Source organism: Melozone crissalis, unplaced genomic scaffold (assembly GCF_028551555.1).
Source record: "Melozone crissalis strain CALT ecotype California unplaced genomic scaffold, PUWL_Pcris_2 ptg000023l_1, whole genome shotgun sequence".
Classification (NCBI taxonomy): domain Eukaryota; kingdom Metazoa; phylum Chordata; class Aves; order Passeriformes; family Passerellidae; genus Melozone; species Melozone crissalis.
The window spans coordinates 14532347-14672416 of NW_026535801.1; the positions used below are offsets into that span (position 1 = coordinate 14532347).

Consider the following 140070-nt stretch of genomic DNA (forward strand, 5'->3'; position numbering starts at 1 on the left):
TCTCCCAGAGTTTGTAATATTTAATGCTCAGATCAGACTGCTCTGGAGGCCCAAGAAGTTTGCTGCCTGCTGCTGCCCAGTAAAACTCTGTTTTGCAGGAACTAATGCAATTGGAGATCTTTACTCATGCAATTAGAGACCTGTCTGTGTAATTCTCTGGGAATCTGTCTGGATGTTATTCAGTAATCTGTTCCACATCTCTGTAGGGACTGTCAGGGTTTTTGCACTCAAGATATATAGCTGCAGTTCTTGCAATCTGCTGTGTCTCTGCACTGCTCTGCTGACTGCTCCGTGTGCAGATTTGGAACCTCCTTTGTTAAGAGCTACTTGTTAAGAAAAAGTTGCTAATATTTTCTGTCTTGCATTATCGATCATAGCTAGAACTAAATTACTCATGTATGGCTGAAATATTACTCAGAAGTGTATTTTTTTGTTAACACTAGACAGATGCCTCTGGAAAATCCTAACATCCCTATCCGTCTGTAGTGTAGGAATTAAGAGTTCTGGAGAAAAACTGTAGGACAGGGTCTGAATGGCAGAATGCCTTGGTACTGTTACAAACATTGCAACAGACTTACCATGGATAGATCATTTTGCCTCTTGGGTTCTCTGTTTCCCTGTGCCCTTGTGTCAGTTTAGACCATGATTTCTGAAGAATGTGGTTCTCTCTTATATATGTTCTCTGACTTATGCCTCTGCCATAATGCAGTTAATGAATATTTTTTATGGGCTGCAAATAAGCCACAGTCCATAAGTGTTTAGCATCATTCCTTCAGTGATCCAACTCTCTAGTGATCATAGAAAAGCAGTGTTAACTTCAGTTGAGAGATTTGCCAGAAATATCTTTGTTTGCTTGTTCAGTCCATCATGCTTGCCCATGGAGCTGCAAATGACACAAAGCATTCTCACCACCACTGCATCCTTCAGGGCAGGTAAACACATACCTTACAGTTTGGGCACTTGTAATTGAAGGCCAGCTCACTATAAGCTGTTAAAAAGAGAGGGTTTTGACACAGGTGTGTCCTACCTTGGCACCTTAGAAAATGAGACTAGTGAGTTCAGTGACTTTTGGGCCACATTTAGGGCTGTTAGGAGTGGGTGCAATTCTGTTAAGACAAGTGAAGTCATAGTTACTGGTTACTGGGTTTAATTTAACAGTCAGAGTTCACTATTAGAGTGCAGTAAGGAGAAGTCTGAAAATTAAATAGGCTTGGTTATTAACAGGTTAATAGCTTTTTAACCTAAAATTTGTGTGTCATTAATTCATATGTTACCTCAAGGTTACTGTGTTTTGATGCAGGTGTACTTCAGAGCAAGAGTTTTGTCCTCTGCAATAATCTAGCTATGACAGCCCTGAAAAATGAGACCACAGTGGTGTCTGATGTATGAACACTATGCTAGAGAGCAAGTGTGTAGAAAGCTGATACAAAGTGTGAAAATGTAAATCAGGTGCCTGCCAAGCCAGGACATGTGTGAAACAAATGTTATCTCAGTGGTGCTGACAGGTGTTAGCAGCAGCCAACACAGGGGTTTCTGCTAATGCTTAGTAGTTAGATCTTTCTGTTAAGTGCATCCCAGGTCTTGTTTTTCCATGTGGAGAGCTTCTGCCTTTTTATTGCTTTTATGTAACAACAGATAGGTAATATGGTGGAGTGCTTGGTTTTAGACTAATTCGGGTCTTGCAGCCCCTGGAAAGGGATGAAGGGTCCTGATTTCCTGCCTGTTTCTGGCTCCCTGTGTAAACCTTGAGAGTTCACCATGCTTGCAAGAACAGATAAAGAGGAGGAGGGGACTGAATGCTGAAATTAAGTAAGAGTTGTGTTTGATCTCCAGTCCTTATGTTGTATTGCTCTAGAACATTTTTTTCATGTAAGTTTTCTTGCATTTGGCAAGGATCGAGGTGTACTTGTACAGGTGTTATTCTGTTACATAGTGGGGGAGGAAGACATTATACAGGGAAATGCAGGGTGTGAATGTTGGTCAAAATTAGCAGACCACTGCATACAGTAACCCTGGCAGGGACTGGGGGGCCATCTGAATGAGCAGGTGCATTCCCAGTGCAATCCTGCAGCTCAGTGGAGTGCTTGTGGGACATATAAACAAGGAACATCAGGTGGTTGTACAAGAGGCACTAAAGTTATAAACAGCTTTAGCAAAATCATTCCACATTGTAACTTGCCTGGCTCTTTGGTGTCCATGCATTCAAAAGTCAGTTGGACACTTGGAATACATGTAGAAAGTAAAAGTTTTTTGAGACTGGGGAAGGACTTGAGGGTGAGGTATTTAAGGCTTAATGCATTTCAGTCTTGACTTAGAGAGAACTTGTTTTATGCTAACAAATATGTAAGTGGGGAAGATAATTCTAGTAGCCCTTAGTTTAGTAGAGAATGATATGTAGCATCTAATATTTGGAAGCTAAAGCTAGACAATTTCAGTGAGGACTATATCACAAGATTTTAGCTGTGAAAGACCAATGTATTTTGCATGTAATGATGGTCAGGTGAGAAGTATCTGGAATCCCAAACTAAATTTCTTAATACCTATTCTAGTATGAAGGTATATAGATGGAGAAAAGTACTAGAAAGTAGAGCAATAAAAGATTATTAAAAAACCCCAAACAAACAGGACATCCCAGATGGGGCTTTCTCAACATAAGAGGTACAGTGTTTATCCTGTGTGTCACATCGACTGTTCTCTGCTGTGCGTGTCCTCATTGGGTGCATCTTGTTGTCTGTGAGGGCCTGACTCCTGTTGTTGGCTTGTTGGATGGTTACTTCTTAGGCTGTTACCTGCCTTTCTGCTTGTTGCCTTCCAGTTCCCCCGTTCAACCAACCAAAAATACTCCCTCATTTCAGTAGGTGTGTATAGCTCTAATAGACAGTTCATGTATTCACAACAACAGTGCTCCCCTTTACTCAGTTAAATTGTGTATTGCAGAATGCTGCAACCTTTTCATATTCCCCTAAGCTGCCAAAAGAAATCCATTAAAATGCCATAAAATCAGAGTGGATTGACTGCTTTTGATATCCTCCTAAGTCACTTTAAATGTCTGTAACATTGGCTGGAGAGAGTTGACAGCATAAAGGAAGCCCTTATGAGCTATCCTAATATAGAGCTGCACCAGTTTTTGCTGTGTGAGAATCTCACTTTTTGTATGGGAACCTGTTAGAAATTTTTCTAGCTGTGCCACAAGGCCTGGGTCTTGTGAACATGTACACATTATTTTACTTGCTGGTTGGTGCTATTGCTCTGTGATTGTCCCCTTATTTAAAGAGAATAAAATTACAGAAGGCATTGCTGAATAAAGAGCTGTAAAAAAATCTGTGTTGTAGGGGCTATCCAGGCTCTACTTCCTGTAGAATTAGAGGACCCATCCAAGTCATCTACAAAAATGTCCAAGGTCATTGTTAAGTCTGTTATGTGATCTGATGGATACACACACACACAGAACAGTATTCCATACTGTTTAATAGTCTCTTTTTACCACAGCTTTTTTCCATGGGCGTCACATTATTGTATCAAGAGGCTGTACATAGGTAGTAATTTTTAAAAGGTTACTGTTAGTGTTGAAATAGAGAGGATTATATTGTAGCATGAAGCAGATTTTTATTTTTATGGCAAGACCTTTCCAGCTTCAGATGTAAAAACCTTAGGCCCAGATCCAGTCTCCCCAATGCTTTTGCTGACAGCTGGGATAGGCCTTCAGTGCTCTCGTATTGGCCCAGTACCTGATAAGTCCCTGGCTCCTCCATTTTCTGGTGTTTTCTGCAACAGATTAGATGATACAAAAAATGCCTTGGCTTCTAGTTGCAACTTCACATATGGTGAAATGAGCTCAGCACTTAGTTATGGGGCCTTTTCCTCGATCCTCCCTCCTGGTGACAATTCCAAAAGCTTATTTGGAAAATTGAAGTGGAAAATAGGAAAAATAGAAGCAAGTACTGGAGATCTCAAAGCATCTAGCTCTTGACACAAGCATATGTCAAACAGAAAAGCATCTTCAAATCATCTCTGAGAACTCACAGAAGAAAATATGATGCATGAGTCTTGTGCAAAAGATGAAGAATCTGGAATGTTAATGCTCTGAGCTAATTTGGAGGCATCTGTACTGGCCTGATACAGAGACAATAGCAAGAATGAGAAAGATTAAAACCTATCAGCCAACATTTGCTGGAAACACAGAAACTGAATGAAGCAGTAATGGAGCCAGTGGGACAGGAAACATCTGTCATACTAGCATAGTCAGCATTATAACTGAAAAGGACCTTACCTTGCAGTCTTTGCTAGGGTGGGCTGAAGAATTTTAGGTTGAACTATATGTAGTTAACATATTAGAGAGCATATTCCAACTTTCTGCATCAATGACAACTACGTGTTATTTTGTTCTCCACTTTGATGAACTGGAATTTACTTATTCAATCCTAACCATTTGGTGGGATTGTTTAAGCTATCCTCTTGACAGACCACTGTTAAATGTTTTCCTCACTTGTGCACATTTGCAGTTCAGCTGCTGAAAAAAATAATTCATCTGTAGTCATGACTATTACGTCAAAACATTTATATCTTCTTAACTGCAGAATGTCTAAAGTTACTGAGTGTGGCTGTTATTAAGTGACAGAAAAAGCAAAGTTGCCACTAAGAGCCAGGCACTGGATTTATAAAGGTACATCAAAGCACAGGAACTACAGGGTGCCAAAGTCCATCCTCAGTTCTGCTTTTCAGGGTAGTAATAGAAATAGGACCATGTGCAGGAGGGCTCACCAGATTACTTTACACAGGCTTACCCAGTGATTATCTCAGCTCTGTGTAATTGCCACTCAACTCGCAGCATCTGCCAGGACATGCATGGTTTTGACAAACCTTGTAACAGACATATATCTGCCCTTGAGCTCTCTCTCAATTTCCTTTTCTTGCATAACCACTGGTGATGCTTTATACTACAAGATTATAATGCTGAAGCTGAATGTTATAAAATTAGCATCAAGATACAGTGCTGAAGAATAAAAGAACTTTTAAGAAGGGAAACATGAAAGAGCCAATAAATACTCCCTAACAAGCATCTCTGCTATGAAGCTTTGTTTACATGTTTAATTTAACGGGCAAATGATTAACCAGCAGTCTGTATCAAGAGCTTCTTTTAGTCTGGCTTGCTCCTACTGTTTTTCTAGTAACTGAGGAGAGTGCTGCTGACCATTTTGCAAGGCTAGTGGAAGAACAGACCCAAGAGATTTCAGAGATACAAGTAAGTTCCTAACAGCTGTAAATAAAAAATGTATTATAATGTCTTCACATTAGGTTGTATTTTATAGTTCCAAATACATCCTGCTGTGAGCCCTGTGGGAGATGTGCTCCTGCTGTGCATCTCCCCAGGGACACGAGGCTCTTCCAAGGTCACACAGAGCTTTCAGTGCAGTGTGTTTTCCTCACTGATGTGCAGCATCAGCGCTCTGTCCACAGCAGGCTCCAAATATTCCCAAGGGAGAGGCTTTGCTCCTGTACTGTGCCATATGGAGCTGAATGCTTTAACTCTGACTGCCAGGCTGTGTTAGACTTGTCTCTGAGACCATTAGGATTGATGTCTCACTCTTGAACTTGATGATCAAGCAGCTTTTATTACCAGCTGAGCTATTCTTTTGAAGAGGAGAGTCCTTGGCTCCTGATGAGACTGGAGACAGGAGACTGTTGGTTGTGGATGCACACAAACACCCTCTGCCTGGAGAAATGGAGCTGGATTGCTGTGTAGCTGTGGCAGGGCCACTCCCACAGGGCTCTGTGGGGCAGGTGCCTTTCCCAGGATAACTGCATTGGCTGGTGTGGATGCAGGAGAGCTGTGCATTGTCACTGTAGCATGTCCACCAGAAGTCCCAGGAACATGTGCCCTCTATGACAGGAGCTGAGGGGAGAGGGACAACTTTCTCAAATCTTCTCTATTAAATCAGCCTCTGATAGGGGACTCCAGCTGGATACTGTGGCTGCAGTGGATTTATACTTGAGGAGATATTAACCTTTAACCTTTACCAAAAAAAAAAAAAAAAACAGGTGAAGAAAGCAAAAAGTTTTTGATGCATAAACTGAGTGATTCTGAAATCAATACCTATGTTTTCCTGGAACTCCTAGGCCATGATATCTGAGGGTTTTTTCAAAGTGAATCACATAAAGCCTTGATATTTGCTTTTTCTGGAATAGTATTACATAGGTACATCCTGGGACCATGACATCTTTCTTACAAACATGAAAATTAAATCAGACTCATGCATGAACGTTTTTCTCTGTGGATTCCCACTTCCAAGTATAACTCTGGCATATGCAATGGGATTTTTACTAATTTTTATGAGAAGGATGGGCAGAAGTCCAGGGATCTGTGAGACTTTAGCACAAGTTTTGCATTCTTAGAGTACAGGAATTGCTCTTGAACCTTATGATTGTTGCAGCTGCTTGAGATTCCTTAATTTAGTGAAATGTGTGCCCCAGTTCTGAAGCAACATAATTAACTCTGTTGTCTCTTTTACTTAGCAGATGATGTTTGTTCTAAACAGGTGACATTAACATCTAAGAATTACTGAAGTTTTAATAATTGTTGAGGATTTAGATGGAAAACAAAATGCTGCCCTTGTAAATTGTTCTTTGAAATGAATTATGTAATGGCTAATTGCAGGAACTTAATAGATTAGTTAAAAGAAGTGCTGGTACTGGTAACTCTTGTGTTGAAGGATTTTCATAATGGCCAGAGTAATTCAGTTTTAAGTGCTACTAATGTTCTTACTGTGAGAACTGTCAGTATATTTGATGTATCTGACACCCTGCTGAAATCAGTAGGGCACTTTTAGCATATAGGATGTGTTTTATGGGTCACCCAGTAAGTTTCCTGCAAGGACTTGATGACAGGAGAAAAAATTTTGTTGCATGAGCTTACACAAGATATCTGAATTTTTGCAGTGTACAGTGGTACAACTCTGTGAAATGAGTTCTGAGAATGTATGTCGTTAAACTGCTAAGAGCTATAAACCCACTCTGTTAAAGTACAGTGTGTACTTATTGTACAGGAGGAGCTGTAAAGTTTCTGGAGTAGAATCTAGCTATAAATTACCAGTAGTTTTTAAAACTCTTACACAAAGTTGTTCAGTTTTTCAAAATTTTCATCATTTGGTGTTGACAGTAGTTTTCTTTACAAAATTATGATCTTGCCTCTCTTGATGCATCCACAGCCTCTTTATTCACATTTATCCAATGGAAGTTAAAACTGTGAACCAAGAGAGGGATCTGAGATTGTTCTTCTTGCTTCTAATGTGCCACAAGTTTTGGTACAACTAAAGTGTTAATTCATAATGTGATGCATCACAAAGTGTTTAAAGCTTTGTATATGGACTGTGACAGAGCTACCATGGTGCACATCTCTGACATGGAGAGGTGTGGGGGCAGTGAGGCAGAACTTTGCCAGCTTGTGACTGTGGGTCTGTAGGGGAAAGCTGTGGAGATTATTGGAATCATCAGTGCTTGACTCTTAGCAAGTAGGGGAGAGGAGAATTCTGAATTCCGATAACCTGGTATAAACTCATACAAAACCTATTCAGGCTTTCACACCGTGAAGAAACTGAATCATCAGTACCCATACAGCACATTATTGCTTTGAGAAACTGGATTTTGCTACCTTTACCTTCCACTTAACAGAGTAATAAATCCTAGCTTTGCACTAAATGAGCTCCTGGGCTAGGACACAATCAGGTTGTATGTTATTCTGAATCAGGCCACTATGTGCTTAACAGAGGTTTTGGATAAAGGGTAACACATAGGTAGTGCAGCTGCCTTGTTTTTCTCGAGTCACAGAACTGGAATAACAGGACAGTTTTGTCATATTCACGGAGCTGCTCATTTGCATGTGGAATTCATTTGCATGCTATTGACATTTGGGGGGAGGTGCTGGGAAGGTTCTGGGAGGATCTGCAGTTGATGCAGAACAGATCTCTGGCTGCAGTTGGATGGGAACAAAATTATCCTGGTCTGTGGGAAAAGTTGACAAACTTGGCTTCACAAAAATGTCTCATTCGTGTGCATTTTCTGTTTGGGAAGATGCAGCAGTACCTTGTAAGTAAGGCATAGATGTTAGGTATTCATAGGAAGGAGAATTTCATTTCAAATCACCTTCTGCACAGCTTCCTTTCATCTTTGGGAAATTCTTATAGATTCACTCTTTCCATCCTCAAAATGTTTTGCTGGTTTATTGCAAGGCTTTATATAGTCCAAAGTTCTGTTCTTTACTGTGCCAGCCAGATTTGTGACCTTGTATGAAGGAGACTTTTTCAGACATCACCTATGATTGCTTTCTGGGGTTCTGAAATACACCAGCTACACACTTGTCAGCAAAATGATTCTTTGGTTTAATAAGTAGAGGAGCCAGGAAAACTTGTTCTGTGTTTACCAGGACCAAACAGTCGGGTGGAATGAGTATTCAAGGTAGTGAACCGTGGCTGGAATGACGCAAATGTGTGTGGACACACTCAAAGCTACTCTTTTGCTTGGGGCGAATGTTAATGACACTTCCATGTCTCATGATAAATTCATTCAGACATTAAGTCACTGGAAAAATTACTCTCTGAAAAATATGCATGTGTTCCTGCTGACTCAAACCCTTGTAATAGCAGCATGCTTGGGAAGAAAAAGTTTTAGTTATTTTGTGATCTTAAGAATCAAAACTTGGCTGAAAATGTCACGGATTCAGATTAACGTGGTCATTTCAGCTCTTCCAGCACATCTAACTTCCCTGTGGCTCAATTAAAGACTGGGATCTGGGATGTCTGTGATTAAAGGAGGAGACTCCTGTTGCATATAACTAAAGAGCATTTTGAGCAAATGGTGTACATTTGCACTGGAGAGAGGACTTTTATGTTCAGTTATTGAGTTTGATAATTCATTGAATTTTAAAAGTCTTTCTCGAAGATGATAACATGGTTGTGATCTAATTTATTTACTTATTTCTATAATTAATTTCTAGACTGGTACTGAAAGGTTAATTTTAATTAGTGAAAGACTACTGTCTGAGCAAACAGAGCAGCACCTTTAGGGACGTCACCTGAGGTGAATGTAACGAGCATTTTCTACACAGTCAAGCAGTAAAAGTAATTGTTCAGCTTGTGCAGTGGAAGAAATAGCCAGTTCTGGACTTGATGAGCCTTCCTGTGTGATTTTGGTCTCCTTTAACTTGATCGTTTTGTGCCTCAAGTACATCTGTTCAAAAGGGTGGTCATTTACCTAGATGTGTTGGTTTGGTTGTTCTGTAAGGATCATAGATACTCTTCCAGGCAGAGCTTGTCTCCCTCCTACTCGTTTTGTGTGTAGCACCTGGTACAGAATGTCCTCAGAGGTGCTATTGTGATACAGAGCTCACTCCTATTAATAGTTATAAAGCATTTCCATTCATGTGAGCAGGAACTGGGCCTTGGGAAAACCAGGGAAAAGGTTTCACTGAGTGTTTGGAGGGCACCTTGGCCTCGTGCTCGTGTCCCTCAGAGGAACATTAAGTGTCTGCAGCATGAAGCAGGGCTGGGCATTGTGTATGCCTCCCTGGTGTTTTTTCATGTGAGAAAGTTTCAGGATGATCTTTAAATTCTATATTTAATTCAAGCACCTGAATGTTTGGTATATGTTGCATAGAGTAGCTCTACAACAAGGGCTTAGGGAGTTCAGTTTAGGGTAGAGAGGAAGAAATATCTCTATGGAAAAAATTCCTCTTCACTTCTACAAAGATATTGTCTAAATCACCAGTTTCTGGCATGTCCTGTATAGGGAATACTTGCATTTATGCTTATATATGAGCAACCCACCCCCACTAAGAAGCTTTCTGCTAAGAAATGCATAGCAATATGCATAAGCCAGGAACTGATAGATCAGTCACAAAATAAAGGCTTGCCATTTTCTCCTTAAAATTCTTTTTTAAAAACCCCCATATATACATGTTCTTTATGTGCAGGAATATGTAAGCTTGTGCTATTTTTTAGTGTGGGGACAATACACACAAGCTTACAAATCAATTCAGAAACTAAGTACTTAGGCAATATCAAGCTGGAAGATGAATTTGCAGCAGAAGTTGCTGCTAGGTGAACACAGAAAGGAACATGAGTTTCCAGTTTCTCCTTCAGTGGTTCCTAATAGGAACATGGATCCCTCAAGCCTGATCTTACATAAAAATATTAGTATATGGATTCCAAATTTTGTGCCTTTTGGGTTCTGAACTCCTTGATTTAACTGCATAAAGACACACCTTGGAAAGGTGTGAAGGATGCTGATTTACATCAGCTGAGGATCTGATGCAGGGGCTGCATCATCACCTCAACAGGCACAAATCCCTCTGTGAAGAGTTTTCTGCAGTTCCTGTCCTATGGGCACTAACTTCAGTTTGCACAGTGCACTGTAACTGAACTGGAGTTCACAACTAACCCAGAGTCACTTCTGCAAAACTGTTTCACAGGGGACTTTATTTGGGTTTGAAAGATATCCAAGCACTTAGAAGTGGCAGGTAAATCCCTCATTGCATTAGAAAATCTCATTTAGTGCTCACTGCTAGTTAACTTCCATGGAAATTGAGTTTGTTTGTGTTTTTGGAAAATCCCATGAGTACTTATATGAGTTCTCACCTACTCAAAATTCTGACTGTTGACAGTTTTGAAAGTATTGTCTGATGACTAGCAAAGTGGAGAGTTGTTTTGTGTTCCTGTCTTGGGATTTTAGTGACTGCTAACATGGTCCTGTCCAAACAGTGAAAGTTGCCTTTAGCAGGAAGATTACCCTCTGGCAAATGTCAATTAAATGATTTGTCATTTAATTTACATTTGTGATATTTCTTCTGCCGTGTTTTAAGGTGTTGAGCTGCATGGATCAGAAAGGATTTCTGTGCCTGGAAGTTACAAGCATTCAACAGAAAACAGTGTTTCTGACCTTTAGAGTTGCCAGCACTGTATTTAATGTGCTTGTAATTTATTGGAAGGCTCCACTGATTTTTATTTTAGGTTTTAATATCTGACACATTCACATTACTTAAGGGATTCTGCCAAAAGCAATTCCAATCACGGCTGAAAAGATGCAGAGTCAAACGCCTCGCCCCCTTATTCACTGTTCATAGAAAATCTCTGTGAATGGGGATATCAGATATCTGCCTAGTCTCAGAGATCAGTGATTTTTGGAAAGAGTATCAGCTACTTGCACATGCAAAAAGTGTCTGGTTTTTCCAGCCAAGTAAATAACTAGAAACACAGAGTGAATTTCACCTTATGAAGTGTTGGTAGTGAAGAAACTGACAGATCATGAAAGTCATCCAGCAAAAACTAAGTTGGACTTGAGTAATATATATGAAAGCTTCAGAGTCATTTGTTCTTTGAGTGCTGGCAAGAAGCAGTAGCCATGGCTGTTTGTCTTGCTGCAGTGATAGTTGGCAAGAATAGGCAGCCAAGCCAGGAGGAACAACTGCAGCTGACATTGGCTGCTTAGGGAAAGAGTTCAGATGGGTTTTAGCCCTCTGGATAAAGTTTACTTGCTGCAGCTCCAGACCCAAAACTGTTTTGAGACAGCAAATCTTCAATAGGAAACAGAAAGGTACAAACACTGCAAATAGAGGCCACTGGCCCCACACTGTGCAGCATTTCTGACTGAAACGAGTTATTTGGCTTCAGAGTTGAGTAAGACTGTAAAAATACAGAAAAATACTTCTAGAAATGGAATTTCTGCCAAATTCTAAATTAGCAACTGAGTGACAATAGTTAGCAGATGTCAAGTTTCTATTTATTTACTTGTTTTATGGAATGTTTATAAGTTTAATTTTAATTTTTTTTTATATGTTAGTCTTTCAAATTTTCTCATGTGAGGTGCAGAAAATTTGTCTACCAGCTCTTTAAAGTGGCATCATTGAGGCATCTGGGTGAGATTGTATAAGATAAGGAAATTTCTCTGTATGTTTGTTGTTGCTGTGGATCTTGTTTGTTTACATGAGATGTAAACAGAGTGTTCACAGAGTGAAACATTATTAAACAGCTCAGCAGATAGGCAAAGTAACCAACCTACTCTCACTGGCCTTTTGTTGGCCATTATCACCCACCTAGCTTCTCTGCAGAGCCTGCTGATAAAATTAACATCCCTCCAAACACTAAGTAGCTGTCAGACAAGGAGTCTGGGCCCTGGCAAGGAATGGCAAGGCCATTTCCCTTCCCTGGAAGAGAAGAGCAAGGACTTGCCACGACTTACCATGCCACAACTTACTGCAGCAGCTCGGTGCTCTGGAGCAATGCCAGGAATTGGTCTCTGCAGAGTAATTGCCACAGCTGGGGCTGTCTCCTGTCACTCTCCACACTTGCAGGGAAAGCATGAAAGGAAAAGGAAGAGGTATATAATTTTGCTTCCAAGGCAGTCCTTTCACTCCTGGCTGACATTGTTCTTGATACAACAGACACTGCAAAAATCAATGTTAGCAGCTCTTTTCCCAATCAAACCATTTGCCTTGGATGAGAGTGTCAGCTGGCTGAAAACTGTCTCCAACCATCTGACTTTCCACAGTGGGGTTGAGGGTGTTACTTTTATCACCAATAAAATATGAGAACCTTTGGATGTGGCATTACCTGTCTGACTTACACATCCTGGTAACATTTCCAACAGCTTTTTTATTACTGTCAGCTTAATTTAAATCTCCTAATTTTTCTGTGCAGGCAAATGAGTAATGCGAGCTGAAGGGTGGATTTTTCAATTGGCTTCTTCACCAGAAGGACATATATTTTGTATGTTGAGGAGGGTAGAGATGGAATGGGATGGGACATAAGCTTACTTCTCTGCAGTTTGAAAGAAAATTTGAAAAATTACTCTCAATTTATTTCCAACTTCCTTGTGTTGAAAAAAGTGAGACCATTGGCAAGGACTTGGTGTCCTTCACTTCAGGAATGATGTCTTGGGAACCATACGTGTTGACTGTCTGGTTTCATTCCATGTCAGAAATATATGAAGCATATATGAACAGCCTACTTCAAGAAAACCAAAAGGCGGGCTGGAGAGGGCAGAATTCTGAGAGGCCAGACACCTAGGTCCTATTTCCATATCTATCATTTGATGCCAAAATGCAGGCAAATCACTTATATTTTCTTCTCGTGTGCTTTTCTGCTTGCTTATCACCCTTGAAAGTGCTGCACTTGACACAATAAAAAATAGAGATCTGGGTGGGGCTGCCCACACAGATGGCAGTATCTCTGCAGTTTTTCAGCTCTGTCATGTCTTCCAGTCCTCACCTGTCCTATTTGGCAGCAACAGGTTGGTTTACTTACAGGTCTGATCAAAAATGTACCTTTCAGTGATCTGGAAAGTTCTACAATAGCGAATACAATAGCGACTCCCGGCCAGCATCCGGGATTCATGTAACTGTTGAGCTTCCTGTGCTAGTTAAAGTGTCCTCAGGCTTAATGTGTCCATCACACTTTTCTTGACATCTTAGTTCTCTCCTGGATACAAGGTGTTCCAGAGATCTCCTAGGTACAGAGGTGTTACTGAGTTTATTCCCAGATAACTTGACCATTACAAGTGCTCCCATGTGTTTGATATTGCTGTGGAGTATACAGAGAACAAGGCTTATGCTAGAAGGTGTGGAATCTTCCTGAAGCCTCTTCATAACAAAACAACAACAAAAAAGACACATTATAATGCTCTTTTCCTTTAGTGGATATTGAGACAAAATGGTGGAATTAACATTTGATTAATAGCTTCTTTCATTTTGATGGGTGAAATTGTAACACCAGGCAAGATGGCAGAAAGTGTGTTAAAGACTTAACTGAGAAAAGCATTTGCCTTCTGCAAAAAGGAAATTTGGATTTGAGGCTGCAAGCTACTGTCTGCAGCTATTGCTTATTCAGAGCTCTAATATGTTGCAGAGATGGAAGATAGTGAAAAATATTTCAAGGTACAGGTACTCAGAAGCCTGTCTTCATTTCAGTGCTGGCATCCTTTCAGCCATAGGCAGGGGTGACATTGCTTAGCACTGTCTGCACCTGCCTGCAGAACAGCATCTTCCATCTGTGCTGTCAGACCGCTCTGCTTACTTGGCTCTGATAGTTTCAGGGGCCCCCAGTGAGTTACATCAGAGATGGACTTTGTCCAGGGATTCAGCCTTAATTTGAATTTACCACCTCCCCACCCAGAAGCTAGGCTCTGAGGTTATTTTAGGAGTGTATGTGTAATGATTCTCATGTGTTTGCCTCAGCAGGGTCTGATGGACTGCTGCGCTATTTTCTTTATTTCCCATCTTTGGCATAATGAATTGTAGCCACAATTGCATGAAGCCATCTACGAAGTAATTTTTTCCAATGGTGACTTTTTTTCCAAAAGGTTACAGACTACTCTGCTCTCACTGTTTACTTAAAGAGAAAGAATGTAGCCACATATGTTCACATATATAAACCATAACTGGTCTGATATTGTACTGTGTACAATGCTTTTTTAAAAATAAGTGAAAACAGACCAGCACACAGCTTCAAAAGCTGAGTGTACAAGGGAAAAGGAGGAAAAAAAAGCTGAAATTCTTGTTCCAACTTTTTTACTAAATATTGGGAATACTGTACAGCAAATAAATGGGTAACTTGTTTGAAGTTTCTGCCCAGTTTGATAAAACCAAAACCCTGTTGTAAACATTTGGAAAGACAGTGATACTGATGTGGGATCCCCTGATGCAGTGTAGCTGAAGCGTATCTAGCAGCAGTGCTTCTGAACAGGGTGGGAATGGCTTTGTAAAGTCCTGCTTAGCTGGTGATTTCTGAAGAAAATAGGTCACAGACTCTTGATGGTCTTCTTGCTAAGTCTATATTCCTCAAGGTAACCTCAATACTTGGCTGAATAGGCTCTGTATCTTCCTGCCAAACGAGGCATGGCTTTCAAATTAGAGCGAATCACACCGGTAAATGATTTCTGAGGCCCAGTTATGACACTCTTGTTCCAAAGGCTGAGGAGGACATGGCATTTCCAGCTCTCCTGCTCTCACTCCAGGACTGTCAAGTAATTTGGCTACTGTGGTTCCAGGAACCTGGCAGAACTTTTTTTTCCCTGTAAAAATTGCTAGAGCGATTGCTGCAGCTTTTAGTTTCAATTACAGAACATGAGAGGGACTGTGCAGGAAAACATTGGGTTATGGATAAAACACTGAGCAGAGATGTGCAGGAGAATAAGCCCCAAATTATTGCAAAGGAGTAACACAGGCTAACTGTGGCAAGTAACAGGGAGGAAGACAGCTCACTGTGATGTTTGGATACATTCAGCAAAATATGGTGATTTATCAGAGCCCCACCTGTACCCCAAGTGTGGTTATAAACACGGTTTATTCCATGCATTATGTAACACTCGGGGGACATAAACCATGCAAGGCTGGGATCCATAAGGTTCTTCTGAAAGGTTCTAAAATGTCTGATTGCTCTTCTGGTAATTCACAAGTGGTCTGCACATGCAGACCTTGCTGCTTACACCATAATATTGTTGTGTGAACTCTTAGTTTCCTAGAAAAAGTACATTATTTCATGTTAAAGAAAAGGAAGGAAGATTATAGGAGCAAATCGGAGATGTAGTACAGGTCAGTAATAAATTTCTATTTCTCTTTTCCCAATAGTTATATATGTGTGTTGAGCTATGCTAAGTACAGGGATGTTGTTGCAAGTATATATGCAGCATATCAGTGACCATAGAAGTATGCAAAAAATTATCTTCACTAGGACCATGTGCCCTGGCAATAATGTGCATTTCCTGCTAAATGTTTATCTTATTCTATCTGTGTTTACTTAGATAGCTTAATGTGTGCTTTGAAGCTATGGGGGCTGCTTGTCTCCCTGACGAAGGATTATGTGGCAGGCAAGCAAACAAGCTCATTAATGAAATGTGCTGAAGGGAATTTAACACATTTATATCCTCTGAGTGCTACTCTTCCTCTGGATTGAAGGGTTGTGCTGTTGATAGTGAAATGATGCACAAGGATACAGGATGATAAGTTAAAATCCAGTTGGAGTAACTGATAAGGCTTGATTGACAATGTAATTTAATGATAAACACAGAGTAGTCTGTTGCTGAACTGGGAACTGTGCAAAGAAGATTGTTTGCTGATGTGCACTGTCTTTGTGGGGTAGCTGTAAACTTGCTGAACTATCTTTGTTTCTTCTGAAGACCTGAGAACAGGATGTGTAACTAGCATAGGATTCTTAAAAATAGCAGAGAAGAATGTGTCCTTCAGATAACCCTCAAAACTCACTGAAGGACAAAGGGCTCTTCTACAAACCAAGGCCCAAAATACTGAATTTAAAGAATATTTTCTACCATAGCCGCTGCTGCTGATCTATGCTGTTGGACTCTGTAAGATTCTTGATTGTTTTGTCCTTCTTCTGATTTATGCACTGTGCTTTCCTCTGGTGTATGTACTCTAAGTTGTCCACCATGCAGAATCCCTCCTTACTAAATAATACAGTAAGAGCTCTTCAGAGCTCTTGGTTATCTCTCTGCCCATAAGAAAATTCACTGACAAATTAGACCTATTGAGCCTGAACCATTATTTTTCTGAGACCAAGGCTTTTCTCTTCTGGTTGCTGTTTTTGGTAGATGTGTTCTTTTGCTGTTTTTAAAGGGATTTCTTAGAGGGAAAAATACCTAGTAAAAAAAATAATGCACAAGCGAAACACTTTCCTTACTCTGCTGTGAGTGTTATGATGGAGTGTAACAAGTAAAATATGTGTCCATTTAGGGACATAAAAAAGACATCTAGCAGGAATCCATTCGAGCTTATAAGAATACAGAAAGAATTTCTGATTTGAAACAGGAGTAATTGTGCTGACAGAGGAAGACTTGACTTATTATACCCAACTAGTTATCATGTGATTTTATTATTCTATAAAATCTTCACAACTGTAAGCAATATCACACTGAAAAATTGATATTTTAGCTCCTCTATGTTATGTGCTTAATGACATTAAAAAATGCAAAATATTCTGTGTGAAATGGAGAATAACTTAAAGTAGAAGACCAAACAAGTCTTATGGTGTCAGCCAAAGTCCACTGATTTCACTTGTGTGATTTGTATCAGGCCCAAAATAACTAAATGAAACTTATAGATTATCAACGTGTTCATTTTCTTGCTGACTTTCTAATGGAGTAGATTTTCCAACAAAATAGAAAAGTGACCTCATAATTTTAGAAAGGGGGAAGTAAGAACCTCAGATTACACATTGATTTCTGAATATACAGTGCTACATAAACATTTGAAATCACTGAATGCCATGCACATGCTTAGAAAGTAAAGCAGTTTTAAAGATAATTGATCTGCTGTCAAATTGAAAGATGTTTCCAGAAATGCTTTTAGTGAAAAATAATAAATAGTGGATGAAGAACACTTCAGAAGTGTACCATTCTTATTCCACATTATAAGCTATAGTTGGAAAAAGGTGTTAAAACAAATCTGATTTCTGTAAATGTAAACCCACCACCTCATGACACATTTTTCAGCTGCAGTTTGTAATCAAATCTTAGGCCCAAGTGAAAAGACTGATTCTGTAGTAATGTAACCCAGGTTACACCGCTTGTGTGTGCAGTCAGTGGATTGACAATGGTCTGTGCTGTGTGATTTGATGTGGATTACCCTGAGTTTAGCAACTCTGAGGAATCCAGCTTGAAATAAAGTGTGAGCACTGTTGGATGCTCTTCTGGATGTGTGCGTCTGTGACCTTTGCAACAGTTTTGCTGGAGGCCAGTCAGTTATTCAGCTGCGCATTCCAAAACCATCAGTGCATCTGCATTCTTTCACACAAGCTGATACTCCCTCTCAGAAGATACTGCATTATCTTACCCCGATGCTAGCAGCAAAAGCATGTAAATCAATTTATTAAATTTATTAAGGGGAGTAGGCTCATGAAAAACCTTTTGGATCACATCCTGTAAAATTAACTTCAGCTTAACTGGAAAAAATAAATTATTGTTTTCTAGAATGGATGCTTAGCAATAGATTATGGTATTCATATTTGGCCAGTGCTGAGAATTGAATTCTCCTACTCATATGTGCTGAAAAGGCACTAAAAGCTATGACTGTGTTTTCTGTTCCAAAATCTCATTACTCAGTAGGACATGCAGGAGATATCCCACTGAGCTATGGTGAGCCCACCCATTGTGCCCTGCCCTGAGAGTAGCAGTGGTTCAGTGAGCAGAGCAGTCGCCTATGAAATGCAGAATGTTCTAGTTTGAGTTTGATGTGTGTTGACATGCCACAAAGTAACCCACTGGTTCCACCAAAATGTTTATGGTGGCACCGGTGGGAGTTCTCCCATCTGCCAGGTGTGGAGAGAACCCATTGCTGGGAGCTGGAGAGGGAGGGACACTTTGGCACACAAAGGTGCTGCACCAGAAAACAGAAGGATGTACTGGTTGTGAAATGATGCTACTTGTTTGGGTATGAGATTAGCATAATCTGTCACATAGTGTCGTTTCTTCCATTTATAATAGGTTGCAATTATGAATTACTCTAGTTTTGAATTATATATAAAATTCATTTGCTTCATACCATAAGTACCTCTCCAAGCTTATCTGTGAATTTCATTATAATTCATAGCTTTCTCCTAAGGTAGCCCCAAACTAATCAGTGCTTTACAAGCTAATCAGCTCATACTGTTACAAGTGGCATAATGCAAGCAATTATGCTTTAATTCAACTTCTAAACAAGGAGGGGAAAAAATCACATTGAACAAAAAGAGGCTTATCATGAACTCATGAATTGATAATCATGATTAATGGAGGCTCTCTGGGAGAAGATGTGGTTAAATCTCTTGCCTGTGACCTTTTCATTGAGTATGGTAGAAAAATAAGTGCATGTACATTGACCCAGTCAGCAGCCAAGAACCTGTTATCTCCAGCATCTTCTCCTAATCAAATCTGTTATCACTTTCACATATTGTTTAAGAGAAAAAAGATTTTTTTTTTAATCTCACTATTAAATATGTATGTCCTGGTTCTCTATGTCACCTATATATTCAAGTGAAAGGACAAACTGTTTCTCTAAAATTGCATAATTTTGACAGTGAGAGTGAGTGAGGATTTTCAGGTCCCATTCTTGATTGTGTTCTTGAATCCTGATAAACATATCAACAATAATTGTCTAATATTTATGTCAAAATCTGCATGGAAAGATGATATAAGAACAAACCAGTTTTCCTAGAGAAGCTAACTTTTAGTAGGTCTTTGTTTTAGATGCAGGCTTCTGTGGTTTGGGTGGTAATTCAACATGACAGAAAGAGAGAACCTCTGTGACCTCACTAGACAAGCCAGGTGAGAGGGGATCCCTTTGGGAGGGGAAAGGGAAGTAGTCAAAGTTCCACCATTCTATCAAAAACAGATGATATAGTGTCTACTCTGTATCAGAAATCGCAAGCCAAATATACCTTCTTTTCCTGGAAAAAAAATCAATATCAAAGCAGAAGTTTCATCTTATTTAGCACTGGGAGGAATTATTTCTAACTTAGGCCCATAAGACTGCTTAGAAATCAGTCACTAATTCAGTTAGAACTTGTGTTGCGTTAGAACTGGTGTTTGAGGAATAGATAAATTAGATTTCACTTGAATATTTGCCTTTGCCATTTTGCAGAAATAATGAAAGGCATGAAAAGGGTAAATCGGGATAAGACCCAGACACACACAATCTGTCAGCTCTGCAGTTTCATTTTTTTGGAAATGAAATTGAGATCCATATGAGAGTACAGGGTTGTAAATGGAAAAACTTTTCTATTTCACTGGACTGAGTCTAGTGTAATACTCAGGATTTTTTCATGAGCCAAGAAATTCTGCATGATATTGGATTTTAAAATTTTATTACTTTTAGAATTTACCTAACAGAATTTAAACCAACAGAACGGTAGTAATCTGATGAGACTGAAATACAAGTATTTTATATTATTTAAAATAAATACACATTGGTTTAATATATTGTGTCCTTTGGTAATGAGTTCCATCAGTTTAAGTGCCAGAGATTAGCAGGATTTAAATATCATTAAAATGTAGATGGTGAAATCAACTGTTACGTATGCTTTTTAAGATTAGATTATATATTCCTGAATCACATAGCTGGAGGATATGAGAAGAAATCTCCCATTTATCAGGTCTCCAGTGAAACCAAGTGCTCAGTTAACCAGACTAGAAATGGGAGGGCTTGGTTTGTTCTCCAGGGGGGTGTGATGTGCAACCTGAATGTGAAATGGGCACTCTAAGTGCCACAGAACTGAACACCAGCCTCTACTTGCTGCATTCAGCAAGGAGCTGGAGGCTGGCCCATGCTGCCAGATGTAAGTGATTGGCATTAGTGGCTACATTTATGTCTTAGGGTTTTATAACAGGCACATATGTAGGTAAAGTGCTCCTCAAACTGTGTACTATTGGACATAGAAGGAAGAAATTCCAGGCAAATGCTGTTCTGCCTGTAGGAGTGGTTGCAACTCTGGGTAGTTGCAGTAAATGCAAACACTGAAGTTAGGTTTATTTTTTCCCTCTTTAATGCAAGGTAAGCTCTGTGAAAGCACAGTACTAAATAAAGTTCCTGTTCTTCTAAGCAGCACCTGACCCCAGCAAGCAGCTGCTGACGCTCCCTGCAGCAGCTCCTCATAGTGGGGAGAAAATAGGAAAAAGGAAATTGAGAGAGCTCTATGGTGGAGATAAAAAACAATTTAATAGGTGAAGAAGAGAATGGATGGGGAGAAAACAAATGAGGCAAAGGAGATGGCATCACCTCCCACAGGCACAGAAGTGCCCAGCCAGTCTCTAAACATCCATTTTGGAAGCCAAAACAACCCCTCAGTGTTTTTCTTCTTCCAGTTTTTATTTCTGCCCTTGAGGATACATCACATGAAATGTCCCTCAGGTCACTCTGAGTCCCAGCTGTGTCCCATCGCAGTCTCTTGCCCACCCTCAGCCTGGCTGTGGAGGTGTAGTGGGAAGCAGAGGTGGCCTTGACACTGTGCAAGCACAACTCAGCAATAGCCAAAACACTGGTGTGTTGTCAGCACTGCTGCAGCCACAGAGCCAGAAGCCAGCACCGTGTGGGCTGCTGTGAAGAAAGTTGACTCCATCCCAGTCAGACCCACCACAACCCAAATCATAGTACTTTTTTTTTTTTTTTTTACTTTAGCTTTGTATATCCTAGTTTAAAATTCAGATTATCCATTTTCTTTGAAATAATTTTCTCACTGTAGAGACATTGAATACTCAGTTTTCCTCAGGTGGCTGCCACATTTCATTGCTGCTGAGATTCCTTGGCCTATTCAGCTATGTTATGATCTCCATCATGTTTTTCACTAGCAGGCTGACACCTATATTTGCTTAGGTTACAAGGAAAATCTGTTTTGTTTAGCCTGGCATTCTTCTTGATACTCCTGGTAGGTCTTCACAGGTTCTTCAGAATTATTCATTTAGGACCAGTAGAAAAAGTTATTAGGCCTCTTTGTTCAGTCACTAAATGTCTTTCACATTTCTCCCTTTTATGATTGCTTTTCTACCCAACACTTTCAAACCATCTCTGTTGTGACAGACATCTGCCCCTGTCTTGGCAGATCATGGCCTTTGCAAGCACACAGAACAATCTCACTTCGATCCAGTTGTCAAAATCATTACTGGGAGATTCTGGGGCAATGCTGCATCCCCATTACAGTTTAGTACTAGACAAGGTGTGTCTAGTTTTTAATCAAATGGCTGGGTATAATGCCTAGCTCTAGACTTTGTGTCACTGCATATTTGCATGTACTCTGTATTTTTCTTGGAGCAATTGTGAGTAATTTTCTTTTGCCTTCACTATCATATTTCCCTATGACTGGAACCCACTTAATTCCTTCAGTTTCTCAATGTCTTTATTAAAATTGACATCCCACATCCATCCTCATCTTTGCACAACAATTCTTTCAGGTTACTGGTTTGGAGCAGCTGGATGCCAATTTCACTCCCTAATTCACAGTGCTGAGGAGCCTTTATAACCCTTATTTGCCTGCAGGAACAACCCCAACCTTGCACTGACCCATTTATAACTCTTACTCTGCTGCAGTCTCCCTGACCAGTTTCAGAAGTTCCTCGTGGCTGATTCCATCTCCTCAGGTCAGTTTATAATCTCCCCCTACAGCTTTTCTGCTTTTCTTTTCACATTTTTAGGTTAAAAAAAATGCTATGTGAACATGGAGTGAAATTAGTCATACGATTTGCCCCCTTCACCTGCAAAGATACTACAAATACTTGTTGAATCTGGGGAAGGGAACTCTTTTGATCTCTTTTCCTTTCCTTGGCACCTGTGTCTCCAGACTTCTGAGCTTCTCACAAGACTTCTTTCTGAGAAGAAAACACTAAAATTTTTCCAAATGTCATCACCTTTAAAAGAAATGTAACATTCCAGTAATTTTGAAATGCTTAAAATTCAGAACTACTAGTGATATTTTCCAAGGGGTTTGTATATTGTCTTAAATGTAAGGTACAGTACAGAATAGACATCAGTGAAGTTCTTCAACCAAATGTACTTGAAAAAAGTACTCCAGGAAAAGAGGAGGATTGGTGTGGAGGGGTCATGAATCTTTTGGCAGTGATGACTGTTGACTGGCAAGTTAATATAAATATATTAAAATGTAATGGGGGATGGTTTTCATTGGTTTAATTGTTGTTTATGAATGTACTTTTTTGGGTGTATATATAAAGTAGGTGACAAGTTTCTGTAAGAACTGTTCAAAGAACCCAAGCCTAAGGAGGTTGGGATAGTGTGAAAGCTAAGAAAATACAGCTAATGAGATAAAGTGAGGAAAGGGACTTCTTAGTCCAAAAAAAGGAAAAGCAAAATGGAGATAAAAATGAAAATATAGAAATTGTTCTAAGAAGAACAGTGATAAGTTGTCCTTCCAGTAGGCATGGGAAATTAATTTAATACACAACAAGGAAAACAGAAGTTTGATAAGAGGAAATGTTTTTTGATTACACAGGCTTTGAAATGCTGGAGTTTTGAAAAAGGCCGAGGAATTTTCTTCAGCAATGTTGAACACACACCTGCTAGGATGGGCTAAGTCTGTTCTGGCATTTTCTTCTGCATCCCATCTATTTTCACATAATAACTTGATTTTTAATACTACAGTAAAGGCAAGATTTTTCCCACTTTTTGTTCTCACAGAAAGCTGATTCTTAATATTATTAATGTGCAAGCAATAACAAGACCATAAACCTTTTGGTTTTCTAATTTTCCTTTTTAATTTATTTTTTCTATTATTTTTTAAAGGTCCAACTTAGGGACACATCAGCCCTTCCCCTATTCAGTTCAGTTTTGTTCACTCTCACAATTTTATTATGATTTCTGCACTATGTTGTTTTTTGTTTTTTTTTCAAGTTCCAGCTCCTTGACAGCTGTGATCAGGTAAAACGTTGCTTCTGGTTTTTCAAAACTAGTAAAAAATTTATTCATCATGGGAATGCTTGACTGAACAGCAAACATTCAAAAAAATCAAAGGTAAACAAATTATTTCTGAAAGATATTACTGTTTGAAAACAAACTCATGCATTTGGATATGCCTGAACCACAATTTTTAAGGCAGACAGTGCTGAGCCCGTCTAGACTGTGCTGAATTATTTTAATATATTTCCCCAGTGTTTCTGATAGGAGAGCTGACTGGCACTACATGGCTCCTTGCTTCAGGTCCTCCATAGCAAACAGGAAATGGTTTTGTGCAAATGGCAGAAGTGCTGGATTTTGTTAAAGCCAGTGAAAAGATTTTCAGAACAAGAATTTTGGAAATGGAGAGAACTTTATACTGACATAGGTTGCTTTCATTGAAATCTTTGGGTGACTTGCTGCTGAGAGCAGCTGTGTATTTGATTTACAGAATTTGGCCTTTTAATTTGTGTATCTTCTGTATGTATTGCAAATTATTATGAAATATTTCTGCCCTGTATATGAACAAACCCCAAGCTTTCTACATTTGACTGTTACCTGTGACTATATGTAATGGTAATAATTTTTTTGTTTAATTTTATAAGTGCAAATTTTAGGTTGATACAGAAAAATGAAATTCACCTTAATTTATCTTGCACTTCTGACAATATTTTTCTGATTTATTTTGCTGATGGTTTTGGGAACATGTATCTTCTTGTTTGCAAGAATTACTAAATCCCAGACTTCTTTTGGTCTCTTGACTAAGAAAAGAATGCAAGAAATAATTATTCAGTAATTATTATATATTTAACATGTTTAGGAGTTTGGGATAAAATTCTCCCCCAATAAAGTCAGCTGCCTTTAAAGGAATTAAATCCTGAAGCTGGGTTGTTTCCTTTCCTAGGATTGAACTGCAAGTAAGTTTTCTTTATGTGCTTCCTTTACCTTAGGCTGAAGTATTCTAATGCTTGCATAACTTGTTAAAGTTCTTTGGAAGATTGCAAAAGTGGAAGGAAAAAGATCTCCAGTCTGGCCCAGTGTTTTTGGGGGCAGAAGTGCCCACTCCAGATGATACCTTTGAGTAACCACTGGGATCATAACAGAGTTTAGGCTTGCCTTTGAACCTCTGGCAGCCTCAGAGTAAAATCAGCCAGGATTAAGAAATTATCCTCCATCTCCCATGGTCCCTTAGACTTTAATGTTTCCGTTCTGCAAGGGGCTGAGGAGCCTGGCCTTGATCCAGGCAGCTATTTGGATTTTAGGAGTTGTCATCCATATAAATGACACACTCAGGTGCTGTTCACCATTTCCTTCATTCAAAGCCTGAAGGATTAAGATGTTCATCCTGATAATTTCCACTAGGCCAGAGGGAAGGTGCCTAAGCTGCACAGTCCTGGGAACTGGGAGACTTTAGTGGAGAAGACACACTGCCCATCTTCATTTTTGTCACACTCTTTCTTAATCATCAATTACTGACTGTGACTGAGAAATGAGACACTGAGGTCAGATTTGTGATATGCCCCTGTGCCTGGTGTTAACAAGTTCAAGTTTTCTTTCCTGGCTGAAATGTCACTCCCTCAGCAGACAGAGGGTGTGTCTCCTCATCTTTAAAATGTAGAAATGAGCATCACTTTACCGAACAAATAATATCTGAAAACCACAACACTGACAGGCTTTTAGTCCTGGTGTTGCAAGCTGCTGAGCTGGCAGGGAACAGAAGAAGAGATCTTAGTGGCAGTAATGGCAGTGGGCCCCTTCTTTTTCCTGTATTATTTTCCTGGAACCAGGTGTTTTAGATGACTGGTTCAGAATTTTTCTTCCCAGCCTATCTTTTAACTCTTCTATTCCAAACAAAAAATGGGAATAAATATTTTAATAAAACATACTTAGTAGGAGATGTGAGATGCTAAAAGCACTAATCTTATGGGTATGGAGAAAACTCTCAGTGCTCTGAACCACTTGCAGGTTATACTTAATGCCAGTCCCATATGTCTGATATGATGGGAAAAGATCTTGATCTCTTAAAAGAAGTTACTGGTTTATGAATACTCTCAGGATATGTGTTTTTCCACATGTCATTTCTGGAGTGATTAGAATAATTATTCTAATTATTGTTAAATACAGTCAGAAAGTGGCAATAAATATAACTGAAGTGAAAGATTATTTCAAGAACCCTCACAGAAACTTCTTGGTTCATTCAACCATCAAATGAGCAGGTTGGCTAGCAATAAATCACACTTTAAAAGTGACAGTTGAATATCTTTTATCTGGAGTGATACTCAGGCAAGAGTAAAAGATGTCAGAGAACATTAAATTGAATTGATAACATCAAATTATTAATAATGAGTAAAATTTGGAGATCCTTCCTTGGTTTTTGATTCAGTGCTCTACTTTAACAGAAGCTGAATAAACATTAAGTAACAACTGATTCTGAACCTCAAAATGTGACCCAGTAATACTTACCACTTATGTTGTGCTCTAAACTTTCAGACCTCTTCTGTGGGTCAAATTTTGAACACAAAGGGGCTATTGAAGTGAGCATGATTTGGTCAATTAACCTGTTAAATCTTTGCGTGCAAGGCAGTCGGAGGCCTGCTGTGGTTTTGGAGAGGGCTTACTCAGATCCAGCAAGTTACAATATGTTGAGAATCCCATAGAGGTTGTATCCAAGTAGGGGCCTTGTCGGTCCCCTGCTCCTTGTGGAATACTAAATCACATGGAACTTTTTCAATTGGAAAAACATATTAACTTGTCTGCTACTACAGCTGGAGAGAATAAAATCATAATGTTTTATGATAAATTGCATATATTTCTTATATATACACCATTTGGCAGACATTTTTCTCCTGAAGTTGAAACCACAATGTCACATATAAATGGGTTTTTATAATGCACCTAGATGGGTTTTTATAATGCACCATCCATGGAGACTGGAGGAATATTAAGGATTAATTAAAAGCATAAGTCACCAAAGTTGATTAGAATGCAAACTAGGTCTAATTTCATGCAGGATCCATTAAAGGAAGCCAAGGTTGTAGCAGAGAGACAAAAAGACTGAAGAGCTGCTATATTTAGATGAAAAAAAATATGCTGTAGGGAAGAATCCCACAGATGGGAGATGAAGGGTCAAAGGCAATAGGAAGCACAAACCAAAGTGGGGAATACTGTTGCTGGATTTCAGTCACACTGAAGACTTCTCTGAGGTGACTTACAAGAGCAAGCTAAGCAGTGTTTGGTCAGAATTGCTGAGTGTCCTTGAGTTCTGCTTTCATGGAGGCAGAAATGCCCAGTTGGTTTTTGCATGGACAGTCCATGTAGGTCTCTCACATCCTGTCCAGCAGGCAAGATAGAGGCAGAGTCCCAACAGTGGCCCAAGAAAAATCAGTTTTTTGTAACTGTGGTATTCCTATTGCCAGCTTAGGAAATCTGGTTCCGGTTGGTGTGCATCATTCACTGTTCTGATTCTTTCTCCTGGTGTTCCCTGAATATAGCCAGTGACTGCAGCTGACTCAGAAGACGACAAAGTTTCTCTGCTTATACCAGGTGAAGAGATGTATAGACACACTTTTTGTTTAAATTGTGAGCAGCAGGCATAAGTTCTTCTCCTTCAAAAATCAGCATGACATGATTTGGGGTTTTTTTAATAAAACTTCTGATAAAATTCCTGTGTTGTGGGTATTAGCAATTACCATGCTGCTTTTCCATTTCTCTAAAGCTTTCTACATGCTAATAGCAGCTTCACTTATTAATTTCTAGCACCATCCTTGCAGCCAGCTGTGTCATCACAATTGCTCAGCCATTCAACTCACTGTAGTTACTGGTTTGATGGATTATAATCAGGATTTTGATCCCAGAGCAGCTTTGCAATAGCAATCAATGCTGAGCATGACAAATTATATCATCCTGAACCCATATTTGGCTAACTGCCAGCATTTCATCTCACTTGGCCACTGTGTAGCTTTTGGTCTTTTTTAATCACAACTCTTTGCTAAGGGGTTTGTAGCCATTTTTTGGTACCTCTGGAACAAGTATTAGAACTGCATTTTACTGTACCTTAAAGTCCCATATTAGATTTTATTGTAAATCTGAAGTTTTCTCCCTTTGGAGAGCCATTTTAGAAGAAACATGTGTAGGCTTGTCTTTTCTTCATTGCTTTTTGTTGTTTGGGGCTTTGCTCTTGGAAATGCAGCTGTTCCTTTATATAATTTAGTTTAAATTAACAACTGCTTTCCAGCCTGTTTTATTACAGCTCAGTACTTCTGGGACTTAAGGTTTGATATTGCACGTAGTCAAATTTGCAACTCTTAATTTACAGCTGTTACAGAAATACAAATGCACAGCAACTATTTGTTGAGGCCCTCTTCATTAGTTCCCATGGAGAATATAAAACTTTGGGAATTTTGATACTGATATAAGTGCAATCAAATCTCCAAAGTCCTGGTGATCTCCTAGGGAGCAAGGGTGAACCCTTTAAATACTGAAGCAAGATCTATATGCAGATATATAGAAAGATCTATAGAAAATAACAATGACATTCTCCCACTGTTGTGTGTGCACATGACGTATAATTTTGAAAGCTCTGTTAGACATGCCTCCTGTCCTGCAACTTTCTGGTTTTAGCAAAAGGATAAATTTTGTGGATTTGATTGGCAAAATTGCCAAGCTTCCTCAGATAGGTGCAAACTTAGTCTTCATTCAGGAAGTTATTTGCTAAAGTTACTTCTCCTTGGTATTTATAGTCTAATTTAATGAGGTGTAGGAGAGAGGAGAGTGCTATGAAACTCAGCTCAGCAGCTTCAGCATTTATTTGTTCACATTAATATTCTCTTTTGTGGCTCTTGAAGATCTTTTCAATAAATGAAGTTCACAGACATGATACATACTATTTTTCTGTAGTTAATTCAGACTTTTCCACTGTGAAGCTGTACCATTCATTGTAGAGATGAAGGTAAATTTTTGAACTGTGCCTGCAAAACAATGTCACTTGCAACTGTAACATTTAATACTGCTGCAGCTAATAAGTGTTGGATGCGGGATGTGGGGATCTGCACAGAAATTTTCCGCTATTTTTTTCAATGTTGAGTATCCAGTTTGGATTTCAAGTGGAGTAATTTTTGCAACTGTAAACACGAATGCAGACTGAAAAGCAGCTTTTTTTAACATAAAAAAACCCTGTTCTACTTCAGAGGGTTTATTTAAAGCTGGGAATCAGACAGCATAGCTGTTGCAGCCTGCAGCTTCACTCTATCCACTTTCTTGATTTCTTTTTGTCTGCCTCTGTTCCTGCGCAGATATTAACTCTCACTTTGCTGTAGACAAAACAGCTTATACAGTGTTTGCAACATAAGGGGGAAACAGCTAAGTACTTTGTTATTTTGTGGTCAGCTCAGCAGGATAAACTTGGATTACATGACAGGTTTTACAAGACAGAACAGGTTGTTCAGGTAACTGTCTCCCAGGACCTACATGAGCAAACTACAATGTTGGGTGGAGAAGACCATCTGGAGCTTTCATGATGTTCACACTCACACACTCTGAACCTCCTGTTCAGAAGAGTGATGCTTGCTGCCTTCTGCTTCCCCTGCATCTCTCTGTCTTCTCAACCTTCCCTTCCAGTTGTTGTGCTTGTTTGTGTCAGAGTTCTGTTTCACTAAGCCCTGCTCTCCTGCCTGCTATATTTCATCCAAATTGTTTCTACTCAGGAATGGCAGGAGAGCTCCTGTGAGTTGTTCATCCATGAAGCTTTGGTGAAGGGGTTTGGTGGAGGAATTTTTTAATATCACAATGACCTCTTAATATTTAGTCCTTTATGGAGTCAGGTAAGAGCCTGAACCAGCTAGGAAGTGATCATATTCCTTAGGTTATTTGTCTGTGGCATTCTTTCCCTTTGTCTTTTATTCTTTAGACAGGTTCTAAAGTGTCAGAGTAAATTAGAAAATGCAATTCTGATGCCCCAGAGCCTCCTCATGCACCAGTTGTCCTATTAATACTGATAACATACTGGATATGCAGATGTGAAGTGTAATGATGGCTGGCATGTTACATGTTCTTGACTACTCCTTTGGAGCACTCCACTCACTGTTTCCCACACGTTTCTGATGAACCCATTGTAATTTTATTGTACATGTTCCTTCTTGGCAATCACAGGTGTCCTGCAGGCAGCAGCAGCATGCTGATCCCTGCACTTGACTGTGAGCAGCAAAAGAAGATGCAGATAGTTTCTGGGGCACATTATACCCAGAAAATACTTGATCTGAGTTTTGTTTGCTTCTTTTTATGCATGTTGTACTGCAAACAGCATAATGAGCCTCCTAATATTCAGTTAGGCTTACGAAACGACAGCCTTTTGTTCCACCTTTTCATTAAACTTCATATCAGATTGAGCTTTCAGGACACAATGCAAAATCTGGCCTCAGACATTAGTTTCTGTTGAGATTCTGTATTTGGAAGCGAACTGTCAGTTCTGAGGGAAGAATGGGGCAGAACAAAATGGTCTTTGCCTTGCTGCCATGGTAATGGCAGTGAAGTGCTGATAAGTAACAATATCCATCTATGTGTGAGTTAACTCCTTATGTATTCTTCAGGGAGAAGTACTCTGGCATAGAATAATATCATCTTTCTCAAAAAAATAAGAAGTCAGCCTAATGATTTTAATAATGGGTTATATTCTTATGTAATAAATTGGGTCACAAATGGTACATGTTCATTACATTGTAGAAGATTTGGGCACCATGACTACAGAAGTATTGTCTCAATTCTGTGATATGAAGTAAGATACTTGTACAAAGGATGACCCCAAAGTTGGAGGGTTTTTATACTGAATCTGTATTTGTATAGCTCCCTTTTTCAGTTTTGTCTTCTAGGTTTTTTAACGTTATCTCTCTCTTCTCTTAGTCCATGAGCAGCCCTTTCTGGATTTTAGGAGTAGCAGGCTGTATTTGTGCATTAAATCAGGTAACTCCACCTAGATGGGTTTTGTTCTTGTTTTTAGCCAGAGTGTTGTTTCAAGCAGATTTTTTTTTTTTAGGATACCTTTCAACAACCACTATAAGGTAAGTTTCCTGGTGGAGGGCCATGTTCAGTCCTCACACGGCTTTCCTGTGCAGCCATGGGTGAGGCACTTTCTGAGCTGGGACTCTCTCCTTGTTAAACAGAGGTGCTGCTCTCCTAGTGCAGAGCCCTGGGGACACTTTCCTTTTCCTTTTGAAGAATTTGGATTCTACATAGTGGAGCTTTCCTTCAGTCTTTTCTGAGATGAACCAAATCTATGCTTGGCATTATTCCATATTAAACCTTAAGTTACCTTGGTAATTTCTGAATCACATTGCTCACATATTTTCTGTTATGATCACTGAACTTCTAAAGCACTCTGATGATTGATCAAACCTTGGGGATGTGATACCTTTTAGTTTCTTCTGTAATTAATGTTTTAGTACTTTACTTTAATTCCCTGTATGCTGTGTAACAACACTAAAACTATAGTACTTGCATTTACTGTTTTTTCCAACTTGATGTGTTTTTGCCTGTTGATCATCTCTTCTTTCAAATACTGTCAGACCTGTTGTTGTATCAACCATAATCTCAACTGCCAAACTCCTGAGTTAGTAGTTAAATCACCATTTAAATGTGCCACTTTTGTTATTTACGTTACTTCCCAGATAAGTTTCATGTTGATCTTGAAACCACACTTCAAAGCACTCAATACTTTTGCTCGCTTTTTCCTAAGGCTAGGATTATCTTGTGCAGATGAGTTTTTGATGTGAAGGAGACCAGAGTAATGTCCACATGCAAAGCCAGTCCTGGAGTGTGGTCCCTAATTTGCATGGCTGCCTGCTACATGCATTTTTTCTTTACACCACTGTAAGTGTAGTTAAACTCCCATACATCTCCAAATGGCAGGGGAATACTTGATTATCAGATTTGGTGTTTAAGGGAGATTGTCTTGCTTTGTATTAGTAAATGACATGGTGTTTTTTGCATGGAGATTTTTGTTTAAATTAAGCCTGGCATATTAATAGCAGAAAGTAAATTGTCATCTATAAACTCATCCAGCCTCATGGAAAAGAGTTCAAACTGCTGTAAATTATTCTTGATAGCAGAAAGGAGAGTAGGGCAGGGGCTGAAGTAGCATTTTGCACACTGCCTAGAACAGAACTCTGAAGCAGAAATTGGAATTGCTACACTTTTTGTGGAGCTTTTTTTTTGGTCCAGTGGTGTGAGAGAAAGGATTGTAAATAGTTTCTACTACAGATCATCTTGCACTGCAAAACTTGGAAGCAGATCTGTGTCTTTTAGATGTCAATTTTTTCATCTGTCTTTAGTTCCCACATGAGATTAATGAGACACTAGGATTGAATCCACTTTAGAGAAGTGGAACAACATTTAGAAAGTTAATTAATTTAAAAGTCATGGTGCACAAACTAAAGATTGTCACACAGTTGCAGCATTTGTACACCATATCTTTAAAGCTGGAAAAGTTTGCACACTGGACTATGACTCAGTACTGAGTTTTCATGTTTTAGAGTTACATAAAAAGTCATAAAAAAGAGAAGGGCTTTTTTGCTAGATTTTGTTCAGTCAGTGTGTTTGCTTTAACATCAACCCTCTGAGTTGGCTGTGCATCTTTGAAAGTCAAAAGGGAAGAACGACTTCTCTGTCAAAAGCAGCTCTGACAGACCCTCATTTACTTGTGCCTAGAAAGACAGGGCTGTTGGTTGTAAAATGGAGACTGTAATGTTCATAAGCTCATTTAGCTTATGAACTCTTGGTTTTCCCCTCACAGTACCAAGTCCAGACAGAGGACAGCAATCTGCTAGTGCTACCAGCTAGTGGAAGTTCCCTGCTCTTTTGTTGCTGACGTTTTGGGGTGGCCCAAGCCCTTTTGGAATATAAAGCTGCTAGATCAGACAGTGGCACAGTGCCTCTGGGTTACTGAGGGCAGTTTTCTTTACAGGCAGGTGCTGCAGGAAAGTAACACAAACAGCACTGTGACTAAGTCATCACTGCACTGGGGATTTTCACAGTTTAACTGCGGGCACCTCAGTGATCTGGGGCTGAAGGCTCCTGCAGGGTCAGGGGGACACCCACAGCTCCCCTGACAGCCCAGACCCTGAGGCTGCTGCCTTAGGCTCTCAAGCTGGATGCCTGAAGCTAGATAGTGACAGAGAGCAGCCTCTGTAGCCCAGGGTCCAGTTCAACCACAGAGCAGGAGTCCACCCCAGCTGCTACCAGAGGTACCTCTTTGGCTGTCCCTTTAGTGCTGAGTGCATACCAGCACTCTGAATGCATGGTGGGACTCCTCAAAAAGATGAGCGTTAACCCAGCTTCAATATCCTGGAACTGCAAGCCATGATCAGGAACTCTTCCAACCAACCACTTTGGTTGTTTGTTTGTTTAGAATTTTTTTGAGATTGACTGATGTCACTGAGAGTTGTCCCTGTATCTTTCCCCTCCTTTTTGGATGCTCCCTCAGGGCCAGGAGTGCTGTGGCCTCAAACAGTTCTATAAATAAGTACAGACATTTTTTTTTCTTCATATGCTTTTCCACCAACTGATGAATTAAGAGCTTGTGCAAAAAGAAACAGAGAGAGGACCAAAGATACCAAGCCTCATCTTGCTCACACAGAATCTGCTGCTTTGCAGACTGCCCTTCTCTAGAGTCCTGGGAAACACAGTGAGGAAGAGGATGAGGTTGCTCACCCTGTGTGTTGCTCAAGCAAGAATGGGTGCCAAAGTCAGAGTCAGAATCCCAGGACCTGATATATATGGTGTATTGTTAGCTGTGTTTGTTTTGGGAGCTTTTGGTAATTTTTCTTCTAGGTTTTTGTCTCTCTATTTAATTATCCTTTTCATTACTGATTTCCTGACTTAATCTGAATGTGCATAAATCTCCACCACAGATTTATCATCTCTATAGAAAGCGCTTTCAGGGTGGTTGTGCCGCTTCCCAGAAAAGGGACACCGTTGGAAAATGAAGCTTTCAGATTCAACAATAAGCCCACTATTATGCTGATTTTTGCCAAGCTTTCCCTCACTTTTTTCCCAGTTACTACAAGAGTGAGCTCAAGGCTTTTTTTTGTTTGTTTTTGAACTTCAGTCATTCTTAAGTGTTTATCACCCTGCTCAAGTCCACTCACTCTGAGACATCAGACACAAGATACAGCTGTGTTGCTTCTGGAATCAGAAAATGCTGAGGTTCTTTTTTTCAGCTGCATGTTTCTGTGAAGGTTTTGACCAGCCTCTTTGTCAATCTTGAAAAAGAAAACGTAAAAATAAAAATATTTCTTAGAATATTGCATTCTGACTGTCACAGTCCTTTGGGGACTTTGTGAGATCTCAGAAAAGCAATTGAAATTAACTTTGATATAAATAGTCTCATTGCAAGACAGATTTTTTTTTTTTAATATAGTATCTAGTCTGCATGCTCTATAAGCATTTAATCAAATTCAGGTCTTGTCTGAGCAAACATAATGGCCATTGACTTATGTGTGGGTTGTGAATTATTCTTTCTGAATTTGACCTGCTTTGAGAGCTAAAAAAGATGCTGTCCTTTTTTTTTTTTTTTTTTTTTTTTGCTTGGGATTGCACAGGCGAGTGGAGAGGCTTTTCTATTTCTAAATTTTTTTCTGAATGTTGAATACAACTTTCTTCTGATAACGTGTAGGAAGCCAGCCTCTCTAGGGTTTTAGTCCACTGTGGCTGTCAAAATTTTTTTATAGTTATCATGAATTTTCTTTTTCTTCTTTCCGTGCTTTCACTCTATATAATGCTTTTTGGGATTCCACCCCAGGTTCCTTGAAAGGATCCTTTGTCTTTTCTATCTCCAGAAGATGTGTTCCTGTTAATCACTTCTCTCTTTGAACTTCTTCATGCTAACATTCCAGTTTTTAAACTGCTGTTAACAAAAGCCAGGATAAAATGTTATTATCACTCCTTCTTCTGGCTTAAAAGACCCTTGTAATACTTATGCCCTAGATTAGCAACTGCTGCACAACTTGTAATTTGCTGTTTTCTATATCTTCTCCCTCAGATCTGTTGCCAGACCACTGTGACTGTACTACTTAATTTACAAATTTTTGTGTTGCATCAATTTTCCCTTGTTGTGAGCCAGAAACAGTTTTGAGCCAGGAGAATTTCAATTGATTTATTTTGTTGCCAATTAACAAACTCCTAATCACTGATTCTGGTATTGAAACCAACAAACTAATACATATTTAGAGAAACACACCTCAGCTCCCTTCCAGACATCCCTGCTCCACGGTCTCCTGTTGCTGCTGCACGTGGCACACAGTCCCTTTGGGGAGGCAACAGACCTCACCAAATAGCAGGAGATGAGGCTTTGCAGTCAGTGCATTGGGCAGGACTCAGAAAACCTGCACTTTATTTCTGCAGCTGAGAGGTTCCCTGCACCATTTCTTTCTTTGCTACTGTCTCTTTTCTGTAGCCAGGAAAAGCAGCAGTGAGCTGCTTGGGGCAGTACCTTAAAGCTGATTGCCAAGAAGCAGTCCAAGAGGATGTGGTGTTACTGATGCAAAGGAAGCACTGGAGTCTGTCAGTCCTGTGCCAGCAGTAGGTGTGTGAAGGAGATGAGATCAAATATATCCCTGTGGAATTGTCCCATTACCTTTGCTTTCAGTTGGCTCTTCTTCCATCCCTAGCCCCAAGGCTAATCAAGTAGGACCAGATATTGAACCCATATCATATGTGAGGGGGGTTTTTCCCCTTCAAAAACAGTGACTTTACTAAGGCTGTGTTGGGGCATCCCTCTGGATTACTGCAGCTCATTATCTGATGTTAGAGTATTACATGTCACTTCTTGAGGTCCTTTTCATGACAGGTCACCAGCTGCTGGAGCTTTAATAACAACTGGATCTCAGTTAAAAATCTTTAAAGAATGAGGGGTGTGATGTGGTATTTTTAACCCAGGTCATTTCAGTGGTCTGGACTGCAGATAGGTTTCAAAAACTGAATAGAATAATAGATTATAGTGCCAGGATGGAGTCAGGGAGGCTGCAAGTGAGCAAGAAATCATTCAGGCACCTTTCCTGCCAAAGTTACTACATTGTTCAGTTACACCTGGAGTATCTGTTAATCTTTGTCATATACACTGAGGGCTGGAAATTCCTTTCTTTCTTTGCAGATTGAGGCTGAGAGAAATTAAATTAGTTGTCTGGGATCACAGCAGAAATATGACCACGGTTGTACAGGAAATAAAATGACCTAAGGATTTAATGCAAAATCCAAAGTTGCTGCTCTGAGCAGGTCATCTCACTTCTAATATAGCCCAAATGTTTTAGCTGGGATGCTTAATTGTTGCTGCTTATCATTTTACCTTTATCAGTTACTAACCTCTACACATAAAGTGAACCACTGCAACATGTGTAAACCACAAGGTTCATACTGCTATTTGGCATAAACAGAAGATGAGAATTAAACTCTGGGCAGCTGGTGTCCTCTTTTTGCAAGTGCAAGCTCAGCATACAGTCAAATATGCTGCAAGTCAATGGAGATTTGCACATTAGCTGCAAAAAATTAAAAAGCTGGTGGAGTAATGCTAAAATCCTTTCAATGCTGCTGTAGAATCTCTGTCACCTTGTCTGTAGATTGCATTCTAGCTATTGGCCCATTATTTCCTAGGAAAAAAAAGTTGGCAGATGTTGCATCATTCTCTGTATGCAGAGCTCCCGTTGCCTGAAGATTTGTTTGAGGCAGCCATTCATGACCCCCACAGCAAATCATACATTATCCCTTTTATGTTCCCATTTCAGCCTCTACTTTCAGTTGCTGTAGATGGAAATTTCCTTGTGCCAGCTTTTGCATGCACCTGAAAGCTTCCCAAAGCTGTTATTCCTCCTCTATTTGTTTACAGCTGCCTAGTACTTAGTGGGGGTTTTTTCCCACTTGTGTTTAGAATCCAGAAAACTCCCCCTCAAAATTGTCCATATATACCATTTCTCACCAGAGCAGTGGATGAGAAAAAAGCCCTTAGGAATTAATTTCAGTGTACACAGAGTATATAACTTTATAGGAAAATACATTAAAAAGTAGACCACTTAACTTTTGTTTAACTTCTCTAAATAGATTTCCACTTCATCTTAAATAATTAACTTAAAGTCACTACTTTTTCAAAAGCCAGAAGTAAAGATCTGGAATGAAGTTTCAGTTCAGGTTTTTCTTCCTACCATGCTGTCACACAAAAACCCTAAGCTATTTCTGGCTGTTCTTATTTTTAGATTGTTCTTCATATACCATTTACCGTCATTGAAATTAATGAGAAAATAAAAGGAGTGACCTTTGGCTAGACACATACAGTTTATGTATGAGCTAAACAGCAGGATCCTTTTTCATTCTTCTTTTTCCCAGATTCTCTTTCTCCCTGCTCTCCCTCATCCAAATATAATTTGTAAAGCCTTTAGAGCCTTTCATCCTGTGTGTTGCCACTGTGTTCCTTCAGATGAATCTCAGGTCCCTGATTCACATCTATTCTCTTGTGCTGAAAGGTTAGTGGCACCCTTGTTTTATGAATATAATCTACCATTCTCCTGAACTTCAGAATCATTTCCAAAACTCCCAGGCAAAATTCATACAGCTCAGGGTAGAGACAAATGTTGGCATTACTGTAAAGAGCACTCTCCCCACACAAATACAAGCCTGGACATTCCAAGTTACGTTGTTTAACATAAACAAGCATTTACTGAAGATCTGAATATTTTTAAAGACATGATTACAATTGCAGACATAATTCTCAACCTGTGGCCTCACCATAACATTGACTATGTAATTCATGCCCAGCTTTCTGCAGCAGGTGGACAAGTGCATTTGACAGATCCTCACTCCACGAAGGCACTGTGCCTGAGCAGAGTAGAAAGTGCCCAGTGAGGTTTCCTGGGGCACCGTGGTCACAGTGGGCCTTGCACTGTCCCACCGCAGAGATTCCTGCCAGGAGGAAACACTGCCAGCTCTGCCTGGTTTGCAGGATGCGTTGGAAATGTTCTCATTATAAATTGCACCTTGAATGATTTTCAGTGCAGCAGTTTCAGAATCCTTGGTTGAAAGCAGTAAGGCTCAAGTGTTGCCTGCAACCTGTGAGGGTGAAAGTTCATTTCCTGGCTGAGGGGAGGGAATCAAATAGAGGTGTGGTATGACCAAGCAGGTCCCACTTGTGCCAGCTGGAAAAGAGGTATGCAACCATTCTGAGAGGGAACACCATGACTTTCCAGTACTTGTGGCAATCATTGCTAACAAAAATGAGAATTGATATGTGCTTGGGTTAAGGGAAATGCTTATGACACTGTAAGACACCAATGCTGATAGTATATCTGGTTTGTAGTTACTTATGGAATTTCGGGTGCTTTTTTTTTTTGGTTGGTTGGTCTTTTGTTCCAAGTGTATGGTTGTACCTGTGCATTCCAGTGTTTAAATTTAAATGGATAGTTATTGCTTCTTCATCTTTGTTTTAATAATCCTAACTGCATTTTATTTGCACCTTTTAGGTGGTACACTGATTGCTGGAAAACTTGTGGTAAATTTTTATATTCTCATTGTTTGCCATGAGTATTCATAGAGATTTACAGTATCACAGAATGGGTAAGGTTGGAAGAGATGACTGTGGGTCATCTGGGCCAACCTCCCTGCTCAAGCAGGGCTATCCCAGAGCACATGGCACAGGATTGTGTTTAGATGGTTCTTGAGTATCGAGAGAGAGAGAGATTCTACAGCCTCTGGGCAATTGGTTTCCATGCATGGTCACTGTACAGTAAGGCTGTTCTTTGTCAGGTTCAGGTGGAACTTGTGTGCATCAGTTGCTGCTCGGTGCCTCTTGTGCTCAGCATCACCGAGAAGAGCCTGATCCATCCTCATAGCACACACCTCCCTCCTCCTTTAAATATTTATACACATTAATGAAGAGGGAACCCCTCGGTCATCTCTTCTCGAGGCTGAAATTCATCTGCTGGCCGTGACCGTTGTCGCCTGTTTACTTTCACTTATGGAGAAGTTCGTGCCTAGTTCCTTACACGAGGCCCAGCGCTGTCCTCGCGCGCCGTGGGTGTTTTATTTCTGCGCGGCAAGCGGGGCACACGTAAATCATGTGCCCAGCGCCTGGGGCCGGGGGGCCGCTCCCCGCCCCTCACAGCTTCCCCGGCCCGGCTCGCAGAGCGCCAGGGAAGCGCAGCCGCCGCCTCGGGCGGCCTCGCCCCGGGCCCGTCCCGCCGCTCCCGCCCGGCGGCGCCCGGCCCCGAGCCCAGTCCGGGGCGGGCCGGGGGCGGTGCTGGCGCGCGGGGCGGGGCGCGAGGCGTGTCCGCGGGAGGGCGGCGGTGCCACGGCCGCCACCGGCCCCAGCCCCTCCTCGGCCTCCGCCGCGGCCGCACCAGGTAAGGCGCCGCCGTCGCCTCCCCTCAGCAGCACCTGCGCGGGGCGGCGGGGGGCCGGGGCCCGCCGGGAGTTCCGTGCCGAGGGGTGCCGGGGAGGGAGGGGTGCGGCTGCCGCGGTGCCCCACCCGTTGCTCTGTCGCCTCGGATCCCGGCGCCGAGCCCCGGCTGCGGGTGGGCCCCTCCTGGCGGCACGGGGACCGCAGCCAGGCCGGCCCCGTTCCCCGGACCCCGCCTGGCGTGCGCCGGGACCCGCTCCGCCAGCGCCCGGGAGCCGCTCGCCGCCGCTCCCCCTCGGCCGCCGCTCCGCCAGCCATCGGCGCCTCCGGAGCCGAAGCGGGGCTGGGCTGGGCTCTTCAAGGCTATTCGGTAACAGCCTCGGCCATAAATGATTAACTGCGAGCCGGCTGTCGCCGAGCGTGGCCGCCCGTGCCCGGCGCGCTGAGCCGGCGGAGCGGTCGGTCCCGAACCGCCGCCGGGGGCTCCGGCGGGGCTGGGAACGCCGCTGCCGGCGCTGCCACACCGCAAGGTAGGCACGGAGCTTGCTGCGCCTCAGCTCCCGTCTCGGCGTGAATCCACCCATTTAGCGTTCTTTTTTATCTCTGCCAAGGTAAAAGACCGCCAGGATGATAGGGGGTTTTTTGTAACTGATTTTGTGTTTGGTTTAGGGTTTGGTGGGTTTTTTGAGTCTTTGTTGTCTTTTTTACTGTGCATAAAAAAATTAGTAGGTATAGAATTCGTTGATAAGCAGTGGCAGCTGGCAGTACTCTTATTCTCTATCAGAATGCAATGCCTCCTTTGTTGAGCTGTAAATTAATAGTGTAAGCTCCTTCCCCACCCTCAGCCTCATCACTTGGAGATGTGGATCGCTTGTACTACCAGATTTGTTTTCTTTAGGAAAACTAAGAGGCATCACAGAAAATCCATCTGTTTCATTCCAGGTCACATTCCGCTGGATTGATTTGGTTGATTTCAGCTTGAAAATGTGCTTCAAGGCAACTAATGATCTTCTGTGGGAATTTTATTTTCTTTTGTTAACCTTTTAATTTGAATTACCATTGTATGCAAGGGGCATTTTCCTTCTGTTTCTTTGAGCTCTTGATGCAGTTATAAAGTATTTTCCAAAACATGCTGATTTGAGAAGGTAAACTAAAAACTTCCAGCACAGAAAGTGGAAAAGGCTGCTGCATGTAGAATGTCAGGTTAACTAGGAATGTATTTGCACTGTCCATGAAAGAAATCCCGGATGGCAACCTGTTGAATGCCACTAACTAGAGTCTTCAAGCTGCTGTGAGCAGGACACTGTGCCCTTGCCACAATTGTTTCTGTGAATGCAGTCAAACCGTGCAAATGCAGAATGATTTCCAGGTCAGAACAGGTTGATGAATTTAGTGAGGCACCATCACAAGCTGCTGGAGCCGAACACTGGTGCTAGGCTGTGTTCTCCCTCTAATAGTGCTAGGGAAGTGGAAGGAGTTTGGCCCTTTGAGAGCAGCAGGATCTGTTAAATGTAATGAGACACTAATCAAGATAAGGCTTGTACTGTGTCAGGTGCTGTATAACTGTGTAAGGAGGTAAGGTCGCAACTACGGGAAATTCACTGCATAAAAAAGTGCTATGATTAAGATGAATTAAACCAAGTACCCTTCAAAATGTCCTCAGGGTTATCCTTAAGTGAAGGGTCTGTTTCCACAGTCCTTACGCCCAGGCAGTTGCTGGAGAAGAAATGTGCTTGAGCATTATTGTTTTGTCTGACATACAGTAATGAGCCTACAAACTGAGCACAAGCATCTTTCTGTGTTGGGAAAGGTTTGGTTCTGAACGTAGACTGGTTATTCTTATCTAGTCCTTCTTGCTCAAAAACACGAAAAGGAGGCTGTGTGACGACACCTTCCTGCTGTTTCCCAAATTTTAAGGAAATGCTTGTCTGGAACTGAAATTGATTCAGGCCTGTTTTTAAGAGAAAGTACAAAGTTTCCAGTGGCTACAATGTGTTTTGTTTTTCTTCAAGTTTTTCTCTAGCAATCACAGAAGTACCAAACCTATGCTTGTCAGTAGTTGTAGACAGCCTGTATTTGCATTAATTCTCACAATCTGTTACATTTGTGTACTTTTTTACCCACACACATGGCCTCTCTTGTCATTCTAAGGGACTGTGTTTCCTGGTGTGTTTTCAGAGACCAGGTTTTAGACTTCTTTAGCTGTTAGCAACGTTAGTCTTGCAGAATAGGAAAAAAACCCACCTCAGTCATGTTCTCAAAACAATCTGCTGTGGTGCTTTACAAATCTAAAGGAAAGGTCAAACTCCACTTTTCACTGTGCACTGGAGGATAAAAGTAAAGCTGTGTAGTGACTTGGAGCAGAACACCAAAGGGCAGTGAGACTTTGCACGAAGATCTAGGGAAGAAAAATAACAGTTAACTGCTAATTGTAGTTGATTTGTAGCTATTATTAAGGATTTTATTGTCCATGTTGCTCTTGAGAAATATGGCTCCTGTCTGGTGCTACTCTTTACTCTGTGTTTTTCTGCACTGTTCTAATGCTTCAGTTTTTCTGTTCCTCCTGCCTTCCTTCCTCGGATGTGTCACCGGCTTTCTCACAGTTTTCTTCTTCTAGTATAAGAGGAAACAGTAGTGAAGTACCTTTATTTTAGACTGGAAAGCCTCTCCTATTAAAAGTTGTTTGAAAGCAGTGCTCCATATCATTAAATCAAAGAATTTGGATACTGAACTTCACTGAGATTATCAAGAGGCTGTGCACGTCACACCTCTATGCCCTTTGGGTTTCTGAGCACCTTGAGCTTCAAGATGTGTGGCATTGTTCAGCTTCTGCTTTGCATTGGCAAGAGTCTCTTTACAGTCCTCAGAATGGTAAGCTCTTGTTTTGGGGAGCATGAGTTGAGGGGGTGTAGTTACCTTGGGGTTATATTTGTCATGGCAGGACTTTTAATTCCCATGTAGATATGGGAGTGCCATTGTTGCTGCTTCCTACAGCAAAAGTTTGGCCCTTGTGCAGTCTTGTAACATGCCAAGGACCAGCTCCTTGCCTGATGTAATTTGATAAGGTGGTCAGAAGAGCTAAATGTAACTGGCACCTTGACCAATGGTGTGTGCAAAATACATTGTTAGCCTTCGGTGCCATTGTGGGAGCACAGGGAATATAAATTTTAGGATATGGCAAGGAGCTGGGGAGTGAAAACTGACACTTTTTGACTGTTTAGTTTCATGGTATGTGGGTGGAACATCCAGGGAAGAGGGCAAGTCTGTCAGCTGTAACTCTTTTCCACTCTTTTCCAGTGGAAGTGCATTAAGTTCCTAGTTCTGGGTATGGGTTAGAAGAAATGTGCTTCAGGTTATTAGCTTCCACTGTCATTCCTGCTGAAAGTTTGTGCATGTGAAGGTTGTTTAGAAACTGTAATGGAGTCGTGTGTGCAAGTCCCTTTTTGAATGTGGGCACCTTTGTGTGTGCAGTCTGGGAACTGCAGTGTCATTGGGGTAGGCAGAGAAGTAAAACTTTTTTTCTTCTGGGAAGTTGTCGGCAGATGTAGTTAACTTTTTTTGTGAGGGACTTCAGAAACAGACTTCAAAATTAGAGTCTAATGCTGGTTTCTCAGTATAAAAGAAGTCTTTTTCTTGAATTGGCCATCTTATACTTCATGGGCAATGCCAAATTTGCTCAATTACTAAAGTGATTATTAAGCAACAGTGACAACGGTTTCACTTATTATCCCAGTACAATTACACTTTTACTAGATGTACCAGAAAAAGCTCCTGATGATCTTCTGTTTATACAATAGTGCTGCAGACCCTAATTAGGATTTGGGAATAAAGTCAAAACTCTGCAAGTGTTTTAAGCTTCTCTTGTGAAACAACAATAATATAGAATGCCAGCCCATCTTTTTATAATACAAAAGAGACCAAAAATATGCACTGCATGTACATAGTAGGAAAGGATTGTGGCATAACATTTTCAAAGCTTGTTCTTTTCTTGGTTTGCTTTTAACTGAAGCTCTGCAGTTTCTTCAAAAGCCATGAGTTACAAACGAATCTGCAATACTTTGTGACTCCTTGTCCTTTCCTTCAGACAAAAGGCCCTTTCAAACCATTGTGGAACAGTCACTGATTTTCATGTGGTCATTCAAGAAAAGGATAGCGATTGGCCTTCATAATAGGCCTTTCAGTACTCTCTCAAGTGGTTTGCTGGCTGAAAAAAAAGCCTATGGCAGTGTACTGCGTCCAGTATTTAAATTAATGATGAATCTAATCTCCCAAGTGTTGGAAAGGTAAGAGTTCAAATGGCAAAGCAGCCTTACCTGTTTGTGAATACCAGTGTGCTGCTAGTCAGAGTTTGGGACAGATTTTGCCCTGTGTGAACTGGTGCAGTTTTATTTGATTTTCTTTGACTGAAGGTCTGTTCTATTTTATTTTTTTTTTAAGTGGTAACTTAAGCCTGGTCTTGCCATGAACTGTTTCTGAGAGGGTTGATGCTGTTTTATGTCCTGGGTGGAGCTGAGCAGCGTTATCTGTGCTATGCATAGTCAAGCGAACTGTGAGTATGATTTCTTGGTTGGTGACTATCCTTGAAGATTGTGGGTGTGTTTTGAGTTGGCATTCAAGGAGCTGCTGCCACTGTTGTGTTGACAGCTCAGTCTCATGGAGTTATCTTTCTGTGCTGGTGAAGTCAACCTGCCTGGCAGCATTTCAAAATAAACGCCTTACGTTTGGGGTAGGTCGAGTGGTGTTTATTGGCCCAACCTTGTGTAAAATGTGTGCAAGAATTTATGGTGCTTGACTGAGTCTTACCTGGAACACCACCAAAAGATATTGTTGGTGAGACATTTCCAAATCAGCATAGCCCTTCAGGATCCTGGCTAATTTTCTTAAACATGTGTGCAGTTCTTGCCCTGAAGGTTCAACGCCAGAGTGTTTGCCTGAATGCTACTGTGGCACCTGGCTTTCATCGCTGCAGGAGAGTGGTTCAAAGTGGCAGATCAAGACTTGAGACTTTCTTGTTGGTTAGGTACAATTTCCGCCAAAGAGTATTTGGGCTCTGGATATCTTGAAGCTCAAGCACATACTCATATGGGTGTTTCAGACTAAATTACTTAGTAATGCATAAAACCAGCAGTGTCCTACACACATCCAGTTTGTGGCTTCCTCTTCTGCACTACACTTAGGCTATTCCCTTTTAGTATCTAAATTACAGTGCTGTCTGTGGTTCTCTACGTAAAATTAAAAGCAATAAAACCATTGCACATGCAGTTTGGGTGTGGTGGCACTTCTCAGTTGGGATGGGTTCAGAAGCTGTGGTTTATGGTAGCAGTGGAAAACCTACAAGTCCCAGAATGTCATCACTCTGGGACTTCTCCTTTCTGTGTTGCTGAGGGAATAACTGTCTTATGCAGTGATAATAGCCTGTGTAGGTTTTGACTTAGTGATCTTTAGTACAAGGTCTGAATGAAGTAGTGTCTTTTCTCTGTTTCTGTTTTCCATTAATAACTCAGTTTTGGCTAGAAATTGTTCTGAATTGGCCAGTTTGTTCAGGTGCTGTCATGGCATTGGGCTTTGGCGTTAGAATTGGAGCTTGTTGTCCTTGTGCTGGGTTTGTTGGAGTGAGGGATACTGTGGAGAAAGGCTGCACGGCTCTAAGGTGCAGACAGCTGCTCCCACAGCTGCTGAGGTCTCCCATGAGCTGCATGCACTTTGTTAGTAGGATGAAAGAAGGAAACCTACTTGTCATTAAAGTTCTTGAGTGTTTCTTCCTCTTCAGTAACCAAATTTTGTTGTATACAAACACAATGGAGGCCAAAAAGGACTGGATAATTCATCTGGCCAGCAGAAAGGCAGGCAAGTCTGAAATGTAAGGAAAGAGCAGGAGAAGGAAGTCAAAGGGTCAGATGTGTGCTGTCAGGTGCAGAGAGCTCTAGTGCAGGTGGGGCAAGAAGTGCCCTGAAGAAATGTGAGGCAAATACAGATGAACTGGGGCAGCTGCTATGTAAGTAAAGTGCCTGTAGGCTTGTGAAGAGATCAGAAGATGGTAGTTGGAAGAAACCCTGGTGGGGAGGAAGATTGGGCTTTTTGAAACAAGATGGTCCAAATTTTGTGCTATTGGGTCTGCATCACAGCATGGCTGGTAGCCTCACAAATTTTTCATGTTGTGAAAGACACAAGCCCTTCATGTCTGAAACAGGTGCAGTCTACATCCTCTGTAGCTGAGTTTCTGGGAAAGAGATATTTCAAATTAAGGTCCTGTCAGACCTCTACATGTATTGGCAGTTTTGCAGCACTTTGATGTGAGTAGGAGTTTGGTTCTACGTCCTTAGCCATAGCCAAGAATATGACATGAGAGCCAGCCATGGAGCAGGCTGCAGCAGTTCCACTGAGTGCTCAGTCCTGAAACTTCTGACTGTTCTGTCAGAGGGTTCAGAGTCCACAGGGTGTTTCAGGATGAAGGGTACTCTATAATTAGAAATGATGTACTTTATTTTGTAGTAAAGAGAGTGAGTAAGCCTACAAAGCTAAGGAAGTTCTGAGCAAGGAAAGCTGTTTGGATGTGGATACCATCCCTGGAGGTGTTCAAGGCCAGTTTGGGTGAGGCTCTGGTCAACCTGATGTAGTGATTTACGTTGTTACCCCTGTGGCTTGGGGGTTGGAACTGTGTGGTCTTTAAGGTCCCTTCCAACCCAAACCATTCTGTGATCCCATGATTTGGCAGTCTGGGAAGTCACTCTGCTCTTGCATAACCTGGCATGGGATGGTCATGTATCTAAATTCATCCATTGCACTGCCATGAGTACAACAAGGATTGCAATGAAGATGACTGAAAGGGAACCTCATCAATGTGTATGAATATCTAAAGGGAGAGTCCCCAGAGGATGGAACAGGCTCTTCTTGGTAATGCCTAGCAATAGGATGGGAGGCAATGGGCAGGACCTGTATGGGACACTCCACCTGAATGTGAGGAAGAACTTCTTTACTATGCAGTGACTGAGCACTGGAACAGATTGCCCAGAGAGGGCGTGGAGTCTCTTTCACTGGAGATATTCAAGAACCATCCAGACCTAATCCTGTGCAGTGTGCTCTAGGATGGCCCTGCTTGAAAAGGGAGGTTGGAGCAGATGACCCACTGTGGTCCCTTCTGACCCAACCCATTCTGTGATCTCTTGACAAATAATGTTGGGTTTCTGGGTTTTTTTGCTTCTGGAATGAGGTTGACAAATTGGCATTTTAACACCTGATTCCCCTCTCTGAAGTTAACCCAAGTATACAACCATGATTATTTTGTGCGTTACCTTACAGATGAGGAAATGTTAGAAATTTTTAATTGCTGTCCTGGTGTAGGATTTCCAGAGATGTTGAATGCAGGAAGTTAGTATTGCAGTTGTGTACAGTCAGGTCCTCTAAACATCAGCCTGTAAATGAGTGATGGCGCCTTGCAAAGCTTATTAGTGAGAACTGCTAAAAAGCAAAACATGATTTCTTAAGCTGTAACAAGGGACTTCTTAAAGGAAAGAGGGATCATCTTCTAGTTGCAAGGTCTATGAAACTGCAAAAGGGTTAGTCATTAGCATTGTTGCCCCATATTAAAAGCATGAAGCAATGTAAACTCATTAGTTAAACTGAATAGCACACTTTCAAACTCCTGTCCACTATTTTAAGTTAATAATATCTTCTTCCATCTAGAGAGCAGCTTAGCCTCATATTAGAGATTTCTGTGAATTAAAAAAGAAAAACCTCAGGATTGCTGCTACTGATGACAAAAACCAGACATTTTGTACTATGGTATAGTACCTGTTCTGGGCTGAACTTGAGCTACCAGGCTGTGCATCCTCACTGAGCTGCTGTGTAGTCGGAGCCCAGCTCTGCAGAAGTGGTTCAATAGGGGGAAATGGTCAGACATGTGATAGCAAGGGCAATTTTTCTGCAGTGCCAAAAGACCTGGGCAAGGACAGGTGATTTTGAGATGTCAGTCTGTGAGGTGGGAGTGTGGTGAGGGTGCTTTCCCATGTATGGGAGCGGGGCTCCTGCAGAGCTGCGTTCCCTCTCCAGGCCTCTGGGCAGCGTGGGGAGCGCTGGAGCTGCTGCCAGCTGGCAGCTGGGCTGCTTTGCAAGGGCTGCTGCTGAGTGTGCTGGTTTTGGTGGATTTTGTCTTTAAACAAATTTGGTACCAGACTCCATAAAAGGCTTTGCCTTTTGCTCGTTTGGGATTTTTTCTGGATGGGACCTCAGGGACTCTTATGTGCTACATTTTTGGACATTTTCAGTTTCCAGTACTGATCACAGAGCTTTGGGAAGGAATCTGCTGTTAATTGAAATGGCAAACACAGCAGATGGACTCCTTAAGAAACAGGCCATAAATCATTAACTGTCTGTGTTAATACAAAGCTAGAAAGGTATCTGTTTGTAGATTACAGTTTAACATCCCCTACTTCCAAAAAACAACCACAGAAGGTTCCACCTTAATGTAAGGAAGAGCTTCTTAACTGTAGGAGTGACTGTGCACTGGAACAGATTTTCCAGAGAGGTATTCAGTATACCTGGAGATATTCAGGAACTGTGTGGATGCAATCCTGTGCAATGGGCTCTGGGATGACCCTGCCTGAGCAGGGATGTTGGTCCAGATAAGCTACTGCTGTCCCATCCCACCTTACCACATCTGTGACTCTGTGAAAAAATATGATCATCTCGCTCTTATTTTGAAATTTGATAATTCTGCTTTTAATCCTCAGCTTTTACGGTGTGCTGTATTCCTGAACATAATCCAGGAGTTGCTTGTCTGGCTTTTCAAGGTCACTGACTTTGGTAATTCACTAGAAGAAATGTACTTATATCCTAGGGTGACTGAAAAAATTTTAGTATTTAATATATTGGTGAACATGAGGCGGTCAGGCAGTGTGTGTGTTTGAAATCTGCAGCTATGGATGTTGAGGGATTTGCTTACATGTGAAAGCTTCAGTTTTTCATACTGAGGACCAGAGTTATGGGTGATGTTGAGCAGAGCCCCCACCTTGCAGGTCCAGCTGTGGAAGCCAGGAGATCTTGGAAACAAGCAAGATAGATTGTAGTTACTGTATGCCACTCCCCTCTTCTACTGAAGTGGCAACTATCTTGGGAAATAAAATGGAAAAATAAATAACATCAACGTACTATATCTTTGCAAAGCTAAAACATACAGAAGGCTGATAATTCACACAGCAGAGGTTGGGCTAGAGATAGTAGCTTGGCCACATGGCCTGCATGTAATGTTTTTCATGCAACTTTCTGTCATTAAATGGGATGTTATTTTTTTAGTGGACCATGAAATATTCAGACCATGTCCTGTTGGCAAGTGGTTATTACTGGAATAAACTTTATTCTTGGTATCTCAAAGGCACTTGGAGCAGAGGTGCCAAGTCACAGATCAGTTGCTGAGTCTCAGTGTCAGCAGTAAATGCATGTTTGTTCCTAGGAAAGTAAATGCAGACATGAATTCAGAGTAAATGATCCATAGAGAAGATGCTAGCCAAGAATACGACATGAGAGCCAGCCATAGAGCAGGCTGCAGCAATGAACTGAGGCAAACTCCCATTTGCTTTAACAAAGGGTTTATCTGAGTTCCCTGAAGGGATTCCAGATTTGCACCAGCACCTACTTGCTTTTATCCAAACTTGCTAGCAGAATAGAAAACCACACTGTGTTTGTGCTTTATTTTACCCGTGTTCCTCCATGACTAAAATACTGACACAAGCATTTCAGCTGAAGCCCAGGCTGAAGTAATTTAAATCATCAGGAAACAGTCTAAGTTCCAGCATGAGAAGCTTGCTTAAAAACTTTGGGTGTTATTTTGTTATTTGTATGTCATTCCCATGAAAAGGCTGTTTTGACGACCAAATTACTGTTTCATGGAAACCTTCTGTCTCAGGGCTGTGAGAGCTCTGTGTTTTCCTTTGTGATGTGAAATACCACATGGGAATGAGATCTCATTTGCACTCATGGCTGAGTCTGACCAAGATCCCCTGGATAATTTTGCTTCTCCTTCCTATTAAAGCTTCAAAAGAGGCTAGAGTTATATTTATGTTTGTAAATTGATTTCATCCTGCATTTTTGTTCATTATGATCCCACTCTTAGAATCTGAATGCACAAGAGTATTTCTCCATTCTAGGTGGAGAAGGATTGGAGTTTTATATAAGGACTATGCCTAGCCTCTGTGCTGTACAAATATTCTAGTGTAGGACTGTCAGGAAGAAGTGTGAAACTGCTTAGGTGATGGCAGTCTGGGAGTTCTTAACCCTCCTGCTGTCCACTCACCAAGGCCAGGACAATGGAGTGAAGTGGAATTGGACTTGAGGATCCATTGCTGCTGCCATGCTGGGCCCTGGCACTGTGCTTTCTTTCTGAGCAGGATGCAGTACCTCCTGCAGTGGGTGATGCAGAGTGTACATCCCTCTGCTGGGCTACCTTCTGGTAGAGATTCCCAGGAGCTCCTGTTCTTTGAACCTCACCCACTTACCCCGTTACAAAGGCACACTCAGCACGTGATGTTGTGTTGACAAACAGTTCTACTTTTCACAGTCATAGTGTGTTTTTCCAGAAGCCCAGCAATGGTGGCAGTAGACCAAGTTCCCTGAAGCCCCCTTGTGTCTGTGTCCCAGTGTAACTTTCAGGGGATATCTTTAGGTGTAGTCTCTTGGGGCTTTTTGGTGATTTTAGTACTTATTTATTGGAACCTTTGATATTGGATGCTGCACAATGAAACCCAGTCTCAGCTGGATGTCCGTATGAGGAAAAGTTGAAACCTGTTCCACAGGATTGAGCTTTTTAATGCCCTTCCAGAACCTGCATCCTGTGTGTCTTAAGCACACATCTGCTATAGCTGGGCTGTTTTGCTTTTGGTACTGATCTCACTGTCTTACCTGTGAGACTGAGGTGCTGTCTGCTGAATGGCAGCATAAACTCAATATCCACAGCCTTGATGGATCCAGCACACATTGGTTGTGTGCAGTAGTCACCCTTTCTCTCCTAAAATAACCCCTCATTCACTTTAAAGCATATGCACTCAGACATATTTTCTCTGCCACTGCTTTTTTGAATAGGCAAATAATTTAAACTTTTTTTAAAAACATCATTTGCATACTTTCCTTTCTCAGAATATGATTATGTCTTGAAATGTTTGTACAAAAATATATAGATTGACTTTGCTATAAAGAAAGAGCCTACTTTTGTTTTGGAGCAGTTTGAAAAATTTTGTTATAAAATGCTGAATAAAAACCATTTGACAGAGTGGGGGCACAGCTGATTTTGCTAGTGTGCAAAGTAAGAAGTATTGCTTCCTTCAGAAGCTTCTCTCCTTCTTTGGGAGGCTGAAGACTGATTACATGGAGGATGTGCCAGTTTGAAAATAGTGCTGATTGCACTTGCATGGAAAATGAGTTACTTCAGCTGCTGTTCATTGCAGAAGCTGTAAAATGCTTGATTCTTCTGGTGTGCTTTTCTGACCAGAAAATAACATTGCAGATTTTTTTTTTCAATTTAGTTACACTTTTTATCATCAACATTTGGTTGTGTTCTATGTAAATGAATACTCAAATTTACATGGATCCACAGTGATATTTCTAATAAATCCATGGATGTTATTTTTAATTTCTTGGCAGTCTGAGACCCAGTATTTTTGAGTTCCCAAGCCTTGGTAAGGGGAAGCTCTCCTGGCACACTGACCTTGCAAAAGTGGCAAGTAAAGCTCACAGTGGACTCCCAAGTGGCAGCAAAATTCATTTCAGAAGGAGGCAGTTTTCATACTGAGGCATGGAGAGTCCACAGATTGTACAGAATATTTTCCTTACTCTTTTTAGAATCTTGTGGCCCCTAGAATGTACAGAAATGGAGATCCCCTAGCTCCTCTAGGCACTGAACACATCCTGCCTCATCAGGGTATCAGCAATTGTCTTAACTAGGGCTTTCCAGATTTGTGGTGTTGCTTGGTTACCATAATTCCCACAAGTCTCAAATAAAGAAATTAAGGCAAATGTAAAAAAATAAATCCACCTGGTTTCTGTTTATGGGCAAGGCTACTGTACAGTTGCAAACAAAACAGAATTATAAATCCTCTAAAGCTTCTGTAATGGTCATTTTTCCCCTCAAGTGTTCTACTAGGCTACTCCCAAAGGCTTTCTGTTTGAAATATGTTTTATATTGGACAATTTCTAGGATTCAGCACAAACTCATCATGTTCAGAAGCTGGAATCTTGACAAATTATGGCTTGTGTCATCAGCCAGTCTTGGTAAGTCCAGCTGGGATACGTTTTTGTGCATCCTTAGATCAGGGCAGGGAACAGCGTGCAAATCATAGCCTGGAATATGTTAGGGAGTATTTTCTTTAGTAATGATGATAATGAACTAACATAAACATTCGGCTGAGGATGTCATGTCATTTTTTTAGTGTTTCCAAGTGTAGTTTCAGAAGTCCTCACCTGCCCTTAAGGGGAATAATTTTGGCGTGTGGGCTCGTGTGTTTCAGGGAAAATTCTCATCTTAATTTCAGTTAGCTGATCTTGACAAAGTACACAGACACTCTGAGAACTTGATTATAGCATATATGTCTAAGTAGCTATTCTGCTGCTGTCCCTGCTCCACCAAAGAGTTCTGCAAAATGGAAAGGTATCGTTTTTTTATCACTTCCAGGCTGAGATAAATAACAACTCTTAAGACAGTCATTCTATTGCTGTGTAACAAATGAGTTTAGGTTGCTTTTCATGAAGTTAACTCCCAAAATAAGACATTTTTGGGAAATTGTGGATTAGTTTCTTAGTGAAGAGAGCTTTCCATAAATCTGCTAGGGTCATAGACAGTGCGCCTGGTTATGGTACAGTTGGTTACAGAAACCCTCTTAGTTTCTGAGAGTGGAGAAAATGAAAATAAATTGAGATATCTGTGAGTCAGAGATTGAGGAAAGATGAACACATCCAAGTAAAGTATTCCCAGCTGTGGGAAAAAAGCTATCCCCATCTATCAGAAGTATGGCATATATTTGAAGCAGACAACAGCTCTTGTAGGAAGTAGAACTTGTAAGGATTGCACTATGTTAATTGTCTGAGAATTTGTGCTTCACTGGGACCTAGAACTCAGTCCTCTAACCATTTTGGGCTTCCAATGCTTACAGTGGAGAGATTTCCCATCTGGTGAGATACCAGGTGTTCAGTGGTGTGATGTTGGGTTTCTAGTGTTATCTGGCTCATCTGTGTGTGTGTGTTGTGGATCTGTTCTGGCTCCAGTACTGTCAGGAGGATTTGCATTCGGCCCATAATGCTTTGGGAGTAAATTGTTGACTGATGTTACATTAGGAGGAATAAAATACTGAAATAATGAGAGATCAGTGGTAGGAGAATAAAGGTGCTTGCAGATATCCTATCATTTGCCCAACTGTGATATCATTATCTGATATCACTGAATATCACAATTGTGTCACTGAACAGAAATCTGGTGTAGGATGAGAGGTGATCCAGTCCTGAAGCTTTTACTTGGTTGTTTCCTAATCCTAATGTCAACAGATTTTTTTGCTATACAATCTCTGGCAAATACCAAATGAGGATGGTTTTTAGACAGAAGGCCTTATGCTGCTTTACAATATATATCTTTTGTTGCAGTAAGAAGTGCACAGTGTAAATGTTGATATGAATTGTCCTCTGAAGGCTGGATCCTGCCGAATGTGCCTGGCACTGCATGCCCTAGCCACGGTTAGAAACTGCAGTGCACAGAATGGAGCATCTTGGGTTAAAGGCAGGCAGAGTTCAGCTTTGGAAGTTGTTGTTACTGACTGACTGATACTGACAGGATCTTACCACTGTGTTGAAGTGTAGCAGTGGCAGACAAGGGGAATCCCTGATTGGCTACATCTGAACTTGCAAGGGTTGAGGGTAGATGTCTTAAGGTCTGACTGTCAAAGAAAGTGAGGTTTGCTTTCCCTGTGCTAAGCAGCTACATTAGCAGTTAGGGAAATGTGACTCACTAGCTAGGCCAAAAGCAAAACCCAGAAAAGGGCCAAAAACCCCAAGTGCCATAGTCATCAACAAAATCTCACTTTTTTGTGTGTGAACCAGCCGACTGTAAATAGCCTTTGCAGTCATTCATAGCACATTCAGAAGATCCCCTGTCTTGTGCTGACTTTCTTCTCACCTAGATGTTCCATCAGTGGCCTCACCAAAGAAATATCCTGAAGTAAAAGCTAGTCCATGTGTCTATGTTTCCTTGTGTTATCACCATTCATCCCAACTCAATATGCCTCTGATTCCACTATAAATTTAGCTTTTAATATTTTTTAAAAATAAGCAAAAAATCTACCCAAACCAGAAGCCAAACAAACTATTCTTAAAAGACTCTGGCAACTTTCAGTTAATTGCAGTGCTTCTATAGTCACTATGTACGATATGGGATATATTTAGCACAGTATTTTGCACAGGTGTGCCAATCCTGTTTGTGTAGGAAATTTACTTGGGGATGGAGGGATTGCAGGTTGTGTTTGCTGTTAGGGTCTAGAAGGCTCATGGGTCTACAGTGGAATTAGAAGAGTGCAATGTTAGAGTTTTTGAGCTCTTCTGTGTGAAGGGCGTGTTGTGAAATCCTAGGTTAAGGCTGCAGTCAGGGTTAAACATCAGAAGAAAAGGGGCCAAAGGCCTTGTTTTACTATCCTGAAGAGTAAAGATTCCTGTAGGATGAGGACTCCAATCTAGAGTGTCATATAGCTCATGTTATGCTTTGATTCTGCTATTTAGGTTCATTAAGGGCTGTGCCACAATGAATAGCTGTTCTGATCTAGATTTAAACTTCGTGTCTCGTTCTTCTATTGTCACATATCACATTAATGCTAGGATTAGGGAACTTTCAAAAGAGTCACAGCTCAAGATGGGGAGGGATTAAAATGCTTGGGTTATTTGTATGTCCTGCAGGGCTGTAGCACTGTGATGAGCCCTGATTCCTGGCAGGTGTTTGGGCTTATGTTGGTTTTGGTGCCGTTGTTTGTCACCGAGCTCTGCTGGATGTGCAGTTTGGTGGTGTGATATCTGTAGCTCTGCTTTTTCCCTCTCATACTCTGCAGTGGAGGACAATGTGCTGAAAGTTCTGTGAGGGGGTATCATGTAATCTCCATGCACGTGGCTTTCATCAGCCATGGATCTGCCACAGAGGAATATGGGCCAGTGTTTTTCAGCCTGCATTCTAAGGCCTGCAGAGTAACAGCATGCCTTCCTATTCCAACGTCTTTTCATTGTTTGAGAATAAAAGTCACTTCAAGAATTGACCTTTCATTATAATGGAAAATTACTTGAACATTTGCATGTTAAGCAACAGTATTATCTGTGATGATACATAAGTCAAATAGCTTCCTTTTAACTGTTGTACCTTTACTCGTGATTTCCTTTCTCCGCCCTTGAGTCATTTTTTCCCGCATACTGTTTGATAACATGTCATGGACCATTGAGTAAAGACAAAGTGGTGATTTAGGAGAGGTGATCAAACTGTGGAAAGATGTCCTATAGAATTAATTAATTTTTTCAAGGTAATATATGTCATTTGGTTGGAAAGAACAAGTCTTTACTGTTCGCTGTAAAATGAGGAGGGTTTAGAATTGTGCATATAGTGTGCTGTTGGCTATCTGCTTTGTTACTTTATGGCGATGCAAAAGAAGAACTTTGCACTTCAATTTTTTGCTTATGTTCCTTTGTGTTTTAAAATGATTTTCAATAATACCTCTCAAGGGGCAGTAATTATAATTTGAGCTTGAATAATTTCATACCTGTGACCATATTTCTTGACCACATCAATAAATGGGATTCTGACATTATCTGTCACTTTCTTCTTCAAATCTTGTCACGTTCCAAAGGACAAAAATTATCAAAAGAACTCACTGGAGGAAAAAACCAATTTTTTAAAGTTATAAAGCTCTTCCCATTTGACTTTTTCAGGTTTTAGTTTTCCAGTGAAGTTGGAGATGATTCTCCTATGTAGCCTGGGTTGAAAAAGATCCAAACTGGGGTTTAGCAGGAGATGTGATGCAGGGGAAAAGAATTGCTAGGATGCCTCAGTGCTAAAATGTCTGTGATCTGATTTGCTGTGTTTAAATCCTAAAAATACTTCCTGCAGACTATAGGCAGTACTGGAAGGAGTTAAATGTCTGGATGTTGGCATAAGAAGTGCAGTAGCTATGAGGAATGTTTCTGTCTTCTCTGCTGTGATTCAGGTGCTCACTGGACAAAATGGATGAGTTCTCAGCCCTTCTTTGTGTCCCTTTGAGAGAACAGCCAATCTTGCCCTTGCGTGCCCTGAAGACAAAACTCCTGGTAGGGCCATCACATAGGCCTCTTCCTCAGTGCTTGGTTGGGGTATTCTGCCCCAACTAAGACAAGGAATTAGGTATGCCTCCCTCACCAGGTTTCCAGGCCCTCTCTTCATCTCATGGATCTGTGCCTGTTGTGTAGATTCCAGCACCCAGAAATGCTCTTTAACACTGACATGTGTGACTACTTGTATTTCTTCATTGAAGCATCACATTTTAAATTGCTCTATTCATTCCTTTGATTTTGAACATAACTGTGATTCAGCAAGCCATGCAGAAATGTGTGTTAAGATTGTAATGGACTTTGGGACATAAGCTGAGAGAATCTTTGTTGTGGGAGCCTTTGCCAGGTGAAGTGCTTCAGGGAACATCTGGCTGGTTTGGATGCAGAAGCAATTAAGAGCTTTCTGCCTTGCTTTAAACTAAAACCTGTGATGCTGACAAGACTTTTGCAGTCTAAAACTCGTTTCGGCCTTGGCAAAATATGTAGTTTAAATAAGAATAAAATGAATTAAATATGACAGCAGTCACACATTTCTAGTCTGTACACAGAGTAGTATTTTGTAGTACAGAAGGAAAAGTTTGTTTGTAAAGACAGTCCAGTCAGTCATAGTGGCTTAGTAGAGGCTGATTTCAGCAATCAGGATGTTCAGAAACATTGCAATATTCTTTTAGGATTAGCTGAGGGACTGCTAAACAGATCTTATTCCAAAGCAAACAAGGACCAGTGTGCAACTCACTTAACAGCTGCCAAAGAGGAATAATTTCTATCTGGCATGCATGGTAAGCCATAGACCATGACTGCCTTGTCCTCACAACTACACAAGAGAATACAAAACTTAACTACTTCCCTGTGCTGATGAAATTGGGAGACCAGTTTCCATTCATCCGTGTATGGATGTAAATAGGCACTCAGTTTTCCATGTGGTTGTGTGTCTTTAACTTTGGGGACAATTCCTCTGAAATTTATATGTAAATCAGCAAAGACCTTGTATTGTGAACAAAGTGCTGGTGTCACCCTTTGGGTTTCCCTTTGTTTCATCTGAGTTAGTATTCTTGAGATGATAATGTTGTTTCTGGACAATGATCACCGTGAAGCTGCACTAGTGCTGCTCAGAGGGGTTTGATTAGTAGCTGCTATGTTACTGTAACTTGCACCTACTGCTCTCTTGCATTAATGATAAAATAATTTTCATTGCTTAAGTTTATCTTTCTGCATATCCAATGTGCTGGCTAGTTTGAGCTTAAAATACAGGCTTTAAAAAATGGGTTTGTTTCAGGGGAGAATTGTTATCTGTGGTCAGGAATGGGACTAACAACGAAGCTTAGGTGATTGCCTGAGCTTTCATGGCAGTGAGGATAGACCCTTAGAAAAGAAAAGCCCTGTAAAACAGGTAAGGGCGTCCCCACGTGTTGACCACAGCAGTAAAGGAATGAGGGATGTTTTTTTTCACAAAACTCTTCCATAAGAAGACAGTAAAGCAAATTAAGAAAAAAATTAAGTACTTGTTTGGTTTTTTTTTTTAACTTCAGCTATTTTTGCAGGAGATACAGTCTTTTGGAGAAGACAGAAAAATAGGAAGAGAAACTGGAGTAATTTGCAGTGGTAAGATACTTTTTATCTCTTTGCTGATCTTTCAGATAGGAAGTTTCTTTGCTTACAGGTCTGTCAGTGCAAGAACAAGAAGCCAAGAACTTTGGGGGCTGCTTTCACCAGAGCAGTGCAGTCTATTTGAACATCTTGGAACTTGAATCATATGCAAATCATAAAGTGGCTTGGGTAGGGAGGGACCTTAAAGATCCTCTTGTTCTGAGCCTCCTGCTGCAGCCAGGGACACCTTACAGTAGACCAGGTTGCTGAGGGCCCCATCCAGCCTGGCCCTGAACACTCTCAGGGATGGGGCAGTTTTTCCTCCAGTCTATCACTCCCCATTCTGTATAAATTTCTCTCCTTTGTCTTATTCCTCTGTCATTAAGTTAACCAGCTTATGCTATATAGTCCTACTGCTTCTCCTCACCATCTCCTCGTCTTTTTAATTGTTTTAATGACTGTGAAGATGTAGCATGGTTTGTAACTGAAAGTTCTGCTGAACTGATATTCTGAAGTCATATCACACCAAGTATAGTCCAAAGTGACGTTCAGAGGATAGTGGGAAAGGATAGTATTGTAGTAATTAAAAAAAAAATTAGATGCACATGTAGACTACAAAACTGAGAAATGGGAGCTCTGCAATTGCCTAATTTTAGAGGTCCAAACTCCATGGTTTTTGTCACTTGTTTTGGAGAAAATATTTGTTTGAACATATCAAGGAATTCCTTTTGTCTTTTTATCCAAAGGAGACAGTTTCTCTGTGTCCAGCATCTTAAAAATCATAAGCTAAATCTGTTCCAAGCCTCAATCTAACAAGTTTAAAGGACCTCATCCTTCTGTGTAATTCTAATAGAGATGACCATTTTTTTCAAATGTCTGTAAGGTTCTCCAGTTTCCTTGCAGCTTAGGACACCTGGATTGTGTCCCCTATGAATGGCTTCCTGAGAAATCTTCACTGCATCACTTAACTCCTCAATTTTAAATCTGTAAGATGAGATAACAATATTCCTGCACTTAAGCACGGCTGTCAGAATGATAAATATGATTATGTATTGAAGTTTCTGAAATGCTCAGTACCATAAATAAATAAATAGATGGAAGGAGAAGTAATTTCATTTGCACATATTCACTTCATGGAGCCTGTTACTTTGGTGGAGGTAGTTATGCTGTTTCTTAAGGATTTCCTTTTTGCTTCAGACTTTTTACACAGAATTGCCACATGGCAAAGTTTCAAAGCTTTTGGTAGTGGAAAGCTCACAGGGAGTGGCTGAATAGTCAACGTGGTAGTTAATAATTCAGCATACAAAACTCAGTAGTGGTGAGCTGTGTGACTTCCTCAAAGGAAAGAAGAAAAAGATACGTGCCCAAAGTGGTTCTTTGGCATCTGCTGATCACAAGTGTGGCCAAGTACATGATGAAATATTGCTTGTCTGGCTCTGAGCTCTGTACAGTACAAGCAGAGTGACTCATTGGGTCAGTTGCTGACCAGAAGTTGAGCTGTCAGAAACAGATGGGCTGCCTAGAGAACGAGATATCTTGGAAGCATCTCCACTCTTGTCAGCAGTGTTACACAGCACAGGCATTTCTCAGAAGCAGTGATTTCTGGGAAAGATGCTGGTTTTTCAGCTGCACTTGGTCTTCCACACCAGAATGATGCCTAGTCACCCTGAGAATAAGGAAACTTACTGGCTTGTTAGTGAAGATCCATATTTGTGAATCTTGTACTTGGAGGGGTAGTAATAAGGGAGGTCAGTAAAGATCTTAAACTTGCAAAGAGATTGTTTTTCAGCTCTGAGAAGCCTTCAGGTTGCTACTAAAAGATGGCTGTGTGTAAATGTTCTTTTTGCAAATGAGGCCAAAATTTTTAATCAGCTCTGAAAATCTTTTCCTGTAGTCCCCTCCACTTCTTTACCTCTCAGCAGAATGAGAATAACAAATGCTTCCTCAGACTGTAGAGTTGGGGTGAGGATTATACTCAGCTCAGATATATGGAGGTAAAGTGCCCTACAAGTATCTAGGGAAATAAAATTTTTGTATACACCGAATACTGGGGCAAGTTCTAGATCAGAATCTGAGAAGAGAGTACACCAATCTGGGATGGGTTTTCAATGTGACTTGCTGTGGTAGGTTCACCCTGGCCAGCAGCCAAGCACCTACACAGCTCCTAACTCCCTGCAGCAGCTCTCCACAGGAGGGTGGAGGAGAAAATAGGGAGAACAAAAGACAACTCCTGAGTTGAGTTAAAAAAACATTTAATAGGTGAAGAAAAGCTCAGGGGGTGAAAAAGAAGCAGAGCAAGGGAAAGGGCACACCAGGTGATGGCAGTCTCCAAACAACAGCCAAAAAATTTGCTTGAAAAGAAAAATATCCTTTTGTTCCTTTATCCCAATTTTTATTTATGATCTTGAGGATACATGACATGAAATATCCCCCTGGTCACTGAGTCAGCTGTTCCAGCTGTGTCCCATCGCAGTCTCTTGCCCACCCTCAGCCTGGCTGTGGAGGTGTAGTGGGAAGCAGAGGTGGCCTTGACACTGTGCAAGCACAACTCAGCAATAGCCAAAACACTGGTGTGTTGTCAGCACTGCTGCAGCCACAGAGCCAGAAGCCAGCACCGTGTGGGCTGCTGTGAAGAAAGTTGACTCCATCCCAGTCAGACCCACCACAACCCAAATCATAGTACTTTTTTTACTTACTTTTTAATGTAGTACTGAAAAAGGAATTATCAGAAGAACAAAATCCTATTGTATCATCTTAAGAACAGAGTATTCTTCATTAAAAATGTTTTCTTGTATGTGCAGATCTGAAATTTTCATTAGAATCATGCACACTTCTGAAACAGTTCAAAAATACTTAAGAATTTGCTGAAGTTCATTTTTCACTGAAAATTGTGTAAAAAAAGTTGTTTCAGGAAATTCAGTAGCACTTAAGTGTTTGTCTGAATAGTGTTTGCAAATTCAAGCTGACTCTGTCCTGCAAGAACAGTTCTGGAGAAATTTTACCCAGTGTGAACATCAGACCTATGTCAGAAATGGGTAATTCTCTAATTGCCTATAGGTGCATCTTGTTGTTGTCTGTGTAAGTATATAATTCTGTGCCTTAAAATAATCAACTCTGTGAGTCTTATTTATCATGAGACTGGACCAATAAAATGCTTTCAAAATTGAAACATTAAGAATTAGACTTATGGGCTCATCATAAGAAATGGAAAAACTAAAAAATAAAAGATTTTAAGTAGGAATGAAATCTTAGTTCACTTCTGAAAAAAAATCAGTGAATGGCCCTGTTCTTCCCTGCCACACCTTTTGGTTATGTATGCTGCTGTCAGTGAAAAATAACTGGCAGCTATGTGATGCAAAGAGTTCAGGTAATTGAGATTAGAGCTCCCTGATTACTTTGATCAATATCAAAGTCTGAAACTGAAAGCAAGTTGAGCTTTCACAGATTTTTTTAGAGAAAATAATTGAGATTAAAGGAGACTCTCGAGTTCTTGAATTGATTCTTTATTTTTAGGGTATTTGGCCTGCTTTGTTATTGGTGGCACTTCTTTATTCTACTTGTTAATGTCAAGAGAGATAAGTATTTGTTCCTGGTAGCGAAAAACATCACAAAGCATACACAAATGGGTAGCAGTGTGGCAGGTCTAAATGTCAGAGTTCAAGGCAGCCACCTCCAAACCTCTTACTATGTTTGTCAGTCAATGCTGGCATTCCAGGAGAGAGATGACATTATGGGATTTGGTTGATCATGGCATTAAGCACAGTGAAACCGAGACTCCAGTGCCTTCATAAAAAGTTCTGTGCAATTTCTCTTGCCTTTTTAACATTGAAGCACTGACTTCAATGAAACTTTCCTTGTATGGTGGAGAAGGGCAGCGCACAGTGAAGGCAAAATAGAATTGCCCCCCTCCAGTATGTTTTGAAATAGTTCAGCTGTAAAGTTCATGATTAGAGCAGGTAGTTTTTCTTTGCCAGTGATAATTTCCATTTTTTGTTCCCTCTATGGAGCAGGAGTTGGAGCAGGTTGGAAGAATTATGGAAATTTTTGTTTTCAATAGCAAAGGAAGAAATGTTCTCTGGGGCTACTAGGATGGAGCGTGTATTCTGCTACAAGGGAGGATCAAGGCAGTAATTTGTGCCCTGTCCAAAAGCGAGGTGTACGTGGGGATAAAGTGGTGAAAGAGTTCTTGTATTTTTCTCCAACTGCACAGTTCAGGCAGTTTAAAAAGAGCCAAAGCATTCCCTGTTGCTGTGCTCTGACTGTGAGCAAGGTGGCTAGACTATCTGAACTCAGTTAGTGAGCAGAACCCATGGAAAAATAGTGATAGAGAAAGTTCAGGTCTTGGCAATGTGTCAGTGTTACTGGCAAGTAAATTTCATGTTTAAGGAAGACAGCCAATGGAGCTGAATCTCATCCTGTGTAAGTTGTGTCTCATATGTGGGTCGTTTTTTTTGTCCTCCATTATTGGAGAGTCCAAATATTGAGCAACTATAAATCTAGCTCTCTTCATCCAAAGTCCTAGGTTCTGTGGATGCCAGTGACAGAGCTCTGTTAACCACAGTATGCAGTCACGTCTCATATCTGCTGCCTGCAGAGCCAGCCCTGCTTGTTTTGGAGATGTGAATTTGTGGCAGCTCTGTGTTTTTGTCTACAGTAAGAAATCTGTATGAGTGACTGCCAGGACTGCTCATTATGAATGAAGTTGATAACTTTGTGAATGGCTTCATGAAAATACAGTCAGACAATTTGTAGAGGACTAGCTGTTCAGGAGTTACCTCTGCCTTTACTTGGTGAGGCTGTAGAATAATGAAGGAAAGGCGTGACCGATACAACGCTTTACTTGATAATAAATGCTGTGATCAGCTCTTCTGTGTCTGCACAAGCCACAGTAACTTCCTGCTGTGTTAAGCTGAACTTTGCTTATCTCAAGTTTTGCTGTGATTTGGGCTTTTTGGGAAAGGATAGCTGGCTAACAGGGATTTCACTTAGCTGTTGGGGAACCCTTGCTTAGCTGGTGCTTGAGAAATGTTTTGGCTATGCTGAAGTAGCTTCACCAAACCCCAACAAAACCCATTTGATTGGGAAATTCCTAGCTAGCTCAGTTTATTGTCTGGCGGTTGCAGTTCTTACTGCTGACAGGATGATTAAAGCAAGTTGAGATACTGGGTGTTTGACTTGCTGAGACTTTGGCTTGCTCAGTGTGGTAACTGTTAACCAGCATGGGGATTTTGATAGTGCCTATGTGCAATACATAAGAGCTTGTCAGTGCTGTTGTAATGTTGCTAATTAACAGCAGTGAGATGAGAGACTTAGCACTTAAAGCAATTTTGAGATTCCCATAGAAAATGTGCTTTTTTGTGTGCTTCTGGTGGATTGGCCCTGGCTGGATACCAGGTGCCCACCAAAGCCTCTCTGTCCCTCCTCTCCTCAGCTGGGTAGGAGAGAGGAAACATAACAAAGGACTCATGGGTCAGGAGGACAGGGACAGATGACTCAGCCATTACCATCACAGGCAAAACAGACCAGACTTGGATAAATTAGCTTAATTTGTTACCAGTCAATAAAAGTAAGATGATGAGAAAAAATGCCTTCCCCTCAGCCCTCCCTTCTTCTCAGGCTTAACTTTACTCCCAATTTCTCTAACCCCTCTCCAGAGCAGTGCTGGTGGGTGGGTAATGTGGGTCATGGTCAGTTCATTGCCCGTTGCATCTGCTGATCCTTGTTCCTCAGGGGAAGGATTCCCCACACTCTTCCCTTGCTCTAGTGTGGGGTTCCTGCCAGGGAACATAGCCCTGTGTGAAGTTCTTGAACAGCGGGCTTCTCACGAGCTACAGTTCTTCACAAACTGCACCAGTGTGGATTCCTGTACTGCACCAGCAAGGGTCCCTTCCCATGGGGTGCAGTCCTTCAGGCACAGCCTGCTCCAGCGTGAGCCCCCCGTGGCATCACAAGTCCTACCAGCAAACTTGCTCTGGCATGGGCTTCTCTTTCCAAGGGTCCAGAGGTCACTGCCAGGAGCATGTTCCAGTGAGGCCTTCCCACAGGGATACAGCCTTCTTCAGGCATCCACTTGCTCCAGTGTGGTGTCCTCCACGAGCTGCTGGGGAATCTCAGCTCTAATGCCTGCAGAACCTCCTGCCCCTCCTTCTCTACTGATCTGGGTGTCTGCAGAGCTGTTCCTTTCACATATTCTTTCTTAATCCTCCTTGCACCTGCAATTGCTTCTGCACAGCTTTTTTCACCCTGCCCTTCTTAACTCTTATTCCAGAGGCACTGCTGTGGTTGCTGGTGGGATTGACCTTGGCCATTGGCAGGTGCATCTTGAAGCTGACTGGCATTGACTCTATCGGACACGAGGGAAACTTCTGGCAGTTTCTCACAGAAGCCAAGCCTGTAACCCCTCCACTGTCAAAACATTGTCACACAAACCCAATCCAGTATCTGAAACCTGCTGGTATCCATGTTTGCCCAAGTAAAGTGGGTTTGGCATCCTTTAGCACACTGAGAGTTTCAGCTGGTAGGGCCTGCAGTGATAACTACAAGTTAAAGCTTAACTCTTGAACACTGAATTCTGTGCAGCAAGTAGTATTTTATCTTATCCTCCAAAGCTGTGTTAAAGGTTCATCTTCAGAAATTCTGGACAGATGCAAAGTAAAGGTTTGTCCACAGATTTTATCATTTCATGGATTCTGGCATGCCAAAGATAGATCATTTATGGTGAATAGAGACAAGCAAATGAGCTGAAAGATGCTCTAGAATGTGTATCTGTGCTATACAGTGTAAGTGAGCTTACCTGGCTTTGAGAAAAACACCTTACAATAATACATACTTTTGTTTTCTTGAAAATTTTCCTCAATAAATGAAATATTTTCTTTTTATTCTATTAATAAAATTACTCCATTTGCTGTCCATATGTTGCAGCTAGTCAGCTTTATCTCTGGGTTGTCCTTTCCAAGTTAAAAAACCTGTAATTTAAAAAAAAAATCCAAAATCTTAATATATCTGTCTAAACAGGGACCTCAGTTCATTCATTCCAGCAGCATTTCATATGCTATTGACCTTCAGAAACAGAAAAGTTTTTGAGATTGTCCCTTGACTACTGGGGAGGCTATGGAAGGGGGCACTAGTTAAGGCACTTTTGCATATTTTTGGCAGTATGCAGTCTGCATTGATTGACTGTACTTTTGCAATTAATGTTGATGTTGCTAGGTAGTGTGGGTTTCAGTTGAAAAAATTTATGGGTTTCCTTTGGGTTTTACCTCTAAAAAGTGCAGTTCATAGTCCAGTGAATGCTCTAATAGCTGCTTATTCATGTGTAATAGCAATTAGGTTGAAGGACTGTATGAAACAATAAGCAATTATTGGTTAACTTATTTATGTGCTTTTGTTGTTGTTTCCAGGAATACTTTTTGTTAACATTAGAAAATCAATGTTTTCCTCAGCAGTAGGAAGGTGGGGGAGGAGAGGAAGACTGTTATGTGTTGTAAATCTGAGAATTTCAAAATGTCAGTGGTGAAAACAGTGTAGTGTCTGACTCTACAGGTACTGTTAATATGGGAATGATGCTGGGCCTGTGTCTGTTCATTGTGGATATACATCAGGTGATTTTACTAGAGAAACTCATAAACATTTGTTAGAGCTTTTATGTACATATATTTTGTATTTGTACATATGTATATAATATATAATAATTTAAATACTGTTTAAGGAAAAATTTGCATCTTCTTCAAAGGAGCTATATGAGGTGACTTGGTTATAGAAAATGAAAGACTGCATTTAATTTCAGTGTTTGGTTTTGGAAGGTTCAGACTGCTTTGCCACATTTAAATCAGGTGTTTACCTTCAAGCATATGCATAACCTCACTGACTCATAAAGTATGCTTGTTTATACTTTGAATATATGTTATTTACCTGAGGTCTCACCACACTAAGGCTTCTTCAGGTCTGTCATGCCTCCAGTTGAGCACCCGGCCTTATCAGCTCCCTTCAGAAGCCCTTTATTCAGAGAGCGCTTTCAGAGCTCTGGTAAAATGCTTCCTTTCCCCAAACTCGCTGTAAACTTGCCAGTTCATCATGACTGTGGTGCTTCCTGGTGTGCTTGGTCAGGGCAGCTCTGCTGACTTCTTCTCTGTCTGCAGCTGGAGGGGCTCCTGTGGGACCAGCAAGCAGCTGGTTCAAGTCCATGTAGCTCTTTGAATTCAAAGGATTATATTTGCTGAGAGCCAGCCTTGCACTTCTAACAACAGTAAACTGGTTCTTCAGAGATGTGTGAGCAAGAAAGCAAGGTGACGTGGACTTTGAATACTTAATAGAAAGAAGGCTGAAATCTGAATAGCTCCAGAAATCAGGCTATCTTTGAACTTGAGGTTTATTCCAACATTGAAAATTTACTATACTCTGCCAGTCTGCTGGTAGAAGTTTGATTCCTTGTGATAATTAATGATGTCCAAAACAGGTGTGAATTTGTGCACTTCCTAACATTCGCTTTTTAACTTCTGCTCTTACTGTTTAGAGAAAACACTGTGATTGAGGTGAGTGGTGCTCCCACTTTCCATCCTTGCCTGTTAGCATTCCCATGCTGTGCTCTTGTAGCAGTCCACATTTGGGCAACCGCAAAAGCAAATGAGCCAGCGCTGTCTCTTGGCACCCCGTTCTGAGCTGAAATAGGAGCCAGCGTAAGTGGCTTAATAGCTCAAGTCCCTGGCAAGAACAGCTTGGAAGATAATACCTCATTTCTAAAAACTGAAAGTTAACCTCTTCTGTTGTTTTGCAGGAGGGTCATGCAGATGTAGAATTGGAGTGGATTGGTTTTTGCTATTTCACTGCTCTTTATCTGTATGTTTAGGAAGATATTTTGAGGTGTTTGAGGAGAAGCAAGAGGCTGATGTTTATTTTGGCAAGTCTTACTGTGGAAAGTGAGTTTTCTCAGTCTGATTTTTTTTTTCCAGAACCACATCCCTCCCTCCTGCCTATCAGAGAAAACTGTTTACTGACCATGTAGCTGAATTCATCTATTGTCAATTGGGCTCAGCTCTCCTAGTATGATATACATAGTAAAACCAGGAATTCAGATTATGCTGAATCACAGTGATGCTCTGCAGATGTTCCTTTAGGATGCCAGCCAGCAGAACACAGGCTCTAGGCTTCCAGCAACATTGTCCTGCAGAGTGGGGAGGGTATGGAGCCCCTGCATGCAGTCCCTGAACCGGTGAGCATCAGAAGCCAGCAAGTGGATATTTGATCCTGAGCACCCACTGGGTAGTTGTGGTAGCTATGCAGTGGTGCTGAGTTTCCTGCCTTTGGAGCTCTGGAGTGGAGATATGCCTTTGCTGGCTCTTACCTGGTTCTAGGAGGCTCATAGATGTGTTGGAGGGAAATAGGAAAACTGTTTAGAGAAAATCCTTTGCTTTTAAGAATGGCCTAGGGGTTAAAGTACTCTTCTGGTACAGCAGCAGGCAGGTTTGGAACAGGCACTAGATCTTCAGTGGGCTGGAGGCTTTCTCTTGTCACTGGGCTGCTGAGATGAGTTTTTTCTGTCTCTTCTATTTGAGCTATTTCATGTTCTTTGTACAAACATTTCTAGAACAAGACTCCTCATTTTTTCCAAAATTTCCAAAGGATTTTAATGAGTCAATAATTTCCTACCATGAAATGAAAAATTGTTAAGAGAATTTCTGCCTTATACTATTTCAGCCTTCTGGTATTTTTGTAGTTCACTAGAGCATCTTGATGTGGAGTAGAGTTGGTGTTGCTGAGTGTTCCGTTCTCTGGTAAATGGGTGGTATAAATTGGATGGGTCAAAAAGAAGAGCAAAGGAAGTGCTGTCACCTCAGTTTAGAATTACACGTGCATTTGACCACTCAGACTTTTAGCAGTATATTTGATAGCTGTTCAGGTGACAAAACCAGCTGGATAGGGAGTTCCAACACATGTTTTGTAAATTAATTTAGGTGGAAAAATGTTGGCTTTAGATTACTGACTCTGCTTCACATGGCAAGTTATGCAATTTTAGAAAGGATCTGGCTTGAAAATAAGTGTTTGGCTCCTAATCAGTATGGAAAGAGGATGGGAGGAATTTTCAGAAGTTGTGCCTAAGTCCCCTGAATGTTCACTAGGAAATTGCTCTTCTATCCTGTAAAATGTCCTTTCATGGAAAAGCCTGCTGCTGTGCAAGACTCCTTTCCAGAAATTTGATATTTTTTTGAATTTGAATTCCTAGGTTTTGTTTAAGAGGTGTACTGCCACATGTGTTTTGGGGAAGTTTTTCAATGTTTTGGGGAAGTTTTAGAATGCTATTTTTTAAAAACTAATGGTACTTAGTTTATTTTCAAATTTATTTTAGTTAATAGTATGATAATTTCATAAAGCATTTTATGCATTCTTTGTATAAATATATTCTGCCTATATATATACACACACACACACACACACATATATATGTGTGAGTGTATATGTCAGCAGTTACAGAGTATTTACTTTGCACTGGTACCTATCTGTTGAAACAATGGAAACATAGCTCTACACAGGATTTGCATGTGTCCCCTCCTGCAGCTCTGCTCTTCATTCTAGTAAGTTGCTGTAAATAATGCAGAGCTGACCTTTCTTTATGTGCTTTTTAAATTGCTCTCCATTGCTCAGATGCAGGATGGCATTAATGACCTTCATATAAACTACTGGTTTGGATCCTTTTTAGCCCAAGGTATATTCTACAGAGGTAGAATTGGTTGTTACACCTCCAGGTCCCTGTAACTGGTAGTCTGTAACAGTGTAACTGGTGGTCACTGTTTGAGGGTGTCAGTCACCTGTCATGAGGGAGCACCAGCTCACACAGTGACACCAGTCTCTGGGGAAGCCACACTGAAACTTGTGTAAAAGAAGAGCTTCACTTGGATAGGACAGACCCAGGATTCAAAGGCTGTACAGGAAGAGGTTTTGCTAGCCACCTTGCTTATACCCAGGGGTGACCGGTGATAGAAAATACAGCCAGAATCTTTTGTGATGTCAGTATCAAAAGATGTGGTTATGTCACTGAATACTTGTAAACTGTTTGAATGAAATGTTAATGGAGTTGGGAGAGATGCCAGTCAGTAGCTTTCTTTTGACCCAGTCTTATTGTGACCCTGTTAAAGGCTAGAGCATTCCTCTGCAGGATTCTCATATAATGGAGCTGCAACACCAAGTGCAGGGAGGACCTGAGGACCCCTCACGCACCATATCTCTGTGAAAACACTAATGCCTGTGCTGCCCACATAAGCAGTGGTCTGGCTTCTCACACACTGGAGCTGGGAGAGGGAAGCAAGTCAGCTGACCAGAGGGGAGAAGCACAGGCTCTCCCTGGGTTACATGGATGGTACCATCTCTGCTTAGGAGGGGGAGAGCGTAACAAGGTCAAAGAGCAATGGGTTTTATCAGAATGAGGTACAGAACTTACTGATGCCTAACCATTTGATTGCAACACTGACTGGACATGACAGTGTGTCTGTGGTATCTACTTAGAGCCATTCCTGCCCTTGGCAGAATTCTGAGGAGGATAGGAGACAGAAGGATGCTGAGCCAGGTGCTAAGGTCTGTCCTTCCTCATATATCCCACTCTCACCTTTGTCCCTTTTTTATTTTTAGCAGATAGGTCTGTGATCTCTCAGATATGGACTTTACAGTGTTAAGTAGCATAACTGAGTTCTGATGTGTCACTGCACATTTTCCAAACCCTTACCCTTACTGCCCATTTCCAAGCGAGCAGCCTGCAAAGCTGTGGATCTGAGACATTGCTTCTTCCTCAGACTGTGTAGTCAGGCATTTCAGAAATCCTCAGGAGAAGGTGATAAACAATGGGGGAGCATAAGCCTCCTTTCTGTAGGAATCCAGAGCTACATGTGGAATCAGTGAGATGCTTTATTTCCTGCATCCTGTTTTCAGATCTGCAGCCAATGGGTTTCAGACACAGTGTGGTGACCAGTAGAGTCTGGCTGCAGTAGCTGAGCAGGAGGGAGAGTGCAGAGGCAACAGCTGCATTCTGTGATTGAGACAAGCGTGACCGGGGACAGTAGCGGGACTGGACTCTGCAAATGAGGAATATTCTGGAATGTTTGTGCACTTCCATACATATCTTTATGCAGGCATTTAAAGGAAAGGATTTTAAAGCCCTCAGATGTCATGAAACTTATCTGGGGTTTTTAACTAGTCTGAAGTGGCTAATCTCAGACTTCCAAAAACCAGGAAATACCAAATGATGGTGTGCATAGAAAACTTCTACATGCAGTCATTAGAAAGATATGAAACAGTACTGGAGAACACCAGTTCTGTATGTATAACATTTTAGGTTGTTTTTACTAGATGTGTTCATTCCTAGTGCCACAAAAGACTCAAAGGAGAGCTGTGAGGATACTTGTTAATGTGTGCTGGGCGCTCCCGACTCTGGTTATGTTTATGCATTTAATTATTATGTTTGTCTTTAGACGGGAGACTACAGCAAATAGAAAATCATACCCGTTGCTAATCTCAAGATACTGAAGACAAATATCTGAATCTTGGTATTTCTTGTAGCTTTACACACAGTGGCATGCTGATGTTTGCCCATTTGACCTAATTAATTTTTTCTTCTATTTAAATAAGATCTGAATGAAAACCAAAATAATTCCTTTCTGAAATGCTTGAATTTTGGAATCTGCCTCTCAGGTTTTTTTCAGTCTTTCTGGTGCAACAATATTAGCTTAAAACTGCATCAGAAAAATTGTGTTCATCTTAGGCTTCATGTGCCTGCAGTTCTCTAGTAGCATTTCTTTATAATGAGAAACAGTGAAATGTGCAATGGAGGCCATGTGTCTCTGATTCTGCTGGTTTTGCTTTTACCTAGGCCATGTGGAAGTCTGCAGGCAAGACAGTGTAATATAATATATATGGATGGATAGGAATCTTATTTGAAAATGAGATGTAATTCTGTAGAGAAGGTAGAAATAGAGAAGATGAAAGCATAGTGCAGGCTGCTACAATCTCATTAGATACTGTCACGGTTTAATCCCAGCCAGCAACTAAGCACCACACAGCTGCTCATTCACTGCCTCCCCATGGGAGTGAGCTTTGAGTGGCAGAGCTTTGTATGCTGAGCCTGACATCATATGATATGGAATATCCCTTTGCTCAGCTGTCCCAGCTCTGTCCCCTCCCAATTTCTTGTGCCACTCAGACTCCTTGCTGCTGGGGTGGGGTGAGGGGCAGAAAAGGCTTTAATGCTGTGTAAGAAATGCTGGCAGTATCTACAACATCCCTGTGTTAGAGCTATTGTGAAGAAAATTAACTAAATCCCAGCCAAAACCTGCGCAGGTACTTAGCTTTTTTTTTTTGTTATATTTTGAAGTTTCTCTAAAATTGCGATTCCTTTGTTCTGCCCATACCTGTCTAGCTTTTAGGAGCTGGGGGATTTTGACTGAACTATGTGGAAATGAGAAAATTATCTGTAATTAAAAATAGAAAATAATTAAAATTCATATTCTGATGCTGTTCTGCTTCGTGAAAAAGTTTGAGTGACAAATTTGTCAGCTCAAGTTTCTCTCTTAATAGACAAAGCTCACTCAGTGACTGGGATTAGGGAAGCATTGGCAAGGGTCAAGTCATTTAGACCTGGAATTCTTGGTTTACTGGGGTAGTATTTCCTTATAAAAGGAAACAGTTGCAGTGGGCAGATGAGGAACTAAGACCTTTTTTGGGTGTAGGAAAGCATTCATCCATAAGCCTACAGATGGGAAATCCTCCCAACACCAGATTATTAGGTGCTGTTTAATGGGGAGTTTTCTGATCCCCCTTTCCAAAGTTGTATTTTCAGATGTCAGAAGTGGTACAGCAGGTATCACACACAGTCTCTACTCTGATAGACTTTACTGTGACTGGGTATTTTCACAAATTGTGTCTTTCTGGCAACCCTCATGTTTTTATAGACTAATTTTCCACTCTCTGTATTTGCAAGGAGATTTTGTTGTTATTGTTGTTGTTGTTGTTAGGAGTGGGTAGCACCTGACGGAGTTTGAAAGTGTGAAATTTAAATGTGCCTGGTTTTGCAGCAGTGGCAAGACACAGAGTAGTTGTTGTGATTCTTTGATGCTTGAGATGCAGGCAATCCCCCCCATCCATAATGTTGTTTAGAATGGAATGTTTGTCAGCTTTACCTGAGTCTGGCTGGCTGGAAGGTGTCTGTGGGCCAAACGCCTCTGGTGCTGGCACCAGTGGGAAGGTGGTGGGCATTCTTTGGAAGCTCAGCGCAGCAGCAGTGGGGTTTCACTGCTGCTTGGAGACAGTAAGGAATCTTCTGTAAAGGCTGAGGCAGCAGGCACATAGCTTAGACTGTGTCAGGTAAGCTTTGACATGTTTTTCTGCAGTGGCTAAAGGCCCTGCCTGTAACTGTCTGCCTGTAACGTTGCTGCTTACAGTTAAGGTGAGCAGGACAGAGTAGGTGCCAGCACCATAGATGCCCTGGTTCAGGTTCATGGTAGCTTAAACTGCATAGACAAATACAAATTGCTTCATTTGGTAGGGGAGAGAAGTAAAACTCTGCCAAAAGTAGTCCAGTCTTCTCTGAAGCATTCCCTTGAATGCAATTGAAATGCTTCATTTTACAAGGCAAGTGAAATGTCTCATTTGGGTGTGTGTAATAGCTTTAGAAAAAACACCCTGTCAGTATTTGAGGTCAGGATGTAATGAGAAACTGAGAGTGATCTCCTGCTGCAGGTAATGCATTTGGAAATTTATATCAGAAATTAATGACCCATTTATATAAGGGATTTTGTAGTTTGTTGGGATTTTTTTCACAAATTTCTTTTTCTTGGAAGTTTTTTGGCATGATTTGCAATGACATTTCAGGAGCAAAAATGCAAGCAGGAGATGTGGAGAAAGACAAAGCATGTAAGCTGACATTCAAGCTGAGAATCTCTCTTATACAGTGTTTTCTGTGTTTTAAATTTAGTACTTGTATTAACTTAAGCTTGGCCAGTGCAGAAAATTTTCTATCAGGGATCTTTCTCCAAACATTCTTTTGCCTGCATGCTGTTGGCAACATGTACTGTTTTCCATTGGCTTTAGGTCCCTTTTGGGCTCAGCTGAGGGTCCTATTTTGATGTTCCACAACTTGCACAGAAAGAAGCTTTGGTGAAGAACTGAGGACAAGAAGATAAGGAGATATTGAGGACTGGAGATAAAACTTCAGTGGATTATTTTGTTCATAAAATTATGGATATGCTGTAGTCTTTTGCCACAGAAACGAAGTAATTGTTAAACACTGAGATTAAAATAACACCAGAGAAAAAACACTAGTTAAGTCAATAAATCAGTTGGTGCTACAGTGAGAAATTTAAATTTGTTAGCTATTAAGTATAGCCATAAAGGATGATGCTTTTAAAAATTAGTGCAGCATTGACATTTTCTTTTTAATGTATCATCTGTATTTTATGTAACAAGCAGTGCTGGACTGAGTTATATAAACGAGCAAGTGTTTTATAAATGTTATTTCAATTATCTGTCCTTGGAGAAGGTGAATGAAAAATAGCTCCAACTCAGTTTTAGCATCTTCATGTTGACAGTTGTAAAATGCATATTAATGAAGTATGTGAAGTACAGAGAAATGGGTCCATTTGTAAAAGCTGCTGTCCTCTTAGTTCTTTATCTTAAAAGGGAAAGAAAAAAGAGAAAGGAAGAAAGAAGCAGAGTGTATGTTTTGTGTAGTATGCCAGGTCTTTTTGAAATAGCTTGCAGTTGCAAGCTAGCTGAATCAGCACCACATTTATTGGTGGAAGGCTATAATCATAGAAACACCTGCAGTGTACGGCAGAGAAGAGACACATCAAATTCTGGCAAGGTGTTGAATGAAGTTTTTATGTCTGGTTTTAAATCAAGTCAGAGCATTGCTACGAAGAGTAGAATTGGCTAAGTAGTCGGGTTTAATCAGCAAAATTAATTTAAATTTCAAGAATTACTTAGCTAGTATCTTTGAAGAAACCTTAGCTGAGAGGCATGAGGGTTTCACAAAGTATCATTATTTGGATTCATTTGCTTCATACAAGATGCAGTTTTAAATTTTGGTACAGAATTAATAGCACATGTTGAAAAAGAACCTGAAGATTTAAAGTGACAAAGATCTTTTCCCATTACTTAGTGGTTTTTATAGATTAATAAACTTTGAAGGCCAGAAGAGTTTGTTACCTCCCTTAGTGAGCTTGTTTCTGTGTTTTATGCTTGGTTCTTCAGGAACAGATGAACTTTTTCTTGTTAATGTTGCTCTGAGGTTCTGGATCAGATTAAGTGTGTTTGAATCAGTAGGCAAGAGTGCATTGATCAGTTGTCTCTAACATTACAAAATCTGCTTTGTACTGGATACAAGAGCAAAACAGTTGGATTCCTTAACTAATCCTTACCATACACTTACCCCTTAAACAGAGAATAGGACCCGTCCAGCGTGGGTTTGATGTCACTAGATAGAAGCCATGCTTTTATGAGAAGCAGCAAGGCAGGTGAAGACGTAGAGTAACTTTAGAGCTGACTTTTCCAGTCTGCATGGGAAAATTTATCACCTATATCTCATGTTCTTTGCCCCTTCGGCATGAGAAATAGCTGACAGCAAAAGACAAGAAGTACATTAAAAAAAATTGTCTAGAGAGTACAGGCTACAAGCATTTCTCAACACCTTTCTTTTGTTATTGGAACACACTAAATATTGGAAATGGAATTGCCCTGAACTTACCTTCTGAGTGATCTTCCTGCCTGCTCTGTCCAGATGTTTTTAATTCTGCTTCTAGCCTTTGGGTGGGCTTGACAAAGAAACTAATTTGAGCTTTTTCATTCTCGATGTAGGGAGGGGCAGGAAGGGCAGCCTTCCTCTCTGAGATGCCCGCAGACAGTAACAGTGTCTGCTTCCCAGGGACACAGCGGCCCAGCTGCCAAGGAGGCTTATCAAACATAGTGAGACTCCAGTCTTGGCTAAGCATTTGGGCCACTGACTTAATACAGGTAAAAGGTATTTGAGTTCTGATAGAGCATCTCTTCATAGTACAGTAAGATGGAGATGTCACGAGCAACCTTACTTATTTCAAGCATGTCTTTTTAATAGCTGGCAATGGAAATGGTTACTTTTGTCTTTTTGCTCTTCATCAGACCAAATCTCAAATGAACTTCTTTTTCTTCTTCCTGTTATCTCTTCCCCGTGTGCTTCCTCAATTCTCATCTCTTTAGTTAGAAAATGGGTGCATACAGAAATTAATTATAAGATTTAAAAGTTGTCAGTGAATACTGCAAGAAACGTGCTTAATTTCTGGAGTTTGAACTCTACTAAACTTCTTTGTTTCAAAGAAGAATTTGAGGGAGCATTGCTAAGGGCATTAAAAGAGATTTAGAAGAATTTTTGGAACACTTATCAGTCCACATAGCAAGTGCTCAAATAGGGAAAAGGAGCTGTTCCTACTTTAAAACGAACTTAAGGGTTCGTTCTCATATATCCGTACCTTTTTATCAGTGTACAATAGAGTTAGAGAAAGAGACCAAACCAAAATTGTATTTCATTTGACTTAGTCTTTGCTGGAATTCTTGGTATATGTTATTTAATTTTAAAATGTGAAGATTCAGCTCTGTTCCTTAGTGAAATTTAAGGCAGTTGGTTTTGATGGAAGCAAGAATAGGCAACAGGACTCCTTTCCCTGTGTTTAACTCTTCATCATGTGGTAGAGTGTCTCTCAATTACCCAGCCACATAACTAGAAATAGAAAGCATATTGCAGGATTTCTTAATCATATGCAAATTCCATTCATGTGCCCAAGTTTTGAGAGAAGACTTAGAGATTTAAATCTACCAACCCTGTTAGTTTCAGTAGGAGCTGTGTGACTAAATCTTCTGAATTAGTTATGAATTAAAAACAAACAACAAACAGCCATGCAGCACTTGTCAGCCCACCCTCCTGGCACATTTAGCTGCTTTTGGGGACTGCATTAATTGATACATTCTTTTGGCAAAAATTGAGGATGCTGGTGAATGAGAAAACAGGAGCTGTTGAGTTCATCTAAGGTACTCCTGCTCTTTATAGCCTCAGAACAGGGTATGGGAGACATGGCTGGGAGAAGTGATATGCCTTTTATCCAGAGTCATAGCTATAAGGCATTTTTAAATGTGCTTGCAGAACTAATCTTGGGAAGGTAGGAAATTTGGACTAGCTTTACCTTTGGCAGGATTGAGAACTGCTGTGCAGGACATTGTGTTCTCATTTTTCTCTAATGCTTACAGGTAAGCATATGCAATTAGTCATTACAGGTGTAGCTTTGACAGGTTGGGACTAAAACCTCCCAATTAATCTCTTTGATTTTTTTTCTCATTTCAGAGACACTACTCTCCTCTGAATAAAGATGGCAGAAATCAATTCTCATGTAAATATCAAGGAAAAGGTAGGTTCAAGTAACAGTACAATACAAACCAAAATTATATTTGCATACCTATTTAATTTCTGCTCTTTCCAACACTATTTACATACTGAACTTTATTATGTATTGACTCTGTGGATGAAGTACACACACAGCTATTGATAGGACTAATCTGAATTTTGCGTGGTGCGAAGCATTTTTACTTTTTTGCAGAGAGACTGTTTTGTCAGCTAGAGTTCTCTTGTTCCTTTGTAATTCCTGTGCACACTGATGCTGTGGAGAGAAGCAATTTGGGATGATTGCTGCTGTACAAAATGCAACCATTGAAGAAACATGCCCTTTAGATATAATTTTCTGCCAAAAAACGTTATGCCTGTAATATTTAAAGCAATTCCTAAAAGTGCAGGACCTGCAAAGAGTAGGTTACTTTTTCTGTGAAAGTGTGTCTGCTTTTAACTGCACTCCATGTGCTTGAGTGAGCCTTCTCCATATCCTTGGCTAGAGCTAGAGCCTCATCTCCCTTTCAGGAGCAGTAGAGGACCTAAAGCTAATTAGGATATGAGGTAGGTCAGGAGGTCTTGTGTGAATCCCAGTAGTCAGATTGTGAAGAGACAATCTAACCATAGAATTTCTTTTTCTCTATCTCTCTTTATGGGAAACAGTTCCTTACCTGTTGCACTGCCCAGGTACCTGTTTTTTCAGTGGTTTTACCTTATATTTGGTGTTGACATCTGTGTTGCTCATTGTGCTTGAGGATTTGCATGGCAATATGAATCTCTGTCTTGGTGATGAATGACTTCCTTAGTCCTTAATAAAAGCACAGGGTTTTCAAATTGAGTAGCATGATGATTTTGTAGTAGAAAGTAATGTCATTGAATTCTTTTCCCTGGTGCCAGAGTACCATAATTCCCAAAATATTACTCAGTAAATCAATTGAAGCTCTACATATTTACTGTGTAGCTTGAAATTTTTATTTAAGTCAGTTTTACAAGTACAGGATTTTACAAATCATGCGTTTGTCTTTCGCAAGTGTAAGAATGAAGAGCTGCAACAGGAGTTTTATTCGTGGTAGATATCTGCTGTTCCAAGTGTGATATCAGCTGGGAGTGCCCCAAATCAAATGTTTATGAGCATATGCATTTTAAGGCAGGAAAATAATTGAATCAATACACTCTGTTATAAATTGCTCCACTCTTTATTCCTGCATCTTCCATTAGTATTTAGTGCCACTAAATCCCTATGCCAAATTTAAAACTTAGTTTAATAGCAATTGAAATTGTTTTTCAAAATCATTGAGTTTTATTCTGGAAAATGTGGATTAATCTAATGCATAAAGGGTTAGTGACCAAACAGCATAAGCCTCATGCAGTCTACATGCTGCAGTTGAGAGAGTGTTGTGCTCAGGGAGCCATTGCACCTGGGCAAGTCCCTTGTGTTTTAAAACAGGATTGCAGTAGCTCTGTTTGGTATCTTGTATTTTGTTTACTGTATGGGCAGCCACAAACTGAGTAACTGTGAAGTGACTGTAGCTCCAGAAGTCTTTGAATGATGCTCTGGAAATACAAGGAAAAAGTTTAAAAAACTCCTGCAGAGTTGCCTTGGATAATATTTGCACATGAACTGCTGAAACATGAGGATTTCATTTACATGTTTGAAAAGCAGACATATTTACAGTGTGCTGGTAAGGGAGTAAAAATCACATCCCTTTCTCACTTAGCTTACAGAGCTTCCATAGTCATCCTCACAACGTTGAAGCTGAGTCAGTTTAATGTTTACTTTTACCCACCTTTTAGGAGGCAATATTTCTGGGTAAAAAAACTAAGGTTTATAAATATAATACTTCAGCTGAGCTTCGCAAATCCATTGCCCTCAATGTAAATACAAGCAGGCCTGTTTTAAAAGAACAGACTAGAATACAGTCCCTTCCCAGTTCTCCCTTTCTTCTGCCTTAGTGCTTGTGGATCATGATGTACTTAAGACTTTGATCTTGCTAGGACTTGCATGAAACCAAAAGAGCTGTACATCTGCACACAGATACTTACTCATGTAAGTTTCTGCAAAAGTAGCACACAGGTTTCTCCTTACTTTGAAGGTTGTTCCACTGTGATAAAAATGTGGTGAAAATCCCATGCAGATTTCAGCATGTTTGTTCTTTTTTTGGGGGGTGGGGCAGCAGTTGTTTGGGGTTTTTTTTCAGTGGTGACCTTTCCCTGTGTTCTCTCCATGATCAGCTTCTAGTTATTCAAGAAAGTAAAACCTCTGCCACTGTTTTAAAAGTGGTGTGAGGCCAGTGCAGACATTTTGGACATTACACTCACAACCAGGCTCTGTAAAGCTCCACCCCTGAATTTGAGTCATAAGAGAATGCTACTGTGGTAGTGATACTTGTATAATTCATTCTTGGCATTTCAGCTGAAATAGTTCATAGAGTCAATAGGTTAAACATTCTATTTTGTATCTTCTTTTTTCTCCCCCAAGAGATTTATATAAATGTTGGCCTGTGATGTTAGGAAGGCTAATGAAAGTTTCCATAGTTGGCAGAGACTCCTGCAGCTGTGATACTCTTGTGGGGGAGCCAGGACTGTTTCAATTACCATATTTTCATGCACATAACCCACAGATTTTCTGGAATAACCTACGTTCTGCATTTCAGCAGACACAAAGGTCATTAATTGCGTGCATAACCAGTATAAGAAGTTTACCATCAGGACCTCTCTCAGAATAATTCCCTCTGCCCTGACCCGTGCTGTAGTCTTCCTTCACTATGCCACTATCCCTCTTGCCTCTGATAACACTCATAATCATCTCTGTGCCTGAAAATAAGTAAGGGTTTAGTTTTTGTATGAGGATTTTCAGAGACCAAGTGTTATGCATAGTTCAGATCATATGCACAAAAGTTCACCGGATTAAGGGGTAAAATGAGCTGAACTCATTGGCTTACATCCAAATCCATAAAATCAAAGGAGGTATTCAAGCATTAGCCTAGTACATCACCAGAAGAGGTGCTGAGATTCTGAATTACAAGTCTTCCAAAGAAGAATAAATTGGAGTGAGGAAGACAAGTGATGTATTGTCTCCTGCAACAATTAGGCCCTCTTAGTTTAACAAGAGAAGAGAGAGTATCAGACACTCCCCAGAATAACCATTCATCTCTGGCATGCGAGTTTGGTTTTGATCCAAAGAAATATCAAGAATTGTTTAAACTTCAGGACTCGCTTTTAGGTCCATTTTTTTGGTTGGTTTTTTTTGTTTGTTTGTTTTTGGTTTTGTTGTTTTTGTTTCTGGGGTTTTGTTTTGTTTTTGTTTGTTTGTTTGCTGTGAGATCTGCTGTCAGCTGGAATTAGCAAAATACTCATTCAGATGAAAATTCTCCTTTTGAGATTCTGTTAGGAGTGAAGTTTTGCTGAAGTTCTCCTGAAAGGCTTGCTTTCTCATTTGTCATTTCAAGTGTCAGAGCTGGAGGAGCAGATGGGCAGCACTGCAAGAAGGAAATTTTATTCAGATGTGGTTTTGGAGGTTTCACAGTTTTGTTTGCATTACACCATAAATGTGGTTTTCTTAAGCAATAGTCAGCATGCAAGGAAAGAGTAGGATTTAGTGGAAGGAATGGAAGTAGTATGTAAATTTGAAATCATTCATTACTGAAGCAGATAGTGAAATCACAGATTGGAAACTTTCTCCTTAAACTTGACCTTTGCAGCTGTTCTTTGCCCATGTGTTGAAATAGATGGACTGTTCAAAGACCAAAAAGTTGATCAAAATGCACTTTTGTCACTTGATGAGCCATTTAACTTGGATTAAGGATATCACAGACCCATGTCTGTAAATGGTGCTGTCATCACTCGAGTAGAACAGTTCTTACTAAGCCAAACTTCTCAGGAATCCTGAAATAACATATTAGAATGTCTGGCTTTCTATTTGATGGATAAGGGAGAAATAATAAATCCATGACAAGTACCTAAAGAAGTTTACTGCAGCAAGTAGAACTTTTTTGGGGCTTACTAGGAATTAATGATCAGAATGTATGAGGGTCATGAAGAGATCATGTAGCAGAAAGAGAGGCACAGATCTGATCAAAACTGTCGTTTTGCTCAAAGGGGATATTAGCAACACTTGTTCAGTTTGCCATGATGAACTTAGTAAAGTTTCTGGAAAAATGTCTCCAATGTAAGGAATAGTCTCTTAACACAACCAAGTCAAATTGTATTCATGAAATATATTTGTGTAGAAGTTCAAAACCTTTTAAAAAATTCGACCATAAAGTGGTTTTAAAATGCATTTTCTTGCTTAATGTAGCCAGGACATCTGTTAATGCTAAATTCCCAGATTATCAAAACCAGCAGTGTTCTGCTGGCAGCCCTTCTTCCCTGCTTCACTTGCAGGACTTGGGAGAACTTGGGGGTGTAATGGAATTGAATGATGTATCTGTGTACATAAAAAATTTGCAACTGACATACAGTAAAAGTAAAATAGGAAATGTTTATTGATAACCGTACTTAGAAATTAATTTAGTTCCTAACTTAGAGAAGACCTGTTGATCTTACTGTTTAGTACAAAGTGAAGGTGTTAGTTTTCCTAACCAAGCATGAATAAGAACATTTCTGTCCAAGTGACCATAATAGTAACTTGCTTCAGGGGGATTAGAGCAGCTGTGTTTAGGGGTTTCAGAACAGCCGTGAGCTTTCAGCAAAGAAGTTTAATTTGTCACTATGTCAGAAATATATAAACAAACTCTCTGAACCCCGGATATGTTACTTATTCACCAGAAACATCCTCTTTGAGATGATGCCAAGGGGGACCAGATGGAGCAGAGCAGCAAACAGGCAGTGATTGAGTCCATGTTGTTACAGTTGCCTGGGAACCATTTGAAACTTGACAGAGAAAGTAAAGGGCTTAGAGGAGCGCACATCACTGTCAGCTTGGTTCTGCATGTGGAATAGGTAATCTGGTGTCACAACTTCCAGGCAGGCTCTGGTTTTTTTTGAGCTTGACTTACCTGGAAAGTCTTGTGAGATGGGTGTTTGTGAGGACTTAGAGTAAGCTACCACAAGAAGGTAGAATTCAGCATCCTTTCCTGTGTGCTATATTCCTCCAAAGTAACCTGTTACTGATTCATTTTATTTATATATATATGAGTATATGTGTGTATATTATTTTTTTAGGTGAGCCAAAAATTTGCCTCAAGTGAGATGTTTAACAGTAATCATCAGAAAAATAGTCAAGTATATCTGATCAGACCTTGAGGATTTTATTGTGAGGTAGACACTTATCTGAGGAGACTTGATACCTTTTTCAGTTTTGATTCCATTTCTGGGCAGTCTTCAACATTTTTTGTAAGAGACAGGTAAAAACATCCTCATGACTGTGGAATTCTGATGAGACACAGTCTGGCTCTAATTGCAACAAACATTAGCAGGACTTGAGCTCTGGATCATGAGTTTAAATGGAGGTGGACCTGGGTTCTGTCTTTCATGTTCTTGACTGTATACAGTCAATATCCCAGGTTTATATTTTAGGTCTGTGATTGCTTTGAAGTAGCTTTGGTAAGCTGAAATTCTAAGAAAGTTTTCTTAGTAAACAAAATAATGTGCTTTCCGGTTAGGCTGCAGGAGGAAAAGCCCCAGGAACTTAACTGCTGTCAGTGACAGATTCTCAGCTAATGCTGACATTAATAGCCTTAATTATCTGTGGTTCTGAAGGTATGTTACTGAATTCTCTTGGTGTCCTGGAATGCTGTCTATCATCCAGATGATGACAGCAGTTCACTGGGAATCTACACTGGATAAAAACAGGATGTTTCACAAAATAATTAGTCTGGTAATGCTGTTTCTCCTATGATCAGGTTTCAGTAAGTAGGAAAAAAAAAGTTTTCTCCCACATAAAGGGAAATCTAATAAAGTAGACTGCTGAGTTAGTCTTTGCAGAATGGCATTAATGCAGTACCATTCCCTGGGAAGGGATTCTTTTGCTCCGGTACTTTCTTTCGTACTTTAGGATGCTGAATATTTTTTAAAAGAGTTGGTTGTTGAGAAGGCATAAATACCAGATGATTCTACTTGCATAATCTGTTGTTTACATATTAAGAAGATGGATATTCTTACTGAATTTGAGGGCTATGAGTTTAGAGAGAGAGAAAGTTAGGAGTTGCCTCCTGCCCTGGCATCGTCCTATCAACATCTGTAAAGAAAATGAGCTCTATACGGTTTTTTGGATTGGGAAGTGATGGACTTCTCCCAAGCAGCTGGAGGTTTGTAAGCAGTGAGGTGTATAGCTGTACTAGCACAAGGGCTGTTTTATCACCTGAGCTAGCAGGTGAACCACAGAGCAGCCAGCGTACCTGGAGTGGCTGGATCCAGATCACATTGAGCCCTTCAGTAAGTCTACCTTGTCATCTTGCATTTGTCAGGCATTCCTGGAGCTTTGATATGCTTCTGTTCATCACAGTCTGTGTTAGGTCTCTTATGACCTACAGTTGGAGAAGTGCATTTGTGTTAGGCTTATGCTGTCAGGAAGTTTCCCATCCCTCCCTTTGGCTTTTTCTTTTTTATCACTAGGTCCCTTTCTGGAAACAAATGGGACACTTGTTGCATGAGGGGATAGAGATGAGCTTCAGACCCAGAAATCTACATATATATTTGAAATCAGGATTAAAGGACTAAGGGCTGGAATATCTGGGACCTTGAAATTGGCATTTCTAGGTGAAGGTTGCCTGTTCTCCCTCCATATATTGTGTCCTCCTCCCAGATACACTGTCAGGTCACAATCTGAGTTTTGTAACCACATGTCAATAACTTCTGTCCAGAAATTACTGACATTTTCATTGCCTGTCTACAAGAGTTCCAATGTATTCTGGATAACAACATTGGTAAAACAGTGCATGTGTTGTAGACTTGCTGTCTGGCACACAAATCTTTGTCTTTGAAATTCCAGAAGTATGGTAACCTGATGCCATTTTGTTCCTAAAAATTTACTCGACAAAATACTTTGTTTTGGAGCAAAACCTTTTGGGATCTCTGTTCTTTTGATTCTGAACTGAGATGGTTATAGATATAGATGTGTGTGTATTAATTTTGATGCATTCTAGTGATTGCAAATTTTAGTTTTCATCTACTCACCCACTTAAATCACTGCACAAATCTCAAAAGGAGAAACTCTAACTTGTAGATATCCTGGGTGTCACAGCATACTTACATAAGAGAAGCAGATTTGAAAAAGTCTAAGCAACTTCTGATTTTGGATTTCCTAGGTCTTGGATGCTTTCCTTTGCAATCTGATGTTCTTTTCCTGAGGAATTATTTCATTAAACTTCTCAATTTTTTTATATTTTCCAGATATAAAGATAAACAAATGTATTTTTTGGGCAACGGTCAACAAAAATATTGTTGGGTTTTGGCAGTAGAACTGTTGAGCTTTACAGTATAGTAATTCCCTAAATCAAATTTTTTAGTAGTCCAACTAAACCAGGGCTGTGTCCACAGTGTTGTCATATGCTATATTTCTTTTTCTCTGTACTGTTAAGCATTTTTCCTAAGATCATCATGCTGGGTTTTTTTGGGTTCTCTCCACAACTAAAATGTTTCCATAACCTTTTTTATTTAATTATAGTATTAATTGGATGAAGCATAGTTTAGCTTTTAATTCTGGTTTTTCTATAATAAAATTCTTAAAGATCACACGGTACAAACAGAAAGTCTTTGGTTGATCTTGTCTAAAACATAGCCTGCTTGGTTGAGTTCTTGTGTGTCAATGTCCTCTACCCTACAGATATTCTTCTTCTTTTTAAGTTTCCAAAGTGCACTGTGTGACGAGTCGTCTGATTCTCTGAGTGAGGTCTTAGCCTCACTTGGTTGTTTCCAGATGCTTCCTGAGGCTTGCAGATCTTTCATAGCAAAGTGGGACCTAGAAGCCATGGGAGATCCTTGTGCTTAAGTTTAAAGTTGGTTAGAATACTCTAGATATTTCTTTTACTATTTTTCCTGTAAGCAGTTACCACAAGGAGATTATGCAATTTTGAGTAGGCAGAGAGACGATTCACATGATTGTGAAAGAAGAGGGGAGTTTTTTGTGAGAATATGAAGATGTAATCCACATGGTGAAAATGTTTGAGAGCTATGAGCTTGAACATAAAATATCTGCAGCTTGTGGCCTGCTCTACCTTAGTGTCTTTGCCAGCTCTTATTGTGGAGCCAGCTCTGTTCACACTTGTTGCAGCTTTATCAGTAAATAGCACGCCTATGCCCACAATCACTAGATTAATTAACTCCTTTTTCCAGTGCTTTCTCTTCACATCCTATTGATTTGGGTTAGTTTTCACTTGGCTGCCTGCAGTACATAGCAGAGAGCTATGCTCATTACTTCTTCCCATGCATGCATGTCAGCTGAAGAGAGAAACTTGAGCAGAGAGGGGATTTTCTGCACAGTTTCTGGCAACAACAACCTCTGGTTCAAGCAGTCCACTTGCCAGCCTACTCTGTATGAACTTTAACATAAAGTTACCCCTGTTCAGTAGATATTCTAAAGCAGCCTCTGTTGGCTGGGGACCGAGTTTGTGGGCCAGCCTGGTTCAGTCATAGTGTGGCAACATCAGACAGACAATGGGATAGGCCTCTAGAAAAGGGTCCTTGGGAAGTAGGCAAGCACTTCAGCTCCACTGCCTTCTGAATTCTGGGTTTGGCCTGGACTGCCCAAGGCTAGACTTGCTACCTGAGAGGTGCTGTGGGTGAATGTGAAGCTGCAGAGAGGGGTGTGATGTGATGATGGATGGGAGCACAGTAAATCATCTTAAGTAGCTGTACTAACATGTGCTGAAGCCAAGCATGAGCCTTTTGCAGTTCTGAAGCTGAGTCCAGTAGGCATCAGGAATCTGAGCTGTCCCATCACTGCAATGAGAGAGCATGCCATGACTCCTGGTTTATGGTAGTATACAGGACAGGGAAACACAGTCGTTGGGGAGTGGGGTGCACATACTACAGGAAAATTAGATTTTTTGGTCATATCTAAGAACTTAAGTGCTCTCAATCACCTTCTGATGTCCCCATTGATGGAGACTCCATAGGGATTGTCCTTCAGCACCTAACTGGGCAGCTAAAACAAGGTAGTGTGAATGGTTTTGCCATGTGAGCTGCCCTAGTGCTCTTAAACAGCTCTACCTTCATGTATCACTTTTTTGCAATTATATTTCACAGTACAATAAAAAGACCACACTGCTTCACAATTAGCATGATGGCATTGGGATGCAGTAAATAAAGTACACCCTAATCAAGGATGTATTCCTACAGAAAGATGACAAAGGAGGGTGCCAGATAAACATTTGCAGGGCAATAACAAGTTTCTGATTGTAAATACGTGCTGGATATCTTGACTCAGAAGCTCATAAAGCTAATTTGGAACAGCTAAACTGGTCTGGCAGAGTCTCTCATTTTTTATCATAGACTTTTGTTTTGCTAATTATGTTTAAATTTTTTTTTTGGTCTTATCTAGTAAAATTTTTATAGCATTAAAATAAAATAGCAACAAAGTTTCATGTAGGTATTTGCTTTCAGTTATAATATATAGGGATGAGAAAATAAATGATAATGTGATTCCAGTTGAAATATTTTATTAAAACATCATTAGTTGAATTCCATTTGGTATCAATGGATACTGACAGTGTAGCAGTAGCAAATATTGTGAAGTCTAAGAATTGCATGCCAGAGTCATCTGTGGGTGTAACACCTCATCCATCAGCAGTTTCCTGAAGGAAGCGTTTGGCATCCCATGTCCTTTGTTCAGGATTTTGTTACACAAGCTTCCTGGTCACTTGTATATGGAACAGCAAACTGAAATAATGTTGAGCAGCCAGTAGAACTTTTAAAAATTATATTGTTCTCTTTTAGCTTCCGACTGTTTTCAGATGCCAAAAAATCATCAGTCATAACTTTGATGTAGCAAGGCGATGCAAGAGCCTTGTTGAAGAAGTTGTGTGCTCACTAGATTTGCATAGGTAATATGTCAAGACACTTGGCAGCAAATAGACCATTTAGGAAAGGAGCATAAGGCCAAAGTCTGTCAGTTGAATTAAGCTAGAATTCTTCTGCTGTGACTGAGAGTTGGATTTGTTTCCAGGATTATTGGCTACCAGTTCTATGATTTGATGTCATGAAGAAACCAATTATTTGCATGGCTGGGTGAGGATAGGATGGGCATTGTTTTGTGCAGATAGATACATTGCTGTGTGCTCGTGAGCACCTCAGTGTAACAGGTATTTATATAAACATGCATTGGCACAGGTACCTTATAGTCTAAAGGAGTACAATAAATTCATGTGATTGTCTTCCTTTACTTACAGATCAATGCAATCCGATCAATTGTTCCGAACAAAAGCAATAATGAGATAGTTCTGGTGTTGCAGCAATTTGATAACAATGTAGACAAGGCTGTTCAAGCTTTCATGGATGGTGAGTACAATGTACCTTTTTCACTAACGCAGGAGGGATTCAATGACATGCCAAGTATTTGTTGTCTCTAGTGGCTCAAAATATATTCTGTAGTTCTTCTGAAATCTGATGTGTGACACTTGTTAATTATAAAAATATTGATCCTCCTGGCTGCATCTTTGCTTCTTCATAGTATGAGATTGACATGGTTGTTCATCTGTTCTACCTGACTTTGCTGCTGTTCTTGAAGCCATTCTTACTGAAGACCTGCTTCTTTATTCTGCATGAAAGTTAATGCTTTTTAAAGTAATATGTCAGGAAATTATTCACTATTGAAGACCTAAGTACAGTAGCTAAGAACAATTCAGGATAGTTCTGAAGCACATAACCAGGCCCCTAAACCCCTGAACTTGATGCATACATTGACATTCAAACCTCAATCTGAATTTTGCAAATAGTCTTGACATTTATAATGGCTGAACCAAGACTCCATTGAAAGTTCGAGCCATTTAAACCTGGATCCATGTTTGTATTTTGCGTCATGAGACCACCTCTAATGAAAGGTCACTTGTATTTTAATATCACTTTTCTGGTAAATATATAAAGTCAAGTCTTTTGAACTTTCACCAGAATCTGTGAGAAGCCCTTTGCCGAAGTAATGGCATACCATGAGCAATCTTTTTCAAAATTTTTGTAGCTTGGGGTTACATAAATGATAGTAGAAGTTTGGTGGTCTCAAATGGCCCTGTAGATCTTAAAAATGCCTCATTTTTGCTATCTCAGCAAGTTGTTTAATTCATGCCTATTTTACTTCAAAATGAAGTTTGAGTTTGATTTGGAATAACTTACTAAAATGCATCAGTCAAAAAGTGTCATCGTATACTAGGAATTACCAATATGCAAAAAGCAGATGCAAGCAAACTGGAGTATTTATAAATGTTTCAAAATTCTTCCACCAGATCTATATGATTCTTTTTGCTTCAGGCAGCTGCACAGACCGTTACATTCTGAGGGATGTATTGAAATTGCATTTGTCTGTGCACACACACACAGAAAAAGGGAAGTGTGATGTATCCAATTAACAATCATTTTTTTTCCTGTAATGTATGTCCTGAGGAAGGTAGTTGGAGGACTTTTTGATGACTATTCACTAAGTTGCTTTCACTTTATTTTGTAGTAAGTCATCATAGCTTGCATGTGGCTTATGAATTGTTTCCAATGGCTCCTCAAAAGAGGAAGTTGTTTCATCACCTGCTGTAAGGAAGAAACAGGGCAAGCAATAAGCTTTGCAAGAAGTGCAATGAAGTCATGAAGAAAAGCAAGCTGTTAGACCTGGGTTCAGATGACCTTTTTTTTGAACTTCACCAGTTCATGATTAATGTTAAGAAGTCTTTGTGAGGGAGTGTATGAAAATTGCTAATATTTGTTATTGTCTGGAAAGAGCAGAAAAGGTACATATCCACATAGCTGCTGCTATGGATAGAATAAATAACTGAAATGTTTTTTCACATGAATGACAAAAATTGCTAAGATTGAAATAACACTCGCTGAAAAGTCCTGCAATGATAAAACATTGAGATGGCCATGCTGAGTGGAAAGGTTGAGCTGCCTCCATGCAGTGCTCTCAGAGGTGCTGCTTGCTGAATCAAGAAATATTCATATTTAGTTTCCAATCTTGCTTCGTATCTGGAGTGACATTTAGGTGATCCCTCTGTTACAAATTTTATTCTGTATGTAAAATTTGATTTAAATGAAAGAGGGTTCAAATGTTTTATTTGCTATGCTAGTTTATCTAATTAAGCATAACCAGAAGGTCTGTTCAGCTGCTTTGTAGATGTGTTCGAGAAAATATACTGGTGTATTCAAATGAGGGCTTTGGGACTTGGACAGTTAGTGCATTTCCAATTGGAAGAGAGGATAGTTGGATGAATCCCTAAAGTAACTCTCAGCATGCATAGTATTCACAGGGAAGCTGAGGGAAGCAAAGCAAAGACACCACCAGCCAACACAAGAAGGGTGTTGGTTGCTACTGTGAAAACGGTTATCAAAGCTGTCACATGAAATCACATATTTTCAGCAACATGGAGTAAAATGGGGAGCAAATGTTTATTACTTGATACAGAAACATGGTGCCTGTCAAAAGATGAGGTACCTTTAGGGGAGGGGCTTGTACTTACATAAGTGTGTGTTTAACTAATTGTAAATATGTATATAGTTACACATGAAATAGAAGTTGTCTTAGCCTTCTATCTGCATTGTCATGTCATCTAGCAAATAAAACATGGCTTTGATGGATTCCCTGCACATTTTTTCACAATTTAACAGATTTGACTTAGCAAGATAGGTAATCTTTCCTATTGTGTGTGACAGGCTCACCAGATAATCTTGGATCTGGCTTATTGTGATAGAAAAGTAATTTCTGTACATCTGAAAACCTCACACGTGTTTGGCTGAATACAGGTTGGCAACTCACGGTGGTCTGAAAACAGCAATTCTTCTTAATACTAATATCAAGATTTTGCTGAAAGGATTGAGAAGAATGGCTGAGTATGAAATCCACTTGAAAAGGCAAATAATTGAGTATTTACTGGATTTGTGAAGTGATGGTAAAGTGATTGTTAAATGCAAGCAGAAGACCTTTAATCTGCTGGCATTTAAAAATATTATTGTAGCAGATGCTGCCATAGTAGTTTGGATGACAGTTCAGACTGCAGGCTTACCATGAGATCTATTTTCAGCATTAGGCTACAGGAGAACAAAATGATGATGTTAATTAGAAGGAGAAGAGTTTTCTTCTAACATTGCAGCAAGCACTGCTCTGACCAAAGCTCTGCCTGCTTTGTTCCATAAATTTATCTAAGCAACTCATTATTTAACAGGCAGAATTTCAAGTATAACTGTAATTACTGTTCAGTATAATTTTTTTATCATTCTTTTCTGCCAGGCCTAAGTTTACTGCATTTGTGTGATGCAGATTTATGCAAGAGTCCACAAAATTACTCTTTTGTATGCTAATTCTTTACTTTTTATACTCTTATGTCTTCTGAAGATGACAGGTAACACATAGAAAATTCGTTATAAAAATGCCAGAAGTTTTTAAAACTTTTGGATGCTCTAGAGTCAAGGTGGACTATTTAACATACTCATTGTTGACTCTGGGTACTGAGATACTTTCCTTTTCAGGCAAGAGATTTGTGTTGATTTTTCTGGGTGTTATGCTAATGTTTTAAGTTAGGCACACAATCACTTTGAGCAATGAAGTCCATAAAAAGCCAGTAGTGCCAAGGAGACCATCCACGATAAGTAATGAAATCAAAACAGGTAGCTGAGAAGAAGAAAGGCAGCAGTGTCCATTTTGTTCCCCCCACATAAGAGAATTCACAACAAATTGAAATGCTCCTCAGCTAGAAGACTAGAAACTGATCATGAACATGTGGTTCTTTTTCATAGCTGAACTTTTGTTGAAATGTTTTCTCTTCCTCTAGGCAGCGCAACTCAGGTTCTAAAGGAATGGAATATGACAGGGAAAAAGAAGGTAAGAACTTGCTCTTTAGAGTCAAGGCATTTAAATGACTTGTCAGATGTCTGTACTTGAATTGTGCTACTTTAGGTCAGTACTTGGCCTTTTCCATCACAGGTGACTTCATTCACACCTGTAGACAGTACTTGAAAGCAAATGTGTGTGCTGTTTTTAATCCTGTTCTTCTGTCAGTGTCTCACTAAGCCCAGTGTTCTGAACAAATTTCTGGGACAGCAGAAATTTGCTCAGAATTTCCATGAATTTCCATGTACCTGGATGTGGGACCCTGGACAAGCACACGACAAATCCCAAGACAGCCCATGCACAAAAACACTTTTAATAAGAAGCTGTATCCTGGATAGTCACAGCCACTTAGAGTGCTCAATTTACTGATTGTATTTTGAGTTTGTACAATTTGCATTGAGTGATTGTCTCTGTTCTTGGGATATTTCTCCATTTAGAACAATAGGAGAAAAAGAAGCAAATCTAAACAGCACCAAGGCAATAAAGATCCTAAAAACAAGAATAGTGGACCTGAGAAGGCATCTCAAGAGCCTCAGCAAATAAATGACTGTCATATGAATGGATGCCCTAAGGACAACTCTGGCCGTGGTTCAGCCAATCAGAAACTGGAAACCACTTCTCCTGAGAACAAAGGCTCTGGATTTGCAGGGTCAGCACTGGACTGTCCAGAAATCAAAGGTCAGTTTGTCTGACAGAGAGCACCTTTGCAACTGGCAGTAGCCAAGCCTCCATTGACATGAACACCATGGTATTTTTATTGCCATGAAGATGTTGTAGAGATGTTTTTGTGGAAAAATAATGCACATAACTATGAGTGTCATGCCAATAGATTAATATCTGCACACTGTTCATCTTGTAATATGTTTCCTTGCAATATCTCTTTCTTCTCCTATAGACAGCCCAGCTGATCCAGAATATTACAGGTAGAAATATAGAAAAAATGCAGGGTTAGAAAATGGCTTGAGTGTCAGATTGTTAGCAAAATTACTAAATCCCTCATGTGGGGTGAAGATATCTGAGCACTATGAGTTTTTGGCATATTACTGGATTTCTTTATCGCTTATTCCAAACTAGTCCATTTTTTTTTTCTCATCTTCCATACACAGGCTAGTCATAGTAGACCTCCACTAGCTTTTCTTAGCAGGGAAGGGAGGGCCTTTGTGATGTGGAAAGACATTTTGATAGCCTTTTAGTACATGCTAATTAAATGCAGTAAAAACAGTTATGCACGTTAACAACAAATTTCAGAAGATCATATCTTAGGGACAGAACCTGAAGAGCCAGGGTTGAACAGGTTAGTGGCAATTCTCCCAGAGGAGAGTTCCTCAGTGCATGCAAGACGGCGTTGGCATCACAACTTTGACGTGTCCAGAGCCCTGCATTACTGGAGTTTCTTGCTTTCACAGATTCACAGGTTTCTTTGACTTCTTTCATTACTTTCTTACATACTGTTTTATGCAAGATACCTTTCCTGGTTCTAGACTCAACCTTTTAAAGCCCTTGAAAGCTGATTTAAAATGTGAGCACTGATGTTCCTCCTTGTTCCTCTGGTGTTACATGATTGCCATTAAATATATCGAGATGTGCTTTCCACCTGTCCTAATGCCCAGCCAGGGCAGAAAGAAGTCACTAGTTGATATGCTGTCCCTGTCCATATGATATCCCTCAATCCCAGCAGTGTTTGTCCCATTCCATGGGCTGTAATCCAGTTGTTAATCTGACAAATCCCTTTTCTCCAGACAGCATGCATCATCAGTTGAATAAAGTGATGCATAAAAGGCATCTTCAGAATGAAGAATCATTCATTCATTGAAGTGAGTGCAAAAATTAGAAAAATGGGTTAACACAACAAATCACTTTTTATGCTTGTTTCCTTAACTAAAATTCACAGTGGCAGTAAGAGCTGACCTTGCCTGTCAGTTTTCACAGTGATGCTTTGGCTGCTTGTTCCTCTCTTATGATGCTAGTATCTTGAATCCCTTTGAAGTTTTGGAAAGAGGAAACCAGGTTGTCTTGTGGCAGCCAAACAGGCTCAGGCATTGTTACCTTATCCCTCTGAAGCTGTTGAACCCAGGAGCCTAATCTTTGACTTACTTTCATTTCCTGCTTGGTTCCTCTTAGCAGCAGCTTTTGATAGAAATCTGTAGTCAGGCAAGGTAAGTATTTCAGGTAGGAATGTTTAGTCAGAGCTTCTAAAATGCTTTTAGTAAAATTAGGAATATTCTTTGTGTGCTATATATATGCATATATGGACAAACACTATAATTGATAGCATGCTTTTTATGTTATGAGGTGTTTTCCCCATTGGCATGAAAGAGTTGATTTTTTTAATTGAGTTTTTCTTTTATACACTGTTGAAATAAGGAAGTTTTCTAATTAGTGTTTAATTACCAAAACAATTTCATTTGTTGTCATAGCTCTCTTGAGGTTTTGTAGAATGTGTGCCAGGAGAACACCATAAAGTCATTCTGACTTAAAAGTAAGCCTTCATACCTTTCTTAATCTTACAACTCCCTGTTTTCTTCCTTAATGCTTTATTGCAGACAGAGAACGAGAACGCCAGAGAGTATCTGTGGAATCAAGCCCAAAGACTGTGAATGGAGTAGAACAGCACGAGCCCCTTCAGTCACCAGTGCAACTCCAGTGTAACCTAGGCAGGCCAAAGTCAAAATCTTCCTCAGTTAAATCACCCAGTGTGTCAACCCAACCTGAAACAAAGACAGATGATTCAGTCAAAAAAAGAGGTAAATTTGGTTTCTGGTTCCTGTGTTCTGAGGTCAAAACCAGCTGAGGCTTCCAGGAAAAAAACCTCTGAATTCACAAAAGTTAAAAAGAGATGTGTTGGAAAGTACAAGCAGAATTATTTAAAGAATGAATTAATTTATGCTCTATTTAACATATTAAACTGAATAATTTGAATTAATAATGCCTTTCTAATATTTATTTGATTTGGGGAATGCATTTCAGCAAACATGTTTAGAAACTGAAGAGCACTAGGGAGGGACTATGAAAAAGTTGGATTTATGGACTTCAGTAGAATACCCATTTCATTCTAGTCTGGACAAATAATATGTTGAACTATTCCTGGTGCCTCATTCAGAAAAACTAAAACCAACTTTCTGACTACTGTGCAATTTTTGTTTTCTATTTTAGGGCCAAACATTGAAAAGTCTGTAAAAGACTTGCAGCGTTGCACTGTTTCTCTAACCAGATATCGTGTGATGATCAAAGAGGAAGTGGATAATTCAGTCAAGAAGATCAAAGCTGCTTTTGCAGAATTACACAGCTGGTAGGTAAATCAGCTGCAGGGATCCATCAGCTCCACTTAGAAAAGGGACTAATTAAGTGACTGGTATTAGTGGGGAGGGGTCACTTACACCCTCTTTGTTTGCAGCATTTGGTTTCATAAAAAAAACCCATGGTGCCATTTAAGTAATGACATTCCTTACCAACCAGGAAGTAATATATGCATATATTGTATACATACATAAAGTTCTTTGAAAAAAACTTGGATTTTTTTTTACTCCTTAATTATCCATCTTGACCTAATTATTTTGTATCAGATTCAGTGGCAGCATATATGAGCAAATGAAAGCTGTTCTAAATATCCTGTCTGGGATTTTCTGAAGTCTCTTTTACCTTCTTTAAATCTCTTCTTTCTGTACTGCATCTTTGATCTTACTTCCTTTGGCAGACAGTCCTTTACTGTCTCTTCATGTCCCATCATCTTTGCTTCTTATCCTACCATTGTTCTCTTAACTTTACCTCATAGTACCTTCTAAGTTTCCCATCCATCATTTAATTTCCAATTTGCATCTCTAATTCATTCTTTTTCCTCATTTTTTATGTCTTTAATCTAAAAAAAAAATTATAATAATTTATTATAATTTTGATTACTGCTGATCTTTAGCATGTATACCTACACCCTTTGAAAACTTATAGCAGAAATAATTGCTGTAGTAGCAAGTTGCATATTTGATATATTCTTGTCATAGAAAAATATTTCCTGCTTTGAGTTTCACTCAGCCTTGGTTAAGCACAGATGTCATATAAAACCTGTGTATTAGACAGTGTTGGAATAAAAAGAAGAAATCATGTTAAAATGTACAATAGTTGGTTACAAATCAGAGAAGAGTAAAAAACCTCTCCCCTTTAATTCAATCGCAGTATTTGTCAGTATTTTCATGAGCATATCTTATAAAAGAGCAGTAGTATTGGCAGAAGTTTGTTAACATTGGACTTCAGTGGTGTATTCATTGTCTTCAAAGATGCATCTTAAGTAACTTTAGGGCCATTGGGGCTCCACTTCTCTATGGGCAGGAAATCCAGGTGCTGCTGAGCTGATTTTGGGGAAGATTCTGGTTCACTGAGCCCCCAGTGTACTTTACTGTATAGCAGGGAGAGCTGTGTTTCTGTTTCTCCAGTGAATGTGAGCTGTGATCACCCATTGTACTAAACTCAGTAATGTCAGGATTGTTCTGGAGCCATTACAGTGATTTTTGCTGATGAACTTGCATGTAGTAACAAGATTGTTGGGATAGAAAAATTGAGTGGAGTTCATCAGCTCCTTGCACCTTTTTTTGGTCATTCTCAGAGGGGACCTTTTCTCTTAGAAAACTATAGTTGGATCTCATTTGCTGAGTAGTTCACACTCACTTTTTTATTTTTGGTAGGAGTGTTAAAAATATCTTATGTCACATGTCTCACCTTGGCTGCTGGCAGTCACAGGCAATTCAGTCTTTAAGCAATTGTCACTCTGATCACAGAACAGACTTAGAATTCTGTCATGATCTAAAAGTGCAAGAAGGTAGTAAGTTCAGAACTGAAATTCTTCATTTTTCATGTATTCATATTTTAGTTTGAAAAGCAGTAAAACGTATTGCCTAATACTGAAATACCCCAAAAGAGTTTGTAAATGCAAGTACTTAAAATTATTAAAATAGCCTGGAAAACTTTTCAATAGGCTTAATTTTATTTTGCCTCCTACCAGCTTCAGTGCCTAAATTATTGAAGTGGAGTCTGCTGGAAGCTCTAGAATCTAACAGATCTGTGGTCTGAATATTTGTGCCTCAGCATAACATTGCAGTGAGGACAGTACAATGTCAGGAGATGTTTATGGAAATCTCAGTACTGGCTATGTTGCTTTTGGCAGCTTGTAAGTCTAACATTTAGCTTTTTCTTCAAATGAATGAAGTAGATTTTTTGTTTAAATAGTGAACTGCCTGACTTAACACCTTCTTTGCTAAAATTAAAGAGTTTTCTGATATTTCTTATGATCTTGTGGCCTAAACTTTGAGGAAGATGGGCACAGCTGTTTTAATGGCTTGTTTCCAAAAACTCCCTGACAACTGCTGTAGATTTAGTGGATTTGGGTAGAAATCACCTGAACCAGTGATACATACAGCTTCAGACCTCATACAAGGATCACACTGTATTCCTGAGCTGCAGGGTTTAGTGTGTGTTTTTTACATGGGAGTTTCCTTGCTCCATAATTGAACAAAACATCCCCAGTGCTAGCAGGAGGGTAAGGTTTTAAGTGAGCATATTTATTGCTCTCCTTTGGCGTGGACTTTCACTGTGACACAGTCAACATGTCATGAGAAAAATTAAGGAATTCAGCTAAACTGTGTCTCCCAGAATCCTATGGAATAACCAAAGCAAGGGCATGATGTCAGGTCTCCATTGTGATCGTGATTCCAAAGGTTTTTCCAAGTTTCTCTCCCAGTTCCTGCTGGAGTGTGGGCTGCTTGAGATGGACAGCGGATACAGCAGTCACCAAGTGCTGCCTGTGTACAGAACTGCCAGGAACACTGGAATGAGCTCAGTACTGTAACCCCTTCCTGTTACACACAGCTGGCACCACCTAAGGGGTTTTAGTGAAGCTAAATGAAGTCAGAAGCTTTTATCTTGCATTGCAGCTGAATGCTGAAACACATACTAATTTGTCTCTTTTGGGTTTATTTTTCTTCCTTTGATAACAGTATATAAGACTGCTTTTGTGTCCTTTTTTGCTGTCAAGGTCAGAATCAAAACTGCATTGCGAGAGTCAGTAATATTTTTGAATTTCTGATAATCTGTTTCGTTTTTTAAAATCTTTCCTTATTTTACCAATCACAGACAGAATGAAGAATGCAAAGATAATATCATGTATCTTCCTCCTACTTTCAGACAGTAAATGAAACCATTATTATGGAGTTAAATGAATAGCACATGTGGCCTAGGATGTCCTGAAAGCTTCAGCAGACACATTCACAAGAACTTCTCCTTTTAACAGCAGAAACTGTTGAGTGATAGCTGCCAGTGAAAATCCATGTTTCTCTCTGGCTGATTTTTCACAGCTTGAGCTAGCCAATAGGGAAATTACTCCTGAACATGTAATATGCTGCTATTTAAAAAGTCACCTATCTGGCAAGATAGTGCATATCCTCCCACAATCTGAAAACCAGTGCTAAGGAGCAGATGTGCCGTGAACTCCTGTAAAAGCTTGGGGGAAAATGTAATGCTTACTTCAGTTCTGACTTTGTAGTAAAATGGGGCAAATAACAATCCCAGAAAGGTGTTTATTTTAAAATATTGCATTGGGCTCACTTCCTCTTTCTTAAAGAACCTCACTGAAGTTTCTGGTAACTGCAGTAATTCTCTGTGTGCTCAGAAGAAGTGATAACAGCTTGCATTTATTGAGTTCTTTTCATGCAGAAGACTCTATAGCATTTTACAAGCCATGGGCTGGACCAGCCAGGGCACTTAGCCCCACAAGAAGTCTTTTGCAGTCTCATGTGGATTGTGCTCCTGCTGTGATCCGGCACTCTGGTCACCCCTGCTCTTGCTGGGCTTTCTGTGGCATTGCTTTCCCAAGGTTGTGAGAGCACTTGGCAAAGTGAGCTGAAGGACAGTGTTCCTCAGGCTCACATGGGCCTGAAAGTTAGGAGAGAAATCTTGATATTAGCTCTTGATCCAGTATTTGTCCTCGTTGCAATTAGCTTTGCTGTATGGTTTTCAGGAACACCTTGGTGTCAGTGAGAACATGAGATGCTTCCCTTACTACTTTCATATAAAATATATCAGAGCATAGCCATGTCCCTCATGGTAGTGTAGAGCACAGAAAAGAAGGCTACCAAATACTCCTTAACTTGCAGGGGAAGGTTAAAAAAGCTAAATGAACTCTCTTCTCAGTAGAGTGCACTTGAGACATTTTTTGCCAAGCTTAAAACCTGCATGCATTAACTGTGTTCTCACTTCTTTTCCACCAAGGGACTGAATAACCATCTTGGGGATAAAAGGACAGCCCCAGGAAATTTGAGCGAAATGTGTAGAGCACAAAAGGAGCCACAGTTCCCCGTAACACCTCTTGCCAGAAAATAATTTTCACATATTGGGCATTCATACAGTCATATGGAAAACTAAAAGGGAACATCTGTTACTTGCCCATATGGTCTGCTGCCAGCCACAAATGGTCTATAGAAAACAGTAAGAACCAGGTTTAATTGTGCTGCATGCAGAACTGAACCACATAAATACAAGCTTCTCTTTTCTTTTGTATATATTGATATGTCCAGTGCTGTGTAGAGAGCATGAAAATCAACACAACTGAGTTTTTGGAGTGAAAAAATAGTTGAAAGCTTTACTACAGGCTAGATAAAAAAATGATTCTGACATAGTGCTGGGAAGATGGAGTTTGGCAATACTGACAGTTTAAAAATAAAATAGATTCAGGGTAACAATTAGAAAACATGTGCCATGTGTTTGGGGAAAATTAAGAAGTTTTCATATTGTTTTCTAACTTAAAGCAGAGGAGTGGTCGAATGGGGGAAGAAGTAATCTAAAATAACAGAATTATCTCTGTACTTACATAGTTGTGTCTGTACTGACTCAGTGTGGGGTAGGGAGCAGTGGTGCCAGTGATCAGTTGCAGAACAGTGAGAACACTCTTGCCCCTTTCTGATACCCCTGCTTGGCAAACTGTAAAGATAATGGTTTTGTGTCACCCCTAGCCCAGAATCAGTGGCATCAGATGAGAGCTACCTGTTTGTGCTGTGGTTGTTTGGAGATGGGCAGATGGCTGGAAAGGCCAGGACTGGTATTGCTTTACTCTGAACAGAGTTCTGTGCTGTTTTTCTCTCCATTTCCAGGCAAGTCTTCTGAGGTTTCTGTCTGTCTGACAGCCAGCCTTTGGTAGTCCTTTTGCTTCTTAAGTCCAGGTCAAACCCTCTTGCAGTTTTGTTGTGATGTTTGTTCGCCCATCAGTCACACGATCCAGTCCTTAACCTTGTCAGCACAGAGAAGATAAAAATAATCTCCTTGTGTTCCGGTTTCCTTGGCCCCGCTGGGTTTTCAGGTACTTCCAAAGATAAGTGCTTTGACCAAGGCCCTGCTGCCTGGGTGGTCTGGGAGAACCTGATCCAACAGCTCTGGCCCCAGGCTGGGTACTTGCCTGGAGAGCTGCAGCCCTGGGAGAGGGGCTTGTGTCGGCACTCTTCTCACGACCTCCAGCAGCCTGGGATCACCCTTGCTGTGCATTAGTGGAGAGAACAGACAGAGTTCTTGGAGCTGGGGGGAGTTATGTTTCAATGCGATACCTTCTGACCCCTTTGTCTTTTACAATTACTTACTTCATCACGGTATTTTTTAATAAGTTTGTGAAGCTGGATGAAAGAGGTGAGCTTCAGAGGTGGATTACATTGTTTCTTAGCTGTTGTCTCTATTTCATGGTGCTGCGTCTGCCCTCTTCCCTCCCAGTCATTCATAGGCGTGTTTGTCATCCTCAGTAAAACAGCACACACAAGTTTTGAAGCTGTGAGGTACGCTCTTGATTTTGTATATGTCATTTTGTACGTGTAATAGGTGACTGTCTCCTTTCTGATCTCGCAGTTGTCAGACTAATGAGAAATCTAGCTTACTAAACACAAAAAGAGAATAATTATCTTGAAAAATTTCAACTGACATTACACCAAAAAGTCAGACCTTCCTCTGAGGCAACTTTCCAATGTGTTTTTGAGAAAGTGACTTCTTTTCTGTAGCAGGAGCTCAACAACTGTCTTCTCCTTGCTGAAGTGTGTTTAGGCTAAAATATTTAACCAGTAAGGTATTAAGATACCTCAGGAATCAGGTCAGAACTGAAACTCAAATCAGAAATAAATACTTTACAACTTTGTGTAAAAATGTGCGTGATGCTAACAAGCCATGGTGCAACTCATACTAAAACTCCCAAATTGTGAGATGATGCCTTCATTTCTAAATAACTAAAATTCAGAAATGTTCTTTCAGGAAAAGGTTTTCCATGTCAGTTTTTAGCTTTAAAAGGCTTTTGTGATGAGGCAATAATTTTCTAATTGTTTGTAAAAAGATCTAAAAAGAAAATTACAAATAGGCCTTTAATTATGGTGCATTTACCAGATCACAATGTGCTGGCTGGCTGCTAGGGAGAACAGGGTTAGTGAAGGTAGATAAAAAATTACACAAAATGAACTTGAATAACTAAAAGCCTTTCAGTTCTACTAGATTGTGCTCTGTAGAGGGAAGAATTTCAGTGAAATTGATTTATGCTATCTTTTGTTTATATTCTTATTGTCAGACTGTACTAGTGATCAGAATGAAAATTCATGTAATCTGGTTTGCTGTGCAATCACGGTGCATATGCTGATATGGTAATCAAATAACCTTCAAGCAGTGTGAACATTTAAATAATATTGAGCTAATACTGGAAGAATATAATCTACTGAAACATTGCAAAATATGTAATGTACCAGCTTTTCCTACAAGGTATTTTCTACAATAGATATCTCCTATTACTATAAAGAAAACTAGAAGTATCATTTCTCCAATTACAAAATAGCATGGCTAATCAGTAATCCTGTAACACTTATAATCACCTAGTACAGGTAATTGGGCTTTATATTTACGTTCTCATCACATCATTCTAGCTCTTTGTGCCAGAAGTTTGACAGGGACAGTTCTAGTTTTTGGATTGACGTGCAGAATTCTTTTGTGAAATACACAATTGGATTAGAGATTCTTATCAGTTGTCTTTTCACACTGCCTGTGGGTCAAATATGTTCATGCTAGAAGGGAAATACGTGCAATAAAAAAAGCATAATACTTAAAGGAGAGCTTATCAGGACCATCTCATGAATTTGCATGTAACCTCGGCTCAAATATCTCAGAGACAGTAACAGTGCTAATATCCCTCAAACTTGCTTGGGCTTGTCAGCAGCTTGTCAATCAGCACAGCTTCAAGGAGCTACTGGGGTCTGTTCCAAGGCGTTGACAGAGCAACATCACTGGAGTATGTTGTATTTTTGTTGATGCATAAACTGTCAGGCTCAAACAGTGTCTCACTAATCTCACTCCCTTCCTTGTGAAAAAAGGGTTCAAATTGTACCTCAGTGTTCAGCAGCTCTCCAGCTGAACCAGCCCGCAGAGGATGCTCAGGAAAAATGGCTCTTTTCCCTTCTGGATGAAGAGCCCTGCTGCAGTTATTCCAGATGCCAGAGCTGACACTGTGTTCCTCAGTCTCCAGAAGAACAGTCATTCTCAAACTGGTCACAAAGCTGGTTCAGGGGGAGTAAAGGTTATTAAACATCCCAAGGAGAAAATGGGCATTTTGAGGGGTTTTGGAGGGTTATGAAAGGACTCATTTGAATTATGCTGAAGAGTAATCTCTATGCCATGCAGCTCTGACTTACCTTTGAGAGCTGTGTCAGCATTTCTGCCTCCATGTCAGCTTGGCCTTTTTATTTCCCCATCTCTTCAGGCACAATAGGTTTGTCATAATGCCTAGAAGAGGCAGAAGGAAAGAGAAGATTCTGGTCATCTGGAAACCTTATGATTCTCATCAGTAAAGCTATAAATTAGCCAGTCTGGCAATCTGAAGCAGCTTTTCTTAATAGGCACTAATAACTTTAATCATTTTAGTGGAATTTGGAGGTATTGCAGCTGACTGAAAATATCTTTTCTTTAGCACTATGCAAATACTAGATTTCATGCTGTAAACTAGAGGAAGATTATTTTGTTTCACTAATGTCAGAACAAATTCAGAATTCTGAGTACAAAACTGTGAAATGAGGCAGCCGTCAGCATGATTTGCCCCTATCATTGCTGTGCCAGCAGCTCATTGTAGTTTGGCATTTGCAGCTCTTTTGCCATTGTACACTAGTGTGAACCCTGCCAGCCTCTGTAAGGCCAAGGCATGAGTACTGTTCATTTGGAATAGGGCACTTCTGTTTTTGCCCTCAAAATCCATTCAGCAGAATGATTCCTAGAGCTGCTGTCTCTCCTGCTGCATCTCATAGCTCTATATCACATGCTCTGGCTGTGCCTCATTTGCATGCCCTCTGTGTTAAGCCTCTGCTCTGCCCTCAACAAAATTGTCTCCTTCCTGAGTCCCACTTCAAAATTTCACCTGGATATGAAACTCAAAAGTGCTAAATCCTGTGCTCCAAACTGCAGATACTCACCTGTGGTGAACAGTGATATGGTGCTGATCCTGAAAACGTGAGGGGTAAGAAATGGAAGAATCAGTCCTTTCAGTAGACAGGTGTGGTGAAAGGAGCAGAAAAGGAGGAGATAGTAATGTTACTCTTGTCTTTCTATATCATTAGTCCTAAAGTCATAGAGATAAGGCTCACTTGATTCAGATCTGTCTTGAATCTGATTGGTGAAGGGAGGAATTGAGTCCCAGTGTTTGGTCTACTGCAGCAGGGGACTGATGATTAGGGCATGGATTCAGGTACATTCAAAGTAAGAAGTGGTTCTGAGTTGTGTGTTTGTCACCAGAGTCTCAAATAGTATGTGGAAATATGTTCAGGTGTTGATATTCAGGGTAAGGAGAAGGCATGGCTTCAGCCATGCCTTTCAGATTTTTAGTGCTCAGAGTAATCAGAAAAAATTGACAGGATTATGAACTCTTCAGAACATCAGCTAAAATAGTATGTTCGTGATTTTAATCCCAGTTCCAAACAGCTATAGAAAACCCAAGAGAAACATAACTGGAGAGGAAGGAATTAGCAGAATCTTTTCCCTCAGGTGTCTTTAGATCTGAAATGCATTCTGCTTCTTGCTCTGCTAGAGCTCAAATCTGATCATACCTGATTGTGCAGAAAGTTCCTGTAGCAGTCAGTATCCAGTTCTCCCCAGCACACCAATGGCTGCAGGCTGTGCACTGGAGTGTACCAACTTAATAGAACATTTTAGTGCCAAATGACACTAGGAAGCATTAAAAGAAAATGCTTTCCTGGGAGGTATTGCTGTGCTGAGCTTCAAGCAGGTCTCAATAATGCTTTTGCTGTAATCTAATCACAGTCACTGTATTAAAGCTGAGTACAGTATTTATTCCAGAAAATGCATTAAAAATGTTTGAACTCCTGAGGAGCTGTTCAGTTTGACTGTCAGACCTTCATATGAAAACAGTGTGGGATACTAGCAGGAATGAGAGACAAGATGTGATCCATTGATTTTTTCCACACTGTTCTTGTCCTTTCTCCTTCTATATGTTAGCATTAAGATTTCTCTTTGTATTTGTCATTTGTCTTTTTCCCCCAGGCCAGGGTTTTTTTCCAGTTTTCTGTCTGTTGTTTTCATTTGTTTATAACTTTGATAAATTCTTGTTGGAGGCAGTATTGCTCTGTTTTGCATTTTCTGTTGCTGGTTGGCCTACGACATTTCTAAAGAAACATTAACTTTCCCCATATATGACACATGGCAGTTTATGGTTTCCAATCTGAGAAATGTGGTTGTACGCTTCCAGATGAAAATTAATGTTCCTTTCCTTTAGCCAAGAGAGAGAGCATGTCCTCTGCTGATGTAAATTAGTACAGCTGCATTGTCTTCAGGGAAGGAAAACCTTTTCAAGATCTGTCTGTTAAAGAAACTTAGTTTCTTACATCGACAAAAGCACCAAATGGTTTCTCTGTTGTATTATTCTTTAATTTTTTCCAGTTTTAGTTTTTAACTAGAAAGGAAGTACTCAGGTGGTTGTTCTTTAAATTTATCAGTCCTGTCCTCTACTGCTACATACAAACACTTTCCTAAAATGTTCGTCAGAGATCAAAATGAAACATTAGGAGTGGAAAATTGTCTAGGAACAGGTAAGATTTAACTATAAAATATGATAAATAGAGGAACTGCTATGGCCTATTAAAAGTGGTTTTATTTGGCATCAGAATAAAAAGTTAAGGGCCACGAGTTTACTAAGGATCTGTTGTTGGAGTGCAGAGAGGACAGTCCTGGAAAGAGCTGCACTAAAACACTCTTCTGATAAGCTCTGCTGTTGTGACCTTGTTCCTTGAGTGTTTTCCAGACAAAAGTTTGTTTATATAACCTGTGTAGTGCACTAGGGAGACACTTCAATAACAGAGACAGAAAAAGTAAAAATCTTTAATTTTTTTTTTTAATTTAAGAGAAAGTAGTAAAGATAACTAGATTCTCTTTGGGGAGGATAGAAATAGGTAACTTACAAGACTCGTTTCAGCCACCTGTTGTGAAAGTCAAGGAAGTTTATTAAACCATGTAGTTACAAAAGCTAATTGAAAATAGATTAATTCTGAGAAGCTATGACTATTTAGATTAGCAAGCTGGAGTCATCACCCGTTTATTTGGCATTCAAGTTTAATGCTTGTGCCTGGAGAGTATTGAGTGCCAACTGGAACAATCGTGTCCTTCCATTGTCACTACCTCTTAACTGATTTGCTCTACCGTAAAAAAACCCTGCTGTTTTATTTCCTCTGGTGGATAGGTCACACTAAATTGATCTGGCAGGCTAAAACAATCATTTTAGTCTTGTTTCTGTGTATGAAACAAAAAAAAAAATGTGTTACACTGAGTTTGTGTTGTCTGGCTGCAATCTTTGCCATCAGCCAACCTCTTCTGTCCCTGTTGTTGGCTACTGGGAGGCAGTGTAAAGGTTTCCTCCTCTCCAGGGGGCATGGTAGACTGGGAAAACTCAAGGACTGAAGACTGCAGAGCTTCTGTTGCAAACCTCCTGTGTGAGGTTGGTTGGAAGCTTTCAAGGAAGGATGAATGGCACTTGAACATGTTGTAGCTGGTGAATGTTTGGTTGTCAGCTGTGTGTTTGCCATGTGTTCCCCACACTGCCTGCTCACCAGTCTTTCCCTGCTTTAGTTAAGCACCTGTGAATATTTCTCTAAGTTTCTGTCTCTCTTTATGGTTCACTGAACTCTGCAGGGTCCTCCCGTTCTTGCTAAGGATGTTCTAGACAAATGTTTTGGTTTTAAGTTTTCTATACCGTCTTCCTTCAGTAGAAGCCTGTTCACATGTAGCTCAGTGTCTTCACTGGGTCCAGAAACTAATGTCTAATGTCTGATTTTACTAACAGGGTTGAGAGCCCCACTCTTCCCTTGAGTACGTGCCTAGATCCACTCCTGCTGTCTGACCTACTTTTTGCAATTTCCCCCTCAGCTGCTTGAATTTACTCACTTATGCAAACACAAACACTAACATTGGTGGTGTTTATTAAATGTGAACTTAACTTTAAGAATAACCTAGTGAGAGGAAAACAGAATGGCACACCAGAGCACTGTCCCCTGGAGGGCATTCTGCAGAAACATTATTCCCCTGGACAATGTCACTGTGTTCATAATGGGACCAACTTAGCACATGTCCTGTCTTCTCTCAGCAGACCTACTTGATCAGTTGCACTCTGACAACTTATAGGCACTGTCAGGCATTGCACACCAGGCATTTTTAAAAGGAGAGGGACACAATTCTTTTAGGAAGGCCAGGTAAAAGTGGAAAAACTCCTTCCCAGTCCTGGAGGGAATAGGGGGCAAGGAAGCTGACTTCTATTATGGAGATAGTTCAATGCTTGTTTACATCATAAACCACTTTCTTGTTTACCCTGACATATTTTGCAAAAATATCTCTAAGGAAGAAAAGGAACTCATTCCAGCCATCTTTAATTTTTTTTCATGCTTAGTTTTATGCTGGCACCTAAACTATATTAATCTGGGTAGCAGCAATGGTCTATCTGGCTTAATTAGGAAACAGACTGTTTAGTCATTTGAGGATTGCTGTGTTGAATGAGACTGATTTCCACATCTGTGCAGATATGTGGGAAGGCCAGTGAGATGTTTGTGTAAAGCAGCACTCACTCATTATCACTAATTTTTTGTAGCTGGCTTGCCTAGGTATTTCTTCAGCTTCAATTTTTTAAGTCTTACTCATTTCAAAACTGCCCATTATTTATGCCTGAAGTCTGTATAGTTATAGCTTTTGATTTTGATGGAGTTCTAGCATGAATTAAATAATTATTTTTTTCTGATTTTTTTTCTTTTTTAGCATCGTAGACAAAGAAGTGTCCTTAATGGCAGAAATTGATAAAGTTAAAGAAGAAGCCAGTAAGTAAAAAAAAAATATACACAGGGAGATTTTGGAATACTGTTGAAACAGTTGTTTTGTTTGGCAGAAAATAACATTATCCATTAATTTGGTTAGTAGCATTCCATCATCTTTCACTCTATATGTGTAGTCAAATAAGGCTTTGATGTGCTAGGGTAGTTTCTATGAGGATTGTGCATCAAAATTTCAGTATTATGAAATTAAGGTAAACCAAAAGGTGATAAGGAGTTAGATTTAAATTACTTACTCCTTCTGCTTACATATCAGAGCTTTTTGACCACTCCTTTTTTTTTTCTCTCATTTCTGTGGCTATTCAATTACTTTATTTCCATTTATCAATCACTTTTTGCTTGCTTATATTACCTACATAAGTTAGAATACTGGAATTAGGGAGTAGGTTATTGTGCTGCCTTGCATAGCTTTAAGGGATAGTGATCAAACTTATAAATTAGAAATTTTTTTAGAAATCAAAAAACAGATCTTTACTGCAGTCTGTTTTCTTAATAATCTGTGGGAGTCAATCTGATTCCAGGCTTTTATGTTGTCTTTGGTTTTTGCATTTTTATGTATATATTTTCTGGTAGCAGAGGAGGGGAAGCAAGATGAGCCTTGTATTAGGATGCCACAATGTCTGTCTCAGGGTCCATCCAAGATACAATGTTTGTATTTACCTCCAGAAAATACAGGAGGACATGGTTCAGTAGAGAATGCTAAGCAGAAATTGAAGAGTAACCAAAGCTTTATTAGAATGATACTTTTCCTGGCAGATGAAAATGTCCTCCATAGGAATGCATACAATCCTTTTATTGATTTGTGAATTTAAGGTCCTTCCAAGCAGGGTCACAAATACATTTAACATTCTTGAATGCTTCATCTGCATTTAGAACTCACTTAGTTTACAGAAGTATAACAATTGAAATTTGTTGAAAAAAAATGCTCTAAATTCTCTTCTGCTGTCCAAGTCTCTTGCAGCTGTATATGTGTAGAAACTAGAAGGTACAAAGTTACAATGGCAGAGATTTGCAAAGTTTCTTGTTTTAATATTATTTGCTAATTTTCTGGGAAGAACTTGAAAGAGATGTGAATTTGAAGCTTTGTGTTATTCTGGGAAGGACTTGTGGAGGAATATATATCTGCAGTTTTTGGTTACCTTTGGTTACCAGATACCAGGTAGCCATAATCAGCTACAGAACATGCACTCATTCCCAGGAACACCAATGGCAGCATTCCCACTGATCAGCAGACACAGTTTTAAGCCCTAACTGCACAAACAAATCCACATTTTGGAAATCACTGTCCATGGCTGACGGTTTTATTGGGCCCCTTCATTAATCTTGTCCAGTTATGGGAATTTTTGTAGAAAGTAAAGCTAATTCCTACCTACCAGCACACAGAGTGCTGCATTTGCACGTGGTTTGTTCTGTGTCCATTTCCCTGCCTGCTCCACACATGGCAGCCGATGGCCCAGTGCCTGCATCCAGCAGTGTGGTTTCTGCTGCCTCTCAAGGCTGCTCTAGGCTGTAAAGTGCCTTCAGAAACTTAAGCAAAAAGTTGTTACAGGACTGTAACATGCTCTTTGCTGCACTCAAGGACTGTTTTACAGTGGGTAATCTTATTCTTGCTGTAAACACTAGGAAAAAATCCAAATATGGTAATTTCAGGGGTTTTTTTAAAACATGGGTATTTGGCTGGCATCTCATGGAAATGAATGCCAGTATGAGATGAGATCATATGGTCTGGGTAGTCACTTTAGCAAAGAGAGGATATTGATCTCGGTGAGGAACAGTATTAGCATTACCTAGAATAAGCAGTAAAGCAGAACTATTGGACAAGGTAAGCACCTGGTGAACTGTTCATTTAATGTGGTAAAATTTTCCCACTCTTGTAGACCATATTGTAAAAAAATGAAATAGAAAAGATCAGCTGGAAAGATAGCAGCAGTTCTTAGCATAAGTAATAATGTAGGCACAAATTAACCAGTAGGGCTAAAGGAGCTGTAGCCACCCTCTGCCTTCCCTGCCACGTGTGACACACACTCCTCTACAGCTGCACAGTTTGTTTGCTCCCACATACTGTACAGGTGCAGCTGTGTCTCCCTGTGGCTGCTGGACCATGTTGTACTCAGTGAAACATTGGAACAGGTTTCCCAGAGGAGAGGAGATCCTCATCCCTGGAAGCGTTCAAGGTCAAGCTCTGAGCAACCCCATCTCTTGAAGATGTCCCTGCTGATTGCAGGGGGTTGGACTAGAGACCTTTAAAGGTCACTTCTGGCCCAAACTATTGACTTTACAATGCTTTCAAAAGAAGGTGTTATCTGATTAAACAAATTATAATGGGTTGAGAAACAAACTGTCCACGAAATATCATTATTTCTCACCTTTAAAAACTGCATTAGAAAGTATAGGCTGGTTACATGACTTGTCAAGTGTGCTGTGGAAATTTGTGGACAAAAGAAGGCAAAGAAGCTAAAATTTCTACTGCTGTAATGGAGTCTGTGTCCTTAGGATAATTTACATTAAGTACCTGACTGTATGTGTAAGTTCAAGACAAAAGACTATGATTCTTACTGTTTTACATTTAGATGATGTCTCTCTCCCATAAGTACTGATCCCATCATCCACTTAATCACTTGTTGCTTTTTCTCTGAGTCACCATTTTGGTAATAGTTCGCATATATTTCCACCAAAATTATTATGTCATATTATCTTGTGTACAACTAGACCACTGCTTCATGGTTTATGATTCATCTTTCCCTATAAGAATATAACTACTCACCCCTTGCTTACATAGAATATACAAGACAGCAGTAATGAATATTTACTATTTTTTTCATAAAGATTGTTTGCTTTCAATGCTGCTTTGCTGTTGAAATGGCTAATATATATATTCCATATGCGAAAGCAAAATTGTGATGCCAATGACTTTAACATAAACTGTATATGAACAGGTTTATTTCAGAGGAAGTGAAATTCCCCTCTGTAAATCAAATACAGCATGTCTTCAGAAACAGGCTGGTGACTCAATGTAATGCTTCTTTCAATGTCTCTGGAAGGCTCCCTGTTTTTATGCTTCAAAATAAAGCACTAGAAAACTCAAAACAACACATCTTTGCCCCTGTTCATCTGAATGTTAGAGGATAGTTTTAACTTTGATTTTCTGATAGCTATCCCGTTTTCAGATCTTCTTCAAAATCAGGCAGTTCAGTATAATCAACTTAATCTGTGCAAGTATCATATTGGAAGTCCAGCTGAAGTCAGTGGTCCACGTATTTGTCTCACATGGGATGTACCATCTTAAGGCCCAAAGACTAATAAATTGCAGAGCAGTTTACCTTCCTAGCATTAATGACTGACTGTTGGTATTTGGCAGTGGAAATCCTGACTGCTCGGCAGAAGAAAGCAGAGGAGCTGAAGAGACTGGCAGACCTAGCCAGTCAGATGGCTGAAGCACAACTCTCTGAACTCAGGGCTGAAATTAAGGTCAGGCATTCACTTCTGCTTGGGTATTTTAGCCACTTGCAGAAATGCCAAGGAAGAGTTGTCACATTAACGTGCCCAGGCTGTTTATTCCTGCTATGGGCTGAGGGGTAAATAGCTTTCCATAGGGAAAGTGTAGCTTCTTAAAGCATTGTAACACTTCTGAGCAGTGTGCAGATGCTATCAGAGAAGTGTAAGCTATCCCCTCATACAGGTAGCAGTGGGGAGTTTTGTTGTTTGTTTATCATTTAGACTTAGCAAGTAAACCTGATAGCATCAGTAATCAAACATACATTCTCTGCTGAAATGAAGTTCCACTTCCCAGGTGTGGGAGTGAGCCACCCATCTGGAGATGTAATTTGGTGAGGATGGGAAAATACTTGGTTCTGCACAGAGATCTTGTGAACAGGGCAGGGTCAAGGATTTATTGAGCCTTAAGGTGAACTTAAGTATTGATTGGTTCTTTTACCATCCATACAGTCTTTTGCTCAGAATGTGAATCACTGTTAACATGTCTGTTTTTGCAGCACTTTGTGAGTGAGCGGAAATATGATGAAGAGCTGGGCAGGTCTGCCCGATTTTCCTGTGATACAGAGCAGCTGAAGACCCAGATTCAGCTCTGTGGAGAAAGTAAGTGCTGATGATCCCTCTGACTGAGTTTCTCAGAGTATATTTGTTCAGCAGAGCTGACAGCACATGTGCTGCCAGTGTGTGAGTGTGCAGCAAGCCCAGTATGAGTGGTGTCTCTGGATGCAGCAGGACTGCTGAACCCACACAAGTCAGCAGTTTGCAACATGTTAGACTCACTGTGCCTGGGCTGCACACTCCATCTGCAGGTGCACAGTGCCATCTTTGTCAGAGATTTCCAGGTATTAGTCAGATCAGTTGGAGTTTTCAATCTAAACAGGATCCCAACTCTAGGGAATAAACTAATTCAGTAATTTATAAATAAATAGTAAATTGGAAGCTTCTGTGTGTGAGCATAATGTAATAAGACCAATTCAGATCTCTCCTGCTAAGAAGTAACTCCCCAGCTTTTTAACAGTATTCACTGGGTTTTTCAGGAGCCATCTAGCATCCCAAATCATAGAATCACTAAGGTTGGACTGATCCCACCTTGGTACAACCTCCTTTTAGGTACTTGTAGAGAGCAGTGAGGTCTCCCCTCAGCCTCTTTTTCTCCAAGCTTCTCTTTCTAAATCATCTGCCCTTCTGCTTGGAAATTTAGGTTCACATTTTTTCCTTCAAGTATCATGTCCCTGTTGCAAAATAGGAGCCTATTTCTTGTCTCTGTCATGCTTTTTTCCCCCTAAAACAAAGTAAATTATATAAGGCTTTGCCCAGTACATTACCATGTCCTTTGTTATTCCATTCAGGAGAAAACTGGTAAAACAATACTGAACAAGTGCATCTTGGTAGCAGGAAAATAATGAATGTTTTCAAGTAGTTCCTGAAAGTAGAAAACAGAGAAAGTACTACACAGTCTGCCAATACAAGCTTCTGATTGCACAGCTAAAGAACTGACTGCTTGGAGGCATAACCAGTTTAACTCATTAGACCGTAAGAATTGCTTTTGCAGAACACTTTGAAGTTCCATCTAACCCCACATCCTGTCTCTCAGTGAAACCAACCCAGGATGTTTCACAGGAAGACATAAACTTCCCAGTAATGCATCTAATTGTTTACAGTCACCTCATAGATCCTAATAGCCTGAAGCATAAGAGATTGAAAATTCCATAAAGATTATCCTGACTAATAATACCACAGCTGCTATTGATACAACCATAGACTATTTTTTAAAACTCACTGAACTACTTTCCTAAATAACTTCCAGCTGCAGTTAATTCTGCAAGTTAATTATTTATACCTCATTTCAGTAAAGCATTACATAAGCATAGTTTGATGCAAGCCTGTTTAAATCAGGTCAGTGAAGTCAGAAAAGCAGCTATTATCAGGGGAGCAGCGTCATCCTAGAAATGACTGATAGTGCACTGAGTGTCTGAAGAACTTTGCTCATACCTGCCCTCAGTGACCTTAGATGGGCAATTTGTGATGACTGGTGTCTTTTCAGTACAAAAGACGTTTCTCTTAGCATCATCTCTCAATGAGACCCATACCCTGTTAGAAGCTGCAAATACCCCTCAAACAAGAGATTATACAAAGACTGTAGTTGAGAACAGCCACTCTTAACAGCCACTCTTAAGGGCTTTAACAAAAGCAATAACCAAACCTACAGAACTTGTGCAAAGGAAGGAATGTTCTAGCATGAAGAGATCATAGACAGCATATACTCAAAATAAAGGACAGGAAGAAACAAAAATAATTGGATTGACATATATCAGAACACCTAGTATCCTTTCCTTGTACATCTTTTTTGTTAAAAATAGATTTTTATGCTGAGCATCTGGATTTTTATATGGGCTTCCATGTGCAGCAGTCTGTTTTAGATGAGAGAGAATTAATAGAATTCAGGGGTGGTTGGCCTCACTGAATTCAGGAGAGAAAATTCAGTTCAATGTGCAGATCATTGCATTATTTTTCTGAAGAGGACACCTAGTGGGAGAAGTAGCTGTTGGTGTAAGTGAATAAGATCCTCAGAAAACCTAACAGATGATGCTTAGTTACTAAAATGATTCCTCATCTTATTTCTCTGTACTAGAAGGGAAAAAATAGAAATACCTCTTAGATAAAAACAACAGGTGTCTCTCTGGAGTGAGCCTCAAATTTGTCATCTGTACCAGAAAGAACCAGAAAAATTCCATAATCAGAAAAATCAGGAGAGCAAATTAAGATCAAGAACTTCGTTAGCCTCAGAATCCTCTTCGAGACTGCTTGGGGGCCATTTCACAAAGGCAGCTTGAAGAAATGCAGAGAGGAATCAAGGATATTTTGGGCGCATTTCATATCCAAACATGACAGTGCTTAGTAAATTAGGCAATCTCAAAAAACTGAGAAGTAGAGAGTAGAAATATACTGAGATGCTCAGTAGTGGTTCCTGATGGTGCAGACTGCTGTTGTCTGCATAAAGTGGGTTAGTGCATTGCATTCAGTTCCAGTTTTTTTATAGATACCCATGATATAGAAGAATCTTTTTTACCTATTTCCTTTAGAGAGGAATAAGTCAAGTTCTCTTGGATGGCAAAAGCCTGGCCTTCTGCCAGGCTTCTTCCAGTTTTAGTGCAGTGCCACCACACTGGCTCTTTTATCTCCAGAAATGCTTTGCAGTGAGGCAGATTTACAGTTGTAGAACACTATAGCCTGACTCCAGCCAAGTTACTTCAATAGTTAGCTTAAGTTAGCTTACTTCATTACTCAAAGTGAGACTGAAACAGTGCTTCCAAAATTAACTGTAAGCAGGGTAAGAATACAGCCTTCTGTTTAGATGGTGATCATTTAACTGATAACACATAATCCCCTTTTTTTACAGTTTCTCACCCAAAGAACAACTATTCCTCAAGAACACCATGTAGTTTACTGCTGTCTTCAATGACCTCACATGCAACAACTGGCAAGCAAAATATGCACAACCGAAAGTCCTCTAGTAATGCCAAGAACTCTGATAATAAAACAGCCAGCAGTAAAGTACAAAGTCATCCTTCTTCCAATCCTACAGAATCTTCCTCTCAAGGAATCCCAACAAATAAGCAGGTAACATGTCAAATCAGCCATGAACTGAACTAAATTATTTCAAAACTTTCAGAAAAATACAGCATTGAAAGTTGTTGATACAAAATCAAATAGAGGTTGGTGGTCTATATTTAATTAATAATTTTTGAAGATAGTAAGCATATATTTTCCAGCTTCATTTTCAAGTCAGTGTGAACATACAAAGTAGAAATAGCATATGAGTAAAGACAAGACAGCTGTCTGTTTAGAAGTATCTAGTGGCAGTAATAGAGTGAAAAAGAAAACCCCTCCATTTTAGCTAAGTAGTATGGAGGATAAACATGTAGTCCTTGACAAATTATTACATACACTTTGAAAGCAGAATCTTTGCTTAAATGCCAGGCTTAAAAGGATATTATTTCAGAAGCTCTATAATACAGGTTATAGTATTCTGCTATATTAGTAGTATTATTTTATAAATATAGGATTCATATATGAATTATATTTTGTTGTAATAGTTCTTAGGTAAAGCTGCTGCTAAAGTTGGTCTGAACTTTGTCCTAGTAGGGATTTTAGGCTCAAGTAAATGCCTGGAGAGAAATGTAAGACAGTGCATAATGTCAGAGCATGTATGGAATCACCTGTCCTGTCAGGCATGCGAATAAGAGTAATTCAGCCACTTCCCACTAAGAATCAAAGCATCCTCTGAGCAAAAATATCACAATGGACGTGTCTTCCAGAATGAGGATTCTTCACTTGACTTCAGTGTACATGTGACATGTCTGTTCTTCCTGCAGTCACACTGCAGTACTTGTACAATGCTTTACTAGGAAAGCAATAGTCATTGTTTTGGAAGAAGTCAGTATTAAGTTCTTCAGTACTTCTTAACTGCTCAGAGAATCCTAGAGTATCCTGAGTCCCACTCCTGGCCCTGCACAAGATACCCCAAGAATCCCACCATGTGCCTCAGAGCATTGTCCAACCACTTCTTGAGCTCTGTCAGGGTTGATGCTATGACCCCTTTCCTGGAGAGCCTGTTCCAATGCAGCCATGCTCTGGGTAAAGAACTTCTCCCTGATACACAACCTAAACCTCCCCTTACCCAGCTTCAGGCCATTCCCTCTGGTCCTGTCACTGGTCACTATGGAGCAGAGATCAGTGCCTGCCCCTCCTCTTCCCCTCACAGGAAGTTGTGACTGCAGAGAGGTCTCCTCCAGGCTGAGCAGACCAAGTGACCTCAGCCACTCCTCACACGGCTTCTCCTCAAGGCTCTTCACCACCTTCCTGACTCTCCTTTGGACACTGTCTAATAGTTTCATGTCTTTCCTATATCATGGCACCCAGAACCGCACACAGCACTTGAGATGAGGCTGCCCCAGTGCAGAGCAGAGCAGGACAATCCCCTCCCTTGCCCAGCTGCAGATGCTGTGCCTTATACCCCCCAGGACATGCTTGGCCCTCCTGGCTGCCAAGGCATTTCTGATTCATATTTAACTTCTCTTGACCAGAACCTGCAGATCCCTTTTCTCAACAACTGCTGTTGAGATGTCTAGAATTTCATCCCCTTTTCTGTATTCTCTTGAATCATGGCAGATTTTAATTTGGCATCAGTGACGAACCTGCCATCTGTATCTCCAGGCTACTCAGATGTAGTAGGGTACTCATAGTTCTGGTTAGAGGTATTATAAAGAGACTCTGGTAACAACTAAAACTTTTTTGTGTTCTCCCTCTCCTGTTCCTTCCTAACAGTAACACTGTTAATTTTGACTGCAGTGTTTCTTGGCTTGTTGGAAGGATTCAGACAACCTAACAGTTATCTGATTTTTTTCTGGGTAGAATGGGCCTTCTAGCCAGAGACGGAGATTCAACTCACAGCACCAAAACATGCGGCTCAATGGATCTCATAAGTCACAAGGTGCCAGTAATGAGGCAGATCAAAATACCAAGAGTGGTTCCAGGCCTGAACACAGAAGACAGCAGCATAACAGCTTTCGATCTAAAAATAAAGGAGCTCTGAAAAATCAAGAGCAGTCTACAACTGCAAGGACCACAGAGAATGCGACACATTCGGAGAAGTCCCGACGGAAGCACCACACACCGGACACCGCAGAGCACAGGCCTTTCCAAGGCAGCGCTGGCAGAGCGTCACAATGCAATTTGTGTCCTGCAAGGATGGAGGTCTCTGCTGATGCCACTGTTCTTTCAGTGCCAGCTGTGACTTTGGTGGCTTAAAATGTCACAGTGATGGCAGGCAGAGAAATTCAATCTCTTCATTTTAGTTTGTTGCTCGGAAAGCTTGTTGGTGAAGAAAATAAGTCAGAACATAGTCTTTTAAATCTTTTGCTGCTTAAAACTTGTTGGTATCTTTATTACTACTAATTATCAAAATTAAATCATACTTTCAAGGCTTTCCCCAATATGTTCGCATTTATTTTGTCATGACTGTATGGAATCTTACCAAAACAGCATTTACTTCTTAGAAAAATGAAATCTAGATTGGAAAGATAAATTGGTAATTAAATTCATAATAGCAAAAACATGTTGTAGATATGTGGTTATACCAGTCAACATTATTATTTCATAGAAGAGTCTGTGTTAGAAGGATCCCAGGAAGTCTGTATGCTATGGTCTGCAGTGAAATCAAATAATCTTGTAGAATTTTTCAGCAAATCTCTATACACTTCTTTCTTTCTGTGCGTGTATACATGTACATGCATGCACACTGTATACACACAGAGTATTGTTCTATACAAGAAGAGTTGAAAAAGCAGTTAATTTGATTTTAGCTTATTATTCCATAATCTGAGATCTTTAAATTCAAGTATAAATTGTATTAAATGTATTACATATTGGTATTTTTCATGGACAAACTATTTTTATGAGGCTGAGGAACTATGCTCATTTAAGTTTGGAATGTATATAGTAATGGCTATTCAGATGCACAGCCCTGTTCTCCATCCTTATCAGCCACTTTTCTATGACTAGTTGGATTTATTTTTTGCATATGAAAAGTTGCAGGTCTTCTAGACTTGAATTCAAATTATTTTTCTATATTTTTGCTGTAGGAACCATCTGTCCATAACAAGAGCTATGACTAATAAATTACTTAGTCTTTATGTTCTGATTCTGTATTTCAGAAAACCTGTTTCTTCCAAATAATTAAAATCTTCTTTCTAAAATACTCTGGTGTTTGCTGCTTTGCAGTTCCTAACCTGTGCTCTTACTCAAATTGTATTTGCGTAGTGGAAGTGGTATCCATGGGAGGCTTTCAGCTGAGTTTGGACTGGACTAAGGCTTTTGCTTCTAGCTTGATTCTAATGCCGCAGCCTTGCCATGAGAACCACCTCCATGCTGAGCACATTTTACAGGAAGTTACTGTTTAACATTGTAAGGTGTCAGAATCCAAAGCTGGCGTCAAGTGACCTGTTGGCCTAAGTGTCAGAATCAGAAAGGTGTTAAAGGTCAGTAAGAGCAGGAGGACACTTAAGTAGCTTTAAAAGTTTACACCTAGGTGATTGTTCACTATTGCTTTTTACAACTTCCTCTGCCTAATTTCTGTTCTCTGACTGTACACTTCCTTAGTACTGACTGGATTATTCCCTTCTGGGGCCTTTGAAAAATAATCTCCAAGGGAAGAGTGAAGTGCATTCCCATATTTTTCTTTTTCTTTATATGCATATACAGTGTCCCACATGTGAATATTGGTAAAACCTGATTTTAAAAGGCCAGTAACTCATTGTCATCTGCAAGAGTGGTGAAAGAAAAATAAACGTGTTGGTAGACACTGGCTTTCTTAGCCCTGCAAGCACTGCTATTATCCTAGTTAATTACCTATCACACTTTTAAGCTGAATGTTTTGGAGTAGATGGAACTGAAATTCCAGAATCTCTGTTGTGCATACCCATCAGATAGGTAGCTTTTCAAAATTTATCTGCTGCGTCACAGTTTTTAATTATTTACAGTTTATCTACAGTTTCACTGTAACCTCACTCTAAGAGATTTAATTATAAATTTTATGCAGATATTACACAGGAACTTCTTATCTATACCTAAGCTGTGAAATGTGTCTCTTCTTGTAATCCTTCCTAAAAAAAAGAAAATCTAACTTAGCTGTAATAACATTTATTCCTTCCTTATAGCTTCTACATTTGATTTTTGCATTATTGAAAGTTACTTTATTCCTTAAGTCAGTTTATCACAAGTGACCTTCTGCAGATAAATAAATAAAATCTGTAACATAAGTCATAACTCAGCACAACAGGACCGTCTTGTGCTCTTCAGTACCAGCCAAGCTTTGATGTACTGGAGGCTCAGTACAGAAAGATCCAGGACTAACAGGTGAGAGATGGCATTTCTCTTTTCTCTGATGATACAGAGACATGTTTTTTGTTAAAGAGCTGTGTGTGGGTTTGGTAAGGCTGTAGAGAGGGCTGCTTGTGGGCATGCTGCAGTTTTAGCACACCAAGTTTTGTCTAGTGTCTGCACTGGTTTGGGAAGGTGACTGCACTCTGGAACTGTGTCAGACTCTTCATCTTTCATTTCATGGGTTTCTGTATACTTGGAATTATATCTGCCCATTTAATGGTAGTTACAAGTAGCCAAAAGCTCTTGGGCTCATCTTCAACAAAACTGGTTTTATCTTCTCATTGCAGAGACAACTACCTGCAATTCTCCTTTTAAGGGACTTGTTGAGGGGCAGTAAAGGAATTTGTGGCAGGACAAGGCTTCCCTTCCAGGCCAGTCCTCTTTTATATAAAAGTCCCCTCAATTAGCAAAGCAAATACAGCTGTTTGGCCTCACTCAAACACAAACATGGAATTCCCACTGCACTTAGTGCACTTCCAGGAACGGAAACACATCTTAAGGAGGCAGTATTTTAAAGTAGGTTGAATCTATTTATCTTTTGTGTAAGATTAAATTCAGTGTAAGGACAGAACCCAGCAAAATAAAGATCTGCATACACAGCTGGAAAACTAAAAAGTGAAGGTAACTTAATGCAGTCAAGCTCTTTGGAAAACTTACATTAGTTAACCATGTTTGGGAAAAAAGAAAAGATAAAAAACCCTGCATTTAATGTGCTTGAAAATGTCTCCTTTAAAGAAAACCTAATTATTCTGGAATTGGAATAACTTGCTGAACACTTCTTTTTTAACATGATCTCTGCTGTAATGATTTATAATTTCACAAAGATTTAAAGTAAACCATTGTCACACCACTTGGCAGTGCATCTAGTTCCAGTCACCATGAAAGTTAATGCTATCCATCTATCATAAAATGCTTCAATATCACTCTTAGCAGTTAATCAAAAGTGATCACGATTCTGTGATATAAAAAACATGTTGGAAGTGCCTACTTAGATGAGTTAAAAGGCCATATTAGCACCTCATCCCATTGAAAATAAACAAGTCATTCTTTCTTTACCTTCTTCACCACAGCCACTTTCTCATTTCATCTACTGAAATTCAAGGGGGTTGGTTTTTATTCATTTAACCACAAGCTAGTATGTCCACGACAAAGAGAAGACTCATTAATGCTGCTGTAATGCAAATGGCACAAATGTTACTTGAAAAATACTGTACTACCAAAATAATTAAGTAAACACTGAGGTAGTACAAACTCAAAGTCCTGTAGGAATGTTCTCAATGCTTTTTCTTGTATGCCTTTTATTACTTAAATTATATTCTCTGATTCCATGTTTATAGAAGCTTTCTAAATTCAAAAGTTGAAAGAAATCAGCTTTAGACAGCCTTGTAAAAATATTTTAAGGTGCATGGTAAAGTGCTCAGATATTGAATAAATAGTGAAGTAGAAATCACACAGAAGTATTAAAAACTGCTTTTCAGTCAGATTATTATGAAAAATAAATTTCACAAATTTAGTCTCAAATGATCAAAGAATACTAGAGTACATGATGTTAGTATCCTTCAATAATTTCTACTTTGTCCTTTGTTCAGTGAAACTTTTTTTGTTGAGATAGGAAGAGCCTTGGGATTGTTGATCTTCAGGTTTATTTTTAAAGAAAAAACACCAGCTTAAATAATCTAAAGGTCAGCTGGTCTTCCATATACACACCAATAGCAGAAAATTATAGTGCTTTACACCTTTATAGTCACTACTGTTTATGGCAAAATGTCTCATGTTAATACAGAAAAATTTGGGGCTTTTTACTTGTGCAAATTATGTTTTAAGTCCTTATGGTTGGAAGCAAAACCTGAAAATGTGATGGCTTTAATGTTCTAGCAAATAAAACATTTAAAGAACCCTTCTGTAATTCTAATAGTCTCAGGAATTTTAAGAACTTGCTTTTTGGCAATGTTCTTAAAGACAGCTGTATTTACTGTGCTGGAGAAGCAAAAGTAGTCATAAAAACAGCAAAAAAAACCCGGCACCCAACTCTTAGCAAGGGTACAAAACAAAGCCAGGTTTTGTTCACTGATTTAAACAGCTAAAAGGGCTCTTGAAAATCAACAATCCAAACTTGCCTTTCCTCTTCTGATAGAAACATACAGCAGCTCTTTGTTTCAGTATCATTACTCAACATTTGCCCTGCTACAAGAATGTCTCCACCAGCCTGCACGAGGAGAAGGAGGGAGGCTTTTTCTTTAAACCACGGCATTTTGACCTCAACTTCTGTGCTTTGCTGCACACAAGTTGAGGTCGTGCCCTCCTGATCTGAAAGGACCTGCAGAAGGACATGGAAGGCCAGGTGTAACTCAGACCCTGCAGCCCCAGAAAAGCCATCCCCTAGCAGTGTGACACAAAATGCCACAGCTGCACCAGCCTCGCCCCAGTGGCAGATCACAGCACAGTATTGTGTGTGTCTGTAAATGGGTGTCTCTCCAGAGAGAGCAGCCTTGTTACTCACACAGCACACTTCTTCCCTTCCTGTGTTTCTGAATTTTCTCTCACTGTACAAGCACAGGTGATCCCTTGCATTGCTAGTAAGAGCAAAAATGGTGATTTACCCTCACCAGAAGTGCCAGTAAGTGCATTCAACTTCTGGTGCTCTCTGCAGCACGCATATGTTGTACACTTGTGGCAAACTTCTATCTAATAAAAGCTACTTACTTTTCTTCCCTTTCTTCCCCCTTCCCCCCTTTAAAGGTACAAACTGAGGTTCACTGTAGTTAAAATTGATAAAGAGGTTTTCTTTTATGCTGTGCAAGTACTCACAGTACAGCGCCACGAAATACAAATGGGAGTTACTGGAATGTTAAGCTGCATGTGCTTGAGTGATTTTTTTATCCATTTTTCTTCCTCCCTTACCAACATCTAAAAATATCTAGAAATAAAGCAGAAAACACATTTCAGTGCTCTTAAAACAATTTCTTCCTGTGCTTTTCATTATCTTTTTCAGCACAATTTTCTACCTCATCTTGAATAAAGAATCACATGAGATAATGACCTCTTCTTCAACCATATAATGTAGAGCTGTCCAGTCTATCAGACTGAGTCAAACACTACCCCCTTTATCATTCTTAAGGATAATACTTTCTGCTAATACAGCTGGTTCTTTCTTGTTTAGCACTGCAGAAATTTCAGCACAGTCCTGTTCACTTGTTTTACTGGATGCAGAAGGTGGTGGCTGAGATGGTGTCTCAAGAAAAGCAGAATCCTTTTCACCTTCACTGCACGGTTGTTCACAGGCTTCTTACTCCCTGCAGCTGGAGTGGCATTTGGCTCAGTGGCCCATTGCCAGCACTCTGCCTTCCTCAGGGAGCCTGGGACTTGCTGGGCACTGCTGTGCACGTTGTGGATTGGTTTGAGAAACTTCTTTGTGCAGCATCAGACTTTCACTATGGGGTCATATAAGAATTGCTGCAGAATGTGAAGCATTGCAAGCAGCTATCTTTTATGAAGATGAATTTTTGACTTTTATGTGGGTACTTGTTGAGGGACCTGAGAATTTAATTGGCTGGAGACCTACTTTACATGGTAAACAGCTTTCTACTTCAGTACAGTCAATTAATCATCTGTAAAACAAAGAACTTCAATTTTAAAAAATTAACCATATATGTAAATTGTTATTTTTCTAACATTATTACAAAACAGACCATCTGCAACAGCCTTTCACAAATAGGTTTACATGATACTGTAAGAAGCGTAAATTAGTGCTCCCAACAGTTCATCACTACAATCAGGGCTGCCTTTCTGTGATTAGAACCATCAATCTCTTCTGCCTCTCTTAGATGACACATTAAAAACTGTAGCAGTGAAGTGGCTGTAGGCTGGCTCAGGTGACTGTGCCAGCAAAATGCTGCTTTTAGGTAACGTGGAGAATGGAGGTGTAATCACAAATATCACCATAAAACTGCAGAGAGGAAGTTCTAGAAATTCCTTTTAAAATAATACATCTCAAAGTTATGAAAATCAGTTAACATTTAAAGTTTTCATTTAAATTTCTGGTTTAGCAGTCCATTTAACTAATACTGCTCTCTAATTTTTCAAGTTACTCCTTGCCAGGCTGCTGAGAAATCTCTCTAGCCTAAAAAAAAACCCATAATCTTTTTTCTAGCGAGTTCAGTTGTGCAATTAAGAACTCTTTGACGTTTAATAAAAATATAAATTAAAAAAAACCTAGAGAAATTTCAACATGCATAGATATTTAAGGAACCTGAAATAATAGAGGGGGAAAAAAAAAGATGGCACTGTATTTGTTTATTAATTTTACACTACCTATGCAAATGAGTATACCTTTTATAAACTGGAGGCATATGGTGCAAACTGCCTCTCGGGGGCGTTCTTCCAGAGTCCGACATTCAATCAGCTCCTGAGGCACTCTGCAGTAGCTGACACCTGCATTTCATAGCAGCATTGCACTGGTGAGCTGAGAGAACACAGCCATGCATATTTACACCTGACTAAATACATGAATACATGTATTTTATTATGCAGAATTTAAGCTCTCCACCTGCTGACCTGAGCATTGCTCACAGCCAGCATGGTGCTTCATTCATGTCAATTTCTGTCCCCTCTCTGGAACATCCCATAAAACATTTTCTTCCCTCCAAAGAGGCACCACTATTTTACAATCTTACGAAAGTTTATGTAGAGGTTTTTATTATACTTAGTTGGCAAATATTTTTTCTCCTTTTTATGTTAAAAAGTAGTAATACTGAAATACAAAATTATTACTCTACCTCTCCCTTCCCAGGCATCAAAAGCATCCATCATCTTTTTCAGCTCAGCTACTGAGTAATAGCTCCAGATGGTATTGGGTGTTATTTCAGCTTCTCTAGGAATATTATTTTAAAGGTAACATTCAAGTGATCAGTTAGCTAAGTCCTTAGAAATGTACCTTGGTGAAATATAGAATTCTTTTTACTAAATCCTAACTATAAGGACTTAGCAGTAAATGTTTTATAAAGCATAAGGAAAATGTTACTCTGATTTTTTTATTCAAATAAGAGGTTCTAACCCTCCTGTGAATGCCAGTTGCTAAAATTGGATATTCATGAAAGGATAGATGTTCATAGAAGAATAATTACAGAATTAATTATGTAAAACCTATTTTTCTAGAATATACAGTAGGAGAACAGATACCTCATATATTGCCGAATACCATTGGAATAAATATTAATGTTCCCAGCCTAAATTTAGGAAGATATGCATCCTAATTATAAAGATGATGAAGCATCAGGAGCTCTATCTTCATCAAAAGATGCACAGTGACACTTCTGACACTGCGCTGTGAGAGTGACAAAGACCAACTGCTTCCAGTTGTAAGTACAGGTCTGCCAATAATTTCCAATTGCTGCCATGTAAATACATTAATAGTGCAGTACAGCTGTACACGTTCTTTAAAGAATTAAAGCCATTTCCTTTCATCTTTGGTTCTCAGTGTTCAGCTGTCATAGAAGGCTGCACAAAAGAAGTGCATAAATCACAACCAACTTTGCAAATATTTCTGGAGGTTTTTCTGTATGGGGATTTATTCAGTGTATTTAGTTTAAATAATAGAAAGTAATTTTTAATTGTTGTTTTAATTGTATTTTAAAAAATATTAAGTCAAGCAGAATAAGAACAGCAACTGCATGCTAACCACCTTGTGTGTACTCTCTCAAATTCTTAACCTCCAAGTTTAGTTTTTATCATGTTTATTTGTTTAATGTGGCCATTCTATCATCCAGCTTTGGGAGCTGGAAAGATTCCTTCCACAGATTTATAGTACAGTAATGCTGCATTATGCTACATTGGATAATATTTAGGCATAGTTATAATATGTATTTATTCTCACTTCATAGTGCTTTCATGTTTGACAGTCACCTTACATTTGTACATGATTTTACCATGAATTTTCATTCCTAGCGCCTTATTAATTGCATCAGTCCCATCTGCTCTTGTGGTATACACACCAATAATTTTGCTTTCACAGCTTGCTCCAGAAGTGTTGAGATAGTGCAGGAGTTAAACTGTAGGCTTGGTGCAAACTAAATTGTAAGAATCACAGAAATCCAACAAATCCTAGAAAAAACATAAAACATATAGAATATTAATAAGAATGCAGTATTTTTAGTTGAATAAGCTTTTATATTTAAGTTTTCTTAACTCTACCAGTGAGCTCTTTTAAATAAATCAAGGATATAGTTTTTCTAGAATAACGTCTGCAGTTATTTCTTATCTGATGTTACCAGAGAATGTTGTGAAACTAAGAGGTTCAGAAAGGCAACAGAAATAGTTAAAGGCAAGGCAGCTCCTTAACATGCAGAGAAACTAAAAGGCCTGGAATTGTTTTACACTTTTCAAAAGGAAATGAGTAAGGGAGAACATGAAATACAGAGACAACTTGCTAAAAGAACATAGATGACTGTCAGGAATAACACAGCCAGAGCACGTAGTATGAGTTAATTTCCTGCCAGTTAATTAGAATTAGCTTTTAAGTTACAATACTCTAAAACCTTAGGATTTTAAATAATACACTAATTATCTTTTCTCCTTTCTCATTCTAAAGAAATGTCAGAGTACATTTTGTCTTACAAGTTTTAGGAATAATTTGTAAAACTGAAAAAGAAACCCCATCCCAAACAACTTGAAGGGATCAAATCTAATTTCAAGTAAGATTTGAAGCCAAATAGGAAACTAAATTTCCTTCCTACTACACAAGTTCTACAGCAGACTTGCATGTACAACACTCACATTTAAACTGTTGCTGTATTGCAATGATGGTAAAAGCTGGTTTCCTTAATTATACTGACTGCATTATCAACTCTAGGATTTCTTAACCTAAAACTCTGAATTTACTCATGATTTAGTGTGGTCACTAAGAAGTGCTAACTTGGACATTCTGTAGTTTTCGTGTTTGATGCTAAAGAACAGCATGGGTTGGGGAGTTCAGCATCAAAAATTTTAATAAATGTCAGGACCTTTTTAAGCTCTATACTGGACCTTGAAGAGTGTATTTCCATTTCATTAGCCAAATAATCAGACAGACTGTATGGATAAGGGATTCCAAAATAATCTGCTTCCTCCTGCAGTGCAGTTCTAACTTTTTCATCTTCAGGAATCTGAATTTCTCCATTAAGATAATCCAAAAGATATTTAAACAGGTTTCCATCTTGATCAATTAGACATGCTCCTGAAAACATTAAGTTATTTAAAATACTTTACCAAATCATCGAGTACAGCCTTTTGTACAAAATTTCTGTGCTGGCTTTACTGAGGAGGAGTAAGTATACTGTCTTTACTCTTTTTAAATGGTACTTTATTTTCCTGGAATATTTGTTATTTGAAGATAAAATTCTTAGTGCGGTAAACATTTCTTTGGAGTTTCAGTGAAATCACTTTTTACTCACTGTTGCAGGGATCTGTTCTATTTTGCTTCTAGACCATTTAAAAGAGTTAAAATCAGCATCAGTTCCCGTACACATCTAGTGAAACCTTCCCTGGATATTGCTGAAGTTATACTGTGTTTGTTTCTTTTTCTCTCCCTTGCCTGCAGGGCTCGAGGACCCCACAAAAGCCAACCAAACCATACAGTCTGTACAACAGGCTGTTCACTGCAACTGTGAAAGATGGTAGCAAAGTCCTGCTGTGTTATGCAAACTCCTTATGTTAAACATTTTGGGTATTTTCAACAGTTTTATGTATGCAACAAGGAATTACTATTCTTCATCCATCGTCTCTTTTAACTGGATCTACTTTGGCAGGATTTCTAAGTCACAAACAAGTGTGAAATTTCACCCATGAATAGTTTTATTCAAACTTTTGTATCAAGCCATGGTGGTGAAAAATGCAATTTTTACTGTTTGAAACAAAGATCAGACCCAAATCTCTTTATGTAATGAACAGAGGGAATGAGATGCCTCTGGAGATTATAGGGGTTCACAGACAGACTCAAGATAAATGCCAGACACTCTGCCAACTTCAGTTTTATCTATTTTTGTATTCTTACTGAAGAAGTAGATTCCAAAGACACAGTGTGGACAGGGATATGGCACTGTACAAATGTGTGTGTTTGCAAGCACAAATAGACTTGTGGAATTCAGATGAACTACCTGTACATATAAAGTCATGCATGCAGAATTGTTTTACAACCTGGAATTAGAAGCCAACTGATGCTCAGCAAACTGGGAAAAGATATACTAAAAAATGCATAAATATATATAAAAGCATGTACTTGCCAGAGAGCTCCATGATCAGAATGTGATATTTAGAGCTTCAGTGTATTTACCTGATTCATGCACTTTCAGAGGAAAGCATCCACTAAACATGGGCGCCAGCATGGAACCCAGTCTAAGCGGTGCAGAGACTCACGCCTGGCTGTGTATAAACAGCCTCGCACATCCAATCATAGAATGTCCTGGACATCTTCAACCTTGCCCTCTTCCACTGCATTTGCCAATGGTGATGTCATTACGAGCTATTCAAACCTAAACCAGATACAAATAGCAATCAAACTAATGCCAGCTATAGACTTAACATATCACATACAAGACCTAAGCAATAGCTCAGCTCTTGCACATCTGTAACAGGATAGCGCTTTAAAAACTGTTCTGGAGACCTAGTAATGTATATAGCCAAATATTCTGTACCTTTAGTGTAACAATCAGATACCACTTTTAAAAACAGTTCTGGAGACCTAGTAATGCAAATAGCCAAATATTCTGCACCTTTAGTGTAACAACCTATGACATTTTACTTTGCGAGGAAACACAAAGCTTACTCTTTCGAGACAAATGGGCAAGCAGAGTTACGTGGTGAGGATGTGTGACTAGAGCTCTGGAAGGATAACCTGGGAAATCCTGAGCATAGTTCACAGTACTAAAAATACAGCTCTCTTTGAATCAACGACACCGAGGCTTCTTTAAAACCCGATCTTTAATTAGGGCTGCTTTAACTTCCCGGGCCGCTCGCTCGCCCCTCCCAGCCCCCGGGGCGCTGCTCCGCCCAGGAGCGGAAAGCGCCGCGCGCCCTCGGCCCGGAGCAGCGCTCAGGGCCCGGCCGGGCCGGCGGCCCGCGTCACCTGCGCGCCGCTGCTCCGCAAAATGGCAGTGCACACGCCGGGCCGGGCCGGGGGAGCGGAGGGGCAGCCGGAGGGGCCCGGCCGCGCCATCCCCTCCCCGGAGTCCCTGCCGCGGGCCAGCCCGGTGCCAGGGCCCCCGGGGCTCGGCTGCCGCTGCTCCCGGCGCTGCCGGCAGGGGCTCCCTCAGGCGCCCTCCCGGGTGTGGCTGACCCGCCTGCAGTCGGCTGCTCTGTAAGGCACAAACCGTGCTTAATTTTTTTAATTTTTTTTTATTATTATTATAAGTACGGGTTTACTCAGAGTGGGTTTGATTCTCTTGCTGTTTCTATAGGTTCCATAGTAAGAATCTTAGAATGGTTTGGCTTGGAAGGGGACCTTGAAGATTATTTACTTCCAGCGATCCCCCGCCTTGAACACGGGTGGGACATCCGCAAGTTCCCTGGGCAACCTGCTCCAGTACCTCACCACCCTCACAGAAAAGAATGAACAGGTTTATATTAGCTATTAGCTATTTTTTTCCTATTAGCTGATATAAACCTGTTCAATTTGAACACGTTTCCTCTTGTCCTGGCACTACATGCTCATATAAATACTATTGCTTATCTTTCCTGTAAGTTCCTTAAAGGTACTGGAAGGCTGCACTTAGGTCACCCCAAAGCCCTCTCTTCCCCAGACTGAGCAAACCCAGTTCTCTCACCTTTCCTCAAGAGAGAGGTGCTCCATTTCTCTGATCTCTTGGTGGCCTCCTCTGGAGTCACTCCACCAGGTCGCTGTCCCTCCTGTGCTGGCCCCAGAGCTGATGCAGGGTTCCAGATGGGATCTCAGAGCAGAGGGGCAGAATCCCCTGCCTTGCCTTGCCCTGCTGCCCACGGGGCTTTGGATGCAGCCCAGGGCAGGTTTGGCTTTCTGGGCTGGGAGTGCCCATGGCTGGGTCATGGCCAGCCTCCCTTCCACCAGCTCCTCCCAAGTCCCCGGCAGGGCAGGTCTCGATCTGACAGCAGCTTGAGCTGACTCCTGTCATGGTGCTGCTGGGTTGATGGCAGAGGATCTTGAAGGTCTCTTCCAACCTTGATGATTCTGTGATTCAGTAATGCAGGCAAGATGCCTGACCCTCATACAGTCATTTTAAAAAGACATTCAGAAAGTGTCCTGTTAAATTCCTTGTCTGACATACAGTTATGTGGTCATCAATATGCGTGCAATAAACAATAGAAAGGTGAAAATAAGTTCTTGTTACACATTCGTCTCAGCCTCGTTAAACAAAGTTTATATACATGAAAAATATTTCTAAAATGCAGCTGCATTTTCTTTTAAAAAATTGCAACATTATGTCTAGTTCCCATTTAATTCTCCTTTATTTGCTCACAAAGTTTGTTTTTTGCCCAATCATACAGTAAGAAACTATCCTTTTGGATACAACTGCCAAGTAACTAGGAGTGCAAAAACCAGTGCCAAACTCCGGATTTGTGCAGACTTTATGGAAGGTATGAGCTGGTTATGTGTTTAGAATAATATACAATATATTATATAAAATATATAATATTTTATTTATCATATTTATTATATAATGAGATAACTAAATCCCAGATAATAACAGTGTACTTTTATTGCTACCTGAAGTGCAGTAAAAATCCACTCACTTTACTGTACACTGCACATATAAGAAATGTGCCTACATTGTATTTATATAGTTTACTCAGTTATATTTGCAATTCCTATTGATTTTCATCTTGTATTACCCTAATTTTTTACTCCTAATTTCCTTTTTGAGGTGTTTTGCCACCAATTTAAGATATTTAAAACTTCAGCTACAGGCTCACTTGCAAAAGGGTCATACCAAATGGTATGTAACACACAGCAGCTACAGTTTCATCTGTGTCACTTGCTTTATTCTGGTCTGTTACTACATTTTTATTTTTGAGATTGCCTAAATATTCATGGACTACCATGTTTTCAGTTAATATTTAGGACCATTAACTTTTAATTCAGACTTCAGTCAAATGAAGAACATTAGAGGAAAGAGGCAAATAAATCATGTAAATCATCATCTGGTCCTAGTACAGGGATAATAAATTCTTTTTGAAATTGTGTAACTCTGAATGATCACTTACTACTTAAAACTCACTTTTTTTATCTTAATGCAGATTTGCATTCAAATGGCAGTTCAGGCCATTTAGTAAAGCCATAAAGTAAACACATTTCATTTTTCTTGGCATCTAATCATGATCCAGTTGTGGCAAAGAGAGGGAATAGCATGCCAAGCACCAAGGCTCTCCTGGACAGTTCTTGACCAAGAGTGTACCCAGAAGCCAGGTTTATATATATATAAACAAACAATGCAATAGGTTTTGGACCTCAGATTTAACTACGTGAATTATCATTACAATTCAGGCTTAGTAAAGCATTTATTTGGCGTAGAAGTGTGCAGCATAACCAGCCCCCATAAGCAAAGTGCCTTTTGAGCTGTGTGTTTTGGGAAATGAACACAGGGATGTTTTTGTTTTGGTGTTTGCTAGTTTCCCAAGGAAGCCAGGCTTGCATACTCATCCTCTATATATTTGTGTTTCACTTCACCTATTTCAGTCAAATTTGATGGAGAGGAAGAGGCATTAAGAAATGGATTTTTCATTAAGCTTGTGCAAGAAGTGATGTGATTAGAGGAAGATAGGTTCTTAATACTGTAATTTCAGGAAAAGCTGTATCATGAGCTCAGGTCTTGTTGGACATAAGAAAATCCAGAAAGAGAGAAGCTGTTCTACATAATCTACTCACCAGAAGTGCTTTAGTCATAGCTCACACTGTATTAGGCACTACAGAATTAATTCCTCAACCAAGATTCTTCTCAGACATGAATATGTATGCATCTAGTGAAGTACAAGTTCAGTTCCCATATGATTAGAGCTTTCACAAGAGTCTGCGTGTCTATCCCTCACTACTTTTCATTTCTATTCAGTTTAAAGACCAGTCATAGGATCCCAAGTGACTGAAACTCATAATTCTGCTCTTAATATACATTTTAGAAATACAGGCTGTGAAACTTGGCAGTGCTTTAAGTTCTTCCCTACTTTGAGTAGCTGGCAATTAACTGGAGATTTGTACATGTGAAGTGTTCCAGCGTGGGAGTTCCTCAGTGAAGTGTAAAGGAAAGTATGACTATGGGTGGGAATGCAATACTTCACATTTTATTTTAAATTTATTGCCCACAGTAGTGACATTAACACTAAATGGAAGCAAATTGGTGATTGCCTCTTCAAGACTTTAGACTGTTGTGGAATTGGAGGAAATGAAGACTCAGTGTTGGATCTGGAGGAAAGCACTGCCTTGTGGAAAGGAGGAGGAGGTAAGTTCTATTAGATTGGTTTTCTGTTTCTAAAGTTATGTAAGGTTATTTGCTCTTTTATTTGGCCAGAGTTTTATAGTGGCTACAGTCCCTTCCAAGTTTCCTTGTGAGGGAAAACATACCAAAGGTATATGAGGTGTGCTAAATCAAAGCTGTATTTTAAGGGTTTTGCACCTTCAGGGCCGCACTGAGAAACTCTGTCGTACATCATTCACTAAAAAAGGTAGAAGTGAGGGACTTTCCAGATGCTCTCTAGAGCAGATTATGAAAATAGTAAGTTCATGAAGATCCATTTTCACATAATGCTACTTATATTTAATATGTGATTCCTTTGACTTACTTTATAGAATATTGTAATGTTGGCACACAGCAAGGTAAGGTTTGTGATGATTACTGCATTACAGAAACTGATGCTTTTTATTTCAACCTTCTGAATCTCTGTAAATCTTAAAAAAACATTAATTCAGCTTACTCTAAAATTACCAATTCCTGGATCAAATTTAGCAATTAATGTCTACCTGAGCTAATGGTAGAACTGGGCACATGTAGCCAGTAAAAGAGAATGTATGTGAAGAAAGTGTTAAAGGGCTTTTGGACTTAAAAGAGATTTTGGGGAAAAGCATTGAATTAGACTAAAGTACTTCCAGGCAATTCACACTCTTGATATTACCTGAACCACATTAAAACTGGGCTTGCTCAAATTCTGTTGTCAGAGACTTCCTGCCCTTTCAGGTCTGTAGGTATGCAAGCAGTATATAATCTACTAGGCTGTAAATTTATCATGGCTGTATTCCTAACTACCCTGATGTCTGTCTGTACATTGTTATTCCATGTATTACTAATAGCTCAAAATCAGCCACAAAGAAATTTAACTTGCCACTGAGAAGGAATTGCATGTTTTTCCCCCCTTAAACCTAAAGGAAGTCTTTGAACTGAAAGCCAAGCATCTCAAACTCTGGAGTATCTGGAGTTTCCTACTCCCTTCCTCACAGTACACTGAGATTGATGCTAAGCGTTCATATCCCTAATGTTTAGTTTTTAAAATTTAATTGTATGTTATTAATGGTTGGTATTGAAAACGGTATGTAGCTGGGAAGTTACAAACACCCAACTCCTTTTTGAACCACTCAGAGATGTCACTGAAGAGCCGGAACCGTGGATTAGCGGTTCATGACGGGTATTTTACCGCTTCTGAAACGCCCTTGGCCGCAGGTGAGAGCCCAGCTGAGCTCCTTTACCGCGGCACGTTCCGCGCTGGCTGAGCCCCGCGCCGCCCGCCGCTCCCGGCTCGGGAGCCCCGCGCGCCCCGCCCGGCCCAACGGCGCCGCCTCGCGGAGGCCCCTGGCGCGCGCGCGGCCGTTGGCCCTCAGGGCTCTGAGGGCTCGGGCGGGGCCTCGCCGGGGCCTTGCCGGGGCGCGACCCCGCCCTCACGCACCTCCGCTGGCCCGCCGGTCTCGGCTTCTCCCGCTCGGTCTCTTTTGGCTTAACTTCGCGCCGTTTGTAATGCGATTCATTGAAATGCGTCAGTTTTACATCTGTCTGACAAAGCACAAGCTGGTCTGATCGTATTGCGAAGTGGTAGAACCTGGAGCTTTCCCCTTTTGTGTGTAAACTCGGATAGTTAACGTGAGGGAATAGACAAGCTAAAATTTTTTTTCCGGTTTCGTGGTTTACAGATCTGTGATCTTTTCAGGTTTCATGGTTTACTAGTTAAGTATTGTGTTTCTCTGTGTTCATGTCTCATTGTGTTGATTAATTCATTAATCTGTTTTAATTGACTGAAAAAAGGTGAAGACAGAAGCAATTCTTTCAGCTTCAGACACAGAAATCCTCACAAGACATAATAAACTCAATTTTGAAAAGCGTCAGAAAGACCATTTATTTATTTGGACGTTCCCCTTGACGGTGTATAGATTGATTTTGAGGATGGATAAAGGTGCAACTGCTAAATCATCATCTGCTGTGTTCACCTCGAATGCTGCGAAAGGATGGATGAAGAAGAGGGATGGAGCATTACAAGCTGCAAAATGGAATGCTTCTTTAGCTTCTAAAATCAAAACTAAATTAATAAGTAAGTCCTATTAAAATAAAACTGAAGCTGTATACTGTACTTAGAATGTATATATGGCTTCAAAAGGAATAGTAATTGTGTTTAACATGATTAGCTGAAATTCTGCCTGTTACAACCATTCTGTAACAGATAAGTATAGGTAAGTTTTTATAAAGACAGTGGAAATATATATTTTTAATAGAAAACTTTTTTCTTTATGTTGTCAAAACTCATATGTATTATGCGAATGTTTGAACATTTTAATGTGTAAAATTTATAATATTTTAAATATTATTAAACATTTTTATGCCTGCGAAACTAGGCATAAAACTTATTTTAAAATGTTTTCTTCTTAAAATAACTTTTTTTTTTTTAAATCCAGACTAGAGCAGAATCTATGCATGAAATAAACTTGAAACAGATGGAGTAGTCATCAGAATGACAGCTACATAAACTGTTTTACATTGGAAAGTGTTAGGCTTTGCTGCTCTGGCACCAGAACCTATAGATAAAAATGTTGTCATATAGTGATAGTTCACACAGAGAGGGCCTGGAATTGAAGCTGTTGAAAATAATATTACTTTGTCTCCTTTAGATAACTCATCTATGTTTAAAGTATCCTTACAACAAAATAACAAAGCATTAGCTGTGGCTTTGAGTGTTGAAAAAGAAAATTCTCGCAAGCTAAAGAATGAGAAGATTTTTCTTCAGAAGGAAGTAGAAAAACTGCAGCTTCATAACATCTCGCTTCGTCAGAAACTAACCCGTTTGGTATGCTGCAAATAATATTGTTTAAACTTAGAGCAGCTAAACTAAGCTTTTATCTTTTTTTGAAACTCAATATTACTTCTTAAAGTGGTGGCTTAAAATACATGTCTCAGATTTGTGAAGTTATATCACCTGACAGCATAATATTTACATTTAATTTTACTTTTGTAGCTTTTTTGGAACTATTTTGTCTATCAGTGTGTTTAACTATAGCTATTTTAGTCCCGGGTTCATCTTTATATTTATAGGTATTAAGATGAGTTTGTGCTCAATTAAGTAAAAAAAATTGCAGCATAGATTCACCTTTTATATCTTGTCTCTTCTTACCACTTAAAATATATTTTTTTATATGCAGAATAAAACTCTTATTGGAATAGATGCATTTTTGAATGAAAACCTCTTGACTGCAATAGAAATAAGCAGTCCTTCTGAGGTAAGATGTGTTTTCAACTTTACTATATTGAACTTATCTTCCAGGGTAAGATTTTCAAAGCATCAAATTGAGTGCAATGTTGAAATAATATTTGTGTTGTAAAATGTTTACCCCAATTCCTTAAAACTTGGGATTAAATGAGTATATTGCAATATATTTAGTTTTCCTGTACTGAAAATTTAGGATTTAATCGGGTTTCCAAAGCATCTAAAAATTAAATATCAGTTAGCCTGAAAGAAGAATCATGTGGTTTCAAAAAAAAAAGCTTAGCACTTCAGTATGTAGTGAACAAGCTACCTGCCTTCCTTGCCTAGTGCTGCAATAAATTCTTACATCTGGAAACTTAACCAGAAAACATAGTCTGTGTTAGTCCTTGTGTCATGGAGAAAATACAATTAATTTTAAAAAAAGGAAAATACTATGTTGTCTGTTCTCAACTTGCTTAGTGTTGTTCCGTGCTTCTATATGTATAATGAAGTTTGGATGAGTTATAGCTACATTCAGAAATCTGTACATTCCTTTGGGATAAAAGTAGGTTATGTATTTTGATGGATTTTGTAACAAAATAGTTTGCTTTAAAATTATTGCATGTGTTTGAATATCATGTATCTTCCACCAGTGCATGTATCTTTTTCCCATTCATTTTGTGGGGTCTTTTTCCCTGTGGATATTTCCAATACTTGAAACATAAGAGAATATTTAACAGTTTGTATTTGGCTGCTGCTCTTCCTTTGAAAGGCTCTCCAGAGTTCCTTTCCGCTGTCAGCAGGCCCAAGCAGCCCTACTGGTGACAAGCTCCGGAGTGCACATCAGTCAGCTCGGTAGGTGCTTGTGTGAAGTGCCAAGGTGCTGGGTGTCTGTGCCTTCTCTTACAGCTGATCTTTGCACCTTGTCCTGGGTAGTTTTGAGGTGCTGAGAAACCATTTCCTGTTTAATCCAGAAATGACCTGTTTGCAGCTCAGAATTTAGAGAGAGAGCAGTAGATAAGACTTGTGTTTGAGTAACTCACTGCTTGGATCATGTGATCTCACCAGCCCAAAGCAGGATTTGCTATCATCAAAAAAATACATTTGCCCCAAGACAGAGCACAATATCATACTTGAGTTCTTGTTTTCAGCTATTATACATTGTTAAGAGAACATTTTGAACACTTGAATGTCATGATGGAAAATGTAATAAAAATCTTCACAGTAAAATTTTCTCTTTTCAGATCTGTAGAATTGCCAGCAGAGCTTCCTTTCATTGCAACAGCTAATGCAAAGCAGCAGGGTAGCCCTTCTCTGGGTGAAGCATCAAATTCTTACAAGTGTACCACTAATTTGACAGAGGAAGTGCATTCAGATCAAGTCAAGTTTGCATCACTCTTGTCTCCTGGTACAAATAATCAAAAGTTCATTGAAACAGAACCAATGGTTGACAAGAATAGATTTTTGAAAGGTATGATGTATTTCTGTGAAAGTGATTTATTTTTTACCCTCTCTGAGAATTAGTATTTAATAATTCATTACTCAATGTGCAATACAGAAGGTATAGTAATATTCATAAACTGTAATAAACTAGTGAAAAATAAATGCTCATCCATAAGTATAGGTGTCCTGACAATCACTTATAGAATAATACTCATTGAAATTACATAGCTAAGATAACCAAATAATAGCTCAAGTAGTTACAGAAAAATAGTTTTATTTATGTCCAATTTGGAAAGTCCAACTTCAGTAAATTATGAAATTAGCTTCAGTTTACTAAATTTTTAAGGACCAACCATGGAATGTGTGTATTCAGTTTAAAAATAAAAAGTATAATTTTCCATACTTCTGGTTCAGTCTTCAGTAGTTTTATGCAGATAACTACACTCCATTCCTCTTTTCCCCAAGCTGCTGAAATTTTTCTCTTTGCAGAAAATCAACTGTGTGCAGAGTTAAGTTGCAATAGTGCCTACCCAGCTCATGGAAAAAATACACAATTCTTAGAACAGTCTGAGGAGCCTACAGAACAATATCATGGTCGTTTATTGCCATCCTATGAAAATGTGACTGCAAGAAAGAAAAATGCAGTACTTTGTAAGTCAAAAACTCAACCTAATATAAAGAATTTTGATATAAAATGTAGGCCATTGAATCTGCTTCATCATCCCATCAACAGTAGCAGCAATGCCAATGATAGGAATTTGCAGGAAGGTTCAAGTGACTTGTCTTGCCTTACTCTTTCACCTCTTAAATTTAACAGTGAAAGTAAGACAGATTTTAAGCTGCTTTTTACTGACAAGATGAAGCCTGAAGAAACTGTCTATGATGCTGATATGGAGTTGACTGCCAGTGATGCAAGTGAACTTCTCACAGTTACAGCAAAAGGCAATTATAAATTACACCAAAATAAAATTAATAATGCCAGTTCTGACAAAATATTACCAAATTTCAGAAAAGTAAAATATTCTAAGAAGGATACAGAAAAAATTAAAAGCAAGACTGAAGTCCGTTCAAATCTGCGTGCAGAAGAAATGCTCTCTAGGGCTGAGAATAGTGAAACTTCAGTAACTGCTGATTCACAAACTCAGCTATTCCAGAATCAGACAGAACAGCTACCTACAGGGAATTCTGTAGAGCAACAGAATAGAACAAGTAAAGCTAAGGATTCCAGGAGGACATACCAGGTTAATGTAATGAATCCAAGAAAACAAGAGACAAATAAAGGAACATTCTCAGAAATGTTTGGAGAAGTGGAAAGCAGAATACAAAAAACAGACTCATGCTCAACTGTTAACAAGATCCCACCAGAAGTTTATTGTGCTGAAAATTTACCATTCCAAGATAACATTTCTGATGTATTGGCTTTACAGGAGGGCTTTCTGAATACAAATGAGAAAGATACCAAACCAACAATAAAGAGGAAGCCTTCTCGAAACCTTTCCAAAGCAAACACAGAAAAATCCTGTCGAGAGGAAAATGGCCACTATGGAGAATATATTTCAAAAAAATCTCAAGCAGAGATAAACCAAAACCAATGTGACAACAGCAAGAGAAAACAAGACCAGAAGAATATTATACAGCGAAAAAGCAACAGAAAAAGTAGTCACAGACAAGGTAGAGAAGCTGAAAATGACAGCCATCATAAAGTTAGTCAGAAAGTAGACCAAAAGAGCAGCCATTTTTCACCAGGCAGATTGAAGCGTACATTGGCAAGGGCCAGCCGGAAAACATGTGTGATACCAAAGGAAACTCTTACACGGTTCTCAGTTTGTAAAAATGAAGAATTAAAACACAAGGATTCATTGCTTGCAGAGGCTGGAAAGAAAGCAGCTGTAACTCAGCAAATGCAAGTGGCTTTAGTTACTCAAAATGGTGTAGCTCCGAATACACCACAAGCTAAAGAGCAGGTTGATGATGATGCTAACAGGTTAGAGAAGGTAGATTCCTCAGCTGTGGCAAGTGAACCCTCCCGCATAAGTAATTTTCCTGATAAGCATGTAAAGCACAAACACAGGTATACTTCTGATATTACTGAGACCAGACCAGAAAAAAGTTATTTCAGGCATATTGCTCAGGGGGGTCAGAATATTTTGGATGACCATTCTCATGAAATGAATTCCTTTGTGAGTAAGTTGAAGCCTGTGATTGAAGTAGAATGCTGTAAGAATATGCCATTTAAGGCAGATAGTTCTTCTCAGGAAGGTCGTCTTGATATGGAGCTCCCAGCTCTTGATAACCACAATGCTTCCATCAGCTTCTCTAAACTGAAAAGCTCTGAAATCCACAGGCAAAATGATTGTAATGAAGCACCAGATGCTGAAAAAACAGAACAAAATATGGATCATATTTCTAAACAGAGCAACAAAAATACTCTGACACCTTGTCATGGTAAGTGTGTGGGCTAGAAAAAGCAAGGCATTTTGAATTAGGTAGTGCCTGAAACAGTGGTAACATGTTTTCTCTTAATTCTGTCCTCTCATTGCTTGTTAAGAGCAGATAAAACAGGAGTGGAAAAGGGCAAGAATGAAAATCACCAAAATCTTCTATATCATGTGTCAGTTACAATATCTTTTTAAATTGTGGTGACTAATATCCTTGTTATGTTTCAATATATCCCAAGATGATACTTAGTAGTGCAGATATAAGTGGTCTACATTCTTGAGAAACAATTTTAGTTAAAGCATGCATTCCTTTTTTGAAGAATTCCATTACATTTAAAAATATGGGCGTAAAAAGACAAAATAGCTTGAGCTTTTATCCATGAGAAACAAGACAGGCTACACTGTTCCCTTCTTAAATGGAAAATATATCTGGACTTAAAATTTCATTTTTGTTTCTTTAGAAACACTGCAACTCAACAGGAATTCCCATATCTAGAAGTATGTTGAGTAGGTTTTTCTACAACTTGCCCATGGGCCAGCTTTGATGTGACAATCTCTTTTTTAAAGTACAATACATAAAGAACATAAGAAAACTTGAATATAATCTGAAAGATAGGTTTAAATTCTTCTATAATAAATACAATTATCATAATACAATATAATGGAGTTCATAAAATGGAGTTATGCTGAGTACCTTCAGCATAGGAGCAGTAATCAATGTGGCTATATTGCAAAACACTATACAATAATCTCAAAAATTACTACTAATTGAAGTTTACATAATGATTCACAAAATATTTAAAATGAAGCATGTAAACTGCTGTATTTACAGGGAGAAAAGCTCTCCAAGAACTGACAAATACTAGTATACAAATTCAGACTTCTGTACCTAAATCCCCCCAAACTTTAGAAGATTCAGCAGCAGCAGCACTGAGACGAGGCAGACCCACTGTTTGCTACAAGGAACCCAGTCTTCAGAGGTAGGTACACAGAAATTGGGGCTTTTGTTCTTGTCCTTTGTGTACGTAACTACCCCCAGTAAACGTTGGTTGTTAAACCCCTGAATAAACAGTGGAGCTCTCACAAATCTTTTGCAAAGATACTTCAATGTTGATATAAGGCTTCTCCAGTTAGTGTGGCAGAATTTCCAAGTACTAAAGTAAGACAACAAATTCAAATTCTAAAATATAGTTTGGACTAATAGAAAATAATAGTGAATCTTAATGTTTATCATGATATAATCCCCTTTAGAGATGAATAATTATGAATGTTATACTTAAAGGTAAATTATACCATAATTTATGTCCTTGTAATATAATGTCCTTGTAATCTTGTCAAATGGAAAGGAAATTTATGTACTAATATTATATAATTCAGTCATTTAAATTTAACTATCTATATGTAATATAAAAAATTATTTAAGATATAATAATTTGATAGTTGGTTATATTGGATATATTATTTTATAATTAATTTGCCCCTTATTATTCTTGGTAAATTTAGTGCCAGAGGATTTTATAGATTACTAAAAGACAAGACATAAATTGTGAAATAACTTCTGAAATTTAAAAGGGAATTTGAAACCCAAACTTCCATTAAGAAAACTAATATATTTGCTCTTACATAAATAGATCTAAATATAAATGGACCTTTAGGTTCACTACTTCTGAAAATATTCTGTGGGATTTTTGCCAGAAAGTTGTTGAGGTTTTTCTGTTTGGTTTGGATTTTTTTAAAGTATAATATTAATTTAAGGAACAGTTCCACTGTGTTGAGAGTGTGTTAGTAGGATGTGTATTCATGAGGTAAAGACAGTAGAAAGGCTTCCCTGGAACAGGGAAGAGAGTGAAAGGATTATCCCAACTTACTTTATGACAAAGGTATAAAAAGCCTTTTTTTCTGGCAATACTGTGGTAGGAGAGGATAAATGCACAAACTGAAAAAAAAATAGAGCACTGTTCTCATGCAGCCTCAAAATATTTTTTACTTCTGTGAGTAAGCTAACAGTTGAAGCAGTGAGTGAGGAAAAGTAGGAGCTAAAAGTAATGGAGAAAGTCTTCACTTTACCACTGGCAATTCAGAAATATTTATGCCAGATAACTTATAAAAAAAATGGTAAGATATTAGAGTCACACTTTTATTAATTGACTTACGTGTTAAAATTCTACAGTATTATACACTGACACATTGCCACTCTTTTACCCCAAAATGATAAGTTCTGTATTTCTGAGAAATGGTAACTAATAACAGAAAAAAAATGTTGATGCCAATCTAAGATTTTAGATTCTTGTCTCCTATTTATATTATAGTTAAATTTACACTGTCCTGAATGGGTGCTGTTAAGTGTTCAGTGTAAACAAGTTTTGAATTTTTTTTAATAGAAATATCACATCCTAGTATGATAGAGGTCACATATTTCCAGCATTATTTTGGAAAGCAGTAGTGTCTTGCTTTTTCATACATACTTATTTTCCACGAGTTTAATTTCTTTAGTGTATCAAGCTTTCATTAGTGCTATTCACCATGTGAATTATTATGATCACATTACTGTAGTTGCACATGTGCTTGATGATATTCGTACCTGATGTTTTTACTTCTTTTCTTTACAGCAAATTAAGGAGAGGGGATCGATTTACAGATACACAATTCCTGGATTCCTCAGTCTACAAAGTAAAGAAGAAAGTAAATTTTAAAAGCAAATCAAAATTTTATTGAGGAAGAGAGAATTGCCTTTATGGACAATACTTCTAAAATGGGTACAATTGTTTATGTATCTATGTAAATGTTTAGCAATATAGACTCTTTGTTGTTCTTTGATTAGTAAGGTCTTCCACAGTGAAATTTTCTGGAGAAGAACCTCTGTAAAAGGGGCACAGAATACTTTACTGAGGAAGACTTATACAGGTGAGGCTCACTCCTGTTTTGCATCTCAGCTCAGTAATTTTTAATCTGTTCAAATGGTTTGCAGCATTTCTTAAATTATTAGAAAATATATGTTTTAATGAGAAATAAAAATAAACAAGCTTTGGGAATTGTACTGTGAGTTTTTCATGTTTATTTTGAGCGGAACCAGTTCTCAGTGCTGGTTGGAATGGATACACGCATACCAAATTTTTATGAATTTATTGAAATAGATGGAGATAGTCTTTTTTTGATAGTTGACTTTTGGATTTGACAGAATCACACTAAGATTTGAATAAGGAAATCTCATTGAGAAATAAATAATGGAGGGAAGTCAAGTGCCCACAGTATGTGCCAGGGGTAGCAAGGAAGAAAAAAGCACTGCAGTAGGAATTCAGTAGCAAATATGGTCTAGAGAAAGCAACACCTTGAGTTTCCAATTGAGACTGCCCATGTGACAAGTAATACAATAATGTCATACCATTCAGATTTCAGGTTTTGTACTGCTTTCCCTCTGCATTCCATAATGAGCTGTCAGCTGACAGTTTTCTTGTAGTACCTGATTTGTAGATGCTACCAGAGGCTCACTACCTGCACAGCTTTTACACATTACAATAGATAAGGTTCAGGTTAATTTTGCAACAGAGAGGCATTTTTAATGAGATAGAGATCCAAATTAACTTATTTTGGTTATAGATAGTGGTTCTTCATGCATATGCAGTAGATGTTACTAGTTTACACAGGCTTAAAAATTGATCAGACACATTAATGGAAGAAAAATCTAGGAAGAATTACCAGAAAAACCATTTCTGGCATAGGATGTTCCTGAATTGCAAATTTTTGAAGGCTGGAAGATGATTCTGCAGAAGCCTTACTATGCCTTTTACCAATTTTTGTACCTTTTCCAAGGACATTCCCCAGTTACCCTCTCAGAGACCAGTTCTTTGGTTAGCTTGACCTTTTGTCTAATACAGCATGTCTCTTTTTAAGATATTCTTAAATTTATAATGTATTCTTTAAAAGTATATTCTTAAAATACAATATATTCTTTTAAAAATTATAATATATTCTTTAAAACATTCTTTTAAATATACTCTTTGTACTTCATTGTAGATTACATTGTAAGCTGGAAGCTAATGGAGAAATTAGTGTTTTAACAGATGTTTAAGACAAGAAGGTGGTTGGGAGCAGATGGCATTGATTTGCAATCAGGAAATCAGGCTTTATGAACCTGATAGACTTCTCCAACTAGCTTGGTGGGTGAGGGCAGAGCACTACATGCTTGTCTCAATTACAGTAGGGCTTTTGATATTTTCTCTGATAACATTCCACAGACAAACTGACAAAGTATGGATTTGTTAAGGGCACAGTGAGGTGAGTGGAAAAGCTGGAAGGTTGTGATTAGTGCCAAATGGTCCGGCTGGAGGCAAAACATTAGAGCTCATTAGGGTTTCACACTGCTGCCAGCAGTGATGAACACGTTCACTAACAACCTGTATGAGCCAGTGCACCCTACACAAGTCTGCAGGTGATCAGAAACTGGAAGGAGTGGCTGAAATACCCCATGGTTCTGTCACCATTCAGAGGATCTGGTCAGGCTGGAGAAATGTGCTGAGAGGAATCTCAAGAAGTTCAATCGGAGGAACCTACATCTTTCTCCCGTGAGTTGCCAGAATTTCAGCTGTGTATTTTGACAGAAAAGGACTGATACATATCAGAACACACTCCTGGATATAACTTTCAGGTGAGTCCATTCTACATGTAAGTCTGGAACTATAACCATAAACACTAAGAGGCATAAATGTGTTATTTACAAACA

General features: G+C 39.7%; 2 protein-coding genes across 5 annotated transcripts; one reads left to right on the top strand and one right to left on the bottom strand.

The window, feature by feature from the left end:
- The first annotated feature begins 38701 nt into the window (after positions 1 to 38701).
- On the top strand, positions 38702 to 114631 carry SPATS2L (spermatogenesis associated serine rich 2 like). Of its 4 annotated transcripts, none has more exons than XM_054277825.1 (13): positions 38709 to 38781; positions 56627 to 56687; positions 75019 to 75082; positions 85386 to 85494; positions 88959 to 89008; positions 89455 to 89695; positions 91561 to 91761; positions 92171 to 92306; positions 104309 to 104367; positions 107738 to 107847; positions 108372 to 108474; positions 111272 to 111492; positions 113287 to 114631. In XM_054277825.1, the coding sequence occupies exons 3-13, from the start codon at positions 75044 to 75046 to the stop codon at positions 113680 to 113682; spliced, it is 1665 nt and encodes a 554-aa protein (XP_054133800.1). In that variant the 5' UTR covers positions 38709 to 38781; positions 56627 to 56687; positions 75019 to 75043; the 3' UTR covers positions 113683 to 114631. The 4 variants fall into 4 exon arrangements, with proteins under 4 accessions (XP_054133802.1, XP_054133800.1, XP_054133801.1 ...); XM_054277826.1 differs by lacking the exon at positions 38709 to 38781 and adding an exon at positions 39310 to 39388; XM_054277827.1 differs by lacking the exon at positions 56627 to 56687 and having other exon boundaries at positions 38702 to 38781.
- A 4671-nt stretch (positions 114632 to 119302) lies between these two features.
- Positions 119303 to 124655, bottom strand: KCTD18 (potassium channel tetramerization domain containing 18). Its single transcript, XM_054278422.1, is given in 9 exon segments — positions 119303 to 119423; positions 120145 to 120184; positions 120187 to 120246; positions 120591 to 120680; positions 121722 to 121914; positions 122814 to 123025; positions 124121 to 124178; positions 124181 to 124319; positions 124613 to 124655. Coding segments are annotated over 8 exon segments (897 nt in total). The 5' UTR covers positions 124304 to 124319; positions 124613 to 124655.
- Positions 124656 to 140070: the final 15415 nt, after the last annotated feature.

Excerpts from the sequence above, each read along its gene's own strand:
- SPATS2L (XM_054277827.1), top strand. The coding sequence starts at position 75,044 with ATGGCAGAAATCAATTCTCATGTAAATATCAAGGAAAAG. Across the intron at positions 85,495-88,958 it reads TGTTCAAGCTTTCATGGATG|GCAGCGCAACTCAGGTTCTA; the intron begins GTGAGTACAATG and ends CTCTTCCTCTAG. Across the intron at positions 91,762-92,170 it reads TGATTCAGTCAAAAAAAGAG|GGCCAAACATTGAAAAGTCT; the intron begins GTAAATTTGGTT and ends TTTCTATTTTAG.